The sequence below is a fragment of the Epinephelus fuscoguttatus genome, linkage group LG23 (genome assembly GCF_011397635.1).
Source record: "Epinephelus fuscoguttatus linkage group LG23, E.fuscoguttatus.final_Chr_v1".
NCBI classification, from domain to species: domain Eukaryota; kingdom Metazoa; phylum Chordata; class Actinopteri; order Perciformes; family Serranidae; genus Epinephelus; species Epinephelus fuscoguttatus.
The window spans coordinates 28,166,176-28,310,354 of NC_064774.1; the positions used below are offsets into that span (position 1 = coordinate 28,166,176).

General features: G+C 40.5%; 8 protein-coding genes and 1 long non-coding RNA gene across 12 annotated transcripts in view; all 9 read right to left on the reverse strand.

Annotated features, from left to right (window-relative positions):
• Positions 1–13,691: 13,691 nt before the first annotated feature.
• On the reverse strand, positions 13,692–14,951 carry LOC125883523 (C-C motif chemokine 18-like). The gene is made up of 3 exons (XM_049567840.1): positions 14,629–14,951; positions 14,422–14,533; positions 13,692–14,101 (listed from the first exon to the last, which is right to left on the reverse strand). Exons 1-3 carry the CDS (start codon positions 14,696–14,698, stop codon positions 14,008–14,010), a joined length of 276 nt encoding a protein of 91 aa, XP_049423797.1. The 5' UTR covers positions 14,699–14,951; the 3' UTR covers positions 13,692–14,007.
• An 8,955-nt stretch (positions 14,952–23,906) lies between these two features.
• On the reverse strand, positions 23,907–27,371 carry LOC125884358 (uncharacterized). The gene is made up of 6 exons (XM_049569254.1): positions 27,164–27,371; positions 26,773–26,932; positions 26,416–26,519; positions 26,024–26,063; positions 24,113–24,340; positions 23,907–23,934 (listed from the first exon to the last, which is right to left on the reverse strand). Exons 1-6 carry the CDS (start codon positions 27,369–27,371, stop codon positions 23,907–23,909), a joined length of 768 nt encoding a protein of 255 aa, XP_049425211.1.
• LOC125883524 (uncharacterized) lies at positions 27,211–29,835 on the reverse strand. Its single transcript, XR_007448566.1, has 6 exons — positions 29,816–29,835; positions 27,991–28,080; positions 27,797–27,904; positions 27,673–27,712; positions 27,296–27,354; positions 27,211–27,229 (listed from the first exon to the last, which is right to left on the reverse strand). It is a non-coding gene; the product is annotated as an uncharacterized LOC125883524 (long non-coding RNA).
• Positions 29,836–31,175: 1,340 nt separating this feature from the next.
• Positions 31,176–39,578, reverse strand: LOC125883516 (uncharacterized). Its single transcript, XM_049567832.1, has 10 exons — positions 39,460–39,578; positions 37,633–37,722; positions 37,439–37,546; positions 37,315–37,354; positions 36,773–36,996; positions 36,514–36,640; positions 35,821–35,924; positions 35,433–35,472; positions 32,566–32,793; positions 31,176–31,843 (listed from the first exon to the last, which is right to left on the reverse strand). The coding sequence occupies exons 2-10, from the start codon at positions 37,712–37,714 to the stop codon at positions 31,750–31,752; spliced, it is 1,047 nt and encodes a 348-aa protein (XP_049423789.1). The 5' UTR covers positions 37,715–37,722; positions 39,460–39,578; the 3' UTR covers positions 31,176–31,749.
• Positions 39,579–40,513: 935 nt separating this feature from the next.
• On the reverse strand, positions 40,514–41,573 carry LOC125883522 (C-C motif chemokine 18-like). Its single transcript, XM_049567839.1, has 3 exons — positions 41,416–41,573; positions 41,210–41,321; positions 40,514–40,914 (listed from the first exon to the last, which is right to left on the reverse strand). The coding sequence occupies exons 1-3, from the start codon at positions 41,483–41,485 to the stop codon at positions 40,821–40,823; spliced, it is 276 nt and encodes a 91-aa protein (XP_049423796.1). The 5' UTR covers positions 41,486–41,573; the 3' UTR covers positions 40,514–40,820.
• A 2,278-nt stretch (positions 41,574–43,851) lies between these two features.
• On the reverse strand, positions 43,852–92,347 carry tbc1d14 (TBC1 domain family, member 14). 3 transcript variants are annotated; one of them, XM_049567824.1, is made up of 15 exons: positions 92,326–92,347; positions 91,848–92,007; positions 85,781–86,564; positions 75,102–75,225; positions 61,832–61,956; positions 60,691–60,773; positions 59,596–59,713; positions 57,063–57,169; positions 53,852–53,932; positions 53,564–53,652; positions 53,168–53,239; positions 49,941–50,069; positions 49,238–49,347; positions 48,739–48,997; positions 43,852–48,654 (listed from the first exon to the last, which is right to left on the reverse strand). In XM_049567824.1, exons 2-15 carry the CDS (start codon positions 91,894–91,896, stop codon positions 48,598–48,600), a joined length of 2,187 nt encoding a protein of 728 aa, XP_049423781.1. In that variant the 5' UTR covers positions 91,897–92,007; positions 92,326–92,347; the 3' UTR covers positions 43,852–48,597. The 3 variants fall into 3 exon arrangements, with proteins under 3 accessions (XP_049423781.1, XP_049423782.1, XP_049423783.1); XM_049567825.1 differs by lacking the exons at positions 85,781–86,564; positions 91,848–92,007; positions 92,326–92,347 and adding an exon at positions 80,727–81,000; XM_049567826.1 differs by lacking the exons at positions 75,102–75,225; positions 85,781–86,564; positions 91,848–92,007; positions 92,326–92,347 and adding an exon at positions 69,329–69,596.
• A 1,741-nt stretch (positions 92,348–94,088) lies between these two features.
• Positions 94,089–108,904, reverse strand: kiaa0232 (KIAA0232 ortholog). Of its 2 annotated transcripts, XM_049567819.1 has the most exons (8): positions 108,629–108,904; positions 105,884–106,448; positions 105,280–105,420; positions 103,330–103,399; positions 103,140–103,224; positions 99,597–102,990; positions 99,303–99,411; positions 94,089–97,814 (listed from the first exon to the last, which is right to left on the reverse strand). In XM_049567819.1, exons 2-8 carry the CDS (start codon positions 106,118–106,120, stop codon positions 97,798–97,800), a joined length of 4,053 nt encoding a protein of 1,350 aa, XP_049423776.1. In that variant the 5' UTR covers positions 106,121–106,448; positions 108,629–108,904; the 3' UTR covers positions 94,089–97,797. The 2 variants fall into 2 exon arrangements, with proteins under 2 accessions (XP_049423776.1, XP_049423777.1); XM_049567820.1 differs by lacking the exons at positions 105,280–105,420; positions 105,884–106,448; positions 108,629–108,904 and adding an exon at positions 104,359–104,486.
• Positions 108,905–130,651: 21,747 nt separating this feature from the next.
• LOC125883521 (protein S100-P-like) lies at positions 130,652–131,668 on the reverse strand. The gene is made up of 2 exons (XM_049567838.1): positions 131,437–131,668; positions 130,652–130,900 (listed from the first exon to the last, which is right to left on the reverse strand). Exons 1-2 carry the CDS (start codon positions 131,572–131,574, stop codon positions 130,760–130,762), a joined length of 279 nt encoding a protein of 92 aa, XP_049423795.1. The 5' UTR covers positions 131,575–131,668; the 3' UTR covers positions 130,652–130,759.
• A 5,442-nt stretch (positions 131,669–137,110) lies between these two features.
• LOC125883520 (uncharacterized) overlaps positions 137,111–144,179 on the reverse strand; it is a 7,904-nt gene continuing 835 nt past the window's right edge. The window contains exons 2-4 of the mRNA XM_049567837.1: positions 140,967–141,074; positions 139,130–139,230; positions 137,111–137,338 (exon numbers count right to left, since the gene is read on the reverse strand). Of these exons, the coding sequence (XP_049423794.1) occupies positions 137,273–137,338; positions 139,130–139,230; positions 140,967–141,074 (275 nt within the window). The 3' untranslated portion in view covers positions 137,111–137,272. The remainder of the gene's footprint in view (positions 137,339–139,129; positions 139,231–140,966; positions 141,075–144,179) is intronic.

Sequence of the window (144,179 nt, forward strand, 5' to 3'; positions counted from 1 at the left end):
GAATTGATATCGCTAACGACATCTTGGTTTTATGACTTGTTGTACTGGAACACGATCAACTCAGGTGTGACGCCATTCCCATCACCGACCTCCAACTTCAGAGGTAAGTGGAACACAGCATCACCATCCATTATGCCAAAGTTGAGAGCATCTCAGCGAGAGACAATGCTCTTTATACTAGCCATCTGGCTCAAGAAAATCAGGTTGAACTCAAATAAATGTGAAATACATGGTTCGTTAGATGCTCCCAAGGCTGTCTGCAGGGCCAAGAGTTTCAACATTGGTGCCTTAGTCTGATAACAGTTTAAACACAGGTCCACATGAACTGCCCTGACAGTCAGGCACTTAGATATGATGCCGCACCTCTTCTCATTTCTGCAGCTCACCTTGATGATGTAAAGGCCAACACAATCCACCCCGTTTGAATACAAGGCAGTATCCAATATCTCCGCAGCCTTTAATACCAGTGAGCTTAGTGTTATTGTCCAATTCAGGGGCTAAAGTCATCAGATTAGCTGCTTTTCTCTGTCATATAATTACGCAACACAAAAATGGCCTTTTGATATATATTTTTAAGTTGTAAAAACATAGTAGGCTGTTTAAGTCAGATCTCTCCTAGCCATCCACAAATATCAGTTTACTCAAAAAATGGAGGTAGATTTACTATCAGCCCTGGACATGCATAAGACGTCCATTTCACATCTGGCATTCCAAGCCCACTTTTGGACATTATATTGATGGTGTAACAGTAGAAGCTCACCAGACTACGAGAAGACAGATGGCCTTTTTTTAAGTCTCCTCGGCAAGAACAGATGCTGGTGAGCCTTCTTCAACTCCCTTAAACTTCAAACCGGCAACACGCTCAATCTCTGTCCCCTTCATGTGAATGATATGTGTGTGTGCCGCATTGGGTCTTTCTAAAGTCCACAATGAGCTCTCGTCATCTTGGCATTGAGGGCCAGGCTGGACCTCCTCCCTGTAGGATGAGTCATCCTTGTTGTCGGTGAGGCCAACCACCGTTGTGTCGTCTGCAAACTTGAAAATAGTATTGTAGTCATGTACATGTGTGCAGTCATATGCAAAGACAAAGTAGAGGACCCAATACACAATCCTGTGGGATACCAGTGCTCAGGATGAGGGTTAAGATGGTGAGATTCTACAACCTAACATTGTCTGTTGGTTAGGAAGAAAAATATCCAGTTACAGAAGGAGATGTCAATGCCAGGGTCACAGAGTTTTTTGACTGAAGGGATGAGGATGCTGAATGCTTAGCGGACGATGTTGCTGTCCAAGTGGGAGATGGCATCCTCTGTACACCTATCTTGGTGGTAGGTGAATTGGAGGGGGTCCAGTGTGGATGGTAGGCAGGTTTTGAAATGAGCCAAGACCAGTCTCTCAAAGCACTAAATGATGGTAGAGGTGACTGCAACAAGGGGAAAATCATTGAAAAGGATCCTGGAGGAGTTTAGTATAGCCTGTATTTATTTTTTCCCAATGGAACCCCTGAATCTTAAATTAACAACACAATCCTTCAACATGAAATAAGACTCTATGCAGATGATATCTTACTGTACTTGTAAGACCAAAAAAGAAACCTTTTACCTCAACAACACCTTCTCAAAGTGGAGGGTTTCCAGTTTCAGGTTCCTAGGAGCACATATTATTAAAGACCTTACATGGACATTCAACCCGCCTCTACTTTCTAAGGACACTTGGGAAAAACAACCTTGCCTGCAAAGCTGCTCATGCTCTTCTGCCACTGCTCTATAGAGAATTTACTGACACACTGTATTACAGTATGGTATGCCAGCTGTTCAGCAGAGCTCTCCAGAGTATCATAACAGCCCAGAAAATAACTGGACTCACCCTGCCCTCACTGGAGGACATCTTCAGATCACGCTGCCTCCACAGAGCCAGCAGCATTCTGAAGGATGAAACTCAGCCTCATCACCATCTCTTTTCTCTGCTGCATCTGGAAGGCGCTACAGGGTGTTTAAGATCTGCACTTCCAGGCTTAAATACAGCTTCTACCTCAGAGCCATTATTGAACTTAACTCCACCACCACCACAGGCCGAACATCAACACAACACTCCACAACACAAGACTAAACTTGAATTTGCAACAACTCCGTATAAAGTGCAATAACATCTTACCAGTGAAATATTATACTATAACATGCAATAATATTTTTGATAGTGTGCAATAATTTCTTTATAAGGTGCAATAGCACTTGGCCCAATGAGATCCATTGAGCATGTTTGGGATGTTCTGGATGTGCAGCGTATGCGACAGCGTGTTCCAATTCCTGCCAATATCCAGCAACTTCACACAGCCATTGACGAGGAAATGAGAAGTGCCCACTAACAAAGATTTTAACAAATTTGCAACCAAAATCTGGGAGAAAAAAGTTCTCAGAAAATTGTAGATCTTTAATTTAAACTTGTGAAAAATGGGGATAAAACAAAAGTGTTGGATTTATATTATTGTCTGGGTCAGGTATTTCTTTATAGTAGGGATGCACAATAACTTCTTTTAAACCAATACTGATACCGATAACTGATAACCGATAACACACACACACATATACAGTATATACCTAAGATCATGACATCAATACTATGAACAAAACCAAAACAGTTTTGACTCTTTAAATGAAGAGATACTTATTTTTTCCAATGAAAAACTATTGGCAAGCATCTCAAACATTTTCGCAAAGATGTCAAACAAAAAAACTATTTGATATCTCAAATGACCATCAATTTAAATAAGGTGCATTACTTACTGATATAAAAAAAAATAAAGCCCCCTTGAACTGATGCAAATACATGCATCGGGATTACAAACTGAAAAAAGTTCATTCCAGAAGTTCAAAAAAATAAATATAGAAAATGATTGCACTGAACAAGTTAGTCTAAGTAAACAAACTGAAAAAGTGCATTCCATAGTAACAAAAAAAATAAGAGACAGCGCGTCTGTGTGTGTGTGTGTGTGTGTGTGTGTGTGTGTGTGTGAGATAGTGTTGTCACGGTACCAAAATTGGGACCCACGGTACGAGACCAGTGATATTATCACAGTTCTGAGTAGTATCACGATACCACAGCAAAAAAGAGGCAGATTTGCCTTTTGTCATTTATAAAAAGATAAATCACTTTTCAAAAGAATAAATTACTTATTGACTTATTCATACTTCAAAAACAGCATGAATAAGTGATTAACATGGGGGGGGGGATCAAAATAAAATAATAAAAAAAAATAAAAAATAAAAATCAACCAGCCACCCTCCTCCCCTGACAAGTAAAGAACAGTCCCTTCTTAAGTAAAGAACAGTCCCTAAAGTGCGGTGAGGTTTGTGGACCTTACTGACACAAAGAGTAATGTGAACGGCTCGTTTCTCCTCTGACACGGACTTTGAACTTATCCCACAGTAGTGGTACTGTGAGGTACTGTAGTACTACGGTACTCCAACATTATGGTATCATATGTACTGTGGAGTTTTAGTGCTGCGGTCTACCGTTGGCACCAGTATACCGTGCAAAGTGTGAGAGAGAGAGAGTGTGCACATCTGTGTGTGTGAGTGTGTGTGAGAGAGAGAGAGAGAGAGAGAGAGAGAGAGAGAGAGTATGCGTCTGTGTGAAATTATGACCGAGTTAACGAGTCGTTTTCCGACATGAGGGAGTATTCTTGAATTTTCCCAATCAGAAAGAATTTTTCTGATTATGCCGACGTCACTTGAACGCAGCATTCACTGCAGGCCATTCAGGTCTCATAGTGGGAGCGGGGCACTGCCGTGCTGACAAAATTGTATATGTTATCGGGGCTATTCGTCATGATATCGGACTTATCGAAATGACGTAATAATTCCTGTTATCGGCCCGATAATTATCGGCCCGATAGTTATATGCACCCCTACTTTATAAGTTGAGGGTTATAGGGTTATGGAATTAGGTCCATATTATAAGAAAACCAGAGAGTGTCCAATTAGTATTCCAACAATTAATTCTACGTACTTCTCAGCAGTCTGCTGAACATGTAAAAATGTATAATTTGACCTCTGTTCCACTGTCTGCACCTCACCTCCCTCAGCAATGCGAAACAGCACTGTCTGAGCTAATTTGTCTTTTAACAATATGTATAAATGCAATAAAATTACATTTAAATATGTAATTAATATACATTATATACAAAACATTTGAAAAAAAATCTAGCAGAGAGGTGGAAAAGTGTGGCCAGTGAAGAAATTGTTTCTTCAACATGGTACATTCCCTGGATGGCAAACCATCTTCAGGTCATCACCTCCATGAGTCAATACAGTTTGATTCAGTAGCATGATCACATCATCACAGTGTAGCAGGGAAAAAACTGTGCATGCCCTGAATGGTAAAGCATCATATATTTAATTATTTATGTGTTCATTTATAATGAATAATGAATTTATTTATTTGTTTATCATGTCAATAGTGAATCGTAATGTTCATGTCAATAAAGAACACTGGAATTTAAAAAAAAAAATATGAATGGAATCGTGGAATTCTAAATGTAACAACCAGAACAGAATTCATTTCCATATAATCTCACTATACTGCAATTAAGAGTATAATAAACACTCAATGTGGACCAGGATCTCAGAAGTTTAGGTCGCTCTGGAGAAATGGGTACCAGGCAGCAAAGGTGACACAAGACACAGACTCTTCAGTTGCGTTTGAAATGTAAAGAACAAAATATTTAATTCTCTTTCAATTAATTTTTCTCTTTCCAAGTGTGTATTCTTTTGTCTTGGAACAATATTCACAGTAACACTGATGTACTCAGCTCAATAGCATGTATCATAAACCAACATGAAAACAGAAAAAAAAAAAACTCTCCCCTTTAACACTTGTTTTTTCCCTCTTTCAGGTTAAACCAGGAATGCACCTGTCAGGTAAGTATAACTATTTTATTTGCATTTTCTTAACTTTAAGTTTTCCATTGAAATTCTATTTTATATGCTATTTTAGTTCACTGGTATTATTAAGACACTCATTAATTTATTTATTCCTATTTTATCTTTTTATAACCCTATTTATGGTGCCTCTATGTACACAGGTGATTCCTTTAACTTTCTGTTATTACTCTCAACTCAAAGTACCAACCTGTTCCTTTAATGGAACCTGATAACTCAAAAGCAGATAAATACCAAGGAAAAACAAATCAAAAGCAATGACACATTTCAATTTAAACAATGCAATACAATTCGACCGAATGCTGTTGTGTCAATGAGGCAGTGAATCAATTCAGTTCAATGAGTTACTGTGTGAGTCCTATCAGTTCAACTCAGACTGTGTTGTGTCCTTTGACTCTTTGAGTGCAGTGTATTAGTGTCTTCTCACTCCGGAAATTCCTTGTATTCTGCTGTGTGGGGCAACTGAATGCGATTGTCCTACCACTCTTTATTCTGGATTACTGAGCTTCAGTTATCAAAGCATCTCTCTCTCTCTCTTTGGATTCATCTCATGTGTTGGCTCGCCACTCCAGGACGAACTGCACCTCTCTCCCTCAGAAGCAAGCTGGCTGAAGAATTGGGTTCTTGTTGGATCTCACACTTTACAGGATGAAGAAGACGACGAAGAAGAGCAGAAGACCCGGCCTTGCACCCACAAAACCAGGAAACTATTACTGCGCAGTTCAAATGTATTTTTCCACTTATCACTACAGCAGTTATTTTTTCTATATTTAACAAATGGTATGATGCCTTGTAACATTCAACTGTTACCTGTTAATAAAGTATCATTGTTTAACAGCTTGTAATGTCATGTTTCATTCAGGATCCAAAAATTCAATCTCTGTGATGATAACACACACATATTTCAAGGGCTCAGCTTCAGCTCATTCAGCTTGAACTACTAACAGGTCATTTTAATCATTGTATGGCTAATACAACATCTTTGGGAGCGATCACACCGAGATGAAACGCAAGAAAGGGGACGCCAGTAAAACCATTGTTTTCCTATGATACGGCGTGTCTGACCGGCGTTCAAGAGTCTTTTTAAAAGGGCGTTTTTCCAGCATCTTTTTAGACACGCGTTCGCCTCAAGCCTTTCCCAGCTGACCCAGAGCCGGTCGCGGCGCACTGTCAAGGTAGAAATACGCCCGCCGGGAGCGGGCACCGCGGACTGTCGGACCAATGGGCTGTTGGACCAATGACATGGACCCCTTAAACTCAACAACTCAGCTAGACATCAGTTCAGCTAAACAGTAACATTAGCTTACATACATATTAATGTAAACAGACATTAAACCTTGACACATTTCCCCACAACCATAGCTGCTAGCAACTTAATATTAATAGGCCACAGGCCTGCAACAACCGAACTACTATTAGCAGTTATTAACAGAGAAACCCAATTTTATCATAGCTAACGCGATGCTAACGGTTGCTAGCGCTAGCGCAGTTAGCGCGGCTAGCGCGACTAATGCTAACGGTTGCTAACGCTAGCGTAGCTAACGTTTCTGCGACTAACGTCGGCCACCGCCGGTTTTTTATAACGTTTTCACATTATTTCATCATATTTAACAGTTTATAAGCTCCATATTTCTATCACAGCAAGCTGTTAATTGACACATTAGCACCTCAGTCAACTCACCGAGACTTTTCCTTCAGCAAATAGCAGCAGGATTGTTACTACCACAGGTCTTTTAGGGGTCGGTGAATCTGATTGGGGAGAATATTTTTCTTTACACAGACTTTAGAAAGCTACAGTAATTGACCAGTAGTAAGCACACATATTTTACCTACAAGTGTCTACTGTTCTCTCTGCTTCAACATACATCTGCCTCGGTCACCTTTCAGTAGGAAAAGGGGACGTGCTGCTGCTCCACACGAGCTTCTCAACAACGTAAGGGGCGGGTTTAACCTTTTTGATAGACGTGGGTAACGCCAATAAAGTTAACCATGAAATATTTACAAAATCCGGTCTTCCAACCACAGATTCACCTGCCCACAGTTTTTTAAAATATGTTTTCTCCTACTAATCACCTATTTTACAGGTTTCTGGTAACCGGGGGTTACATAAACATCAAAGCGGAATAGAATGACATCATCAGCACACTGACACGGAATGTGATATCTTTGTGACATATTTAAATAAAGTTAAAAAAAAAAAAAAAAGAAAAAGAAAAGAATGCCTTTGTGACATCACGATGCAAGGGCCTGAAAGTCTGTAAGTAGGACCCGTTAACATAAGTATTTAGCTCGTGACTACAGTGGGTTAAATCACTTTCAACGAGTGACAACTGCAGAGAAATCTTTGCAAGATGCAGCGCAACGGAGTCTTCAGAGGAAACAGGAGGACCGTCAGACAGCGGAAGAAGAACCAACTTAGCCAGGAGACAAAACAACGGCTGGCTAAACGAAAATCCTTCTGGACAGATGAGATGGAGGAGCTGATCACGCAGCTAAACAGTCTCTCTCTCAACCAGGAGCTCAAGGCTGAGAGAGAAGACAATGGTCAGCCACCGAGAAAAAGGGCCCGACGAGAGGAGGAACCACGCCATGGCCAACGCCAACAGGAGCCCACGACACCCATGGAGACGGCTGAAGTCTCTGTGATGGATGTCCCCATGATAGATGTCTCCATGATGGATGTCACTATGGTGGATGTCTCCATGATGGATGTCATTATGGTGGATGTCTCCATGATGGATGTCACTATGGTGGATGTCTCCATGATGGATGTCACTATGATGGATGTCTCCATGATGGATGTTTCTGAGATGGATATCTCTTAGATAGCAAGGGGGCAGCCTTCAGTGTGGAACAAGAACCTCCATCATCACCATTAACACCCCCCCCCCCCACCCATCTCCATTAGGAGACCCTTTCCTACAAGACATTTTCACTTGTGAGAAGTCAAAATGTCTGCTGGAATAATGTCTATATATGGGGGGAGGGGCATGGTGGTGCAGTGGATAAGATAAAAGTGGAAGAAAAATGAAAGGCCCCAACTAAACCTCCATCACCACCATTAACACCCCCCCCCCCATCAGTAGACCCTTTCCTACAAGACATTTTCACTTGTGAGAAGTCAAAATGTCTGCTGGAATTATGTCTATTTATGGGGGGAGGGGCATGGTGGTACAGTGGATAAGAGAAAAGTGGAAGAAAAACAAAAGGCCCTAACTAAACCTCCATCACCACCATTAACACCCCCCCCCCCCCCATCAGTAGACCCTTTCCTACAAGACATTTTCACTTGTGACAAGTCAGAATGTCTGCTGGAATAATGTCTATTTATGGGGGGGAGGGGCATACTTTTTTTCTTTTTCTGTGTGTGTGTGTGTGTGTGTGTGTGTGTGTGTGTGTGTGCAAAGCAAAAAGACACTGGTAGTGGTACTTTCACATTAGTGAAATGGGGTTCAACTCCCTACAGTGTCATTGCTAAAAGCCAAACACAAGACTTTACAACAACTTCATAAACGACAACTGATTAAACATATACACCTCAATCTGTATTCATATCAATCACAGACACATGTAGCCTTTCATCTTTCAACTGACGCCTCCTTACCAAAATATACGCTTACTGCGGCCACTGAACTGGTACTATACTATGAAGTTTTTCAATGACATTTTCATGACATATTATACTATGACATTATTCAGTGACATTTTGATGACATACTATCCACCTTATTTTCAAACACGGAAGTAAATAGTGATCAACTTCCGTTTTTTGTGCGTGACTTCCGGTCAGCCGCTTTCCCTCATGCTTTCCCTTACCGGAGCTAACGGTGCAAGCTATGTTTTTTTCAATTTTTAGTTGTTTATGTTAGTCAATCAGTTAGTTAGTCTGTGTATTTTGTATAGATAACTGTGCCCACGTTTCCGTTATAACGGAAATTTATTCCCTTTAAACGCGAATAAATCGCACGTCAATCATAAACTATGAACCAAAAAAGCACAATCTATCCCGTGTGAGACAAACTGCTTGATCCCCGTCTCCAGTGTACCAGCAGAGAACCTGCAGAACCGAATCAGCGAAAAAACACACCTGGCTAAGCCTCTCTACCTGAGCAGCTGAAGCTGCGGCTCGCACCCTCGACACACAGACGGTGCTTCTGCATGCCAGCCAAACGTGTGCGCAACTGTGAGAAATAAATATGTGAGATGTACGCTGCTTTTCTATCTTTTTTTCCCTTTTCTATCTTTCTTTCTTTCTTTCTGTCAGCGACATACACTCCTAACACAGGACGGGTTGTTTTAATTGACTGAGTTGATCATTTAGCCATAGTGATGCACGGATCGGCTCTGATAGCACCTGAATCAGCATGTACGCATCAACCATCCAGCCGTTACAACATGATTGAGCTAGCAAAGCAGTTTTGTGTTGCTATGTGTGATATTTATTCAGTTGTCTAGAAAGCATCAGTAGCTGCAGCTGACAGGGACAGCTAACGTTAACACTAGCAGCAAAGCTAACATCAGGATCGCCATCCGTTAAAAGCCTCCCATTGTCGGATACGACATGAAAGTACTCCAATTAGCTCAATCATGTTGTAACTAAGACGTCCGCTGGAGAAATTTTTTTTTCACAGGCCACTTTGTGAGTTTAGTGAGTTATTACAGACACGGCTAACGGCTAACAGCTAACGGTTAGCCCAGCTAATCTACGATAACCATGTTATTAATTACACACAGAGAAAATACTAATGTTTGTTCAGTCATTGTGTTTATAGACTTTACAAACATCAGATTAGTCTAAACGGTGATATAGTGACGTGAAAAATGTGATATATACATATATAGAGCTAAACTCAGCAAGGTAAACAACAAAGCGATTCCCATTTACACAGTGGTAAGAGTGCTGGACCAGAAGTGTCGCACAAAAAACCGGAAGTTGGCTGCGTTCTGTTTTGCCTCCGTGTTTCCGTGAAAAATAAGGTGGATACTACAATGTTTTTCAATGACATTTTGACAACATATTATACTATGACGTTATTCAGTGACATTTTGATGACATACTATACTATGACGTTTTTAATGGTATTTTGATGACATAATATACTGTTAGAGCCATTTGTAAAATATTCATAAACATATTTTCATGTATTTGATTTGCTCAGGATAAGCATAGTCTCAGTGTAGCATGCTTAATAAGGACCAATAAGCTGTGTAATCGTGTTGTCAGCTCTAGCTTCTGAGTGGCTAACGGGCATGACATATTTTGCCTGTGTTTGATTCTTATGTTTTTGTAAGATGTTTAGGTACTGTTTTCATTTTGTATATGAAGAACAAAGTTTTCAGTAAACATTTTAAAAGGCAGAACAAGGACTACAGAGTTTTACTGAAGCACGCGGCAGCTATATGCTTGGTGTCTATAGCTCAGCGAGTCACTCTGGTGTAATACTCTGATAAATATCAGTCTTATTTATGTTCTTTTTTTTATGGGAATGAGTTAAAGAAAAAGTCAGTTCATGGTGAAGTTAAAATTTGCATAAATAACTATTTGATAAAACTAAGATGTTAAAATGTATAGATGATTTATGTTTAAAATGAGGGGTTTAAAAAACACAATTTCATGGGGTGTGAATGTCTTTAAAAAAAGTTAAAAAGTAATTCTTATTACGTTATATTACGTGTGTGAGTTCATGACCTTTGAGTGTTTACACTTCACACTTATTTAAATGATGTGTGCAATATGTTTCTTGATGACCCTGATGAAGGCCACAAGCCGAAACGCGTCGGTCAATAAAGTTTCTTTCCATACCACAAGTGTTTCTGGAGCTCTTTTGACATTCTTCAGTGTTTCCTCACTCTCCATGTACCTTGTGAATCGGTGAAGTTGTGCCAGAAACCACTTTCTACCTCAAGGAACGATTTCTCACGCTGAGACGCACTCACCATGGAAGAACAACACATCAACATCATCCAGTCCCTCACGGCAAGTGTTTACACTTCCGGGCAGACCCGAGAGAGAAAGAAGAAGGCGCAATGGCGTGGAGCGGAGACTCTGGGACTGTGTTATATCTGTGCCGTGGTTTATCCATGACGGACTGAACTGCTGTCTGCAAATTATGCCGTGAGTGTGCGAGTCAGCCTCCCCGGCGCAGATGAGTGTGTTTTTTGTTTTATTGGAGACGAAGTAAGTTCAGCTGAGTTAGCCAGTCGGAGCTAGTGGAAAGCTAACTGCATGGTCGTCGCGGAGGATCATCGCCGGGTCGTCACGGACGAGGATTGCCGGATCGTCGTGGATGAGTGTCGCAGACGAGGGGGCCGCCGCAATGGGGGAGTGGATCAGCAACTGCAGCTTGGCCCCGCTAGCTTCACAGACACACAGAGGTACCCGAAACAAAGTAAGAGTGCACTCAGGTTGAACAATTAGGACTAGACAAAACATATTTACCCGGGTCTTTTATTTTCTTCATTTTTCTCTTTTCCAAAACCAAAGGTCTGAATGTTTTATCAGGTGCAATCCATTTTCAAAACCTGATATCTTGTGTTGTGTCATTGAGTGGTGTTTTCATTCAAACTGCTGAGTAAATATAAGTTACAGGTCAGAGTATTCCCGCCAGCCTCTAAATTAACATTGTACAGTGAGTGGGAATCATACATTACCCTAGACAGTTGTTTACTATGTGAGATGTCTCTTTTACCACAAAATATTGCATAAAGGTTAAGAAGATTTCATCTTAAAGCATAAGGTGGGTTTCTTAATACACAAGCCGGTGGAAAAAAGGGTTACAATGGCAATCAGTAATGATGCTCATTACCCATGCCATTGGAGCCGAGCTGCACCAATCACATCGGTGTATCTGATATAGGCAGGCCAGAGGCGAGCTAAACAGATGGCGACAGCGCTGTGACGACGAAGTCCGGAATCAGTCAGTAAACATTGCAAGATGACTATGGATGAGTCTAATCTACCAGTTAGCTCCGCTGGTAGCGCTCTGGATACGTCACCCCGTGTATTGTTCTGATTGGTCGTAGTATTATCCAATTGCGTGCAGTGATATTTTCAAATGCATGCTTGGTGCTGCCCCTCGAAAAATGAAAGGCCCCAACTAAACCTCCATCACCACCATTACCCCCCCCCCCCCCCCCCCCCATCCATCAGTAGACCCTTTCAACAAGACATTTTCACTTGTGAAAAGTCAGAATGTCTGCTGGAATAATGTCTATTTATGGGGGGAGGGGCATACTTTTTTTCTTTTTCTGTGTGTGTGTGTGTGTGTGTGTGTGCAAAGCAAAAAGACACTGGTAGTGGTACTTTCACATTAGTGAAATGGGGTTCAACTCCCTACAGTGTCATTGCTAAAAGCCAAACACAAGACTTTACAACAACTTCATAAACAACAACTGATTAAACATATACACCTCAATCTGTATTCATATCAATCACAGACACATGTAGCCTTTCATTTTTCAACTGACGCCTCCTTACCAAAATATATGCTTACTACGGCCACTGAACTGGTACTATACTATGTAGTTTTTCAATGACATTTTGATGACATATTATACTATGATGTTTTTAATGATATTTTCACGACATACTATACTACAATGTTTTTTTGATGGATGTCTCTGAGATGGATATCTCATAGCAAGGGGGCAGCCTTCAGTGTGGAAAAAGAACCTCTACCATCACCATTAACACCCCCCCCACCACCACCCACCACCACCCACCTCCATTAGTAGAACCTTTCCTACAAGACATTTTCACTTGTGTTTCCTTATCAGAGTTTCCTCTGTACCAACACTGGAAATGAAAACCCTGATACCTCAGCATGACAAACACACTGTAAAACACCAGGTCTCAAAGAGCACGCTGCATTGTAGGCCACTTTTAGTAGCCTTTTACATGTTAAGGCCACACTTTGACAAAATAAAAAGAACAAACATAACTGATTATAGCCATTTTGAGATGACCAACACATGAAGTTACAAATATTTAAATACTGAACTACATCAAAAGTTCTGATCGACAAATATGGTATTTGTAACACATTACATATAAATGGCCATGGCCACCCTGATACAGCTACACATACACCCTACGGCACACTTTATTTTAATTTAATTAATTTAATTTAATTTAATTTTATCTTATTGTATTATTTTTATTTTTGGTGCAAAACTAACATAGTGGTGACTTTACAGGTACAAAACAAACAAATATGTTTATAATTAATACTGTACTGTATTAGTCTATGCACACCAGATAATTAGTTATATCAACTATAAAATAAGAAACCAAAGTATATCAATAACCTATCTGATTCCTTAACAGTGAGCCTCTAAAGCCTCTAAAGTGAGCCTTTTGCATTTTTACATTACCTGAAGCCCACTGTAGTTTCTCTTACATGCTTTAAAAGGGAGATGTGAAAGAAGGGGTATTCAGTTGGTCGCAATCTGCAAACTCGCCACTAGATGCTGCTAAATCCTACACACTGAACCTTTGAATGTCATATAACTGTCCTCTCTGGCCACTGGATATGTATGAGGATATATTGTAACATGTTAGCATCTTATTGTACGTTTCATTTATGTGACTGATTTGCCATCTGACTGTTTTCAGTTTATTTTGGAGATCCCAGTTAGTACAGTTTTAATTCATTTATTCCAAGTAGCACTCGGGAGGAGTGATACAAGATACAATCGGAAGAATGTAAAATGTGTGTGTGGACAAGTGTATAATTAAACAAACACGAAGAGTAAATTGTTCAGTACTTTTACATTTATTCATTTGGCAGTTGGTCTTTCCAGCTTAGAAGGAATTAAGAAGAGACAAGTGTATATGATATTGTGGGGATTACAAAGCATCAAAAAAGAAAAACGGGATAAGCTGGTCAATGTGCCAATACTGGCTCAAAATGACTCCGTTTGCAGGCAAAATCTTGATTTACTCTCAACAGATTTCTCATTAAAACCAAAATTACGACCACATTGTAACATGCATGTTGATAGTATGTGATCTGATAAAGCAACAGAAGCTGCAGTAAGTTTAAAGAAGGACGAGCGGGCAGCTGATTCAAAGGGTCTTTTCATCCACCCATCTCATGATGCCCTGAACCCAGGAGACATTCGGATCCACACAGATGCGACGACCCTTTTTTGAAATCAGACTGAAAGAGAGAAAGCCCAGTGTCATTATGAGACAAGGAATAACAAAACAAGACGGAAACCAAATATAAAGTAGGAAATAGTTCCAAAATTATGATTTATTATCAGACATTTTTTTTATAAATTAAAATAATTTTTAGGCAATATACTGTATATCTAAAGATTAAATGAAAATTTAGAGTATGTAGTGTGCAGGATGTGAAATGTGCACTTTATTTATTTAAATGTCCAAGAATTGTAATTAATTTATAAGGTAGGAGTAATACTCATCATGCATATTGAGGTCACTGTATGAAACATATTGTGGGTGAAGTTAACTTACACGATTCCACTCTTTGTGCATCGGAAATCAGTCATGCCATATGAGGTGATGAGATTTTTGTTCAGTCTTCTTGGATAGAATGAGAAGCAGCAGAAGTCAGGACCATTTCCATCTTAAGAAAAAAAAAAAAGAAAACACTGTATTGTCAGGTTGTTCTTAAAAGTAACTCAAAACGTGTTGGAATTATAAAATCTAAGATTATCTTACGCTGGCAGATCACTGAGGAAAGCATTGCGTATCCCAGGATGCAGAGCAGGAGGATGTGACTGGCCCTCATGATGACTTGATATTCCCCTGGATGCGACGATGGAGATCAATATCTCAACTGCACTTCAACTGCAGTAAGGGGCTTCTAAGCAAAAGGTGGAGCGATGTTACGTTTATCAAGAACAAAAATGTACTACAAAAAAAGAAAGGTGTCACTGGTGTGGAGGAGGGAGGGCAGCTGTGGTTTTACAGCGACTAGAAAATGCCTGTCACAGAAACTTTCCACTCGGTTTTTAAAAAGGTTGAGGTAGATTGCAGGAAATGCAGTTGTGGTTAGCCCAGAGATGTAGCTCAAAGTTAAGACGGTGACATACGGCAAAACCAATTGCTTGAAAGCAGCTGTGCGGAACTTCACGTTTTTATTGATTATAGCGCCCCTTTGGTTGAAGTGGTATGACACCCACAGCCTGGTGTCGTAAAATCTCGACTGCAACCGGCAATTACCGCATGCATTTGTTTTGGAGAGCGAGAGGATTAAGTAACGTCAGGTCAGTCCAAGTAATTAGTGGAAACAGCAAAATGACTCAGTAAATTCTCCTGTCGTGTTTCTGTTCTGATCTAATCCTAACACAGCAAAGCTGTTACCTGCAGCCTTCGCTTGCAAAGCTAACGCTACTAACGTTAGGTCAGTCCAGGTAATTAGTGGAAACATGCTAACGTTACACAGGTTAGTATTAAAGTAAGACCTGTTCATAAATGTTCTGGTGTAGCTCTGAATTTCTTATAAACTGAGGACAACTGCCTGCTGTATATTTGTGTTCATGGTCACAGTCACAGATAATTTTGTGGCGTTTGTTGTACTAGACAAAAGCAGTTCACATCAGCTACATTTAGCTTGCTTATAACTTCCATGTTGTCATATATTGAAGTGAAACAACGTCTAACAAGTTGCGGTATATTCTCTAAATAAAAACAAAAATGACATACCTGTCGATTAGGAAAAGGGCCAACTCGGGATCAGTTTTAAAACCTTTCAAATCTCTCAGCTCTCTCCACTTGGCGAATGCCCGACCGAGGTTTACACGCGTTTGGGCTCGAGCCCTATCACTGTCCCGTTCTTTTTCTTTTTCTTTTAGATGGTGCTCCTTCGCTATCCGCCATGACATCAAAAGTACAACCAAGTCCTTATAGATACATCTCTGGTAAAACTGTTATGCGTTCAGCAATGCCTGTTGTATACCGCTTACTTGGAGAACCTTCTCTGTAAACACAGCTCCTTCTTCTTCTGTGGTTTAATCGCTGTGGGCCAATGTGGGCGAACAGAATTACTTCCACCTCCGGGTGCCGTATTCTGGTTTGCTGACTTCCGCTGTGTCCGACCCGCGCGAGGCTACGCTAAATATCCATATAGAGAAAGGCTTTTTTGTCGCTGTTGGGTTCAAATAAATATGCGGATCTTCAAGGGGGGGTGATACGAACTAGGGACAGTTTTATAAATGGTAAAAAGTTCTGCACAGCTGCTTTAATATTTCTACAGCCCCAAACAACTCTTAAGTCATTATGAAAATGATAAAAGGAAACACTAACTGAATCAATAAGTGTACACATGCCAAGATTAATATGTTTTTGTATAATGAAAATACAAATAAAAAGACATTTAAAGGGACAGTGCAATCAATCATTTATTTGTCACATGGAATTATAAAAGGTAGCAAAATGTGATCCCTTCTGCTCGTTAAACTTGTGCACTGTAATTTAGTCTGTCTTTGCGTCTGCTTATATTGTTGGCTGTTGCTTTATAATTATCCATGTTTCTGGATGGTTCTGGTAATCCACGGTTTCTGGCTGTGGAAAGATTTAACTGTCCACACATCCTGACCTCAAAAGGACGGCCACATGGTCCCTCCTCCTGAACACACGCTGCCACACTGCACCCGCCTTAGAACGGCGTATAACAGTGATCCACAGCAGGAACAGTACAGCATCTCACATTCCCACTGACACACCAGTCCTTATTAGGGATGCACCGATTCGGTAACCGAATATATTCGGCCGAATATTGCACAGAAAACACACATTCGGTATTCGGTGGAATAAATGAAAAGCAAGGCCGAATAATAGCGGCGTGTTTTGATAACGCAATCAAACAGCTTGTGGTGATGGATGGAGTAAAATGTCGGCAGTGTGGCGATATTTTACTCCGTCCGTCACCGCACTTGCATTTGAGACTAAAAGTAGTTCTGTGCGAGCAAAAGAAATCATTCAGGAGCACGCTGTGCCGGTACGGATTTCAACCAGCAGCAGAAACGAAATCCCGCCGGTTGTGAGTTGAACGGGGGTCACAGACACAGACAGGAATACGTATTCCTGTCAAATACGGCAGCCAAAGATAATGGCTTACCGGTGACAGAGAAGTCAGCTCCAATAATGTCCTCTACTTGGTGTCATGACTGCCCAAAAGTACTTGGACAGCCGAGCCGTGGCAGCACACAGGTATGTGGCGTGTCAGAGGAGAAACGAGCCGTTCACATTACTCTCTGTGGCAGGAAACGGTCCACAAACCTCACCGCACCTTAGGGACTGTTCTTTACTTATGAAGGGACTGTTCTTTACTTGTCAGGGGAGGAGCGTGGCTGGTTGATTTTTATTTTATTTATCTATTTTATTTTGATCCCCCCTCATGTTAATCACTGATTGATGCTGTTTTTGAAGTATGAATAAGTCAGTAAGTAATTTATTCCATTGAAATATCATTGATGTATTATAGAAAAGTGATTTATCTTTTTATAAATGACAAAAGGCACATCTGCCTCATTTTTGCTGTGCTATCATGATACTACTCAGAACCATGATATTTTCACTGGTATCGTACAGTGGGTCCCAGTTTTGGTACCATGACAACACTAATCTGGAGGGGGTTCACCTGCAAAAACTAATGAAAAACTAAACATTGGTATTCGGTACTCGGTATTCGGCCAAGCGTTTTTTATTCGGCTTCGGCCACAAATTTTCATTTCGGTGCATCCCTAGTCCTTATCACCATGAAGCACATGCCTCCTCTCCTTTTGCCAGAGTCCTAAACTAGTCCCTGATGTCCCGCTGGAAACTAATGCAGCACAGAGATCATCCAATTTATTTTCCAACACCTGTACAATGATGAGAGGATGCTAATTCAGCTGGTGCCCAACTTCTCCATCTTTTCTCGATGTTTACTGATTTGAAAACCTTGACCTGGCTAGCTAGCAGCTAGCTGGCTAGAAGTCGGCAGAAGGAGAGTTCACAGACTAATGAGTTGATTTCTTCATCTGGATGAGTGACTCACAGCCACGTGCCATCACCACCCAAACCCGTAAAACGTACCACCAACACTGGCAAAATTGACGTAAGAGCATAAATTTAGTACAAATTTAGTGCAAAGGCGACAAGAATCGTCCGTGCCTCACCCTAAAATCACAAACACATATGTTTCCTCTTTCCAGTAGTGCTATTTACCAGTCTAGATAGTTAAGGTGTGAGTTGCAGAGTGTTGGAGCTATCGGCTGTAGAGACGTCTGCCTTCTCTCAAATATAATGGAACTAGATGGCTCTCAGCTTGTAGTGCTAAAATTGCCAAAAGCTACATTCTTAAAACTCAACAGCAGTGTCTCTTTCCAGAAATCATGACCCAATTACTCAAGATAATCTAAAGACGAAGATGGATTACAGTATGTGCAATCGATAAGATGAATTTATTTCAATTAAAAAGGTCTGCAAGGAAACGAAAAATGCGCTGAGCCGGATCACTGCAGATTTTTCGCTCTCATGTCAACTACAACAAGTCCGTCATGCAGCAATGGCGTCATACAGGCTCTGTTTTAAGGATAGCCTTTAGTTTTACAGTTTTCTATCTAATTCCTTCTATAATCATAATGCTGTTGACGTGTTTTACTTCCCATGAATGCTTACTCACACTGTTTATCTGACGCTGCAGTGGGTGATTTGAGCTTTTCAGGAGGGCATCACAATAATAATGGAACAATTAGAGTTTTATTCCCAATAAAAATCTGTCACAATTCCTCACATAATCCCATTTGGAGTGATGATGCCTCTACCTCGAAATTAATTCACAGATTCTACCTTGCAATCTTTTTCCTGAAGAGGTTTGAGAAGGACACTGAGTCTGACTGCTGCTTTTGTTAAAAAAAAAAAAAAAAAAACTGACATGAAAGTGTGTCACATTTGTTTTGAAATTATCCTCATATGGATAACTTTTGGTCAGACGCTCTAACGTTCATCCAAACATGTCACTGCAAATTTCTCTTTTTGTTTTAATTTTTGTTTTATATTTTGCATTTGTTTCAAATGTAACACCATTTTTTGCGCTACAGATGATATCAGCTTAACAATTTGAGTGAAATATTGAATTTTTGAAAAAATGTAGGCCTACATGAACTCAGAATATCTTTGTTTTGGGTATGTCCCCGTTTTGCTTAAATGACAGCATGCATTTAATTTGGCATGGACTCCACAAATTTGTGCATACCCTAATGACCCATGTTATCCCAGAATGATTTGACAGTGTGCCAAAACACTTCTTGTGATGTCACAGAACGCTTGGCTTTGTCAGTGTGCAAGTGCCCCCATAAATGTTCAGCGGGGGCACAGGCAGGACTTCTTGATTTTCTTTGGTCTTCATGTTAAATGAAATGGACTTGCATTTGTATAGCGCCCAGTATTCTGACCATTAAAGCCTTTGGAAACACAGCTTGAAATAGTAAAAATGCATATATTATATCAAAGTCGAATGTCTCATTAATCATCCTCAAAAGTCTGAGTGAAAATAACCATTCATAACTATTAGAAAACCTGGTTTAAAAACAGCTCATTTTGCTGTTTCGACCACTTGGCAGGAAAGAGTGGATGTGGCAGATAACGCTCTGATTGACATCTCCCTGGCTCAGCAATGACTCCCACAAATTTAATCCAGCCGTACATGTTGAGCCCTCTGATGATTCAGAGGACGAAGCAGAAGCCCTGCCAGCTGTAGGAGAGACCGGTGCCGACCGGCCGTCTCTCTGGCGTTGTGTAGAAGTATTTGCCCGCCTTGAATAATCTTCCCCTCCGGCTAAAATTGTGTTGTTTCCCGCAGCATTACCTCCGCGATTGGGGATATGTTTATGCGTAGCAAAGCTAACTGCTTGGGGTTGGGGTTAGGGATTAAGAAGGGTGCACATTACGTCCCCTACCCGCGAGCCGACACCGGCACCGGGCCCAGGGGGCAAGCCCGGCCGCTCACAAGCCGCCTCTTCCTGCAGCTCCACGAGCTGCAAAGGCTTGGATTGTCCGGGCTCTGGAGCCGGTCAACCTGATTCGAGTGCTGCTGGGAGCCCGCCGGAGGCAGAGCCTCAGTTCAGCCAGTTTACAATCTGTATTTTCTAAACATCAGACTAGAAAGCTGTTTCTCAGACTCCACTAAACAATAAAATTATAGTAACACTGCTGTCCTGAGCTCTATAAAATCTGTCATCTGACGTTCTCATTCGGCTGAATAAAAGTTTTAGTTTAGATAATCAAGATATTTTTCTGTCATGCCACCTTGATTATTCCAGTGAGCTTTCAGTCTCAGTCTCAAAGAGGCAGATTTAGCTGGAGCAGAAAGGTTTTGTTGCGCTGCCACTGGAGGACGGGATGAGACAACTGACAGATGATTTATGATTGGTTTGGAATTTATTGCGTAATAAATCTCAGAGATAACCACGGCCAAATCAAACCCAATTTCAAGAATGTACAAAAACTTAAAAGACAGATATTTCGAATTTGGATGGAAACAGATTTCTAAATGTTTTTACATGTTTAATATTATGTACATAAGACCCTAAATTACATAGTTAGAAGGCTATTGTGGATTTGGGTTTCCAGAGGCTTTAAAACCACTTTCCACATTCACCGATTTACACACACATTCATTCATTGCTGAGGGTATCATGCAAAGTTAAACATTCCCATGCATTCGCACAGCAATGTCACAGCCATTGGGAGAATGTGGGGTTTATTATCTAGCCCTAGCATGCTTCGACATGTGGGCTGGAGAAGCCAACGATCAAACCATTGATTTTCCAATTACTGGACAACCCACTTTACCTCCTGAGTCACAGCCAGTCAAGTTGTTCGTGCAAAGCATTTAGCATTCCATCCACTGTCCTTAGAAACCTTTAGTCTAGCCATGACTGGATGCTGAGAAAGCCCCTCTTTGCTTAGAATAACAATTTGGCTTCTGATGCAATGTTTCCCACTATCACAATTATACTTAGTGAGCAATAATCTGCTGTAAAATTGAGGCACAGCCATATTTATGACAGGTGAACACTGGCTGCAAGTTACTAGCAAGTTACAAGTTACTTAAATGAGCCTCAGCTGAGTAGATTAAACGTCGTCTGAACGTATGTTTCGGTGGGAGAGATGGAAATGTAATCTTTTGTACCAGGAGTTAAGTTGGTCAGTGTCACTAGATTGGCTCAAATTTCATTGTTGACTTTAAATGTTTCTGAAGCCTCAAATTTTCTGATTATTTCCAGGTTTACATCAACATATTAGAGATTGTCTACAGTATGTGGTTGCAGGCGTTTGGACCCTACTGTACTCTTAGTTTGCATTCCCTGTTATATTGTAATATTTGTATTTGGTGATGAGTTCATCAAAGTTTTATGTTTTACCAAAATATCAACTGTGCTACTAAACTCAAACCTTCAAACCTAATAAAGAACGTAATTGGCACCTCTTATATTGCTCAGACTAGTTTATAAATTGTAAATATTTCTTTGTGCCGGTAGATTAAAGATTGTCTTAAATGATATCATCTCTATTACACAGACAGGTTAATGAAAAATATGCAAATTTCTGATCATTTTCGCCTTGTTTTAGATTTATTTGATGACTCATATTTTATAATGAAGAGGCCCTTATCCTGTCCCTTGACTTTTGTAAGGTCTTTAATACTTCAGAAGAAACTTTAATGTATGAAACTCTTCATTAGGTTGGCTTAAGTTACAACTTCAGAAACATGAGTACATTAGAAAATAATACCATACCAATAGTAGTGTGACTTTATCAGCCTCAACCCCTCCCAGATTTGTCTTTAACAGAAGATTAAAGCCTCTCAAATCACTAAATGATGGTAGAGGTGACTGCAACAAGGGGAAAATCATTGAAAAGGATCCTGGAGGAGTTTAGTATAGCCTGTATTTATTTTTTCCCAATGGAACCCCTGAATCTTAAATTAACAACACAATCCTTCAACATGAAATAAGACTCTGTGCAGATGATATCTTACTGTACTTGTAAGACCAAAAAAGAAACCTTTTACCTCAACAACACCTTCTCCAAGTGGAGGGTTTCCAGTTTCAGGTTCCTAGGAGCACATATTATTAAAGACCTTACATGGACATTCAACCCGCCTCTACTTTCTAAGGACACTTGGGAAAAACAACCTTGCCTGCGAAGCTGCTCATGCTCTTCTGCCACTGCTCTATAGAGAATTTACTGACACACTGTATTACAGTATGGTATGCCAGCTGTTCAGCAGAGCTCTCCAGAGTATCATAACAGCCCAGAAAATAACTGGACTCACCCTGCCCTCACTGGAGGACATCTTCAGATCACGCTGCCTCCACAGAGCCAGCAGCATTCTGAAGGATGAAACTCAGCCTCATCACCATCTCTTTTCTCTGCTGCATCTGGAAGGTGCTACAGGGTGTTTAAGATCTGCACTTCCAGGCTTAAGTACAGCTTCTACCTCAGAGCCATTATTGAACTTAACTCCACCACCACCACAAGCCGAACATCAACACAACACTCCACAACACAAGACTAAACTTGAATTTGCAACAACTCAAGGTTTGTGCACCGTTACCTGCTACAAAGAGAAATGTGAACGGCTCGTTTCTCCTCTGACATGTCACATTCCTGTGTGCTGCCACGGCTGGCTGTTCAGGTACTTCTGGGCAGTCATGACGCCAACAAGAGGACATTATTGGACCTGGAGCCGGACTAATCCGTCGCCGGTAAGCCGTTAACTTGCGCCGCGGAGCACTATGGCCGCCGTATTTGACAGGAATACGTATTCCTGTCTGTGTCTGTGACCCCCGTTCAACCCACAACCGGCAGGATTCGCCGTTATTGGACGCCGCATGGACACTCACCCTCTTGCGACTGGACTTTGAACTTATCCCACAGCAGTAGTACCTGAGGTACCGTAGTACTACGGTACTCCAACATTATGGTATCATATGTACTGTGGAGTTTTAGTGCCGCGATCTACCATTGGCACCAGTATACCGTGCAAAGTGTGAGAGAGAGTGTGCGTATCTGTGTGAGTGAGAGAGAGAGAGAGAGAGAGAGAGAGAGAGAGAGAGAGAGAGAGTATGCGTCTGTGTGAAATTATGACCAAGTTAATGAGGTTTATAATGTATGATATTATGGGTATTGAAAAGTATCCAAAAGAAGTAACAAAAAAACAGGATAGGTTGGTCTGTGTCCCACTGCAGACTCAAACTGACCCCATTTGAAGGTCTTGAATTGTACACAGCAGATTTTCACATTAAAACCAAAATCATGACCACATTGCAACATATATTTTTATAGTATGTGGTCTGATAAAGCAATAGAAGCTGCAGTGTCTTTAAAGAAGGATGGGCAGGCAGCTGGTTCAAGTGGTGCAATCATCCACACTTTTCATGATGCTCTTAACCCAGGAGACATTCGGATCCACACAGATATGACGACCCATTATTGTAATCAGACTGAAAGAGAGAAATGTCTGTGTTATTATAATGTCCAACACCTGAGACAAAAAAAAAACAAACAAAACAAAACAAAAAACATAACAGAACTAGAAGTAAATCTTAGGTAGGAAATTTATGATTTATTATCAGAAATAAATAACTATCTGCAATATTTTGTTTTTATTTTTATTTTTTATATACTTTATTAATCCCCCTGAGGGGAAATTCAATTTTAATTTTTTTCACTCCGTTGTCATTAACACACAGGTCCGAAACACACACACTTGCACAAACAGGACCTTTACATGGACAGAGTGGAGAGATGTCAGAGTGGGGGGGCTGCCATGGACAGGCGCCCTGAGTGGTTGGGGGTTTCGGTGCCTTGCTCAAGGGCACCTCAGCGGTGCCCAGAAGGTGAACTGGCACCTCTCCAGTCACCAGTCCACGCTCCATTTTGGTCCAGATTGGGACTTGAACAGGCAACTCTCTGGTTCCCAACCCAAGTCCCCATGGACTGAGCTACTGCCGCCCCAGATATACTCTACATCTAATGAGAAAATGAAAATTTAGAGTATGTAGTGTGCAGGATGTGTGAAATGTGCACTTTATCTATTTAAATGTCCATGATTTATGATCAATTCACAAAGTAATAGTCACACTGAGTAATACTCATTGTGCTGACTTAGGTCACTGTATTAAACATATTGTGGGTGAAGTTAACTTACATGACTGCAGCCTTTGGGCATCGGAAATCAGTCATGACATATGAGCTGATGTGATTTTTGTTCAGTCTTCTTGGGTAGAACGAGAAGCAGCAGTTGTCAGGACCCATCGATTTCAGTTTCTGAGGGCAACATGGAGCGGTCAGTACCAGTTTAGGGGGACTTCTTGAAGTCATTGGCTCCAGTTCAGGAGGATTACCTTGGGTCGTCAATCCCAGTTCAACCCAGTCCCTAACAGTGAAAATACATGAATTGTTTGTAAAAATAATTTTGAAATTTCAAGTACATCCTCAGATGAGGATGTCAGACTGACACGATTTCTGACAATTCATCTCCTGGCATAGTATTCTACTCACAAATGCACATATGTTTATTACTCCTCCTGTCATTCCCAGACTTTTTTCACGCACTCAGTAGATATATTTCTCTCGAATTTTGGTTGCACACTTGATAAAATCAATGTTAGTGAGCGCTTCTCCTTTGCAAAGACAATCCATCCACCGGCAGGTGTGGCATATTAAGATGCTGATTAAACAGCATCATTACTACACAGCTGTGCCTTGGGATTTTCACAATAAAATGTCACTCTAACATGTGCAGTGCGATCACACAAGACGATCCTATAGATGTCCCCAGTTTTAAGGTAATGTGCCACTGGCATGCTGACTGCAGGAATGTTCACCAGAGCTGTTGCCCGTGAATTTAATGTTTATTTCACCACTAAAAGCTGTCTCCATGTTGTTTCTGCAAATTTGGCAGTACATCCAATTGACCACACAACTGCAGACCAAATGTAACCACATCAGCTCAGGAGCTCCACATCACACGTCTTCACCTGCAAAATCATCTGAGACAAGGCACCTGAACAGCTGATGCAACAACTGGTTGACAACAACTGTAAAACTATGATGTTTTTAATGACATGTTGATGACATACTATACTATGACATTTTCACTGGTATTTTGATGACATAATATACTGTTAGAGCCATTTGTAAAATATTCATAAACATATTTTCATGTATTTAACTTGCTCAGGATAAGCATAGTCTCAGTGTAGCATGCTTAATAAGGACCAATAAGCTGTGCAATCGTGTAGTCAGCTCTAGCTTCTGAGTGGTTAAAAGGCATGACGTATTTTGCCTGTGTTTGATTCTTATGTTTTTGTAAGATGTTTAGGTACTGTTTTCATTTTGTATACGAAGAACAAAGTTTTCAGTAAACATTTTAAAAGGAAGAACACGGACTACAGAGTTTTACTGAAGCACGCGGCAGCTATATGCTTGGTCTCTATAGTAGTGATGTGGCGTTAGCGAACGAGCTGAGTCTTTGAACCGGCTATTTGAAGAGAACGAGTGAACCGGCTCTTTAGAGTGAACGAGCCAGTTCTTAATTCACGTTGTGCTGATGACCCCCCTCGGTTAGAATGGAAAGGTAAGAAGCTAACCTACTATCAGCACATGCTTCTATTGGCAGGCTTGTTGTTTATAAAGGGCGTTGCTATGGCTACACCAAATTTTATATGTGCAGGGTCTATTCTGGGTCCACGTTACAATATCCAGATCATGAGATGTGATAAATCAGCAATGAGATTTGTTGTTGAACCCACTAACACCCGCCCTCCACACACACACACACACAGAGCAATCAATTGACGGCTGACAGCAGCAGGAGATATATATATATATATATATATATCTCCTGCTGCTGTCAGCAGATAAAACTGCACATTTTAGAGTGACCCAAAGCACACCTGTGTAGTAATGCAACCAAAATTTAAGAGAAATACAGATCCATTGAGAGCATTAAAAAGTATTTCATGCTAAACTCAACCTTTGAGAAATGGGAGCAACCACAAAAAAGAAAGTTTGCATTTTAATTATTGTTCAGTATATATAGTACAAAGTCACTTACATTGTTGCAGATTCACTTCCTGGTGCAGGAGTAGAATGAGCTGTTATATAATGTCATGTAGAGGGGAAAAAGGAAATATACATCAATCCAAAATAATGCTAATAATAATAATATTAATTAATAATAAGTAGATGCAGTAGCAGCCCTCTTTATTTATTGATGTTTTTCCCACCTTCCACACTAATTGTTACTGACTTTGAAGCTATTTTTGACTCGCAAAACACTCACCAAACCTAGAATCCACAACACAACAATATTTTCAATAATCCCAAACCATACAAAGTCACAACCTGCTTCCATTCAGCAGTATTCAGCTTTTGAAACAGTTTGATGTGGTTTCTTGGAGCAGTTTCCTTTGGAAATCTATTACAGGGAAACAAATATTAACTTACAATCATCAGGATTCACTCCTTTTCCATTTTCATCGAGGGTTATCAAAAGTCTCTTCACCCATGCAGCATCTGGATCAACACAGAGGGTGGTAGTTGTGAATATTCTGTTGAGAGAAGGAAGTGCTGAGGTCATGGCTTGAAGCTTGGACTGCACAGTGTGAGCACATAAGTTGTGGGCTTTAGCTTTACACCAATTTACTCAGACAGTGGGAGCTGGAATCACATAACAACATTTCTAAAAATGGATGCAAATCGTGCAGAGTATAACCAGCTTTAGGCATTATGGGAATAAACAGAAATATACAGAATGTATCATTCCATTTATGCTGATAAGCTAAATTCTAAACTTTTACTCACACAATGGCTTCAACAGGACACGTGGGGGGTGACTTTCTGTATCCCTTTATGTCTTTTAGAGGTACTCGTCCGCTGAAGAATTCAAAGCAGCAGCTAACTGGAGTTGGCTCCACCTCAGGATAACTACCTCGAGTTGTCGGCTCCACCTCAGGATAACTACCTTGAGTTGTCGGCTCCACTTCAGGATAACTACCTCGAGTCGTCTGCTCCACCTCAGGATAACTACCTTGAGTTGTCGGCTCCACTTCAGGATAACTACCTCGAGTCGTCTGCTCCACCTCAGGATAACTACCTCGAGTTGTCGGCTCCAGCTCAGGATAACTACCTCGAGTCGTCTGCTCCAGCTCAGGATAACTACCTCGAGTCGTCTGCTCCACCTCGGGATAACTACCTCGAGTCGTCTGCTCCACCTCAGGATAACTACCTCGAGTCGTCTGCTCCACCTCAGGATAACTACCTCGAGTCGTCTGCTCCACCTCGGGATAACTACCTCGAGTCGTCTGCTCCACCTCGGGATAACTACCTCGAGTCGTCTGCTCCACCTCAGGATAACTACCTGTCAGTCCCAGGTTATCTGAGTCCCTAATGTGGAAATACATAAATAAATTGTACAAATCATTTTGAAATATCAAGCACTGATGCACACAAACAGCCGTATCATCAAGTATGCTTTCAGTATGTTTCAGTACACATACTGTACGTTTTGCAAACTTAACTTTGCTTTTCTTATTCCAGCCAGTGACCTCTGTTGCATGTCATACCAGAAACAATGTAGCAACAAAAAAACCTAATTTCCTCTTCTTCCTTGCACCACTTTTCATTTTTCATAGTCCATGGGAGAGCAAGAAACATTTCATTATTGTGAGCATTACAGTGTAATGTAGAATATAAGTCACTTACATTATGGTAGGTTCACTTCCTGGTGCAGTAGCAGGGTGAGCTGTGTGTGGAAAATACTATGATATGACAAACTTAGATTAACCATGGACTGACTGCACGTCTGCTGGAGAGGTCAAATCCTTACCTGGAAATGTTGTTTTGGTGTTGTTGGTTTTATTCGAGGGGATTTCGACTGGTGGAGGAGGAAAACAAAACATCTCCTCCTCATCGGTGCTTTCTGTCTGCTCAAACTCTGCAAATCAACACAAACCTCAGGATGGCTGACGCAACACTAATAACCTCAAATACGACACTGCGGTAATTTTCGACACAGCTTACCTGAGAACGGTTGTGGTGTTAAAAAAAGGCCAATCCATAAAATGTTCAGGAGAGCCCCAGTGGCCTGGAGAAGCCAGTGCATGGTTATAGCTGCAATACAGTGTCACTTAGTTAGTGCTGAGAACACACCAGCTGCTGACAGAGTGTGTGTGCTGCTCTCTGTGCAGCGCCAAGGGCTGGAGAGCAACAATAACCTGTTTTTTTAGTATTAAAGATATTATAAAAGAGTCATCTCTGTCTGCGTGGTAGTGCCATTTGGTTGGTGATGGGATTAATCAAACCTACTCACTTGTTATTATATGTGTGAACATATGTCACAAAACAGAGAAAACATTTCCTGTGGTGTGTATTTTACGTTGAGCATGGCTCTGCTTCCTGTGAGATATGCATTCAAGTGTATTCTCACATCCAGCTAGTTGATGTAAGATAGCACAAAAAGAGAAGAGACAAGAGACGTTTGTGCATTTCATACGTACAACATCAGTGCTTCTAAAGTGATGTAGTATATGCGCTGACTTTTATCAGGAAGTGTAGAGGATGGTGGATGGCGTGACAACTTGGCGAGACGCCTGCTAAGCTGCAGACTGCTGTTAGAGACCAACAAACAACAAATCCAGTTGTGAATTTTTGAGTCATTGCTGTATTTCCAGCACCTTTATGGGCATACATTTTTTAATTTATTTTTTTAAAATGTGACATCACTGATTTTCCTGCCAGGAGAGTGACATGCAAGGCTACTGTTGTTTACCGAGACGCTGCAGCTTTTTCTGTCCAGATAGTGACACAAAAGGCAGTCATTGCTGAAAGAGACATTGCTGCCAGCATAGTGGCATGGAAGTAGCATGGGGGGTTTGTTCCGAGACATCACTTCTTTTTCATGCTGAGATAACGGCATGAAAGGCAGTTGTTTTTACAGAGACATGACTGCGTATGGTGATGGGATTTTTTCCCAGGTGGGGTATTTTAAGCCAAAACATCATCTTTCTCTAACCATAACCAATTGGGTTTTGTGCCTTAACAACACATGAACCACAAAGTTGTTGAAGTGTAAAGTGTCAATGTATCCACAGCATAATACCATGCATATGTTACCTCTCTGTGTTTGCAGAAACATTCAACACTTTTTCTACACTGAACACTAACATTACTGTTTCAACTTATGCTACTATACTATAGCACTAATACTGCCGTTTCCTACTACAGGTATTACAGCACTGATATTACTGCACCTGCTATAATGTGTAACCAGCACTACAAATGGTAATACGTATTTCATCATACATGTATGAATTATAATCAAAATATATTGTTACATTATATTTAATACACACATATAATTTGAAATATAAGGAGCCTCTAATATCTCAACAGATTTTTCTTTTATATTAAAATGCATTACGTTATCACACAAATTATTATCTCTGCCCACAGGATACATATTTTGCTGCCACAAACTAACACACACAAATTATTAAATAATGTTTAAAAAATGTGCGCACACACAATCTAAAGAGAAAGTTAAAAATTTCTGGCACTAAGTTGGCGCCGTAGAGAAAAGGCCCAAAGCGCACATAAGAATAATGAAATGCTAACTGGAAGGTTTTTCATGAACTTGTTTTACATCATAAACAGCTATTACTCTGAAGGAGGTCTATCTCTGCGGGCTGTGATTGTGTAGGTCTTTTAGTTGTGTATCTGCCTTGTTGCGTAACAGTCTTACTTCCCTGTATATTCAGTGTAGATTAGATGATTATATGAGGTTCGATGAAGACGACAAACTGATGAATTGGCAGCACATTTTCAAGACAGAGACAGAAAGACTTACCTTGGGATGTTGGGTTGATGTTGTTGGTTTTAAAAGAGGTGATGTCGACTGGATGAGAGGTGATTTGTTTCAGGTGAAGGCTGAATACAAACTCGTCAAGTGTTTCCTTATCAGAGCTTCCTCTGTACCAACACTGGAAATGAAAACCCTGATACCTCAGCATGACAAACACACTGTAAAACACCAGGTCTCAAAGAGCACGCTGCATTGTAGGCCACTTTTAGTAGCCTTTTACATGACCAACACATGAAGTTACAAATATTTAAATACTGAACTACATCAAAAGTTCTGATCGACTAATATGGTATTTGTAACACATGGCCATGGCCACCCTGATACAGCTACACATACACCCTACGGCACACTTTATTTTAATTTAATTAATTTAATTTAATTTAATTTTATCTTATTGTATTATTTTTATTTTTGGTGCAAAACTAACATAGTGGTGACTTTACAGGTACAAAACAAACAAATATGTTTATAATAATACTGCATTTATATTATTGTCTGGGTCAGGTATTTCTTCATAGGTTGAGGGTTATAGGGTTATGGAATTAGCTCCATATTATACGAAAACCAGAGAGTGTCCAATTAGTATTCCAACAATTAATTAATTCTACGTAGTTCTCAGCAGTCTGCTGAACATGTAAAAATGTAAAAGTTGTCTGTTGACAAGCGTACAAATAAACAAATATGGTAAATAATGTGTTCAGTAGTTTACATTGATTCATTTGATTCATTTTTTCCAGCTTAGAACAAAATGAGAAGAGACAAGTCAAAGCTTCACACTATGTATGAGGTTTATAATGTATGATATTATAGGTATTGAAAAGTATCCAAAAGAAGTAACAAAAAAACAGGATAGGTTGGTCTGTGTCCCACTGCAGACTCAAACTGACCCCATTTGAAGGTCTTGAATTGTACACAGCAGATTTTCACATTAAAACCAAAATCATGACCACATTGCAACATATATTTTTATCGTATGTGGTCTGATAAAGCAATAGAAGCTGCAGTGTCTTTAAAGAAGGATGGGCAGGCAGCTGGTTCAAGTGGTGCAATCATCCACATCAGGGCTGCCCCTCCCTAAACGCAGAACACACGCTGTGCGTAGGGCCTCATCTTCCATGGGGGGCCACATTTTGCGCGAGGGGACGCATTTGCGCATATGCGCTACCGTGAGGCGCGCGTAGAATCAGCTCGAGGAAGGAGAGAAGAGACCTGACCGCCCATGCGTCGCTGCAATGATTGACAGCACTCGACATCTGAACAATAAGAGGGGTGCGCTGGCAGGCACTTGCAGAGCTGCAGCAGGTGAAGAGTTGTCGACATGTCGTCCAAAAGAGCCTCAGGAGTATGTGCGGGGACGGGAGGGCGGGCGGGCTCCACGGAGGGGGAGACCCGAGCCTCGGGGGTAAGTGCGGGCCGGGAGGTCGGATGCTCCCAGAGAGGGGAGAGGGAGAAATATAGCTAAATAAGATGAAAATAGAAAAGAATGTCTCTGTATTTTATTTGTTTTCAGTGTTTAATTAAGGTGGGAGAGGCGGAGGGCTGAGGGAGATCGGACGCCTCCAGAGAGGGGAGAGGGAGACATATAACAAAATAAGATTAAATAGGAAAAACCTGTCTCCCTCTTTTATTTTATTTTCAGTGTTTAATCAAGGGTGGGGGATTGAGGTGGTGGAAGTTACTTTCTTTTGATGAGTAATTGATGGCTATTTGTGACTCAGATTTGTTTATTTATTTATTTCAGTTTGATTTTTTTAATTTTATTTGACTCATACAGCCAAACTACTGTATCGACAGTACATTTGTTATTGCCAGTAAAGGTTGTCAAGTTAAATGGCAAGTTGTTGTACGGTCATTTTGTACCTATGATACATTCGGGATGGGGACCTCCGAATAAAATTTCGCTTAGGGCCCCAATTTGGTCAGAGGCAGCCCTGATCCACACTTTTCATGATGCTCTTAACCCAGGAGACATTCGGATCCACACAGATACGACGACCCTTTGTTGTAATCAGACTGAAAGAGAGAAATGTCTGTGTCATTATAATGTCCAACACCTGAGACAAAAAAAACAAACAAAACAAAACAAAAAACATAACACAACTAGAAGAAAACCAAATTTTAGGTAGGAAATTTATGAATTATTATCAGAAATAAATTATTTTAAAATTCAAGATTTCTGCAATATTTTGTTTTTATTTTTATTTTTTATATACTTTATTAATCCCCCTGAGGGGAAATTCAATTTTATTTTTTTTCACTCCGTTGTCATTAACACACAGGTCCGAAACACACACATGCACAAACAGGACCTTTACATGGACAAAGTGGAGAAATGTGAGAGTGGGGGGGCTGCCATGGACAGGCGCCCCGAGTGGTTGGGGGTTTCGGTGCCTTGCTCAAGGGCATCTCAGCGATGCCCAGGAGGCAAACTGGCACCTCTCCAGCTAGCAGTCCACGCTCCATTTTGGTCCAGATGGGGACTTGAACAGGCAACTCTCTGGTTCCCAACCCAAGTCCCCATAGACTGAGCTACTGCCGCCCCAGATATACTCTACATCTAATGAGAAAATGAAAATTTAGAGTATGTAGTGTGCAGGATGTGTGAAATGTGCACTTTATCTATTTAAATGTCCATGATTTATGATCAATTCACAAAGTAATAGTCACACTAAGTAATACTCATTGTGCTGACTTAGGTCACTGTATTAAATATATTGTGGGTGAAGTTAACTTACATGACTGCAGCCTTTGGGCATCGGAAATCATTCATGACATATGAGCTGATGAGATTTTTGTTCAGTCTTCTCGGGTAGAACCAGTAGCAGCAGTCGTCAGGACCCATCGATTTCAGTTTCTGAGGGCAACGTGGAGCGGTCAGTACCAGTTTAGGGGGACTTCTTGAAGTTATTGGCTCCAGTTCAGGAGGATTACCTTGGGTCGTCAATCCCAGTTCAACCCAGTCCCTAACAGTGAAAATACATGAATTGTTTGTAAAAATAATTTTGAAATTTCAAGTACATCCTCAGATGAGGATGTCAGACTGACACGATTTCTGACAATTCATCTCCTGGCATAGTATTCTACTCACAAATGCACATATGTTTATTACTCCTCCTGTCATTCCCAGACTTTTTTCACGCACTCAGTAGATATATTTCTCTCGAATTTTGGTTGCACACTTGATAAAATCAATGTTAGTGAGCGCTTCTCCTTTGCAAAGACAATCCATCCACCGGCAGGTGTGATGCTGATTAAACAGCATCATTACTACACAGCTGTGCCTTGGGATTTTCACAATAAAATGTCACTCTAACATGTGCAGTGCGATCACACAAGACAATCCTATAGATGTCCCCAGTTTTAAGGTAATGTGCCACTGGCATGCTGACTGCAGGAATGTTCACCAGAGCTGTTGCCCGTGAATTTAATGTTTATTTCACTACTAAAAGCTGTCTCCATGTTGTTTCTGCAAATTTGGCAGTACATCCAATTGACCACACAACTGCAGACCAAATGTAACCACATCAGCTCAGGAGCTCCACATCACACGTCTTCACCTGCAAAATCATCTGAGACAAGGCACCTGAACAGCTGATGCAACAACTGGTTGACACAACTGTAAAACTATGACGTTTTTAATGACATGTTGATGACATACTATACTATGACATTTTCAGTGGTATTTTGATGACATAATATACTGTTAGAGCCATTTGTAAAATATTCATAAATATATTTTCATGTATTTAATTTGCTGAGGATAAGCATAGTCTCAGTGTAGCATGCTTAATAAGGACCAATAAGCTGTGTAATCGTGTAGTCAGCTCTAGCTTCTGAGTGGCTAACGGGCATGACGTATTTTGCCTGTGTTTGGTTCTTATGTTTTTGTAAGATGTTTAGGTACTGTTTTCATTTTGTATACGAAGAACAAAGTTTTCAGTAAACATTTTAAAAGGAAGAACACGGACTACAGAGTTTTACTGAAGCACGCGGCAGCTATATGCTTGGTCTCTATAGTAGTGATGTGGCGTTCGCGAACGAGCCGAGTCTTTGAACCGGCTATTTGAAGAGAACGAGTGAACCGGCTCTTTAGAGTGAACGAGCCAGTTCCTAATTCACGTTGTGCTGATGACCCCCCTCGGTTAGAAACAAAAGGTAGGAAGCTAACCTACTATCAGCACATGCTTGTATTGGCAGGCTTGTTGTTTATAAAGGGCGTTGCTATGGCTACACCAAACTTTATATGTGCAGGGTCTATTCTGGGTCCACGTTACAATATCCAGATCATGAGATGTGATAAATCAGCAATGAGATTTGTTGTTGAACCCACTAACACCCGCCCTCCACACACACACACACAGCAACCCCCCCCCCCCCCCCCAAAAAAAACAAAAAAAACCAAACGAACGAACTGCATCTTTGAACCGGCTCTTCAAAGTGAACGAGAGCCAAAGAACCGGCTCTCACAAGTGAACGAGAAATCCCATCACTACTCTATAGCTCAGCGAGTCACTCTGGCAATCAGTAATGATGCTCATTACCCATGCCGTTGGAGCCGAGCTGCACCAATCACATCGGTGTATCTGATATAGGCGGGCCAAAGGCGAGCTAAACAGATGACGATAGTGCTGCGATGATGAAGTCCGGAATCAGTCAGTAAACATTGCACGGTGACTACGGATGAACAACAGTTGTGTGAAACAGCTTTGGCCGCTACAATGAACGAGTTAGACTTGGCTTTTTCTCTAAAAGAGGAACAGAAGACGGCGCTCAAATCTTTCCTTTGCAAGAAGGATGTTTTTGCTGTTTTGCCAACCGGATGCGGCAAGAGTCTAATCTACCAGTTAGCTCCGCCGGTAGCGCTCTGGATACGTCACCCCGTGTATTGTTCTGTTTGGTCGGAGTGTTATCAAATTGCGTGCAGTGATATTTTCAAATGCATGCTTGGTGCTGCCCCTCGAGTTGGGCCATTTGCATTACTCATGGCCAGACCCTGAATCTTTCTAGATTTGGGTCTGGATTTCCAGGCTATATTTATTAACATGTGCACGCAAGAATGAAAAATATGGAAAATCTTGGGCGATTAGACCCCATTGAGATGGTATGATTTAGGGAGCATGATGAATCCATCGTCCAATAGGGAACCCCCAAGAGGTCTACACAGTGGTGATGGTAGAGGTGGTGAAGATGAGATGTGAGGAAGATGGAGAAGTGCTGATGATCTGGATGAGTAGGGGAATGAGCCTTTGTTGAGCTTGTCCTGGACTCTGGATACACTGGCTGCAGGTGAACAGGGTGGAAGAGGGCACTACAGTTCGAAATCAATTGACGGCTGACAGCAGCAGGAGATATATATATATATACATACATGTATATATATATATATCTCCTGCTGCTGTCAGCAGTTAAAACTGCACATTTTAGAGTGACCCAAAGCACACCTGTGTAGTAATGCAACCAAAATTTAAGAGAAATACAGATCCATTGAGAGCATTAAAAAGTATTTCATGCTAAACTCAACCTTTGAGAAATGGGAGCAACCACAAAAAAGAAAGTTTGCATTTTAATTATTGTTCAGTATATATAGTACAAAGTCACTTACATTGTTGCAGATTCACTTCCTGGTGCAGGAGTAGAATGAGCTGTTATATAATGTCATGTAGAGGGGAAAAAGGAAATATACATCAATCCAAAATAATGCTAATAATAATAATATTAATTAATAATAAGTAGATGCAGTAGCAGCCCTCTTTATTTATTGATGTTTTTCCCACCTTCCACACTAATTGTTACTGACTTTGAAGCTATTTTTGACTCGCAAAACACTCACCAAACCTAGAATCCACAACACAACAATATTTTCAATAATCCCAAACCATACAAAGTCTCAACCTGCTTCCATTCAGCAGTATTCAACTTTTGAAACAGTTGTGGTTTCTTGGAGCAGTTTCCTTTGAAAATTTATTACAGGGAAACAAATATTAACTTACAATCATCAGGATTCACTCCTTTTCCATTTTCATCGAGGGTTATCAAAAGTCTCTTCACCCATGCAGCATCTGGATCAACACAGAGGGTGGTAGTTGTGAATATTCTGTTGAGAGAAGGAATCATAAAGGTGTTTGTTAACAATGAGTGTTAGACATAACCATAAGTCAGTGATGTGCTTTATGACTTGTATTTATTTATTTATTTATTTATTTATTAATAAGACAGATAGACAGACAGATGTCTGAGTGAAATTACATCCGGGCAGACACTGTACGATTTGAGCCTATTCTGTGACGATTTTGGAGTCTGACGACTCATCTCCACTTTCAAACAAACTTCTACCTTCCTGCAGCCCCAGAGCTTTCGAATGAATCTTTATTGACAATGTCAATAGCCAGATTGGTCCGCAGGGGCAGACAGGCCGTTTTATTGTCTGTATTACACGTACAGTTCGAGCGCTGAGGTCATGGCTTGAAGCTTGGACTGCACAGTGTGAGCACATAAGTTGTGAGCTTTAGCTTTACACCAATTTACTCAGACAGTGGGAGCTGGAATCACATAACAACATTTCTAAAAATGGATGCAAACTGTGCAGAGTATAACCAGCTTTAGGCATTATGGGAATAAACAGAAATATACAGAATGTATCATTCCATTTATGCTGATAAGCTAAATTCTAAACTTTTACTCACACAATGGCTTCAACAGGACACGTGGGGGGTGACTTTCTGTATCCCTTTATGTCTTTTAGAGGTACTCGTCCACTGAAGATTTCAAAGCAGCAGCTAACTGGAGTTGGCTCCACCTCAGGATAACTACCTTGAGTTGTCGGCTCCACCTCAGGATAACTACCTCGAGTCGTCTGCTCCACCTCAGGATAACTACCTCGAGTTGTCAGCTCCAGCTCAGGATAACTACCTCGAGTCGTCTGCTCCAGCTCAGGATAACTACCTCGAGTCGTCTGCTCCAGCTCAGGATAACTACCTCGAGTCGTCTGCTCCACCTCAGGATAACTACCTCGAGTTGTCAGCTCCAGCTCAGGATAACTACCTCGAGTCGTCTGCTCCAGCTCAGGATAACTACCTCGAGTCGTCTGCTCCACCTCAGGATAACTACCTCGAGTCGTCTGCTCCACCTCAGGATAACTACCTGTCAGTCCCAGGTTATCTGAGTCCCTAATGTGGAAATACATAAATAAATTGTACAAATCATTTTGAAATATCAAGCACTGATGCACACAAACAGCCGTATCATCAAGAATGCTTTCAGTATGTTTCAGTACACATACTGTACGTTTTGCAAACTTAACTTTGCTTTTCTTATTCCAGCCAGTGACCTCTGTTGCATGTCATACCAGAAACAATGTAGCAACAAAAAAACCTAATTTCCTCTTCTTCCTTGCACCACTTTTCATTTTTCATAGTCCATGGGAGAGCAAGAAACATTTCATTATTGTGAGCATTACAGTGTAATGTAGAATATAAGTCACTTACATTATGGTAGGTTCACTTCCTGGTGCAGTAGCAGGGTGAGCTGTGTGTGGAAAATACTATGATATGACAAACTTAGATTAACCATGGACTGACTGCACGTCTGCTGGAGAGGGCAAATCCTTACCTGGAAATGTTGTTTTGGTGTTGTTGGTTTTATTTGAGGGGATTTCGACTGGTGGAGGAGGAAAACAAAACATCTCCTCCTCATCGGTGCTTTCTGTCTGCTCAAACTCTGCAAATCAACACAAACCTCAGGATGGCTGACGCAACACTAATAACCTCAAATACGACACTGCGGTAATTTGCGACACAGCTTACCTGAGAACGGTTGTGGTGTTAAAAAAAGGCCAATCCATAAAATGTTCAGGAGAGCCCCAGTGGCCTGGAGAAGCCAGTGCATGGTTATAGCTGCAATACAGTGTCACTTAGTTAGTGCTGAGAACACACCAGCTGCTGACAGAGTGTGCGTGCTGCTCTCTGTGCAGCGCCAAGGGCTGGAGAGCAACGATAACCTGTTTTTTTAGTATTAAAGATATTATAAAAGAGTCATCTCTGTCTGCGTGGTGGTGCCATTTGGTTGGTGATGGGATTAATCAAACCTACTCACTTGTTATTATATGTGTGAACATATGTCACAAAACAGAGAGAAAACATTTCCTGTGGTGTGTATTTTACATTGAGCATGGCTCTGCTTTCTGTGAGATATGCATTCAAGTGTATTCTCACATCCAGCTAGTTGATGTAAGATAGCACAAAAAGAGAAGAGACAAGAGACGTTTGTGCATTTCATACGTACAACATCAGTGCTTCTAAAGTGATGTAGTATATGCGCTGACTTTTATCAGGAAGTGTAGAGGATGGTGGATGGCGTGACAACTTGGCGAGACGCCTGCTAAGCTGCAGACTGCTGTTAGAGACCAACAAACAACAAATCCAGTTGTGAATTTTTGAGTCATTGCTGTATTTCCAGCACCTTTATGGGCATACATTTTTTAATGTATTTTTTTAAAATGTGACATCACTGATTTTCCTGCCAGGAGAGTGACATGCAAGGCTACTGTTGTTTACCGAGACGCTGCAGCTTTTTCTGTCCAGATAGTGACACAAAAGGCAGTCACTGCTGAAAGAGACATTGCTGCCAGCATAGTGGCATGGAAGTGGCATGGGGGGTTTGTTCCGAGACATCACTTCTTTTTCATGCTGAGATAACGGCATGAAAGGCAGTTGTTTTTACAGAGACATGACTGCGTATGGTGATGGGATTTTTTCCCAGGTGGGGTATTTTAAGCCAAAACATCATCTTTCTCTAACCATAACCAATTGGGTTTTGTGCCTTAACAACACATGAACCACAAAGTTGTTGAAGTGTAAAGTGTCAATGTATCCACAGCATAATACCATGCATATGTTACCTCTCTGTGTTTGCAGAAACATTCAACACTTTTTCTACACTGAACACTAACATTACTGTTTCAACTTATGCTACTATACTATAGCACTAATACTGCCGTTTCCTACTACAGGTATTACAGCACTGATATTACTGCACCTGCTATAATGTGTAACCAGCACTACAAATGGTAATACGTATTTCATCATACATGTATGAATTATAATCAAAATATATTGTTACATTATATTTAATACACACATATAATTTGAAATATAAGGAGCCTCTAATATCTCAACAGATTTTTCTTTTATATTAAAATGCATTACGTTATCACACAAATTATTATCTCTGCCCACAGGATACATATTTTGCTGCCACAAACTAACACACACAAATTATTAAAAAATGTTTAAAAAATGTGCGCACAGGTTATCTAAAGAGAAAGTTAAAAACTTCTGGCACTAAGTTGGCGCCGTAGAGAAAAGGCCCAAAGCGCACATAAAAATAATAAAATGCTAACTGGAAGGTTTTTCATGAACTTGTTTTACATCATAAACAGATATTATTTTGAAGGAGGTCTATCTCTGCGGGCTGTGATTGTGTAGGTCTTTTAGTTGTGTATCTGCCTTGTTGCGTAACAGTCTTACTTCCCTGTATATTCAGTGTAGATTAGATGATTATATGAGGTTCGATGAAGACGACAAACTGATGAATTGGCAGCACATTTGCAAGACAGAGACAGAAAGACTTACCTTGGGATGTTGGGTTGATGTTGCTGGTTTTAAAAGAGGTGATGTCGACTGGATGAGAGGTGATTTGTTTCAGGTGAAGGCTGAATACAAACTCGTCAAGTGTTTCCTTATCAGAGCTTCCTCTGTACCAACACTGGAAATGAAAACCCTGATACCTCAGCATGACAAACACACTGTAAAACACCAGGTCTCAAAGAGCACGCTGCATTGTAGGCCACTTTTACATGTTAAGGCCACACTTTGACAAAATAAAAAGAACAAACATAGCTGATTATAGCCATTTTGAGATGACCAACACATGAAGTTACAAATATTTAAATACTGAACTACATCAAAAGTTCTGATCGACTAATATGGTATTTGTAACACATGGCCATGGCCACCCTGATACAGCTACACATACACCCTACGGCACACTTTATTTTAATTTAATTAATTTAATTTAATTTTATCTTATTGTATTATTTTTATTTTTGGTGCAAAACTAACATAGTGGTGACTTTACAGGTACAAAACAAACAAATATGTTTATAATTAATACTGTACTGTATTAGTCTATGCACACCAGATAATTAGTTATATCAACTATAAAATAAGAAACCAAAGTATATCAATAACCTATCTGATTCCTTAACTGGCTCTAAAGTGAGCCTTTTGCATTTTTACATTACCTGAAGCCCACTGTAGTTTCTCTTACATGCTTTAAAAGGGAGATGTGAAAGAAGGGGTATTCAGTTGGTCGCAATCTGCAAACTCGCCACTAGATGCTGCTAAATCCTACACACTGAACCTTTGAATGTCATATAACTGTCCTCTCTGGCCACTGGATATGTATGAGGATATATTGTAACATGTTAGCATCTTATTGTACGTTTCATTTATGTGACTGATTTGCCATCTGACTGTTTTCAGTTTATTTTTGGAGATCCCAGTTAGTACAGTTTTAATTCATTTATTCCAAGTAGCACTCGGGAGGAGTGATACAAGATACAATCGGAAGAATGTAAAATGTGTGTGTGGACAAGTGTATAATTAAACAAACACGAAGAGTAAATTGTTCAGTACTTTTACATTTATTCATTTGGCAGTTGGTCTTTCCAGCTTAGAAGGAATTAAGAAGAGACAATATGATATTGTGGGGATTACAAAGCATCAAAAAAGAAAAACGGGATAAGCTGGTCAATGTGCCAATACTGGCTCAAAATGACTCCGTTTGCAGGCAAAATCTTGATTTACTCTCAACAGATTTCTCATTAAAACCAAAATCATGACCACATTGTAACATGCATGTTGATAGTATGTGATCTGATAAAGCAACAGAAGCTGCAGTAAGTTTAAAGAAGGACGAGCGGGCAGCTGATTCAAAGGGTCTTTTCATCCACCCATCTCATGATGCCCTGAACCCAGGAGACATTCGGATCCACACAGATGCGACGACCCTTTTTTGAAATCAGACTGAAAGAGAGAAAGCTCAGTGTCATTATGAGACAAGGAATAACAAAACAAGACGGATTTGTCTTTATGATTCATTATCAGACATTTTTTTTATAAATTAAAATAATTTTTAGGCAATATACTGTATATCTAAAGATTAAATGAAAATTTAGAGTATGTAGTGTGCAGGATGTGAAATGTGCACTTTATTTATTTAAATGTCCAAGAATTGTAATTAATTTATAAGGTAGGAGTAATACTCATCATGCATATTGAGGTCACTGTATGAAACATATTGTGGGTGAAGTTAACTTACATGATTCCACTCTTTGTGCATCGGAAATCAGTCATGCCATATGAGCTGATGAGATTTTTGTTCAGTCTTCTTGGATAGAATGAGAAGCAGCAGTCGTCAGGACCATTTCCATCTTAAGAAAAACAAAAAGAAAACACTGTATTATCAGGTTGTTCTTAAAAGTAACTCAAAACGTGTTGGAATTATAAAATCTAAGATTATCTTACGCTGGCAGATCACTGAGGAAAGCATTGCGTATCCCAGGATGCAGAGCAGGAGGATGTGACTGGCCCTCATGATGACTTGATATTCCCCTGGGTGCGAATATCTCAACTGCACTTCAACTGCAGTAAGGGGCTTCTAAGCAAAAGGTGGAGCGATGTTACGTTTATCAAGAACAAAAATGTACTAAAAAAAAAGAAAGGTGTCACTGGTGTGGAGGAGGGAGGGCAGCTGTGGTTTTACAGCGACTAGAAAATGCCTGTCACAGAAACTTTCCACTCGGTTTTTAAAAAGGTTGAGGTAGATTGCAGGAAATGCAGTTGTGGTTAGCCCAGAGATGTAGCTCAAAGTTAAGACGGTGACATACGGCAAAACCAATTGCTTTAATATTTCTACAGCCCCAAAGAACTCTTAAGTCATTATGAAAATGATAAAAGGAAACACTACGTGAATCAATAAGTGTACACATGCCAAGATTAATATGTTTTTGTATAATGAAAATACAAATAAAAAGACATTTAAAGGGACAGTGCAATCAATCATTTATTTGTCACATGGAATTATAAAAGGTAGCAAAATGTGATCCCTTCTGCTCGTTAAACTTGTGCACTGTAATTTAGTCTGTCTTTGCGTCTGCTTATATTGTTGGCTGTTGCTTTATAATTATCCATGTTTCTGGATGGTTCTGGTAATCCACGGTTTCTGGCTGTGGAAAGATTTAACTGTCCACACATCCTGACCTCAAAAGGACGGCCACATGGTCCCTCCTCCTGAACACACACTGCCACACTGCACCCGCCGTAGAACGGCGTATAACAGTGATCCACAGCAGGAACAGTACAGCATCTCACATTCCCACTGACACACCAGTCCTTATTCACCGTGAAGCACATGCCTCCTCTCCTTTCGCCAGAGTCCTAAACTAGTCCCTGATGTCCCGCTGGAAACTGATGCGGCACAGAGATCATCCAATTTATTTTCCAACACCTGTACAATGATGAGAGGATGCTAGTTCAGCTAGTGCCCAACTTCTTCATCTTTTCTCGATGTTTACTGATTTGAAAACCTCTTCCTGGCTAGCTAGCAGCTAGCTGGCTAGAAGTCGGCAGAAGGAGAGTTCACAGACTAATGAGTTGATTTCTTCATCTGGATGAGTGACTCACAGCCACGTGCCATCACCACCCAAAGCCAACCACAAAACGTACCACCAACACTGGCAAAATTGACACAAGAGCATAAATTTAGTACAATTTCAGCGCAAAGGCGACAAGAATCGTCCGTGCCTCACCCTAAAATCACAAACACATATTTTATCTCTTTCCAGTATAGTTTAAGTGTGAGTTGCTGAGTGTTGGCGCTATCGGCTGTAGAGATGTCTGCCCTCTCTCAAATAAAATAGAACTAGATGGCACTCAGCTTGTGGTGCTAAAAGCGCCAAAAGCTGCATTTGAAAAACTCAACAACAATGTCTCTTTCCAGAAATCATGACCCGGTTACTCAAGATAATCTAAAGACCTTGTAATGAGCAGTTTCATGTAGGAACTCTTTCGTTTCTACCAAACTACACCCGCCAACGGTATCACTGCACAGAAGGAAGTGTGCATCTACTGCTAGCTCACCCAGCACCACTGAGCTAGCTTACGTTACAGCTCAGCCGAGGAGGACGCCATTAATGTTTACATCTCACACTGTCACAGCATGAGCCTCTCATACATGAGTAGATGCACTCTTCCTTTTGCGCTGTGATAGCTAGCCGTAAGGTTAGCTAGCTCAGTGGTGTTTGGTGAGCTAGATAGATATGCTTTGTTCAGCACAGTGATACGGTTGGTGAGTGTAGTTTGGTAGACAGAAAATAGTTCCTACATGAAACTGCTCACAACAAGGTCTATGGATTATCTTGAGTAATTGGGTCATGATTTCTGGAGGGAGACATTGCTGTTGAGTTTTTCAAATGTATTTTTTTGGGCACTTCACGGCCGATATCTCCAACACTCAGCAACCTCACACCAAAACAATCTAGATTGATAATTAGGTCAACAAGTAAGAGGAAGAACACGTTTTTGACTTTGGGGTAAACTGTCGCTTCAAATTTCTTTTCAGTAGTGTTTTTATGATATAAAAATGTATTCATCCCATTAGTGTTTCATCATTTCATAATGACTTAAGTGTTGTTTGGGGCTGTAGTAATATTGGTTTTGCTGTGTGTCACCTTCTTTACTTTGAGCTACATCTCTGGGCTAACCACAGCTGCATTTCCTGTAATCTACCTCAACCTTTTAAAAAACTACACCACGCACAGTCCATTATCATGGACTCCATGTTTTCACTTTAATATGTCCCCCTGCTACCTGAAGTTGACAAAAAGAAACGTCAGCATGTGCTCAAAATCAGTTACATGTCCTTTACCATTAAATGTGAACAAAGACACACTGAGGCGCTCCTGACTGAATATGTACAGCTCTTTATTTTAATAAAACCATTGTTTATATACAGTTCAAGTGAGATAAAGTTGTATGGTAACCCTCTGCTGTCTCCATGTACGTCCTCTACAGTACAACAGGTCTCTTGAGGGGACAAAAATATCAGACAATCCAAAACAAACAAAACCCAAGAAATGACAGCATATTACACTTTTTTATTCAAATAAAGTTTGAATTTTGTTTCTGGCCATTGTGGATCATACAGTGTTGCCAGTGTGTGTTTTGTGATAGAGGGGCAGGCGGCAGGTAGTGTCGATAGAGCTGGAAGGGTCATTTCATACACAGGCCAGCCTTTAATGTAACAACTAACTAGTAACTGACATTTTACAAATGCCACTTAACAACAAGTACACATGAAACAAACAGACACACACACTTCAACTTGCATCATCACTACTTGAGCACAAAAAAAAGTCAATGATGGAAAACCCGTTTAAACCTGCGAGCGATCACATGAAGTGATGATGCGAGGCACAACTCAAAGGCGTACATATATGTGCAAAAAGCTTTATTGCAGTCCTGCGGTGTGTCACCACACTGGGGGAATTGGGGGTGGGGGGGAGTGCATCGAGATGAGTGATCAGAAAGCGTGCTGCATGGTGCTGAGCTGTTGCACACACTGAAACACAAATAGTGTACCAGTTAGCGGGCATGAGCCAACCTTAGAGGATGATTTATAAATGAAAGGCGCTTCCTGTTTTTAAAGTGTGTCATACCTCAGCTGTGGTCCGGGCATTTAAAGGGAAAATTCAGTATTTTTTAACCTGGAACCTATTTTCCCACATTTTTGTGTCTAAGTGACTGCTAGAGGCAACTATTTTTGAAATTTGACTAGTATTAAGAGAGACGCAAAACAGGCTGCATTGTAATCCCTATGGTCAGTATACATCCATTAAAAGTGCTTGTTTTTGCCACTGACAGGCTCAGATTGTTATCATGAGTGTCTGACAACATTACAGAAAGGATCCCGACAGAGAAATCAAAAAGAAGATTTTTGAAAGAGACTTCTCCTTGAGCGAGACTTGGTAACAATAACAAACAGACAAGAGGAAGGTAAGGAAAGACGTCTCATGTCTCTGTATGGATCCTTTCTGTAATGTGTCAGACATTCATAATAACAATCGGAGCCTGTCAGTGGCAAAAACAAGCAAGGATGCGAACTGACAGTACACAATTGCCCATAGGGATTACAATGCAGCCTGTTTTGCCATTGTGGCTGCAGCGGACTTGCTTTATACTGGACTAATTAAAAAAATTGTTGTCTCCATTTGTTATTTAGACATAAAAACATGGGAAAACAGGGTCTAATTTGAAAAACACGGACGTTTCACTTTAAGAAAAAAATTGGTATCACCAATAGTACAGTGTACAAAAGTAGCTAAACTCTCGTACATTAAATCAGATGCACAGCACATCAGATGAAACAGCTTCCCCACCAATAACACCGTTACTGTGTTAGAAATGCCACCAGCAGCTTCTTCAGATTCAAGGTTGTTGGCTGCAAACATCTAATAATTCTTTACTAACAGCCCATGAGATATGTGCACTTCTCAACTTTTGTTTCATTTGATTAACAGGTCTATGCAAAATGGGCAATTCACAAAAAAAAAAGATATCTAACATTCCAGTATGGGATCATTAGTAAGATGGTACTTCGCTTTCTTGTCTGATTATCCAAGAAAATAAATGAAGGTCTATAAACCTCCAGCCTTAACTGTGAACTCAAAACAACGCTGGTAATAAAACCTCAACCAACAATGATGCAAATATTGTCCCCACCCACTGCTGGTCAGGATGAAGTGACACATCAACCACAGTGTGAACAACAGCGTCAGGGCCTTTACACAATGATTGCGGGCACAAAGCTTAACTGATGACATAGTTTCATGTGCGGGGCCAGGTGACCACTGATAAACACATGGTCTATGTGACAGGAAATAAGAATGTGCAGTTCAAAACAAACTGGCCGCCTATTCAAATGCCTTTGTGAACCTGTGAAACAGTCTCTTTAGCCTTAGTTAAAAGCAGACGAACATGATGACAAACTGCACTGATGGGTGAAATCAGTTATCTGCAAAGCTGAACAACTAGACAGACAGATTCTGTTAAAGGACAGATATGTCACACAAGCTACAGGTCACTATCGGCCACACCTACTCAACAAAGGTGCACAGTTACTGACAGCTGGTGGTTAAGATGCTGTGTCAGGGCCCTTAGATTACAGCGCCTACAGTACCGTATACACTTGCTTTTAACCACACACACACACACTTGTGTGCATATGTTGAGTACTCTGTGTAGGGCTGCCTTTCATTAGCATACAGTGCACTCAGTGTTGTTAAATTAAGTATGTGTGTGGGTGGTGAGAGGCTCAGCAGCAACCCTTCATTTGACCAGAACAAGTCCTGTTTATGTCCTTTTGATAAATATTTAATAAATACAAAATTTAAAGACATTACACTCACACCAAGACATCGGGAATCCAAACACTAACAAGCTGAAATGTACCTCAAACAGTAAAGGGACAGTCCACCCCAAAATCAAAAATACACATTTTTCCTTTTACCTGTAGCACTATTTATCAATCTAGATCGTTTTGGTGTGAGTTGCTGAGTGTCAGAGATGTCGGCCGTAGTGATGTCTGCCTTCTTTCCAACACAAAGGAGCTAGATGACACCTGGTTTGTGGTGCTCAAAGTGCCAAAAACACATTTGAAAAACTCAACAGAAATCATGAGCCAGTCAATTAAGATAATTCACAGACCTAGTTGTGAGCAGTAGCATGTCGGAACTCTTTTCTTTTTACCAAACTACACCCACCAATAGTATTGCTGCGCAGAAGGAAGTGTGCATCTACTCATAGACAGTAGGCTCATGCTTGTGACAGTGCAACATAATGTTAGTATGTATACAGACATGGATTGCGCATTCTCTCCATACTCTGCGTTCAATTCGTCGGTATCTGTGCATGTTTCTTGAAAGTGTATAATACAAACAAGACGAAGCAGTACCACTGGAAACTGTGGGGGTGGTATCACATAGTTCAAGCGAGGTATGACCATGGGGCAAGACAAAGGCATTTTAAAAATGGCAGAATGGAACAAAAGAGTAATACAGTAAAACTTTTTTCACTTTCCATTACAAGGTACATCATTACGACCTCCTCCACCATCACCCTCTTTGTTGTTGTCTGAAACTTTGGACTCCGCCCTTTAGTGCCATCTAGTGAAAGTATCTAAGCCAACATTAAGGATGCATGGAAGTATGTGGGCAGTAACGTTTACGACGTGAAATGAATGGATCTATTTTCGTACACAAAGGGAGTATTAATAGGCCTTAAACATTATTGCCATTCTCCTCAGCTGAGCTGTGACGTTAGCTAGCTCAGTTGTGCTAGGTGAGCTAGCAGTAGATGCATGTTTCCTTCTGCACAGTGATACGGTTGACAGGTGTAGTTTGGTAGAAAGAAAAGAAAAGAGAGAAAAGAGTACCCAGGTCATGCTTTCTGGAAAGAGACATTGATGTTGAGTTTTTAAATTTATATTTTTTTGCATTTTGAGCACCAGTGTTATCTAGTTACATCATATTTCGGAGAAGGCAGACATCTCTACAGCCCATATCTGCTACACTCAGCAACTCACACCAAAACAATCTAGACTCACAAACAGCACTACAGGAAAGAGGGAAAATGTGTGCTTTCGATTTGGGGGTGAACCGTTCCTTTAAGGGTAGGGGACATCCATATGTGACACTGCATGTTGTGTGTGTCTAACAGCAACATTCTTCGATATCAACTCCAGTTTCACTGACATAAATACACTGTAAAACGTGTTTTACAGGCAGCTTATGACCTGTTTTTAGAGGGTTAAAACAAATGTAACAATGTGGTGCTCTCAGAGACACCTAATATGTCTTCAGCATGAAGGTTACATGCATATCAATGATTTTAACTCAAAATTGAGAGTTGACTTCATGGAATGGTTCAGTGACTACCTGGAAAATACACAAATGTAAAGCACACAGGACAAAATCAAACTGAAGGAATGACTAAAGTTTTGAGGGAAAAAAAGGTGCAGAGACAAAGAGATGGAAAGACACAAGCTGAGGCTCCACTTAACATATTTCACACCCACAGATCTGACTCTGGTGATGCCACTTCAGGGACTACAGTATTTCTTTCCATGACCAAATCTTTTAGAGATTAGGGAGTCACACTTTGACTTTTGTTTTTGTCATAAAAAGCCACATTTAAAGAAAAGACACAAATAAGTGTTGCTGGAAAGAGCAGCAGAGAATTCAAATCTAAGTGGGCGTAGTAGTAAGTAGTATCTCTGTGATGCCCTCTGCTCTGTGGAGACCTGAATCAGCCTGGTGTACGTGGGAGTGTGTGTGTGATACATTCTTCAGCCTCTGCCAGCTACACTTTGCAGTCCACTGCTGGGCCTCTGAGCACAGGTGAGAGATAAATAAGGCCTCGTATTCCTTTTCACACCCTACCCGCGTTGCTGACAGACCCTCCCCTCCCCTCCAGGGTCCTGGTTCCTGGTTCCAGTTAGAGCAGTGAGACGGCTCTGGGGATGAGGTTTATCACAGCAGCTACAACCAGATAAGTCCCATTGAAGTTTTCTCAGGTCCATCCGGGCCGGCTGAGAGTCCAGTTTCCCGAGGGCTGGAGGGGAACTGGTCGAGTCTGGTGATGGTTTTTCCTCTAGCGCTTCAGCACTGGGCTGCCTCGCTCCTGATCTTTCTGTAACGCCTGCAAGACCTGAGGAGATGAAGGAAGGTAAAATTTAATTAACAGCACCATCCGAGAATCCTAAAATGCAAAAGCTGTAGCAGCCTACTGTACCTGCGCCCACTTCCTGTTGCGGCTGGTCATGTGGACAGCAGCGATGTGCTGGAAGAGCTGCTCGGCGGGGATGAGGTCAGGCAGGCGGGTGAGGAACTGAGCCATGTGGATGAAGTCCATGCTGGTCAGGACGTCCTGGTAGAGACGCAGCAGGCCCAGTGCCGTGCGGAACAGGAACTCCTCATTGTCTCTGCAGAACACATCCCACACCCGACACGCCAGGTCCAACGGCAGAGACTTGCTGTACAGAGTGAAGATCCTGGAGGGACGGAGAGGCAAAGTGCACAACACAGTCAGTCACTTAAAACAGATGAAAACAAAAACAAGCACATGAATATCTTAACATTTGAGATACACTTGCAACTGTATATTATCAATGCAACACTATTAGGCATTTCAAAGTTAGTTGCTTTTATAGTTCCACCTCAAAAACCTCAAGCATGACATTAGTCTGTAGGTTTATTAGCAGAAGGATGAGGCAGAGATGTAAGAAACTCACCAGTCGATTAAATAAATATCTGGGGTCAAGTTATTTTTCTGGAAATGTGCAAAGAGCTTTGGTAGATTTTCTTCAAAGAACACTTCAAATGCCGCAAAGTAAGTCAACATCTGTGAAGAGAGCAGAAGGTGGTCTTATAAAGGAACACACTCACACAGAAGCAACCTGACTGAGTTCAATGAGCAGTGCGCTGAGTCATCTGTGAAAGTGGACAAGTGGTTTCTTTGTCTGAGAGCTGAGTGTGGAGGTTTCAATTAAAACCTGCTGCACAAAGCTACACCTCCACATCACTTGCACTGCAGTACTTTCAGTAGAAGTGGCGGTTGTTCGACATTTTTTGGCTCCAACTCTAACACCACCTGCTCAGTCTAAGTTGCCATGTTTGTTGTGTTTGAAGAAGGATATGGAAATGACCTGTTCTGGTCATGGGGCATATAAAACCCACTGCCAACTAGCGGTCTAGTGGTGTGATCCCACCATGAGGAAGACACCTTACGAATATATGAATACTTGCTTGTTTCATTAGTCTTCCACAATCAGATCAAATCGAATCGAATTGATCAATAAAATAATCAACAGATTAATCAATAATGAGGAATGATAGTCTCATTTGTATTGTAGTTTTGATGTTGAAAATCTTAAAGTGTCTGTGTGTGTGTGTGTGTGTGTGTGTGTGTGTGTGTGTGTGTGTGTGTGTACTGACAAGGCTGTGGTCGACTCTGAAGAAGGCCATCTGACAGGGCTTGTTGAGCAGGTTGGCAAAAGCTATAAAGGCGTCAGCTGTGTCAAGGTTCAGGATCAGCACTGCTGCGATGAACGACATTCCCTGCACCTAAACACACACACACATACACAGTTTAGAAAAACAAACACAAGACAGAAAAAAAAGTGTGGTCTTACTGGGGGCTTGTTGTACAAAAAATAAAAGTGTTAAAATGAAGCGTGGACTTTGACTTCCGTTTCTAAAATCGAGGGTAGAGAAAAAACCCTAATGGCAAGTTCACACCTGGTGAAGGTTAATTTTGCACCATGACTTCATTTACACTTTAACTAACTGAAAGCACTCTTATTTAACCTAATTCAAAACTGTAATTTACAAATCACAAAAAGTTGAGCTGCAATCTGGATATTTCAGATGGAAAGAGAAATGAAATGCTGATGCAGACTAATGCAAAGAGCAAAACCCAAAAACCTGCAGAGAGGTGAATGCATAGATTGTGTGTGTGTTTGTGTGTAGCAGCTTATGGGTTGGGGTCAGTACAGGAAGTCACAGTCATTTCTACCACAGTATAGACAGCGTGGGACTGCAGTGAGGAGCAGTAAGGCGAACCACGGCATCTACCAGAATAATGTGGCTTTGAAAAATTACAGAGGTGCAAACATGAGTTCAATGTAGGAGCACAGCATCAAAGAACATTCATCAGTTGTTTAAAGCCACCGGCTAATTACAAAGTTTCACACTGGACACAGTGATGATGTGTTGAGCTTTATGTGTGCTGCAGCAGTGATGTGGACATTACGAGAATTAACCACAGCCACCATTATATATCTGTCACTGACCTAATTTTACACATTTCTCTGGTTCAGTCAGGGACATATGATTTGTTACTGTAAATACCAAATAAAAATGAATACCAGACTACTGTATTTTGTATGTTATTTTTTGGTGCTTTGAGCACCACAAGCTGAGTGCCATCTAGTTCCATTATATTGGAGAGAAGGCAGACATCTCTACAGCCTATATCTCCAACACTCTGCAACTCACACTAAAACAAGCTAGACTTATAAATAGCACTACAGGTAAGAAGAAAAATATGTGTTTTTGATTTTAGGGTGAACTATCCCTTTAAGACAGTTGACTGGAAATGACTCTGAATGCAGCATAGTAACTGTGATGTTACTATCAGAAGGTTTCGCAAATGTTAACAGTAAAACTGGTATATCTAGGAGCACGTTAACAAAACACAACTTTATTATTATTATTTATGAAATAATACCAATAAATAACAATGATTTTTTTTTAAACTCTAAATAGATGACAAACCAGGCCTTAATCAGAGCCCTAATCCATTCCAATTTCATGGAATGCAAATTTTGCTAATCGGATCCAAACCACACTTGAAAAGCCGCGTCACTAGCATAACTACGTAGTTGCTGAGGCCTACAAAGTCACCACAGCAGCATCACTTGCAAGACCTAACATTTGATCAGTAGTGGTAATAGTAATTGTACATATCAGCAATTGCTTTTGACTAGTTAGAATTCCAATCCAACATATCCATAATTTAATTCTGACTAGTATCATGTCTAATTAAAGATACCTACAATTCATTTCTCACTATTCAAAAATATTAATTCTGTATTATCAATAATTGAATTCTTACTGGTGGAAATGTCAAATGATCACTGTAGATATCTATGACTTAATCACTACTTGTCAACTTTTGCCATTGACTTCTTATCAGACTCAATTACAGATATCTATAATTCAATTTTGACGTGTTATAATGCCAAGTCGACATATCCATAATGTTATTTTGACTAGTTGCAATTCTATTAATGATACCGACAACTCCAGTCTCAATAGTCAGAATGACCATTTTTAATATTCACAATTCAGCTCTTACTAGTGGCAATGTTCATTGTAAAAATCTACTATTGTACTTACATCACAGATATCATAAATGAAATTCTGCATTTCTAAAATTAAATTCTGACTAGTCAACATTAACGTGTTGATTTGTCAGCTTGAAAATGTAACTAGTAAGAATTTATTTTCAGATATCCAGAATTACATTTCAGATCTGAATTACAATTGTGGGAATTTTATTTGTACTATTTATTTGTTTTTATTTATTTATTTGTACTACTGTAACAATTATATTTGAGATATCTACAATTCCTTCTATAACTACGAATTTTAGATTTAAAAATGAGAATTTCCACTAGTCAAAGTGACATTGTAGATCTCTTCAATGATGTACGTACATATGTATCCTAAATTATTATGTTAATTCATAGTCAACCAATAGCTTTGTGGCACTTTGATGATATCAAACTCATATCCAAAATGGTTTGATGATATGTCAGACATATCCGACATGCAACAGTTGATATCTGAAATGGGCAGTTAAATTTCCACTCGTCACAACCCTTTTTCCACATGTGGAAATTCAATTGTTTCATATGTGAGTATGTGTTATTGTTATTCTAACGAATGGAAAATGAATTACTGTTATCTATAATTAAATCAAATATATCTGTTAATCAGTTTTGACTCAAAATATAATTTCTGCATGTGAAAATACATTTGTACCACGTCAAATTTGTTTGACAAATACCTTAAATGAGCCTTTTAACAAGTCAAAATGATGTTTTGACATATCTGAAATTTGAAATATAATATATTGCTACAAGTCAGTCCTACTGATTAAATGTTAAAGGCGCTTGCCACAGTGCGGACAGTCTGTCTGAAAGATCTGATCTGAGAAATAAATTTGATTTGCCAGCAGTCTAAACGTAACCTCTGTGCCCTCAGTGAGAGGAGGAAAAATAATGATGACATGACACTCAGTGGAAACCAAATACCAGAAGCTGCCAGTCACACAGACTGTTACTTCTGTTACAACTTTAGTTATTTCAGATAATAATAGACTCTGTAGGTGTTACGTGGGATCCAGGTCTGTGCTGTGTCATGACTCATTTTTAACCTTTGTAATATACGAGTAGCTACTACTGTACAATACCATAAGAATTTACCACATATAAAAGAAATTCAGGTATCACACATGTATGGAGAGCCATAACACAATATTCAATGTTTATCCACTTTCCAGGCCACTAGTGAGGCCTGTTTTCTTAAAGGGGCAGTACACAGACTTGTTTGTGTGTGTGTGTGTGTGTGTGTGTGTGTGTGTGTGTGAGACTTACGTAGCCAACGTCTGGCCGGTAACAAGTGTATGCTCCCAGAATGCTGTGCAGCACATCATGATATGGCCCACCCTGATGATTAACAAAGAAATAATGAAGACAATGGATCAAACAGGCCAAACACACACACACACACACACACACACACACACACACACACACACACACACACACACTTTCCTATAAAGTTCAGTGCGATTTATGTTGCAATAATGATACACTATGAAATATGATACAATAATATCAGAGTAATGTGCTATATCTTGCAGAGGTTACCAGGGTTTATGTTGGTCTGAATAAAAAGGCAAAATGAGAGATCTTCTCAATAATGACAAACAACAGTGTTTTGTACAAATTAAGCTGAGTATTGTTGAGGATGGCTGAGTTCTCACTGACCTGCTGGAAGATACATAGTTGGGGGAAGGTTCTTGAGATGTCCAGCTTGATCAGCTCCAGGCTCGACTCCCGATCTGATGAACCAGCATCTGGAAGACATCGCAAAGCATTAGGAATCAAGGGGAAAAACAAAAAAAGATCATAAAACACATTAAGTGTAACCTCTTATCTGACATGCAAAGCTACTTTACTTTTTTGTTAAGTTAAGATGAGTTTAGTTGCATTGATCTGTGAGTTAATAAGACCAAAATGATGGAAACAAGCAGAAGATTTTTATTCTGTCTCTACCTTCAGTTTCGGTCTCTATGGAAGGTGCTGCCGTGTTCCTCCACTTTTCTTTTGCCCGGGCCAAACAAATGTTATACAGCTCTGCAGGGACACATAACAACACCACAGTACAATCAATATGAGAGAGAGAGAGAGAGGCAGACAAGAGGCTACAGACACTGAGTGTAGAACACGATGACTGGACAGAAACCACTTCAGGTGATAAAAGCATTCAGTTCTTGACATTACTCTGCAGCAGTTACACTAAGGGTGATTACAGGATCTTGGTGTAGCACACTGAATCTCCGAGCCTGTGCTTTGATCTGTGGCTGCCCTCTAGTGATGAGACACTGGATGGATATAATGAGATTTCTGAGACATGACATGGAGCTCTGAACTGGTGGCCCTGACCTGAAAGAAGATTCATATTAACTGCAGAAAATGGCAACTACAGGCCAAGCTGAGCAGGCGTGCAAGAAGCTGAGATAAGAACAGCAGTCTAATGTGAAAATATACTGAGGGATATAAGAGCAATTGTATTAACATATATATGTACTGTATATATTAACAACAATTTTTGTAATGAGTCTACAATGTAATGCAGTGGGACTTTAAAATGGTTTCACACAAGAAACACAACTCTAAGCTACTATAATTCTGAATGGATTAATAAATTCCTTTTTTTTTTTTTTTTTTTTTTAAAATGTTGAAAATAATGTGTTACTGACTAGATGAAAACAAACTAACTAACCAAATAACAATATTTTTTTTCACACTTATAATTACCTCCACCAAGGAGATTGTATTTTTGGTTTGGAAAAACTACTGGCTCCGATATTCATGAAATTTGGTGGAAGGGTGTAGGATGAGCCAAGGGAGAAGCCATTAAATACTGGAGCGGATCCAAATAATGGGGCAGACACAAATTATTTTTCTCTCTCAGTAACGTTGCGAGATAGGGCATTTGGCCTCGAGGGAGATCAGCACTCTCTGAGTGAGTATGAGCGTCTGTATCTGTCTGTGCGCAGCTAAACTCACACACTACTGCACCAATCAGCCTAATACCTAATATCAGCCTAATCTGTGTGCACATTTATGACTATATGCACACAGATAGTCATAAATGTGCACACAGATTAGGCTGATATGTGTGCACATTTATGACTATATGCTCAAGGACCTCTCATGGTTGCTGTGATTTACAATTGTTGAAAAACCTGTTTTGTTGACTGTTTTATACAGTCACTGACTGCAGACTGCTTACTGTTGGACATGTCTAAGCCTTCATTGTGGCTCAAAAACTGACGTCCATAGAAAAGTTTGGTCTCATTTGGGACAGGAGCATCTGCAGATTAAATCCATACCCAATTTGTTATGATCCATTACAGTTAGGCACAATACAAAATGAATAAGTCATCTGTTTTTGTTATCTTTGCTGCCATCTTGACTGTAAAGGAGCCGGAAAGGACAATTCCACCGGGTTAAGCTGTGCCACATTCCGTTTGCCACGGCTGCAACCTGGTTTTGTTACATCCGTCGCAGGGTCATGCCACTCCAAAAGCATTTCAGAAGTGGAGTGTTTTGCCTGCCTGATTTGATAGACTTGCAGATTTTGTTGATTTGGTCATTTTTCCTTGATATGTGTACTTCTACCATTAGTACGTAAGCAGGCTCTGAAGTTAAACGGTTTCTTTTTGGGTCTGTTTTAGTTGAGTTTATTGATGCTATTTCCTTCGTTGTTGCGCTGTAGCCTACAAAGTTAATATTGTTAAAGTCTAGGTGAATACATAGATTATTTCTGAATGCTTTATTTAAAATACATTCATCCTCATCACTACATTTTATCTATATGACACATACAGTGCCTGTTGGCAGGAAAACGTAAGCTGTCCTGTGCAACACGCTGCAACTCTGTCAAAAATAGACATGGGCGGCATGTATTTTAGCTTCTGGGACACTTTTGAAAAGTGGTGCGCCGCTTCTGCTGCAGTTGCAGCCAGCCCAGGCAGCCACTTGGTGGAGATCTGCACTCTACTGAACTCACTTTCCTAGTTATTCATTGTTGTACTTCTACCTGGGGGATAATCACACTCTAAGTTTTGGAACTTCAGTTCCCATTGTTGAACAGCCAACATTTATTTATTATTTTGGCATTAATAGTATGCTGAATTAGTTATTAGCAGTTCCTGTCTATGATATATCCATAAGTGTACACAACTTTCAGTGGATTAGTTTGACATCAAAGATAGAGGTAACATCATAAGGAAGCACAGGTCACACTGAACCCAAAAATATGTGTAAAATGTCTGTGTTCAGATTTCACCTTTAAATTTTATTGCACTTCTGTCCCAGATAGCAGCATTAATAACAGTCACCACTTAGCAGTAGAATACATTAGAAGCAAGAGCAGAGCTTTCCATTTACATTAGACGTACTAGTAGCTGTAGGCTTGCTGTGCTGTGGCAAGAATACAAGTACTAACAGCGGTAACCTCAGAACCACTAGAAGTAGCAAATTTAGCAACAGTAGAAATGTTAGCAGTAGCAATAACAGCAGTAATAAAACTACTTCACTTAAAATGGGGGAATACTGTCACTGAGCTGCTACTAGAACAAGACAGACAACATTAAAGAGGACTGAGCTCTGCGTGTGTGTGTGGGCGTGTGTGTGTGTGTGTGTGTGTGTGTGTGTGTAGAATGCTAATGCATAGGACTGTGCTCCATTTAAAAGGCTGAGTAGTACAAAGCAGAGTGGGCCAGCTCAGCAGTCAGTGAGTGCTTATCTGCAAGCGGCCCTGAGGGTGCTGAGGAGCTTTCACCGAGCGATACGAAGTTGGTGCTCTTTTAGCATGTGGATGAATCTGCAGTGTGTGTTTTCGTGTGTGTGTATAATCTCCATCCAGACTTGACAACTCATTGAAATGCTGCTTGCTCCCTCTTGCACTGGGGATTAATTGGCCTATGCTCACTCTTAATGGATACACTCTTCCTTCCTCTTCTATCCATCTCACAGCCACGTATTCAATTACAAACACTGAGACAAGCTGCTACACCCATCTGTGTGTGTGTGTGTGTATACAATATGTATGTACACTAGTGTATTTCTAAGTGATGAACAAAGAGCAGTGAGGTAACCGTGCAGACCAGGACATGACTAATGTTAAGTACAGTTATGGCAATTATAAGCCATAAATAACACACTCTCAGATGCACACTCTCTCACTGCCACGTACCATGTGTGATGTTGAGATCGTTGCCCACAGCCAGGCTCCACACTTTGCCTCTTACACTGGGGGGGATGCCCTGCCACCAGAGGTCTCTCACTCGTCGAGACGTACACCTGAAGGAAGGTTAAGTGTTAAAAGTTTAGCACATCAGATGTTGCTTAATATCATTTGTTGATCAGAGCCACAAGGTGGCAGTCACTGATTCTACTTTAAGTCCCTTTGGAGTGACAGTAATCCTTCACTCATACATTATCAACTCATATTTTACACCTTGTTATTGCCATATTTCCCAACCCAATTCATGGCCCTCCACTTGTATTGTTGAGGTAATATAAATGGTATTACAGATGCTTTAACAGGAAGAGAAAAAAAGTCTCCTTATGGTTAAGGAGCTTTTTGGAGATTTTGAAAGATTTTGTCACACACTGAAGATACTTACTTATTAAGGAAAGATCACATGGACAGAAACTCTAACAAACACCTCCCAAATTTTCACATTAGGTATATGAATAGGAACCTTCACCGAAGTACTACACCTGTAGATATGGCAATATCTCGGAATACTTAAAAAAATGAGATTTATTGATTGAAAAATGATGCTTCTATGATCAGAACTGCATCCATAGCAACGGACTGTAATGCTGTGTTCACTGAAATCAGGCAGACAGTGGACGGCATGCTGGATATCATTTTAGTGCCTGAGAGCAGGACGGTAGAATCAGGTGAGACCAGCAGAGACTACTAGACACAGTGATGGTAGACAGCACTGCCGTCCAAAGTTAAAATATTTTAACTTTATGCCATCCTCCGAAACAGAAATTACAACTGGATGTTGAGTAGCTACACAACACAAAGCAAAAACACGGGCGATCTGGAAAATGACTGGACATTACAAGAATAACTAGAGCACTCGGAGAGCGCAGACATCCGCCAAGCAGCTCAGATTTCCCGCCATTTTATTATTTTATCCACTTCGCTTCAACCGTTCACCACCAAAATTTTATCATCTGTTCCTTTTCCCATTATCAACCTTTCCTGAAAATTTCATCAAAATCCGTTCAGATCCATCTGTTGCATACAAACAGACTAACGCCGGCGAAAACATAACTTCTTTGGCAGAGGTAATAACACTAGAAGATCTATCTATAACAGAAGATCTATACAATCAGCACAGTTTCCTTTGACCTTCGACCACCAAATTCTCATCAATTCATTCTTGGGTCCAAGTGGATGTTTGTGCCAAATTTGAACAAATTCCCTCAAGGTCTTCTGAGATATCGCGTTCCCAAGAATGAGACAGAGGCGGTCAGAGTGATCTTGACCTTTGGCTACCAAAATCTAAATCCTATCGTTGAGCCCACGTGGACGTTTGTGCCAAATTTTAAGAAATTCCCTTCAGGCCTTCTTCGTCACAAGTTTGGGACCGATGGGCAGACAGACAATCCGAAAACATAATGCCTCTTGCCACGGCTACTGCCAGCGTGTGGGCATAATAATAAACACATCGACCAATCAGAATCAAGTATTTAAAAAAAGCCCTTCAATAAGACTGTATGAAAAAGGCACTGACGTTGACATCAGTTCAAAACAACATGCTAGAATGAATATGTGGCAGCTTTGCCTGTCAAACAGGTTGTGTTTTGTTAATCTCATAATGGATCATGATGTCAGCATATGATGTGTTTGGATTTTCTCCCCACAGTGCTCGTCTGCAACAGCTGTTCAGTGTAATGATTGGTAATGATAATTTGATGCATTGTAGAGAACACCGACAATCATTATTCCCCATGTAGGCCTTAAGGTTATAATATCTTGATGATCATTTCATAGATGACTTAATTAATGACTGAGATATACACTATATTGACGGTGTAATACATTTGATGCTCAGGGCAACACACTTGTACTTGGATTTCATGTATAAAACTGAGGGCCTGGTCATTCAGATTCCTACATTTACTTCTATACTGTGGTGTTGCTTAAAAAAAACAGTATGCTGAAACGTACAGTCACTTACAATGCGGCCATCAAGACAGTAACATCCTCATGTTTGCCAAGATTTTTAAGTGCTAGTCATAAGTTACTGAGTACAAATGTGGGCACAGAACACGATGTTGTTTCTTTTTCTTCTGTGGACTATGAAATTAAGAGAAGTGACTAAACTGTATGGTCAGGTGTATGGTCATTACTGTTGTTGGTTTGGAAACTGATCCTCTCATACACCCACACAAACAAAAGTGGAACTTAGAAAACCCAACTATTTATGAAAAAGAACAACTGACATGCTCACAGTGCTTCCCAAAGAAACCTGGATGCTTTTCAACTTTTATTTTCCACGACAGGTCAAGTTACCAGTACCAATAGGAAACAAACAAAAAAACAAAAGAGTTCAGAATTCTTTTCTGAAGTTACAATTCTTTGTTTAAAGTACTACATTTTTTGTCCATCAGTGTTTGCACTGGTAAATCCCTTCTCTGTACAAACAAGTGCCTACTTCAGTATTTTTATCATTCCAAACTCAGTCGTTGTTCATACTCACATTGTGCTCCAGTTGGGTAAGATCTCCTGGTTCCAGATCTGGGCGGCTGTGCCAATGCTCTCCTCGAGCTTACACCGATCCTCCAGCTGCTTCTTTCTCTTCTGAGCCTCCTTCAACTCTACAGACAGCAAAGTGGAGAAAACATCAGTTGTTGATGTTTGGCAAGACAGGAGGGACACAACTACATAGTGATGGTTGGTTCATAGCTGTGGAGGATTTCAGAGCTCCAGAGATGACCTGACCTCGGGCACTCACAGGAGAATGGCATCAATCCTTTGGATGATACGATATTTGCCAATATCACAAACTCCGCCACAATATGATATCAATTTGATGCGATTCAGGGGCCTGTGATTGATATGAGATGATATCATATGCAAATTTATCACTCGCAATTAAAGTGGAAGCTGTCATCCCTGTTTTTGTGCATTTGGCCATGAGAGATAAAAACACCACATAAATCATCTGAAGTCACTGTAACTGACTCCACTAATACACATAAAACCGCATATGGGATGAGTTAACCATCGGGCTTTCTGCAAGAAATCTTTTCATACCAACCCAAACCATGATCTTTTTCCTAAAACGTCAGGCTATCTGGCTTACACCTCTGAAGGCAAACCTCTCTCAACAGCCATGGACTATCAAAAAAAATAATTTAACAAAAGTATAAAATTCAGCTCAATAATAACTGTCAAGGTTAATAAATAAACGAGCGTTTTTTGCAAGTCACCCATTATTAGCTTAAGCACTTCTGCATTGCATAAATTAGCCAAAGTGAAGAGTTAGTGGAGTGAGGAGTTTAATTAGGTGGCGTTAGAGGAAGTGGGCAAAACTTCAACAATGCATTGCGCAGTTTGCTCCAAGTTTGAGAGCAAGGTGGATAAGCACGGGTTGTTTGTTTGTTTGTTTCATAGCAATTACCTTTAATATTTGTTTTCTTTGATAACAACTAATACATACAACAGTTTGCACAGGGACAAGTAAATACTGACTTACTGACAGTAACGTTAAACCCTGCCTCACTTCTGCCCCTGAATGTTCTGGAAGAACACAGTAAAGGAAAACATTGATTACTCTGTCAAATGAGCTCACCTCTCTTCTTGGCCTGGGCCACCATCTCTTCATACTGCTGTCTGTGTTTCTGGGCCTCCTCGGCTGGCTTGGCAGGCAGGTTACTGTAACACACAAACATGAGCACAGAGAAATGGATGAGGAACTACATGTCCTCTGAGTTTAACATGCATTATTCATGTTGGGCAACTTGTGTGCTATAAAGAGAAAACATACACAGACAGAAGAACAGAGCAGGAGATGTTGCCTGACTTCAGCCTTGTATCTTGCCTGTGCTTATGAAGTAAACTTTGATCCAATTGACATTTGCATATCACATGATGTCATTTCTTCTTCTATTAATCAAACTAACTAGCATGCATTTTCCAGCTTTTTCCGAACCCTGGGATATGGTTGAAAGCCCCAGAAAAAAAGCTAATAAGTGGTCATTTTGTAAATTTCAGTGATAGAAATGTATTTTAGAATTTGTTTTTATTTGAAATATGATCTACTTTTGCACTTTTTGAAAAGAAATGCACTATTGAACTACTATTCTATGTCTAACTTCTATTCTACAAATACAGATAAATTGTGCACTCTAATTTTACTGGCCAATAGCACTGAAACTTTAATATACTATGTGCACTTTTCTGCACTATTTTTACCAGTAGGGGGTGACACTAAAGAGGGAAAATAGGTGTGAGGTTGCATGCAGCCAGTCATGGTGTTAGAATAAACTTCCTTATGTTCACACAGGAAATCAGGCTAAGTTATACTATTGTTTTCTTTCACCATGTTCCCCTAGCAGAAGTGCTAATGCTGCAGCTGAGCTAGCACCACTCACTGAAACATGAGGGCAACTTTATGTCTGTTATTTGTTCTCAAAATGTAAAATGGTCTAAAAAGAAAGGTAATGGAGCCAGGCTGAGGGAGGGCCATTAAACTTTCAGCAGCACCCTCTGTGATACAAACAGGGACATAGTGAGAGCTGGAACAATGCTGAATGGAGTCTAATGACACAGGAAGGAGGACTGATAAAGAAGGAATGAAGGGAAGATAAAGACTGGACAGACAACAGACATGGCTTTGTTGTCTGATGAGCAAACTACACTGGCAGCAAGGAAAATGTGGGATAGTCTAATAACCTAAGGATCTAAGACAGTGTGTCTGTTTGTTTACATACGCAGGTCTGTCCTCCAGTATAAGTGCGGTGGTGGAGAGGGGCTCAAAGTCCAGGTTTTTCCTCACACCCTGCCTGGGAGATGTCGGGTTGCCAGGTCCAGCTCTGCCACTCTTTGTTTCATATTCCTGACAACAAAAACACAAGATTTAGATGCAAGTTGAGTTTTAATTACAACAAAATGGCTTAGTCTGCAACATTTACACACACACACACACACACACACACACACACACACACACACACACAGAGGAAAAAACTGATGAATAAGTTACTTTATATTCCATTTTAAAATCTGAACAGGTCATGCTTTGCAGCTCCATAGCCAGAGAAAGTAAGCACAAGGGCCACCAGCCAGTTAAGAGGAGTGCAGAGTCAGCAGCCAACAACAGTAAAACATAGTAAAAAAAATAAATAAAAAATGTTTTTCAACGATTGAGAATCACAGCTACAATGACAGGTCCTTGAGCATACAGTAACAAATGTGCACACAAAATCTGAGAGCAGCTGCAGACAGATTGATTCGAACTGGTGGATAAGTTACTTTATATTCTATGTAAAACAGTAATAGGACATGCTATGCAGCTCCAAAGCCAGAGAAAATAACCATAGGGGTCACAGCTGACCTCAGAACTACTGGTCAGATACAGACTACTAGCATTTAATGGGCGAGGAGAGGAGAGGGAAGGAAATGAAAAAATGAAGAGCAATAATAAGAGAGAGAACTATGTGTGCATTAAGTCGCACATAAACACTGAGAAATGTCTTGACAACCTTGTGACACTGCTCTTTTGGCCTATGAGCATTTGTCAGCTGGTGTCTAATGACTGTGTGGTTTTTGCCCCACCACTGGGAGTATGATGCAGGCCTATAGAAAGAGGAGGCCATGTGACCTGCAGTCTGTTACAGCTGAGCCCGCAGAGCAGTTTAACACAAGGCCAACTATCAGCTGACTTACAGGTTCTGTGTGTATGTGTGTTGTAGCAACTCTAAAATTAAAGGGACAGTTCACCTCAAAATCAAAAACACACATTGTTTCTCTTACTTGTAATGATATTTATCAGTCTAGATTGTTTTGGTGTGTGTTGCAGAGTGTTGGAGATATCAGCTGTAAAGATGTCTGCCTTCTCTCCACTATAATGGAGCTAGATGGCACTCGGCTTGTGATGCTCAAAGTGCCAAAAAATTATATTTGAAAAACACAACAGCAATGTCTCTTTCAAGAAATCATGACCTGGTTACTCAAGATAATTCACAGACCTTCTTGTGAGCAGTTGCATGTAGGAACTATTTTCTTACCTGCCAACTGCATCACCACGCAAAAGGATGCATGCTTTTAGCCAACGTTACAGCTCAGCCAAGAGCAGGCTATTAATGTTTACATCTCACGCTGCTGCAAACACAACCCTCTCATCCATGAGTAGATGCATGCTCCCTTCTGCTCGTTGAAACGGTTGGCAGAAACTTTAACTAAAACGAGGGGAAATATGTATTCTTGATTTTGGGGTGAAATGTCCCTTTAAGTACAGCATTAGGCAGCTGAAAGGTGGTGCAAATAGTTCAGGGAACTGTTGGAATACACTACATTATTAGTAGGAAGTTACTGTAAATAGGACAAGTGCAATATGAGCACACACCCCAATGTGTGTCCAAAATGGCCTCCAGTGTGCATTGAGCTGGTTAATAATGCAGGCTGAGGACTGCAAGCAATCAGCTTAACACAGTGCTGCCACAGGGACGTTCACATTGATCAGTGCAGGCCACAATACAGACAGGAAAATCTATTCCTTCAATATGAGCGTGTGAGTGTGCATGCGCGAGTGTCAATGATGCAGCCCTTGTTATTAATCTGTCTTTGTGTTGCTGTCTGTTGTACCAGATCCTGGGGGATGAATAAAGGTAATTGAATCAGATTCAAAAGGGCAGGGCATAACATAACAAAAGTAAAAGGAGAGAGATAAAAAGACATAAAGACATCACAAACTATTGAAATACCCATAATAACCTTAACTGTGTGAGTTGTGTGAGAGGTTGTAAACTGATTTTTTCCATATAGTTTTGCCGCTGTTTAACAGGGACCCCATTTACCCAAATCCATCAAAAACTTTCGCCTTTTTTTGGATTCTTCGTTTATCATGGAGGCATGTGGAAAAAACAGTTTTCTTCACAAATTCAATGTAACTTGGGTAACTGAAACACAAATAATAATTCTGTGGGTAAGTTTGTCTATAAAGGAGTATACTGACATGTGGAACACACACACTTCTTTCTTGGTGAGGCTTTGATGAAATTGAAACTGTCACATCTCTTAAATATGAAGCTAGGAGACGATTAGTTTGGCTAAGCTTAGTATAAAAAGTGAAGGCTAAAGGGAGAAGAGCCAGTTGTGGTTTTAAAGGGAGGTTTATGCAGGACTTTCTTTATATCTAGTGGGCACATAGCAAAGTTGAATTGAACTTCTCATCCAACCTCCTATCAACAAAGCAAAAAAGAGTGAATGAAATAGCTGAAAACTCAAAGAAAGCAGAAAATTTAGCTTTAAAGGGGGAGTAAACACAAAGTGGCAGTCATCAGTATACACTTTCCTTATCTTGCAAAGACACAAGAAAGACCTTCCCAGAAAAACGGTGGCCACATTTCAAAGTGACAGCAGGGTATCATCTTATTCGCACACAGCAGGGAAGCTGCTTATGTGAAAATAAATGGACCAGAGCGATAGAAAGGAGTTTGGAGATGATGGGAAAGCCTGAGAGTAAATGCCAAAACATCTCTTGAGGATTGGGCGTGAAGGGAGAGCAGTTGACACAGAAGACAGACGCAAATGAGGGCAATGATGGGGAAAGAGTGAGGCAGGAAGTTAAGAGTGCTAATTGAAAACCATTCCTCCACCGCTGGAGAACGGAGGTGATTCATGGGTAAGACTGCACTCAGCACTGGGATGAGAGTAGTCCTATTCACAGAGGGTGAGTCACCATTCTCATGTGTGTACTTTCCCCTACTTTTCTTCTTCTTTGCCATCTATATCCTCACTTTCATCTGCTCTGCATCTGTCTATCATCCCTAAATCCCCTAGAAGCTTTGTGACTTGGTGACTATTTGTAGTGCCAGTTGATTAACTACTGTAGCTGGCAAGTTAACCTATAACAAGCTGAGAACATGCTAGCACTAGACACTAAAAAAGCCCTCTAACTAAATTGTTAATAGTCAGTTAGCAACAGAGCTAGCTTGGTCGCTAATGGGCCAGCAAGCCTCCAGTTTATTCAGGAAAGAGGATTAAAAAAATGGATGGTGTAACACAACTGACAGGATAGCTTTCTCACAAAACAATATTTTTCCTTGTGTTAATGACTGACAGAGTTTGCCTTTGTTATTATTTAGCCTCATGTAGTGGTGGACTTCAGTTCGCTGCGGGGCAGGGCCAAAAAAAAAACAAGGTCACCAGCGCACATTAAGCTGTCTAGCATGTAGGCCTGTTTTCCTCAGTTTTAAAGCCACCTAGTAGCACACTACATCTCAAATTCTCCACTGGAAGGACACTTGATCATGTTTTTCCTACTTGAAGGGCACCCTAGAGGGCCCTACATCATTTTTTAATTACTATAGGGGCATCCAGGGCATGGAATTAATCTGCAGATGCTCTTTTTTAAAATGAGACCGAACTTTGTTTTTATGGATGTCGGATTTTGAGCCACAGCGAAGGCCAAAATGTGGCCTGCAACACACTAGGTATGGCTTGTTGAGGCGATTTCTTAAAAACTTAGGGCCCCTACAAGCTTGTTAGAGAAGTGAGGAGACAGCAGCTGACGACAGTAAAAAACAGTCACTAAAAAAAGTTTTTTAAACAACTGAATCAACCCAACCACATGGGTCCTTGAGTGTACAGTCATTAATGTACACACAAAGTATTAGGCTGATTGGTCCAGTAGTTTAGCTGTAAACAGACAGATTCAAACACTCACAGACGCACATGCACAACCAACCACATGATCCCTCCGAGCTTAAGCCTGGCAGAGATAATGAATAGGTTAACGTGCCTGTATTGTTGCTTGGTTTATTAAAGACTGTGTGTACCCAAGGGAACGCCTGCAGGTCGATAAAAAAGGTTAACTGGAGCTTTGCACCCTGAGAATACATGGAGACTGCAGAGAGAGGAAGATGAGTGTGAGCTACAGTGGGGGAGGAGGAGGAGGGAAGGAGCAATTTGGCATCTGTCCAGCAGCAATGCAGGTGCTACCAACAAGGTGAAACAAAAGACAGGATGTGCGTGAAGCTGCACAGAGGTGTGTGTGGAAGGGAAGATTTGTGTGAATGTGATGTGAGAACAAGTACGGTACAAACAGTGAAGTAAGCGGTGTCAAAGTATTTCAAGTATGTGAGGAGGAGAAACTACCAAAAATGACAAGCTACAACAGTAACAAACGAACTGATGGTGACAAATTAAGTTATATTCCTATTAATGGCTATCAGGCAGCACAAATGAAATGAAATGAAAACTCCAACAACAATGATAAGAAACTCCTCCTTATCCCCTCACTTTTACGCTGGAACTTTACTCTGTGTGTGGTGTGGTAGCTTTCAGCTCCTGGAATAGCAACTGTATCCCATGATAACCTGCCGCCAGGGCAACCAGCTTTGTCACGCTGCTTTTCAGTTGTTCTCCAATTTCCTGGTAGTGGTGTGAGAGCTCTCCGGCTGCACTGACTGGCTAGCTGGCTGCTAATGGCCTTTATGCTCTAAGAAGCAGCTCTCTGAAGATGACATCAAGTTGTTTTCGTATTCAGAACTTGTCTGTACATAGCATCACACTATGTGGCCTTACAACGTTATACACAATTATACTGAAGTGCTGCTTGGGTAAAGACACAAAGTGGGCTTGAAAAGACAGTTCCATTAGAGATGTTGGTCAAACTGTCCTACTGTGTCACCTTGGATTAGAACTTATGCATCCTATCCTCATGAAAACACCACTGGCTTTCTCAATAATGAAATCTACGAGATGAAAAGCCAGAGCAGGGTGCTTAGCCTGGTTTTCCTGCATGCCAAACACAGCTTTTCACTGGAAACTGCTTGAGGCAGTCCAAAAGTGATTTCCAAAGCAAATCGAGCACAGAACAATGAATGAATGAGTAAGACGGCTTCTGTGGTTGGCTGTACTTAGGTGTGTGTGTGTGTGTGTGTGTGTGTGTGTGTGTGTGTGTGTGTGTGTTTGGCAACTATTGCAGGACAGATAACATGTACACTAATCAGAGCTGTTATTTAATTTCAACAAGTCCATTCCACTGATTTCTTTTACAGACAATGACATTAAAACTTAATGTATATACCAGCATTTGAGAATCCTTTAAACGGGTACACTGTTAAAACCCTTTTTCCACCAAAATTAGTGCACATATGCAGGTTTTTTAAACATGGGAAAACTTGCTGAAAATAGCCAAAGCACACCTTTCATATTGGCAGAAGACAAGTGTGCTTTTCTGTGTTAGTTTTTCTGGTGTTTCACATTCAATGTCACGAATGTGCCGGGAAACAGGTTGGTAAACAAATTGTTGCAGACAAATTTGGATCGATGTTTGAGTGCTGCTTGGAAGGAGATGGACGGAATTTGTGGCTGACAATACAAGAGTTGCAAAGTTACCAATGGTCATGCCATTGGGCGTCATGTTTCCGTCACTGCTGATTGGAGCTGGAGCCAGGGTTCTCACAGGTTTTTACCAATGAATTTTCAAAACTTTTCCTTAACACTTTACCCCATTTCCATGACTTTATTTAAGTAGTTTAAAACACATTAGCAGATTGGACGTGGCAATGAATTGGTCGAGTGTCGGTTGAGGTTTTCATGCAGTTATACCGATGCCGTAGCATTATCATTATCAGGCGTGAAAAACGCACAGACGCTGGCAGTCTTTTGAGCGGCCTTTTGGTAGTCTTGATGCTACTTTCCTTTAGCATGGCTGACATGACTTCCACTCGGCGCATGTTGCCAACGTCATTTGATGCAGTGATGCAGATCCAGTGCGGCTGGAGTCTGCCTTTCTCCTGAGCCATGTATTATATTTGTCATTTTAAATACATACATACATTACTAAACACACACTTCCCAGCATTTACAGATAAAAAAAACTGCTTGCACTCGCTCATAAGACATTCCCACCACCAACTAGCTTCATACGTCAATATGTATCACGTGATACTAGTGACATTTCAAGACACAGCACTAGATTTTAAAAAAGTAATACACTGAACGCATTTCACGTAACGTTAGACATGAACATTTTCATGAACATTATTTAAAGAATAGCCAAAACATTGTATATTCAAAACTTTCCCAAAACAATCTGTTAACTCAAAACCATTTTATGGCCTGAAAACCCCTTTATCTAATTTCAAAACCTTAGCAGGAATGTCATGACTGTGGAAACCCTATGGAGCTGATAACTATCTGTAATTACTGCAGAGTCTTTTGTCCAGGGAATGAATGACTGCAACCTTTCCCACTACAGACATAAGCCAGATGTTAGCAGGTGTTAGTGGGGGTTTTGTCCAGTGGGAAAAGGGTTTAATTTTATACGTGTCCCTTTGAAACCTGAATTGGAAAAAGCACTTTTCTACTTGTGAGGCAAACTTACTCCTAAATCTGCGACAGTCAATACATTTACTTATTTTGCTTCACAGGTATCATTTGAGAAACTGACCTCATTTTCAACCAAATCTATCTCTTGTATAGACTTAGCTACACATTGCAATCATATCTGGTTATTCATAGTAACAAACAAATTGCAAATGAAACCAGTTTTTGAATGAATGATTTCATTTGTATGTAGTATTTTTGGCAGACTGCATCTGACACATGGGCAGCTGAATTACAGTTACCACAGGGGAGCTGAGGAGGAGCATAAGTCTGTTAGTGAGACTCTAATGATCTGGCAGCTTTGTTGAGACAAAATGAAGAAATTGTCCAACATCCAGACAAACAGATGGAAACATGAGCACTCAGATACAATCCAGTGCTTTTTACATCCAAGCACGTTTTGCTGGAAAGTGGAAGTCCCACTGATTCAGATGACTCTTTAACTGCATCAGTAATACAGCAGGATTAAATCCCTTGACGGGATTCAGAAAGCCAAAACAAAAAAGACAGCACTGTCACACTGCCGCACGTGCTTTCGTTGAACGAAGTTGAAGGCTTTACGTCAAGTTACATGCAATAAAGATGGGTCATCTCCTTGGTGGACATTAGTCCAACAACAGGAAACCAAATGTTTCCATCTTTCTACAGACATCCTGACCATCATCAGCCCGTTTCCCCATCACAACCACCATGAAGCACAGAGCTAAGACAAGCTCAAAGAGGCTATTATGTGAAACCTGAGCCATCCTCCTCCTCTGCTGCATCTCTTTCACGCTCTGACTACCAATGCCCTCTGATTCTGCCAGACAAGGAGAGAGACAGTGGGTCATCGAGCTCACCCACTTGTCCTCACAGTGCAAATGCTCACTCACCATGAACGCTGCAGTTCCTTACAGGCGGCCAGTCCTCCGGTGGGGGTTCGTTTCCAAAACCTTAGCCTAGCGTCATTGCTGCTCCTGGGGGCTCACTCCTGGCAACAAGACACCCAGGAGCAAGAAGACGAGGAGGAGGAGGAGATCAAAAAGGAGGGCAGAGGGACAGTCAAGCTGCCAACGGTGGGACACACCCCGCATTGGAAATGATGCAGCAGCAGCATGATACCCCTCTATTTTCCTCCCCCCCCCTCTCTCTCTCTCTCTCTCTCTATCTCTCTGAGCAGTGACGCTACACCGCGCGGCTCCGCATCAGGTCTATTGCTGCTGCTGTGCGTGTGTGTGTCAGCAAATCAGCACCGCCGTGTGTTATTAGTCACCATTGCTGCACTGAATGGAGCTCCATGCTCTGCTTTGCCCTGGCAGCCGTTCTAATCAATCCCAGAGTAATGGATCGGGTTTCAGCCTCTCAGCCTTCTGCTCTTTTAATCCAGTCAGAACTGAACAAGAGGCTGAAGCTAAAGTGCTGGTACAAGTTACACAGCTTGTGCCCTTGGAGAATTTCTTCTCTTTCCCTGCCTATTAGATGATTCTCACTATACACAGGTGAAATTGCTGCCTACCAACACAGCAATCAGACCTGTAGGAGATGTGCCTCTTACACAACATGCAAAGTTTTTAATTATTCCATTTATGACTATTTAGTGTTTTTGTGTCAGTATTCTTCAATTGTCTAGAAAGGGTTGAGCAATACAACGATACAGTGACATTAAATTTACAGGGTTCCCACACATTTTGACCAAATTTCAAAACTTTCCCATGACTATTCCAGGTCCCACAGGATCAACAAAGGAATGCAGTGGAACACGAGAAGCTCGAAAAATACCAAGGGCTATAAGAGGAGCTAGAAAAGATGTTGGGAGTTAAGTGGTGCTAGTGGTAATCAGAGCATTGTGGGCTGTGACCCCCAAACTGGGAGAGTGGCTCCAGCAGATTCCAGGTACAACATCTGAGGTCCCTGTCCAGAAGAGCGCTGCCCTACTATAGTCCTATATAATTTTCAGTTAGCTGGCATTCATGAAGGAAGAGATGAAACGAGGGGAGAAAATGAAGAATCGTGTGTGATGGCAAACAAAACTCTGTCAAACAAAGACGCATATTAGAGCTACATTACGTCAACAGCTACAGAAAATAAATCTGCTGTTATGTTACATTACATGGAAAGTTATCTACGGGAAATTACTGTAATAATTCCCGTACACACAAGCTTTTCATCATTTTTACTAATGCGATGACTTTTCCAGGCCTGGAAAATGTGACTGTGAAATTCCCTGACTTTTGCAGGTTTTCCATGACCGTGGGGACCCTGACTTTAATTGATAATGCTGCCAACCAGAGAGAAGTAAAGTAAAAGTAGCAGTGGTAAAAGTAAAAGTTTCCTATAGTTCTGGAAAGTAAACCGAAACTGAAGAAGGGTTACAGGATTTCAGTATGATGATGTCGTGCAGCGGATGCTTTAGCAGGTGTGCACTGATTTAGCACTGAAAGCCCAGCTTTATGAGGGTGAGGGTTTGTGTGCTTGTTTGTCAGGTGAATCATTAGCGCATCATTATACTAATTGGTAGTTGTGATGTATTGTGTGACGATGAGATGGTGCCTGGATGCAGGTATTATAAAAATGAAGCGCAGTGAGTATACAGCCATTTAATACACCAGGAGCATTTAACGCAGACCTACTGATGGGCATTAAAGTGATGAGCATTCAACCCATTAATATAAGTCAGCTGTCACACTGTTGGTCACTGTTGGTGGAGACTTCAGTACTATTTTATTTTATTTTATTTTTTATTATTTTATTCCACACAGAAAATTTAGCAAGAATCAATAAGGGAACTGATAAAGAATCGGACAGATAATTAGGGGTGGTATCAATAAAGTGTTACTAATTCCCATCCTTAATTGCAATCTATGCACAGGAGCACTGAAGCTGTTCTGGGGGCTTATGGTGAACCAACACCTTACTGAGATACTTTGCTGGTGTCACCTATGTGTAAATGCAACCTCTAAGATAATGATCATTATGATGACATTCACTTGATTTAATGTCCATAGTGCCTGGTTAACTATGGGACACTCTAATATAAACATGTTGATCAGACACCACTGCTCCTTTATTGTTATCATCATCTTTCTATGGTATTAAAATAGTTTGAATATATTGAGTATCAGCAGAAAATGTCAACTATAGCTGAGCTTTAGCTAATTTATGCATAACTTTCAGTAGTGGCTATCATAATCCCTCATTTATCTAAGTCTAGAAGGTGTTAAAATGACTTCAAATTAAAATTGTAACTCCTGCTGGGAAAACTGTCCAATTTTAATCCAGCCCCACACCCAAATCTCAGTAATTCAGACGTGCCTCAGCTGCCACACAATGTGATTTAGAGCCTCAGCAGGTAACAGAGCAATAACATTCTTCAGCAGGCAGCAATTCACTGTGAGCAGACATTGTACTGTGGCCTCCCTCCAGATACACTGAAGTCCCCAGACTGAAGTGGTGTAAATTAGAATGTAAAACTTGATTCACAGTTTTGTTCTCAAAGGAGAAACGTCGCCGGTGGAAAAAGCACGGTGTGTCTCGTAGCAGCTGAACAATAACCTTGGCAAATAAAGCATTACACACACACACACACACACACACACGCAAACACTGAGAATTCACTGACCCCGCCTTTGAGCAGCAGCGTCAGCAGCAAGACAAAAGCTTGAAAGCCTAGCCTTGTTATCTGATTCCCAAGGTTCAATATAAGGTTACAACCACAGATGAGATGGACTTCAGATATGAAGCACATGTGGGTGTGTGAATGAGTGTTTGTGTGCACACCAGCACTTGTGGAGGAGCCAGCATGTCAATCCTGGAGGTCTAATTTCTAACCAACACAGCCAGATAGCCAACATGGCAAGCTATTATAAAATAATGTGTGACAAGTTAAAGGGCTGATACGTAAACTGTGGAAACTACAAATTAAAATGCCTTTCAACCAGGTTTCAACAGCACAAAGAGCACAGAGAAGAGTGTTACTTCCCCGGTGTCAGACTCAGGGTAAATGGAGGCAAAATAATAGGCTCCTACAGGCTCTAATTACAAGCTGCCATCTTGTTCTTTGGTTTATTTTACCAGTAGGGAGATGTCGTGCTCTTTAATTGGCCCTGAGACACTTCTCTGTCTGCCTTTTGAATGGCAGTGGGAAATTATAAGAGCGTTCAGTCACCAGCTTGTTATCTAACAAAGCGCTCTCAAAGACCTTGACATTTTGAATTTCAGCTTGCTGAGCAACACAAACACAGCATTACATGCACGTGGCATGCAAATGCCACACAAGGATTAGAGTCTGGTGCAGGAAAATAGTTCAATTCTTGTCACCCGCATGTTTAAAAAGAAAGTCATCAGTGGCTAGTAATTAATTTTAGCATAAATAATGTATATACATGGACTTTTTCATTATATTTTGTCTTTATTTGTTGTTGTTGGTGTACGTCAAATAATTATTGACTCTTCCATCCAAGGATACAGAATCAGCTTGTCCTTTTCATACTTTTCTATTTTAAGTGCTACTTTACAATAGCTACTATAGCTACAAGCTATTTCTCATTGGAAATTACACTCAAGCTACAGCAACATTACATTTTGTTTGAAAGTAGGAAGCTAACCAGCAGGTCCTACTCAGAAAAAGTAGGGAACTACAATGAAGCTATTTAAGTAATCTAATAGCAAATGGTAGAGAAACAGCTTGCCCTGGAAATGTAGCTTGTTAAGCTACAAGATCTTGAAATGGCTACATGATAATAGCGACATGATTTTGAATATGCCTCCGAATACTACTGGGAAATGTAGTTAAACTAGTGGCACCACTACATAGCATCACTAACGCCACGTGCAGCTTTGCTACTCGCTGTAAATTGCATCATTACCCTAGTATGACAGACCTAATCACGTGTCTATTGTAAGGTAGTTCAAGTATGCTTCTTCTAAAAATACATTGTGTTTTGATAATTATTCGTCCCAGCCCTTTCCATTATGTTTCTAATAGCTATTGGAAAAAGCACTATGTGGCTGTTGGCTTTGCATGTGGCATTCTAAAAATAGCTTAAGAACCTAAATGTCACGGATTGGGAGTGTTGTTGCTGAGGGCATTGTGCTCTTTGTATTCAAGAACGCCACTGAGAGTGTACTCAGTTACAGTATGTTCCTGATATTTTAAAAGTCCTCGTCCACAGAGACATTACATAACAGAGTCTTAGACTTCAGTCGGTATTGTTATCATGAGTCATAATGTTGGTATACAGGACTTGCTGGTCTTTATTGTCCCACGGTAGATGATAAGCTCCCCTAAAAGGCATTATTGCACCAAAAGCTGGTTGCTCATCCATTTGACCTTTGAACAACAGCTGTTCTGCAAAACCAGCTGCTGCAGCACAGTTTCATGGCATTTTTAAACAAATGTTAAAGCCAACTACACTTAAAATTAATGCAATTAAAATAATATCCATCTAATATATTCAATATCTGGGGTTTAAGACTTAAGTCATATTCAGTGTGATACTATCTAGCACTGAAATGACTGCCAAACAAGCCTAAAACTTCTGTTTAAAGATGGCTAACAAACATGGTAACATCATAGCCTGCATTACAGGGCGAATGCCGCTGTCAATGATGCTGTCCATTAGGTTCAACATAGTGCAGGGGATTTAAATGTGTGTCAGGCAGCTGACCCTAATGGCTCATGACCAACTGCAAGAGCCGAAACCACAACTGACAAGGCCAGATAAACCAAATCCATATGATAGCATCATTTTGGTGTAATTCCCCAGGAAATCTGCAATACTGTGTAACACTGTGACATTGCGACTGCTGACCTTCCTTTTTTGTTTGTCTGACATTTTTGTGAGTCTGTTTAATTGTTATGTTGTTTGCAGCTTATGTAGCACGATTGTCTACAACAAATTTCCCGCAAGGGACAATAAAGTTTATCTTGATCCTGATCCTGATAAGCGACAAGGGGCTACGGTGTGGGAATGGTACACAATGAAAAAATGTGGTGTAAAAATGGAAGTAAGTAGAATTTTAAAATCAAGTAAAAAAAATATATACATATTGTTTGATTTTCTTCCAGTAACTTTGTATAGCTGAGAGTTTTCTTTTGTATCATAGTCAGAGGGGATTGGCTGCTTAAAGGAGATGACTCCTGCTCTATCAAAGTCATAAAAGCCATGTTGTTTGTGATAGGCTCAAACTGTATACACTGAAAACTAAGCAAATGGTCTATGAAACAAACAAGCCTATTGTTAGCTCATGTGACTAATATCTAATCTAGGATAGTACACAACATGCCGCTGAGCGGAGCTTCACGTGTTGCTATGTAAACAATAAGACAGTATGCATAAGGGAGCTTATTTTAAGATCAGTGAATAGATTAATGCTTTTATGAGAAAGTCTACACACTGGAGTCAAACCACATTTAAGCTCCATCAAACAACAGACGAGCCTCAATCTGAGAAAATGCTCGGAAATCTCTTAAGGCATCTGATTACTCCAAGCTTTTAGATGGGATTTCTGAAAAGTCATCTTTCTGTGACAAAGGCAAAAAAATACTTTAAAGTGTGGAAAAGATCACTGCAGCTTTACTGTGTGAGAGGTGGAGCGATTGTCTGGTGTCTCCTGGTACGCATTGATCATGTGACAATGCCATGATCCCAAAAATGAAGATTCTACCTTTTGTATTCTCTTTGGGTCCTTAATTGGGGCTTCCCGGGGTGGGACTTTCCCAAACAGCTTCCACCCTGGATCCCTCTGCTCCACTGGCCGACTGTCCTTCACTCTCCGGGCAAACAGGCTCCTGAGAGACAAATGGAGAGGGGGAGTTAGACTGGAGGACAAAGATATTAGGTAGGGCTGGACGATTATGGCAAAAATAATAATCACGATTATTATGATTGATATTTAAATCACGATTAATAAACACGATTATTCATTGATTTCAAAACTCCACCAAAACTCAACTTCAAATATAACTTAAAAGAACAGCCAGAAATAAATTAGTAACAAGTAAACAAGTAAAAAAAAAAAAAATAATAATAATAAATTAAAATAATAATAGCAATAAATAGAAATAAATACTAGGGCTGACCCAAAAAATTCGAAGCTTCGAAGCTTCGTTTGATAGCATGGGATTCGATTGTGAAAAAAAAAACAGCAAAAAAAAACACAGACAGCTAAATTCTTTCAACAATGTGACTCAAAATAATGATAAAATAGATTTTATTGATGTAAAATAATATGCTCATGGTGACATTTTCCACTGGTCCGCTGTGCACTGAGATGGTGTCAGTGACACACGCTGCTCTGAGTTGTGCATCCGTCTGCTTGCGCTGCAGTGCGCGCCGAGGGTTTTAATTTTTAGTGTTAAATCAAAAGTTAAACACTACTTATCAGCAACCAGAAGTGTTTTTTCGTTTGTGAATATTTTTATCTTAATCCCAGGGTTGCAAGAAACTACCTTTTCGCCATAATTTGTAAGTTATTAACTTTCTTGGACTTTTGCCGCTCGTGTTGCCTTGGGGGGCAGACACAACAGCGTAACAAACTTTGCAAACAATTTCCTTAGCTCAACGTCCATCAACTTGAAGCCAAAATGTTTCCAGATGACTGAAGTTGTCCTACAGTGTACCTTTCTTCTCAACCAAAGGCTGTCTTTCTGCAATGTTCTCAATGGCTCGCTCCATATATTGATCCACACACATCACACGCTTGCTGCTGCTGCACATAACACAGGTGCATTCACGGTGCTTACATACATGCCGCACCGTGCAGCGCATTAATCGTTTTTCTTCAATTATCGTGAGAAGCCAAAATCGAAATCATGATTAAAATTCAATTTATCGTCCAGCCCTAATATTAGGTCATTATGATGAAAGAGCAAAACACAGAACACAAGCTATGATTGTAGTGTTTACCGGGGTCAGTGTTTGGGCATTAAATGTGCCTGTGTCCTCACTACTACACAAGCTCCCTACAGAGATAAGCTCACAAAAGGAACCTGTGGATTTAAGAGCAAAAGTATACAACCACCCAGAGAGCTCTTTAACAACCAGTGTGACATCATGTGAGCTGGCAGGCTGGTCAAGGTCACAGGACTAATAAAACGAGATGTAGAACCCATTACACAGCAGCATTTGGAGACACCAATATGCTGTATGCTGCAGTAATCAGCAATTATACCTGTAGCTGCTGAAAACATGATAATCTTTGCTTCTTTCATTGAAGAATATGATCTTTCCACTTCAAATAACCACTTGTCTGTCTGCTCTGCCCTGCACTCCAATCTAAAAATCACCTAAATGCTCAGATGGAAGAGAGAGCGATCCGCACACCATGTTTAGCTTCCATCCACCTGGTGTTTAAATACCACATGCGACGCTGCTGAAAAGCCGCTCTCTTTTCAGCAGCATTCACTGCATCATTAAGCCAGCTATTCCTTTCATTGATCCATCAGCGTGGTGTCGTCACAGAGCTGTTAGTGGGGGCTTTAATTAAAAGCCTGAATAGAGCCTGGCTGTGAAAAGACATGAAGAAAGGGGTCAAATAAAAAGGCCCTTCTGGCCAGGCCACGTGACATAACAGGCAGAGTAAAGGGCTGTAACATCAAAGAGTCCATATCCTGCTGTTTGTCTAAGCTGAAGAGGCAATCTAAAGATTATAATCTATTAATTAATAGAAAATATTTGATATATTCAACATTTCTGCTGTACAAGTCACGTTGACACCACTTAGCCCTAACCCACTGGAGCCAGGGTTAACTACTGATTAGTTTATAATTCCATACATTTTAGTTCCAACAGTTATGCTATGGATGCTGCACTAAATCACACATACAGCAGTTGTGCTTCCCTGCCAATCATTGCTGTTTTCCAGCCAGTGCTCAAACCACGCAGCCCCCAGTCAAACTATACCACACATTACACAACTATCACCATCATTCCCACAGCAACAGCACCAGGCTGGGGGACGATTTTGGCAACTAGGCCACTGTGAAATTGCAGGCTTCTGGATGCCCTAGGGCCTAGACAGACTTTCAGTCATAGGCTGCATTTCTAGCCAAGCATTGTCAGTGTAGTACCATTACAACCATACGTCACCCATACGGACATGAACCTAGACCCTAGATCTGCTTGGCAGTTTAACCTGAGACAGTACTCTCAAATGTAGGCTGGGTTGTTCCCAGATGGTAGTAGCCACATCACTGCTCCATCTAACTCTCACTCAATTTCCTCTTCAGCGATGATGCAGACAGACAGCATGGAGTCCTCCCCAGTGCGGGTAGTCTCGCTCACCAGACCTTTCTCAAGAAAAGAAAGGTCTGGCTAGGCCGACTCTCACTTTAAGATTGGAGAAAAAAAAGCCCCGGCTGCTCGTATTTCTTTCAACCAATCACAATCGTTCTTGGCGGTGCACAGCAATGGTGCGCTTGAAAAAATATTGATGGGGGAAACAGGTTTTGGTGTAACACGCCCACAAAAATATCGCCTACAGGACGCGAACCATATCTATCTCATCTGGTCTGGGAATGTCTTGGGATCCTCCTGGAGGAGCTGGACAGTGTTGCTTGGGACAGGGATGTCTGGAATACTTTGCTCAGTCTGCTGCTCCCACGACCCAGACCCTGATAAGCGATGAAAATTGATGAATGGAAGAAATGAAATGGAGCAACTTTCTTGGTACTTTCCACAACTTCGGACAATGGAAACATAAAAATAACCATCCTGAACTGGTTGGTGGAAAGACAGCTATGCACAACCATGACACATTCAAATCAATCACTCCAAACTTGTTGTTCACATTTTGCCCTTTTTAGTTTTTTTTTGTCTCGAAGACCTCATTTATGCTCATTTTTAGACACATATACAGACATGGATGTAGCTTTCTGTCCGTACTCTGCGTTCATTTCATCCGTATTTCCGCACGTATTCTGAAATCTTACAGATATGGATGAAATGTAGCAGTACCACCAGAGACCGTGTGGGGAGTGTAGCGTAGTTTAAGACAGATACAACTAGAAGAGAAAACAAAGGCATTCAAACGTGTCATTAAACATGTCATAGTGTATTTAATGGCCTCACAGACCCTCGCCACCTACAACGCATCTACTGAATGTATCTATGCCATCATAAAGGATGTTGGAAGTATGAGGGCAGTGATGTTTACAACAGAGCTATCTATTTTCATATGTAGTGGGAGTATAAATTAGCCCTAGGATGCTTTCCCATGCCGTATATGTTGCCTGTGTTGTAGAGTGTTCATTGATTAATACGGCAACTCAGCAGCAGTTACTGCTTTCATTATGCTTCAGGATTATTTATCAACTTTAAAACAACAATTCTGAAGTCAGATGCAGGGCATTACTATTGTTGAAAAGAGAAGGTGAATAACATATAATGAAAAGATGCCACTGGCTTAAAAATTCAAAAACTAATACCACTGTGTTGACTGTTACAGCTCTTGTAAAAATCAGTTTCCAGCTAACTAGCTAAACTAGCTAGCCTAAAAGAAATACCGCTAAAAACTGCAAAATCTTTTTAATACAAGTATCTATAACAGTGCATTTCATAGGTCAGCATTATCAAGAGTATAAAATCATCTAGCCCTATTTATGTGAGTTATTGACCAAGACAAGTTGATTAAGTAATGGAGCTGTTAAACATCCTGACCAGGTGTTCACAGCCAGCAGTGATGACTTATGAAACCAACCACAAACACACATTAACCACATTTCACTTCAGTTTATCTGTGACATTTCTGTCTCAAATCTAGGTTTGAGTTTTAGGACAGCTCTGCATGCTCAGTGAATGAGCACGTGGCTGCGTGAGCCAGCACGGCACGGCAATAAGGAAGCTGAATGGCAACACAGACATTAAAGGCCAGCACATGCAAGCTGTGTCACAGATAGCGAACACAGTGCAACATACAGTGACATTTAGGCTTATCTTATTCAGCTATTTTCACAACAGCACATTGGAAACGCAGAGCAAAAAAAAGCAACCTCCAGCTTGGAACAAATTTTCTTTTCTTGGAAAGATAACAGACAAATCCAGGAAAATGTGAGGCATTAGAAACTTGTAGAGCACCATTTTTCATGAATAGAGCTGTGAAGAGAAGAAAACCCAACTCCACCCAGAAAAAATGAAAAGAAAGAAAATATCAGCTTTCAGTTCACAAGGAAGCAATGGGAAAGGATCTGAAAATGTGATCTAAAGAGAGGATGATAATAGAAATGCAATAACCAATATCAACCCGAGAACTGAAAAAGAAATCTCAACTCAAGGTCCAATGACCTGAGCTTGAACCTTGTGCAAAGACTTCTTTTCTTCTCAAACTGCTATTTCCAAAGTCAATGATGAACTTTCACGCTCTACCAGTGAATCATTTGTGAATTGTGAATCACAGATCACATGAATCAGTTAGTTTTGGGCTTCATATTACGCAATACTATCAGTAAAGCCAGGCTTAGTTGAGATGGAAAAAACTACGGGCAGTTATGAACTTGAGTAACCCCATGAACCACCATAAAACAATGCCACATGGATCAAAGTGCAGAGGCCACCTTTACAAAGCAAAGCCTGACTTTAAGTCTCAACTCTCAACACTTACTACATCAGTTTTCTGTACAGTTCATCAAAACATCACGTTCTCAGCTTTAGTGTACGCCACCAAACAAATGTTCACAAAGCAGGAACATGATTTGCATTCGGTCCAGGCCAAGTATGCCTCAACGTGACAGCTGAATGGCTGCGGCTATGGTCGAGTGCTCAAGTGGAACGGCTAGAAAATGGCAGAGGTGCTTGTTTCTGTGTTGAGTTGGAGCTGAGGCTCTGCACTGCACTGCACTGGTTTGTGGTCAAGTCTCCCAAGAATTTTAGGATTTCAAAACACTTGTGTTCAGTCATGCTGTTTGCAAATAAGGTGATAAGATGTCCCAGTGGTTCTTATGTTTCAACTAACATTGAGGACACCTGGTATGGAAATACCAAACAAGCTAGTACAAGAATAGAGAAAGTACACTGAGTCGTTTCCTCATTGAAAAGACTATCAGTGAGCGGGACGTGGAGCTGCTCCAGGCGCATTTTTATAACAGTCAAACACAATTCAATAAATCCAGAGAATAGTGTGCATTTAGTCCAACAGAAAACAGTCAAACACAAATGCCATATTTCCAACTTCTAATCACAGCACTGTTACTGCTTGCATACAAAACACAGACAGAAATGGACAACAACAGGCCACAGTAGTTAAAAAATGTCAACCATGAAACTCCATTTTTTATGTCATCTGCCGGTATCCTACCTGTCAATGAAGAGAAGAAGTGATGGGGTTGCCATCCTGCACTCTCACCCAAAAAACACGGAGTCAAAATACTCCTCCCCAAAAAAACACAGAGAAACAGGCACCTGGAAGCTGAGCGCTCACAGAGGTAAAGAGTAAAAAAAGGAGAGCAAAAATTGAAGCTCTCCTTCAGTCAAGACTCAAACCTTCCATAGTTAGAGTACAAAAAGTCCCACACAGCCACTTTGTTGAGGCACAGTGAGATTGTGGAGGAACAGTCAATGAGAGGCCTGACTTAACAAATGGGAGGGGAGGAATGGGTGTGAAGAGAAGGAGTTTGAAGGGCACCGAGGGAATGAGTAACTACTCCATGTGAGGAAGGAGGGATAACAAAGATAACAGGGCAGAATGTTAAAGGGGGGTTCTGCCATTAGACACATGCTGTATCACACTAAATCTAATTATTCTAATTCATCTAAAAGCATTTACAGTAAAAACTAGAAAAGTGCAGTCAAAGTGCAGATGTCGGCCAAGAGACCACAGCTCCTAGCTCCCTTACAGTGAAGATGGAAGTAGGATGAAAAAGATATTTTTTCATCTCGTATCTCGTCTAACTTATGTGGATTATGGCATATCAGGTATGGAATTAATCTGTAGAGGCTGGGATTCAAAATGAAACCAAACATTTGTATGTATTTCATGTCTTTGAGCCACAGCAAAGGCCAAAATGTGGCCTGCAGACTGGGTAAGGCTCCTTATTTTTAGCCAATCCAGTTCCCGGGAATGCATTTTGCCATGTGATTTTGTTGATGATTTGCGGCCCCTACCAGCCGGTTGAGAGAAAGGAGGAGTCAGCAGTCAGTGACTGTATAAAGCAGCCAATAAAACAGCTTTTTTCAGCAACTGTGAATTTTGAGTCCTTGAGCATACAGTCATAAATGTGCACACAAATTATTAGGCTGACTGGTCCAGTAGTTTGTAAGATTAGCTGCTGACAGATAGATAGATACACACACACACACAACCCAATGCCTGACAAATATAAAAATCACATTACGAAGTGATGTGATACTGCCAAACATTAGTGTTAACACATGTACAATTTGTTTAAAAAAATATGATTGACAGCTGCGTATACTCTGAGGCTGTACTTAGGCACAGCAATTCTAAAGTCAGCATACGCACAATGACAAAACTCATTTATGTTTACCATGTTCATAATCTTCATTTAGTATTTTCGCATGCTAACATTTGCTAATCAGCGCTAAACACAGCTCAGATAAGGCTGGGATGTCATTAATCTTTGCAAGTATTTAGTCAGAAATCAAAATGCTGGTCAAACTTTGACCTGCTGGTGGAGCTAAAGGATATTCAGAGTATCACTACGGTTACAAGTATTAATGCTCAGGGTACCATGAATATATCAAACTCAGAACCCATCGGCCATCTGCGTATGAATGCAAATACATTTTAAAAAGCCAACATAAAGCTAAATCTTTGCCAGACAATAGCTGTTGGGTTTCAAGACTACATTTCAGCAAACTGTTTTGCTCACCACACAGGTTGTTTAACTGCATGCAACCAAAGCCTGCTCAAACATGATTAGTCAATATTTCACAGACTCCAAACTGGAACCTGAATGCTTCCTATACCAAAATCTGGTCCAGCTGCCTGCGGATTCTGCATTCATATGCAGTTATCTGTTTATAGAGATTATGGATATATGCACCAAAATTTCATGGCAATCCAACCCATAGTTTTCGGAAGATTTCAGATTGGACCCAACTGTTGAAACAACCAACTGACATACTGGCACTACCGTCTATCCTGGCTACACTGGTTGTCATTATCAGCCCTGAAATTCTGTACCACTGCCTCTCTTCAAGAAAATTTCATTTTACTGCATGCAATTAAGTATTAAATCAGTATTATATATGTTATGTAGAGTTATATAAGTTACAGTAATCATTGCAGGATTATTACTTTCTTTTTTTTTTTTTTTTTTTTTTTTACAGTTCATTACCCAGCTCTGTAATGCTCTTATTAAAGGCACTCTGAAAAAAAAAAAAACCCTCGAACCTCATCCAATCACAAACACATGTGGACACACGCACAAACCTACACACCTACACACGTGCGCACACGCACACACACACGTGTAATAAACTAGCACAGCAGGTGTAAGGAAACAAAACTTAATCAATAAAAGTTTGAATAGGTGCTGTGAAATCCCCTTCCCTTTTCATTCAAGGAAATCTCTGGGCCTCAACAGAAAGTGGAATGTGGCAAAGCAGTGAGAGGAAATTAACTGTGTGATGATTTCTTTCGTCAAGGCCAGTGAGTGTGAAGCCAACTTTAGAAATACTTCAAAGAACTACAAAATAACATCTCTCACTTTGTCGTTCATCAACACAGTCAGAACAAAGCGCATTGCTGATTGCTTGTTGATGTGCTCATTGTTTCTTTCAAATATCTCTAAAGTGATTTAATTATGCATTTGACTTTGAAGGGACAGTGCACCCAAAAATGAAAATTCACCTATTATCTACACACCCATATGCCGATGGAGGCTCAGGTGAAGTTTTAGAGTCCTCACAACATTTGCGGAGAAAGTGTTGGAAAAACGTCATTTGTTTTTAGCACAGTTCAAATGATGTTTTTCCAAACAACTTTTTATATTGGGGCTTCAGGACACTTGGATCACTACGGAGGAGCAGTATGGAGATATTTTGTGGTTTCAATTATGTGTTTTTGGACGTCTGAATCTGGGGTACTGTCAGCCTCCATTAGGTGTAGTTGTGTTGCTACTACCCCCTCTCCCCTTGGATCTCTGCAAGTGTTGTGAGGACTCTAAAACTTCACCTGAGCCTCCATCGGCATATGGGTGAGTAGATAATGGGTGAATATTCATTTTTGGGTGCACTATCCCTTTAATTAATCAATTAATTAAATAGTTGCAGATTAATTGTCTGTTGATTGACAATTAATCAACTAATCATTTCAGCTCTACAAAAAACCCTGAAAATCACAGACTGATGATACCAAACAGACAATCTATTAGAGACAAATAAATTAAAGCATGGTTATGCATAAGCTCCAGCCTTATTGGCAGATATATTTAAAAACACTGGGTGGCAAATGGCTGGTTGGAATATCTGAAAAGGTAAAACACTGCTCCCTAAGCCGCTCTCTCTGCAATACACATGTACCTATTCAAGAGGAAGGAACACCACACTACCCATCATACCCATTCAGAACTGGGAAGTAACACTCTACATGCAACAGTATGACAGTATCCTCTTTACAAACAGAGCAGCAGTTCGGTTCCCCAGATGCAGTGATGCAGCTTCTCTGTGGGCCAATCAGTAACTTTCAAGGAAATTCCTCAGCCAACGAAGGTGGGGTATGTGGCATTGGGACATGAAGGGTGACCCCTGATTTATAAAGGCCAAGTTGCTTTTCTTTGAAAGAATAAATGACCTTGTTTTTGTCAGCCATGTTTTATTTCATGCGTAGTCATGTGTTGGTCTTAACTTCTTAGGGAGGTTCGTTCACTAAACTGTAGCAGGAATATGCAGCTTTTTGTTCAAAAGACAGTCACTTGCTATGTGAGCTGTAACATGCAAGAGCGTGGGAGGGGTGAGGGATGTCTTGGCTAAGCAAGGTTTGTAAAGCAACTTTGAGCAATGCCTACCTCTGTGTAACTTCTATAAGGCCTTTAACAAAGAGTCTGTGATGAGAGGAAGTATAAAGAGGATAATCATCTCACTGAGGTGGCCTACAATGATTCTTTTTCTATTTTTGGCTGCTCATGGCCAAAGATTATCCATGTTTTTTTTCTTGTTATATCCAGATGATGTAATGTGCAGACAAACATAGAGACATTTTGTTTTATATGTTTTACAAATTAAGTGAGAGGTTTAGATGGTTAACCACACCTGCCATCATAGATCTTGTCAGCCTATTGTTGTGTATTATGTATAAATATAGGTGTGCTTTTCACTTCTCAAACATTTTGACCTGACGAAGATCCAAGTAGTATCCAAACATCTTAATTAAATAGAGTAAGTGTGCAGTTGTCACATTTTATGCCTCTGTGCCAGCGATAGCCGTAGCTGCAGGCATTATGTTTTTGGGTTGTCTGTTTGTCTGTACATATCTCCATGCCATTCTTGTGTGAACCTTTTATCTGAGGGAATTTCTTTAAATTTGGCACAAACGTCCACTTGGACTCAACAATGAACTGAACGGATTTTGATGGTCAAAGGTCACTGTGACCTCATCTGTCTCATTCTTGTGAATGAGCTATCTTGCCTTGAGGGAACTTTTTCAAATTTGGCACAAATGTTCACCTGGATTCAAAGATAATTGATTAGAATTTGGTAATTGAATGTCACCATGACCTTGCCTCCATCTCATTATTTTCAATGCAATATCTCTACAAGGCAAAAACTTTCACGTGGACTCAAGAATTACCAAATTAAGATTTGGTGGTTGAAGGTCAAAGGTCAAGGTCAGTGTGACCTAAAAAAAAAAAACGTTTTGGCCATAACTTAAAAATGTATGCACTAATTATGAAAACAAAAAAAGACATTTTATATCCAAAAGGTCAAAGGTCAGTATCACTGTGACATCACAGTGTTCTTTAAAAAGCTTTTTCTGGCCATTACTCAACATCATAACATCATAACTAGGGGAGACATTTGGTCAGAGTTGGAGTTAGAATTGTTGGCAAATATATTAATAAACTGCACACAACTACACTGTAGTGTGTCATAAACCATTTAATAAATGTTAATATACTGCTAATTAATGTCAAATAAGGAGGTTAATGTAACATGTTATTGCATCAGTGCTGGCTAAAATCTGTGGATAACTGCAGGTATGCCTGCAATCAAATTATATATGAAGACATTTTTCACCTTCATCTTATGTAACTTTGTGCATATGTCTCAGTGGAGGTGACAAATCCAAAAGAATGAATGAAGACATAATAAAGAATATGGAGCCATGCATTTCTAGTTTGACTCAAGCTCAACAACCATCTCAATTTCCCCGTGTAAATATGAACATACCTGTTGAATAAGCTTGCTAGAGGTCCCAGTTTCTTTTGCCTGCCATCCTCCTCCTGTTGCCTGACCCCAGACCCTGGATGAGGTCGTACAGGACTCCATAAGTCTCCGGGGTTTCCCGGTGATGATGACAGCGTCACATCTGAGAAATGACCTACACTGCTGTCATCTGTCTCTAAGGTAACAATGGCGCTGGAGTCAGAGGTGACGGTGAAATCCAAGATGTCTTCATTGGAAACCGACAGCTCAGTGCTCATGCTGGACACACTGCACACAGAGATATCATCGCTGCGGTTTAAAGCTCCACCCCCGAGACCCATCCCTGTGGTGGCGGATAATCTAAGGCCAGGGCTGAAGAGGCGGATGGAGTCGTACCCGCTGCGGGGGAAGGTGGAGGATTTACGAATGCCGCTGCCATCAGAGGGATCATCATCCAAAGTTAAAGTGGCGGGAGAGTGGTCACTGGAGTCCGGGATAAGGCCTCCCTCACCTGAGCGTTGGTGGCTGTGGTGGATGGGCTCTGGAGGGTTGATCTCCAGAGTCGGGATACCTGAGTCCTGGGAAGTCAAGCTGTGGCTGTCCTGGTTCAGGTCCGAGTAGCTTTTCTGGGGGCTGCAATAGTAGATAGGGGTAGAGGAGCAGGATGGATTGTAACTGGACAGGACTGGCTCGCTGTGCGGGGTTATGCTGGGTTCATGGCAGTGGTGGTTGGTATGATCGTGGAGGTCAGAAGCAGGCGGGTCGGTTATTACACAGCCATTCTCCACTATGGCTTCTCCAGACACACCTTTAAAAGAATATGAGATTCAGTTAGCTTGTTTTTACACATATTTTCAACAGCTCTTAATGACTGGTATTCAATTATATTTAATAAGTTAAGTTGTGATTGTGAAAGCTAAATTAATTAACACATTAATTTGTAGTGATGCCTTTGTGTGACCTGAGCTCAAAAGGTGACCAGCCTTTCTATCCAGTGGCTGCAGGGCCCTAAACTGTGGACTGACCTGCCACAGGTCTACCTCTCTCTCTCGCTTTTCAAAAAAAAAAAAAAAAAAAAAAAAAAAAAGACTTGCGGGTCTTTTTTGGTCCACATTCTTTTAACTATTTACTCTGCTTTTAATAAAAGGCACCATGTGGTGTTTTAAACAAATAGTGGTGCTATGAAGCAATGCTTTTTTATCAGTATCTTTATTTATGTAGCACCTTTCATACAGGTTAGAGAAATTCAAAGTGCTTTAGATGACTGGCAAGCTGATAATAAGACGGGACAAATGTTAACAGTGAAACAACTTAAGACTAATGCCCAAGAGACATAAAAATAATGAAAATGTCAACATTTTAGCTTTACTTTTGAGATGATAAAAGCAGATTTGGTGTAATACCCTACTATGAGCTTCTTGCCTGCTGGCTGGGACTAAGTTCTGGAGAATGTCATTTTGTGGCCAGTTTAAATGTTTTACGACCGGATCCCTTATTTGTTAGTATCTCGGGAACAGTCACAAGGACAGGGGCAACGTGACAAACATTCTTGTCAACAGTTCCACTGGTGGTGATACAGAAATGAAGCAAGGAAGTCAAGGAAGAAAAAACTGCTAGCTTGTAAAGACAGATGTAAACAATGAAGCTTTAAAATAAGGATAGACCGATACATTGGCCGGCCCGATATATTGGGCCGATATTTGAGTTTTTTACTTGTATCGGCATCGGCCGATACGCGCGTGGGTTCGCGGATTTATTTTTCCCTGGCATGATTTACAGACAGGCATCCACGGGCAGCTCTGTGTTGCCGGAAGACCCTGCAGCGCACATGTAGCGAATTCTACTGTGTACAGTAGTTGTTGTTTTATTTATGCTTCAGCTTAAATATTTGTTTATTTTATAAAGACATTACTGGAAGATTTAAGAGCACTGAACTCTTTCTTTTTTTATTTGAATGTATAATAATAATAATAATAATAATAATATTCAACCTGTTCTACCTCAACTTTCCATCTTGTTTTAGTATTTTTTTACTGTTCAATAAATGTTTCTTATTTTAAACTTGAGACCTGTAATATTTGTTATCACTGTGTCATTTTTTTTATGTAAATTGAGGGAGCAAAAGCAGTATCGGCCCCAAATATCGGCTCAAGAAAATTGGCAGTCTATAATCGGTCATCGGCTAAGGGTGATCAATTTTCAATCAATCAATTTTATTTATGAAGCCCAATATCACAAATCACAATTTGCCTCACAGGGCTTTACAGCATACGACATCCCTCTGTCCTTAAGACCCTCACAGCGGATAAGGAAAAACTCCCCAAAAAAACCCCTTTAACGGGGGGAAAAAAACGGTAGAAACCTCAGGAAGAGCAACTGAGGAGGGATCCCTCTTCCAGGACGGACAGACGTGCAATAGATGTCGTACAGAACAGATCAACATGATAAATTAACAGTAATCCATATGACACAGGGAGAGAGAGAGAGAGAGAGAGAGAGAGAGAGAGAGAGAGAGAGAGAGAGAGAGAGAGAGAGAGAGAGAGAGAGAGAGAGAGAGAGAGATATGCAGGTAATGACAGTATCTTACAACAACATTAATGGAAGTAATAATATTATAGTTATAGTTCTGGTTACTGCGGTACAATATGTTGAAAGTATGTATTAATACCTGGCAGTATACATGTGTGACAATAAAAAAAAATCGGTATCGGCATCGGCCCTAAAAAATCCATATCGGTCTATCCCCACTTTAAAACTATTTTTTAAACTGACTTTTCAAATAATTTTACAAAGAAGATGATGCATTTAGCACATTTGTTAGGCCTCAACTACTCATTTTGGTGAGAAATACTAAATTTAAAATAACTTTTCAAAGCTCCACAGGGTACCTTTAGTTCTTGATCTGACTGTTGTATGTATTTTACAGTATCCTATTGTGTTTTTATGCCATTTTATGTATTTGTATTCATCTTCTAGTGCCATAGTTCTTTTATTTAGCTTCTCTCATATGTACTGTAATGTTCTATATACTGTCGCTACTACTATAGACCAAATCACAGTGTTTGTTTGCAATTACCTCCAGGTAGGAAATCCCTGTGTCAAATACATAAAATTAAAATTCGCTGAGCACACATTGCCTTTGTTGGTTAGTTTTTAGCCACCTGAAACAATCTATATCAATCTAAGTGTATGCTATATTCCAAATATATTCCCTGCTTTACATTGCAGACAGCCCTCTCGACGGGAAGCTGAAGCCGTTATCTCAAAGCCACCACACTCCATTGGGAAAAAAAAAAAAAGTGATTTTACTTTGCAGAACTCAAGACCTGTTGGTCTGCCTCTGACTCAAGTAAACAGTTTGTAAGGTAAAGCAGGGCAAGTATTCCGAATATAGCGTATACCTGAACTGATATTGAGGTTTTTTTGGTTTTTTTACGTGGCTAAAAATACATTTTGCTACAGCCCCTACCACAGCAGTACACTGTTTAGCTTCCATACCAGTAGATTCGGTTTGTCTAAGACTCTAGTAAAGCACCACAGTACATACATAAAATGAGCACAGGAGAAACCTCAGATAGGTCAGACCACAGTGTTTAACTATGTATCTTTAAAAACATTACAGTCATGGCTGAAAATGCCAAAAGAAATAAACAAGTTTGCCGATTTCACATCTCAGCGACTGAATTTAACTGCCAGTTGCCTGCCCAGTAGTTATTTTTGTTATTAGTGTGACGTCACAATTAATTGATTGAAAATTAATCTACAACAATTTAAATAACTGATTAATTGTCATCTATTAATTAAAACTGTCAAACATTCACTGGTTCCATCTTTTCAAATGTGAGAATATGCTGCTTTCGCAATCTTTATATTACTGCAAACTGAACATTGTTAGGAGGTGGAGTGTTCCTCAGAGATAACAAGTAATTTGAAGAAGTCACTTTGTGAACAAGGCTAATTAGCAACCAGGCAAAGTGGGAACTGGGGGTGGTTACCATCTGGCCATTAAGTTTGTGGCTGTTTAGGTAATTACTGGTTTGTTTGGTAATATTGTATGCACCATGGTAGCACAAGGTGAGGTGACATCTGCATTAACACACTATTTTTAACTACTAAGCAATACACACACAATGCAGGGAAAATGGGCTAAAGTTTGGGGGTCACTGGGGCCCAGAGCTCAATTTGCCCCCGGGGCCCCCTAAGTAATTACTGTGATAGCAATTATCAAACATTTTATAGACTACATGATCAATTAAAAAAAAAGAAAATGGCATGACCAACTCTGTGAAATACAATACTACCAAAGGTTTCTTCTGATCAAGCACAGCGTCTGAGATAATGGGCGTGGAAGCCTTGAGAGGTGAAAACTAATCCCAAGCAGGTTGTAACTGGAGTCTGTGCTGTAATGTGAACAGGGCCCCAGCGGGGATACATCTTACTTTAACACCAGCTGGGCAGCTAAGCTAAAGCCTGTGTGTCAAGCTCTCAGGCTGCACTCATTGAGCTTCTGACGCCCATGGACAGAGACACTTGCACCCCTCCGATTTCAAACTCAACAATTTTCAAGAATCGTCATTGCTTCAGACACATTTGACAGAATCATAGTGTTGTAGCCGTACACAGAGGTGTTCTGTTTTTCAGCAAAAAATCCTGTCTGTGCTTGTCAACTGTAAGGGCTCTGAACACACACACACACACACACACACACACACACACACACACACTTCTATAAAGAAATAAATAAGTAGGTAAAATAAATACACTTTTGAAGTGCCCTTTGTTCTCCTAATGGTTGACACACAAAGCCAGATTTTTAGCCAAGCTCTAAACCCTGACCTGCAGGTTGTCATGTGAGCCTGGTAGACTTTGTCCCAAAACACAGCAACAGGTTGGTCCTGTGTAACTGTGGAAATGATCTACAACCAGACGTCACTAAAAATGTCAGAATCTGTACACACGGACTCATCAGTTATTATCATACTGCTGAAAAACTGTAACTATAATTGTTTGAAATGCATTATATTTAAGAACAAATGCAATGTCCCTCATTAGGTTTTAACCACAAAGCATTAGCAGTAAAGGCCACACCAACACGTACATGCATGTTCTTGTTTTTGTAAGTCATAATAAAAGGTTGCTGTTATTATCTATCAACTGAAACACCCATTTGAGTACACACACACACAAATCTTGTTCTGTGAGTCATGATATTACTATCAATAGTATCGCTTTCAACTTAGGTTAACATTGCATCGAAAACGTGGAAATGTGGGCAAACGCATGAGTGACTTTTTTGAGAAAGTGGTTCTCTGTTTGGGTTAAGACATAATACACATTTTTGAGTGGCACTTCTTGAGCCACAGATTGGAATGCATGGTGCAATGCATATAAGACGGGGCACATGACATGGGAAATAGTCTCTGGTTTTCCTGCCTGTATAGATATGAATTCAGAAGTTTTTTGCTTTTAACACAAACATTTCATTTCCTGGCATTTTTAATATTCAGAACTACTTCTCAAGTAGTTTTACAAATAAAACTTGCAGGACAGTGGCGAGCAATGAACAAATCCAAGTAGAAAAAAGTTCAAATTTTATCTGAGCACATGCAGCTTGGTTCTAATATGCAGAACTGACCAAAACACTGGCTGCTAAGAGTCATGGTTTACTAACCAACTTAAATTTTATCTCAGCAAGTGCCATTTTAAATGTATGCCGAACTGACCGCCGTTTTCTAGCCTCGTTAATGACTGGTTTCAACTCACATATTAAGAGTCATTACATTAAGTTTGTGGTTAAAAGTTAAGAAATTGTCTCAGAAAGTCCCTTTTGGTGTGTTAAATGTATGCCGAATTAAACACTGGGCTAAAATAATCACAAAATGCTACGTGCCATGGTTTATCAATTGTATACATGTACAATATTCGGGATCATATTTAACTCACATAATTTTAAAATGCAGTTTAGCGTAACCTGTGATGTTACTATGGAGAGCAGCGCACAGTGTATCAGGGCAGAGTTCATGTGGTATGAGTGTTAACAGTGGCAAATACACAGAGGGTCTGACAGCACATCATGGTAACGTTAACCTACCACAGCGGCTGTCTCTCCGGTCCTGGGTACCGTGTGCCGTGTTCGCCATGTTGCCGCTTGATGCTACAGGTGGGTGGCAGGTAGCCGCCGGCTGGAGCGGTCCATGGTGATGCTGTGACCAGTGCTGCACCGCCCTCACCTCCCTGCCTCCTCAGCGCAGCTTAGAGTACACAAACAGCAGCAGGGTGAGGACATTTGTCGGGACAAACACTTACATTCACCTCGGGGAGGCAAATAAAGGAGGCCGGTAAACATAAACTCCACGTCGGTCCAACCGGACTTGCTCGCCAAGTGCTGTTGCTGTTGACGCCAACTCAATGATTTCACCAGCGCTTCCTCAAGTGCACTCAAAGCAACTTAAAATGCGAAAGACATTATTTTGCTGTCACGGCGTTACTACGAGAGAGGAAACACTTCTCCGGTGTTATATGAGCGAGCACGTTTCACAAGTTTATCCGGTATCGTTAACAATTCATACCTGTTTTGACGCTTCCGCCGCCATTTTAAAACAAACTTGTACCGAGAGTGCGGTGTAATCGAGTCAAGAATGCTCACCGTCGATAGATTCACCTGTCTGCTACTGAAGGCATTAATAATCGACCGAGCGACCTGAGCACCTACAGGATTATAGAAGGCGTTTTTGTTTATTTCGACACGGTCGATAGTTTTGGAAATTCAAGTTCATTTCTTAGACCATTAATAGTTGTTACAAAGTGTTACAATTGTTTTTAAGGTAGTAAGTAAAATATTGTAATTTTATTTCCATTTTCAGGCGCCAAAATAGTGTTTTCTGCATTGATATTCGGAATAGTCTTCCTACAGGTATTTGACTGGGCAGTAAAATTGTCATGTTGACTGAAACCATGGGCGAATTATAAGACAGTGGGGCTTGGGCACAGATATGCAACAGGCCCCACCAACTCTCCTACACAGAAGCAAGACACGCAGATTTAATGTGATTTGTGTGTCCCTTTGCTGTCATAATGCATCTTTTCATCATTTTTGTCTCTTTGTGGTCATTTTGTGTCTCCTTGCAGTAGTTTTGAGTCTTTTGTGGGCATTTGGTTGTTTTTGAGGTCATTTGTGCCACTTTGGCGTTATTTTTTGGGGTTTACTGGTCATTTTTTTGTCACTTTGTAGCCACCTTGTGCCTCTTTATTGCCATTTTGTGTCTTTTTGTAGTCATCTAGGTGTCTGAGGTAATTTTGTGTCTAAATTAGGTAATTTGTGCCTCTTTGAGATAATTTTAGTCGGGTTTTCTGGTCATTTTTTTGTCACTTTATGGGCATTTGGTATCTGTGGTCATTTTGTGCCTCTTTGTAGCTGTGTTGTGTCTTTTATATGGTTGTTTGCGTGTCTTTAGGTAATTTGCGCCTCTGAGATAGATTTGTGACTTACTTGGTCATTTTGTGTCTTCGTGGTTGTTTTGCCCATTTTTTGTATTTATTCTCTTTGCAACTCCATTGCATCTCTTTTTTTCTTTGTCATTTTGAGTCTCTTTTTAGTTGGTCCATGTTTATTTGAGATAAATTTGGCAAGAGGTGCCAGGGGGCCCTCTGAAACTGTGGGCCCCTGAGCCTGTGACACATAGGCCCATTCAGTAATCCATCCATTACTGAAACTTAATCACATTCAATCAAACTTATCTTTGTGTAGTTACATGTGTTTAGATTATAATACAGTCAACTTTGGGACAGCACTTCTTCCCAAAAAATATACTAAAAGTCCAAAGGAAATTTAATTCATGTCAATAGAGGTTTATTTTGTTACCACCACTAGTGCCACATTATACAAAATACAGAACTTAATTTCCAACCTCTTTGTAACTTCTAGTAAGTTTGGCCAAAAAATGAATACATTTAGCCAAATGCACGCAACGGTAATATTATTTCATTGCAACCTATCGAATGGACACAATCATGTCCAAAAAGTGTATATCTCATTTTTTAAGTGGCCACTCACAACATAAATGTGTTTTTTTTAATGGATGGTTCTGAAAATGTTTGAAGCTTTTACTGTGATATTAACAGAAAATGATAATGAAACTAAAGCCTGACATGTGATTTGGTTAATGAGCTGGCTGTTCCTCCGACAGCACTGTCACCCTGCCCTCTAGTGTCACCATGAGGTCGTGGACCTAAAATGTAAAGCTGCTTTTGTCTCCTGTGTAAGTCACCACTGGGGCAAATACACTAAGTGAAAAGGTAAGAAGCAAAATAAAACACAGGGAAAGTCATAGGCTGAGGTTTGGTTTATTCCTTTATTAGATGTTAAGAAAATCCACAATGAAACAAAATAATTTACTCAGGGAGTACATGAAATTAGAACAACACAGCTACTCGGGACAGATGGGATCGAGGAACATAGAGGAAGGGGGGAGGGTGAAGGAGCGTCTAGGTGGGAATGAAAAGACGAGGAAAACTCAAGTTTTCAGTGCTGGATATGTTCTTCAGACCACAGTGCAATCGAAACTCAGCGACCCCTGTCAGTGTCGTTCCAAATGCATATACCCTCACTGAATGCATTTTCTCATCATATGTTTGTTTTTTCTTTAACACGGCCTACCAAAATGGAAGAATTCAATGGAGAAAGGTGTGATGTATTCCTTTCAACTCCCATGTAAGTGCTTTTTGTGACTTCGCTTCTTGCACTCATTCACTCACAGATTCACACAGTCATAACATTCTTTCAATCACTGATTTAACCTCACTTGTATTTTTTTTTTAACCAAAATATTTTGTTGAATCCAACATAAAACGATGTTTGCATGCTGCATTTTTAGAGAAACCCCATGGGTTTTTCCTCCCAGGCGTCCCTCACTCAAAAGTAATCAACATGCAAAATTAACTGAATGACTTTTCTCCATATATTCTTGAATGTTAACATGCGCCAAGGTATTGCATAGAGGACTCAGGGCTCTTGAATTCCCCTCCACATTGCTTATGCAATCTACAATGGCTTAGTTCTTTTTTTTTCCCTCCTAAAACTATAGCTCTAAGTTAATGACAGTCACTTCTGTGGTTTGCTTGGAAAGAACTCCTGTCAATAATTTCTGCTCTACAATCAAAGAAAGGTTTTACATTAATGCATCAATGCACTGTCACAGGTCTGAGTGTAGATTATGCAGTATGCTTATATTAAAAAATTCCTGAGTGTCTGATGACTGTCAAAGAAAGGTGACAAGACCCTGAAGTTGGAGTACCTTTCATTCAGCTACTTAGGGGTCCTTTTTTCTTTTTCTTTTTTTTCAATTGAAGTGGCACTGGATTGAACAAACCGTGGGCCTGTATATACAATCTTTGCATTTTTAAAATGAGGAAGCCATTTCCGAAGCCATGCCTGTAACAGAGACACCTTCACCTGCGACAGTGCATTACAGAGTGTCTGCTCTCACTGCTGACACATTTTAATTGCCCATTAATGGAGGGATGGTTTTTAGTTATCTGTGCTTCAGTTTTACGCTATGTGACAGATAAGCCACCCTGTTTCTGTCCTCATAACCCTTTCGGAAAATTTTAAATTGAAGGCCCAGTGTGTAGGATTTAGGGAGATATAGTGGCAGAAACGTAATTTAAGTATGTTTTTCTTTTGTGAATAATCATCTGAACATAAGAACTGTGTTCACCATGTTGCACCGCCATGTTTCTAGAGTAGCCTGGAACTGACAAACCAAACACTGGCTGCATTTTTTTAACGTGGAGCTGCTTCATGAATTGTTTTTTACAGATTCAAATCACTGTGTCTGTGTGTTCTGGAGCGATGAGACCTCCTTGGATAATTCTGCCCCTGGTAAAAACCTCCTGAATGTCTGGATCTTAAGTAATCAAAGAAGAACTTGAGCACAGATAAGCAGGTGCCTAGCTAGTAGCCCGTCTCTGACATGCCAAACAGTGTCTGAGAAACATTATTTGTGGTGTGAAACTCATTTATTCAGTGTTTTTACCAGTTTTAATCACCTGGTCTGTTTGTTTTGGAGAAGAAGAGACGTCTGCGGGTAATTCAGCTCCAAGAAGAAAACAAACAAAGAACATTGAAGGAATCCTAACCAGGGGAAATTTTAATTGGTTGCAATCTGCACCGCTAGATTCCACTAAATCCCCCTAAATCTTACACACTGCTCCTTTAAAAACAGCAGATATTACAAAATGCAAAATGCATTTATCTGCATATGCTTTGATTTAATTTTCAAAGGACAGGTCGCAACATGGGCCGGTCCAACCACACCTCAAGGACTCGATAGCTAATTTCTTTAGGGTGTGTTTCAAATTTAGGGCGCACAAATACATTTGCATTTTTTGGGAATGTATGTCTTAGCATACATTCACATTTCTCTGAGATAAAGTTCTAGTACACTCATTCTGAACCAGTGCCTTCACAAGTTCTGCCAACACACACACGCACACACAGTGAGACATTACTCAATATTTCAACAAGATATATTGTAAACCAAAAAAAAAAATAAAAACACACCTCATATGGAAAAAAAAGCATTTGTACCTTAGTGTAATTATGTCATGTTTTTGGTTTGACCACCGCCCCCCGCCACTTATTTTGATATACGTTTGTTTAGTTGCAGCGTGGACAATGAACCATCAGTCAATGCTGATTTTGTCCGTTCTGCTTGGGGACAAGCAACTGAATAGATGTGTAGCAACATGAGATTTAATACCTGCAAGTATTTCTGCTTCAGCTGTTACAGGCCTGACAACTAAGAGGTTACCTTAAAATAAAAACCAAGCCACATTAAGCAAGAAACGCCATCAGGCTAAACTTTTTTTTTCTTTTCTTCTTTTCACAAATTTTCGCAAAAAGATATTCATGGAGTCTGACTGTCTGGACTACAAAGAAAACTAGGCTATGCCGTCTACTTATCACAGCCATATTATGGAACTGCAACTTCAAATTGAACATATTTATAGCACCAATAGTCTGTACCATAGAAATTACAAAAAATTAAAACAAAGTTTCATTCAGTTGAACACGGGTGTCTGCAGAAATGGCTGTAGTCATGTCTTTTCATGATGGGTCTTTACCCCAAAACACTAACTTTTTTTTTCTTTTTTTTCTCCCCAATTCTTTTACAGCATTGCATTTCAAGTAGATTATTAGTATTTTTTCCAACAAAACTCCTTTTTGATTTCCTGTTTTTTTAATTTTTAAAGGTTTTTATATTTTAGCCTCACAAACCATACTATGTCTACTACTAGCTTTTGTAAGACTATCACCATTCAAAAATCAGACTCATTTATAACTTTTCACACATGGGGAATTTCGGGATATTTAGAAGAAAGCTGCACACATTCTCTACTTCACATTCAGAAAGTCGTTCAAACAAACTATTTAAATTAAACTCTCAAATTCTTACACAACTCAAAAATCTCAACATCCTTATATTGTCTTTCTGAACACAAGATGGAAAGTAGAGGATGCGATAGCAGTCATTTCACACAACATTATGTTCAACTAGAAAAAGAGGAGTGAGACTGGCTGGACGAACGTACATGCACAACCATTCAGATACCACCAACTACCAGTATCCTAGCTCAAAAGCAAAAATGGTGGGAACAAAACTGACGAGGATAGAACAAAAGATTGTCCCTACAACCTAACTGTGAGACTTGAATGAGGACCAGTGTACAGAAGAATCAAATGAAACAAATTCTAAAATGCCTAAAATGCATGTCTGCACATTGCATCACTCAAAGACAGAACATATTTTTTTCTCTCACTTTTTGTTGATCTGATTGTTGATTACACAAGGTTTTAAGTTAGTAAATGAAAACCAGCAGGGTTATGTGTGGGAGTTTTGGAGGGGTGTGTCAGAAAATTAGCCTACATTAGGTTTTCCAGCTCTGAGATGACCCTGAATCTTTGCTGGTAGAGGTCCAGTCACAAAAGGAGAGGAAGGTTTCCTCTCTATGGACAGGTGTCCTCTGCAAAACTGGAGTATTCAAATGTTGCTGCTCCCTGGAGAAAGAAGTCAGGCAAAATGGTTAGACTGTTGCACACGTTATATCCTGCTGACTGTTCACTGCACTGTACTTTACCTTCTGCTTCTGTTGCATTTTCTAACTGACCCCTCAGATTCTGCGGCCCAATTAGGAATTACAGCTTGACTGCCACTGTAAATGTTTTGCTCAATATCCCTCACTGGATTCAGACAGTCATTAACAGAAGCTGGTGGCCAGTCGTGTGTAGCACTGAGTTACATCTATAGAGAGTGGAGTGTGGATCTTGTGCCCAACCCTTCCTCTCACAAAAGATGGACTGCTCTGTACTACCCACTACAACCATCATACTTGATTTGAAATGTAGTTTTCATTTATAGTTAAAAAAGTTTCAGAGACAGTGCTTACTTTCTCTGTGCTCTTGAATCCCTTTTAAAAGCATAGTTCAGATCTCTTGAAGTGGCGCAGTATAGTCAGCATATTACATACAGAAGATAACAGTCAACACACCCCAGTTTTGAAAATCAGGCTGGAGTCTGACACAGATGCTAAACAGTGTAAAGCTGAGCGGGGGGCAGCAAACATTTTTTAGCAACCCAAAAAAGTCTCACCTCAAACAATCAATATCAGTTTACACTATATAATAAGAATATATGCTTATATATATATATATATATAATATATATGCTTTAATTTATTGTAAGACAACAATTTCCGACAGGGAAGTGAAGCAGGAATATCGCTCTCTTCAAAGCCAGACTCCATTGAGAAAAATTTTGGGCTAAAAGTAATTAGTATGGATTCACCAAAGTTACACAATAACACAAACTAACTTAATGATCGAGGCAACAGTAGACCAACAGCTACGTGAAAATATACGTACAATCAAACTATTATAATTTTTTTTTTCAGGTGGCTAAAATGCTTTCCATTGTTATCCCCCATCCACAGCAGTACACTGCCTTGCTTCTGTGTCGGCGCTCCTGCCCATCTACTGCCAGTAATACACTGACTATGGATAAGTGCCCCATACAACCTGATTTCAAAAAATCCAAGCTATCCCTTTAAACAGTGTCTAGACTTGCTACCACAGACATCGAAGTGATAGATTATTTAAATAACTCTCAGCTGACAAGTTACAAGAAATTAAGACTTTTCTCACCCCGTATAAATTACAAAAATATTTTCTGCAGAGGGTTAAATGAATTGATCAATGCATGGAGCAAGATTTGTCAATTTTAGGACCACTGTTCAGCCACTACTCTGTTGGCAAATATATGTACAGTACATTTTGTTGCAGTTCTGGACCGGTGGAAAGAGTTCAATAATTTGTGTGTTACCTTATGACTTCAACCCTTAAAACAAAAATTTGTAAATGTCTTTCATCTCTGTGATTTAAATCCAACAATGACAAAAAATCAGCAGTGTCACTGGTTTGATGTGTTGCCAGAAAGTATCGTGAACGAAGTGGTAAAAATTCAAAGTATGTTTTTGAAAACCAGTTTACCTGTACACTGAGATCCAGGGAAAAGGGGGGAACAGAGTGTGTTCTGCCACCAGCACTCATCTTGCTGGTTGCCAGTTCCTCCCTGTCCACTTATGTTCAACAGAGGGAACTACACAAGACAAATGAGAAGTGGTTAGTTTGTTTCAGCAAACCGCTGCCTGAGATATTACAGGTGGAACCCATTTTTACAGCTGACGCCCAATTATGAAACACTATGTCTTTAGGCCAACACTTCTGTTCAAATTCTTTAGCACTACATATGCATATTAGGAGATAATTTTAAGAAACCCTCACCTCTGGCACATCTCCAACAAAGTCATAAGCAATCCCATACTTGGGGATCTGACCTGCTGGTGCAGATAAGCAGGACTGCTTTTCTCCCGAAGATTCCTCCTTTTGAATCTTGCCGACTGAGACGTCTGTCTGTCCACCTGCAGTTGATGCAGCTGCTGCCGTTTTGCAGTCTAAGCAAATCTCTTGCTCAGCAATTGGCAGGAGGGTACTGGAGCCCTCCTGTGAATCCAGAGAGGTCTGGGCACTCTTCTCCATGCCAGACTTCTTTAATCTGGGTAAGAATTTACCAGATTCCAGTTCTGACTTTCCGTAATAAGGGCCCTCACATTCTGCATCCTCCTCCAGAGGTTTGAGATCTGCCTGAGGATCATCAAAGACGTCCACCGGCGCCAGGACGGGAAAACTCATCTCCTCTTTGTCAGTCTCAGCCTCTGAATCACTCACTCCACCAGGAGATAACTCTGAGGCCGATATTGGTCGGAAATGAGTCCTGGGGGAAATGCGAATGGCCCTGTACTGTGTCCGGTTGATGCCATATATGCGTGGGTGGAAGGCTTCATTCTCAGAGTCCGAGCAAAGAATAGATTTGGGCTTGAACCCTGGACTAAACGAAGCCATGTCCTCAGGCTCAAAAGAACACTCAACATGGAGGACTTGAGAGAAGGGATTGTTCAGGTTGAAGGATGCGAACGGGTATTCTAAACCTTGCTCCTCACTATGCAAGCCTCCGTAAGATCCGAGCAAATCTTCATGGAAGATGAAAGAAAATCCCTTATTCAATCCGTCTCCGCCTCCTCTAATGGCCTGGTCACTCTGCCCAAAGGACACAAGAGGCCTCCACAGGGGCCTGTGTCCAGGGGCAAAGCAGCTGCCAGTGTTCATGAACACATCTGTGCCAGTGATGGTAAGCATATCTGAGCTGGAAGCAGATGCAGATGCAGATGCAGCTGCAGCAGCGCACTGTAGCAGGCTATCTTGGGTGTCATTTGGCGGCACAACAGCCCAATTCTTATCACCACTTAGTGTCTTCAACTCTCCATACACCCCTCCTAAGATGAACGATGTACTCTCCTTGTCAGAGTTCAAGTCCCAGGGCTTGGACGGAGTCATGTAATCCCCTGCACCATCTACCTTGGAGAGTTTGTTTTTGGCTAAGTCCTGTTCTTCTTTCTTGCCTTCCCAAAGGTGATACTCTGACCGCTGCACTGCTTTTTTCTGGGGTCCCTGAATTGGAACTCCTTTTGCCTGTACTTCCAGACAGCTGCAGCAGTAACCGCCTGACTCATCAGAGAATAGCCCCTCGCTTGGTTTTTCTGCTCCTTGCTTTGACATTACAGATTTGTCATCTCCTATTGCAGTCCAAATGTCCTTTATTATCCCTGAGCTGTAATCATCACTGTGTTGGTTTGTGTTGTCCGAAAACATGCCAGTGCTGTACTGTTTACTCTCATCTTCTTCCAATGCAATACCACAAATGGACTCCAATTTAGATTTTTTGGTGAAGGTCTGGTTGGATGCTGTACTAACGCTGACCTCCTCACACTTACGGCCAGAGTCTTCTTGCAAAAAATCCAAGATTTCATCCTCCAGATATGTACCAGAGAGAGGAGGGATTATACAATCAATCTCTTCGTTGCCAATTTGAGCAGCATCCTCTGTCGGAACATTTCCTTGCTCGTTGTCTGAACGAGTCTCTTCTGAATGTGACCACGGACTGCAAGTTCGTGTTGAAAGGTTAGAACAGTGTTCAGTTTCGTCAAAGGCACTATTTTTGGTCCATATTAGCAAACGAGACTGTTTATTAGAATGTGGGTCGAGACAGCTACTAGAATCTGTGTTGTTTTCATGACCAACAGAGAGTGAGTCGCGAGGAAAAGGAAAAGTGGGGCTGTCATACTGCAGCTCAAAAAGAGAGAAGCAGGATGAGTTCAAACCAGATGGTTCACTGGTGGCTTCGGGGACAGGCGGCTCCTCCAGGTTTCCAGATAGTTTGCTCAGGGTGAACGAAACACTATCAAGAAGGGGGGAGAGCCGGATGGGAGAGTCTCCTACGAAGCTTTCTCCATCTATATCTTCTGAAGTAGATGGTGAATAACATCCCCACAATTGAGCCATGTTTTCAAGATCCTCCATTAAGAATCCAACAGATCCCGAAGCTTCCTGTGAGTCTGCCCGTATTGCACTTTTCCCTTGCTGCTCAAGGCCATCTAACACTAAACAACATTCTGCCTCAACGTCTCTTTGCTCTTTGCTTTTTTGTCGAATCATACTTAAGATCCGACTCTCTTGTATAGAGTCTGAGGCACTAGTATCCAATATGGATTGATAAATGTCAACTTCATAGAAGTGAGTGAATTCAGACAGATGCTTGTCATCTAAATCTCTACTATCCTCTGGCTGAGGGCAGCTTGAGGTCCCAGTGAGTTCAACAGTTTCATCTTCTGCTTCGCCAGGCCCTTCCACAAAGTGCCCATCCACAAACGAGCCTGCTGCTAGGTATGCTCTCTGGTAGCTCTCATTGGCAATGCAGATTCCCTGGATTCTCTCCGGCAGCCTCTCCATGTCGGTTGACAAAGCAAAGCCATCAGGAGAGTCTACCTTGTTTCGATATTTTGTTTCCAGCTTGCTTTGTCTGCTGCTGAATGGTACAAAATACTCTGTGATGGGCTCAGTGTACCAAAGTGGCTCCTCCATGTATTCCTTTTTGTTTCGGGCCTCAACTCCGGACTCTTTTGCCTCCTTCCAGCCTGGATCTTTACGAATCTCCTTCAGAGGTCTCTTCCCCTTTTTGTAAAGCTGTGGTTGTTTGGCAGCGCCTCCAGTGGTGCTGCTACTGCTCCCTCCTGTGTTTCTTCGCTCCTCTTTGTCGATTACCTTCACCTGCAGCTTCACCTGCCCGCTGTTGCGTGTTCTCTTATTCTTTGCAGCCTCCCTGGATTTGTGCCTTATTCTAACTGCCTTGCTTCTGGATGATTTCAAGTCACCCTGGTTCCCACTTGAGCTTGAGCCCGCCTCACTAGAGCCAGAAGACCAGGATCTGGGTCTGTATTTGCCCTCCGATCTGTGTCTAGTCTGTCTCTTTGAGTGGACGGTAGATTTCTCCTCTGCTGCTGCACCACCGTAGTATCGATTTTCTTTCTCCTTCTTGCTCCGTCGTTGCTGGCCTCTCTCGTTGGTCACAGTAGTGATGGTACCACATGCTTCGAGGTTTCGCTCCTTTGCAGCCTCACCTTCACTGTTGCAATCTTTTGGGGAAGAGGTGTCGGTGCTGGTCTGTGGGGCTGCAGAGGATGATGAACTTGAGTATGCACAGGCCTTAGCCTTGTTCCACACCGTCATGATCTCTTGGAGACAAACAGGTTTCTCTGACAAAGGAGGAAAGGCTTCATAATACCTGCCATCACAACAGACACAGAGAGAACTTGATTTAAATGCATTCATAGCAGTCAAGTTCAAATTAACAAATGAATGTGTGTGTGTTCTGCATGCAGTTTTGCTAGCTACACATAGTCACAGATCCACAATATCCACGATGTAGCTTACATTTCCACCTGGTCCTTTGAAGAGGGGGACTCAGCTCGCTCTGGAGACTGAGAGCCATCAGATTTCTTTTGAATCTGTTTTTCCTCTATAAGAACAAAAGAGAACATTTTAAAAGACCAGTTATAATTCAACTTTCTTTTTGGTTCAATCAGAAAGTTCTACATTTGAAAATAAAGGATATCAACCATACCTTTCTGTTTGTTTTGGATGTCCTTTAGTTTCGAGCAAAGCTCTTCAACCAGGCTCTCAATTCCAGAGTTCTGCACAAATTAGAAAGAAATATTATGAATGACCAATATCAGTTCCATTACATGATGCATTCATATACTTTAGAATGTGACAAATAAAAACTTCAAGCTTCAACAATAGGTGGAAGTGGTCTGAGCATATTCCAATTTACAAAACACATTTGGCAAAAGTTGTGTGCCCAGCAATGTGAGCGAAAAAAAATGTTATGTTATGTAAAAATGTTGCTAAAAATCCAATCAAATGGCACATCTTAGTATATCACATGAATGACTGAGGAACATCTACACATCACTGTAGAATATTACTGATACTACATAGTAGTGATACACTGTATTCTACAGATCAGCTGACTTAACAAAAACATGCCTATGTATTTCAAGTGAGCACCAACCCCAGAATGTGTCTTGTTATTTGTGATAAACAAAGAAAAGACACAAAAACAAGCCATGATATGAACACAAAAGAACCATAACTTTTTCAAATTCCAGAACAACATGACAGACCTTAGATAAGAATGCAAACGCTACACTGACCCATAATGTGACCCAAAAGAAAAATGAAAGGCATGGGGTTGACACAAGTCAAGCCAGCTGACTTGTGAGAGCTTAGGTATGCTCGGCCATGACTGTGCTATATTTAGCTACGGTGCAGAAATGCTTTCAAAAAAATAAAACTAAGAGGGCTAAGCAACAGTCCAAGTGATTGCCTCACTATGTTCAGAGACACTAAACATTTACTACATATCCTGTTTAGCACACTGCTTCTCACATTGAGCAAAATGATGTATGAAAAAACAAACACAGGTTTGAACCAAACAAGACAATGTTCAAACGCACGCTTAGACCAAGTAAGCACCGTCAAAGCAAATGGCCTCAAACAAAAACAACATTGCTGCTCCTCAGCACCAGTCCTGCCAGACACTTCAGCTCACTCATTTCCGGCTCACTCTTCCAAAAATAATATTTCTTACCATGCCAGCTCATGAAAAGCAAAGCAAAGTTTTCTCCTGCCCTGTGTTTCCTCTTGCATCATTGTGCTAATGCCGGTCAGCTGACAGCCGACCGACTCCGCTGCTCACTGCTGCAATCCTGTGCAGCGTGTGCTGGTTAAAAAATAGACTGCAGAATCCAGTCCCCAGAGAAGAGCTCAACACTCCTCCTCTTGCCTTGCAGACCCTTCCCCCTACCCTCCCTCCAGCTTTATGTTGTGTCATTCTTCACTAAATCACACCTCCCTTACTACTGCTGGCCACTGAAAAAAATGTCAGGAAATCTCTCTGCAGCTTTTTCAGTCACACAGATGTATGGAATAAAATGAATACACTTCTGAGATATATGCATACACACAAAATATAATCTTTTGAAGGTCATGCATTTAAAGTGAGGATAACATTATTTCAATGTCAAGTAACAACTTTAAACTACTGACCCTCACATAACCTTTCCAATGAACACTAAGTAAAGGTGTGGCCATCCAGGCAAATGAGGTGACGATGCATTTCCAGTGAAGATCTCCTTGTTTAATGCTTTAGCTTCCCACATTGACATGGCTTTATTCAGTGTCTATTCACCGTGATTTATGCAATTAATATCTGCATGACTGCACCTTAACAAACAACAAGGAATACTACTGTGACAAATTCCTGACATGCCTTCTGTATTAAGAATGCTTTTCATTCAAAAGTTTCATATAAGACAAGGCAGATCAAACAGTTCCTGCTTTGATGCATGAGTTAAGACTTGCTTGCAATCATCTAAAGCTAAACTGATTCAAATGAATGATTATTTTACACTACAGAAAAATTAACTATACTTTGATGAACTCCACTCCTCGTAAACATCATGAGAATCACAGGATTTCAACAGTAAGGCTGAATTATGATGATGCTTACTTCATCAGATGCAGAGCGGAGGCATTGCACAGCAGCTTGCTTCTTCATTTCCTCAAGACTCAGGTCGGTCCCTCCTTTCTTCTTACTCTTGCCCCATTTCTTCCCAGTTCCCTTCTCCCAGCCCAAGAAGATGTCATTTTCCTTTCAGACACAAACCGAGAAATGTCAGTCACAAAGGACAAAATACAATTTAACACAGAAAAAGAAAGGATCTTTCTGTGCTTTTTTAAACATTTGGTATACATCAATACTATAATAAATGTGTTTTAACATTTCTACGCAGGTTTATATACTATAACAATTTGCACAAAAACATCAGAATTTATAGAAATAAATGTAATGCTAAATGACAGAAATCAAAGGAGGAATTAGTCAGTGGTACAAGCGCCCTGATGTGAAAGAAAAGCCCCATTGTTAACCTCTCCTGGCAAATTGATGTCTTCCTCTAACGAGGCCATTATAATCATTTCACACACTAACTTCCCTTTCTGAATGAAGCCCCCTGCCCACTCATGTGACAATGCAAAACACAAACAAAGAAAAACAATAATTTTCTAAGTTGTTTGACTTTATTAGAAATGTTTTTATGGTTGTGAAAGCCCACCTGATCCTGCAAGTCATAGTCGTAACTGTCATGCAGGAGAAGGCTGAGGACGTAGCGGGTGTATATCATGGCATCAATCCCACACTTCTCAAGCTCCTGGCCAAGCCAGCTTTGTACTGGACCCAGCGACTGGAGCAGGGACATCTCTGAGGCAGGCAGGGGGCCCACGAGGGGGAAGGGGCAAGAGAGGTTTTCAGGAGGAGCAGGACCGTCTGAATCGGTGCTCACTGGACGCATGGGACCTCAGGTGTTGGCCATTCTCAGATGGAGCAGCATTGTGATGGGAAGTTACTGTAGGGTGGTCGGTGGAGAAGGGTACTGAGAGAGGACGAGGCAGAACCTTGGGAAGAGGGGACAGTCACTCCAGCAGGACGCACTGAAGGGTCTCTACATGGGGTGGCATGTAGGGTTTTTTTTTTATTGCTTTGAGCAAAAAGGGAATTTTACTCGTCAGGCATGGCTTATGCTGCTGATAGATCTCAGCTGCTGAGCAAAACACAAGACGTGTTTGCGTCTCAGTAGGAGGGGGCCATTTTGGGGCTACGTCTTACTTCACCGGCACAACCTGAAAAAAAAAAGCAAACTTGCATTAGGTTCACTGAAATATTTTCAATGTTCAATGTAAGCATTTGAAAAAACAAAGATATAGTCAACAAACTTATCCATAACCCCACCCACTGCCAAACAGCAAGAGTAAAAACCTATTTACATTTTTTAAAATGGAGGGATGAGGTCACAGTTTTCAGAATAAAAATTGATATTCTTTAATAAGCGGGAAGGAACAGGAAGACAAATATTATGGCCTATTCTACCACATATAAATTGTGTTCCTTCTCCCAAAGGGTGTAGCCTGACTGTTCATAGCCTTGATTACCAACAAGCTAATGGGCTCCTAAGAGAGCACGAGCTCCTTAAATAATGCAGACAGTCACAATCATGATACATTATGTTAGTAAGCCCTCTTTAAAGTGAAAGTTAACGATGTGATGTGCATTTTCCTCAAAATACAGCACACTCACTACCTCTCACATTCATGTAAATTGATCTCTAACATCAGATATTCAAGTGTAATGACCCTCCTGTTAAATAAATGCAATGTGAAACAAGAATTAAGTAACAGGAGAAGTGGTTATGACCACGTCATTTCAAAACACCTGGATGACAGCAAGGCTTTGAAATACTCCTGAAACAAGAATCACTACTTTGCCAATCACTCCCTTCATTACAATCACAAAAAAACAATAGCTACATATTTTCAATTGTGAGTAATACATCCAAATATGTCCGGGATTAGTGCCCATGACAGAACAACAACAACGCGCTAACTCCAGCAGTTGAGTAAAACTGTGTGGGCAACGGGCAGGACAACACTTGATGTCAAGTGCATGTGTTTCATATGGCAGCAGCGGATTAGGGGACCGACGTGAAGAGCAAATGGAGGCTGCGCCGATTTGATTGGCTGGCCCGGTCGTCACTCAACAGTGGCATATTATATCTTAGTCATTAGAGGCAGGCGGCTATAGGTTTTGCAGTAGCTTATGCAACCATACTACCTAAGTAGCCATCACTCTTTCGTAGAATAACGTTGTCAGTGAAACAATACAGATGGACAGCAACTGAACGGTTAGCTAGCAACATCGATAAATGCTAAATATGGCTGACCAGTGTCGACAACCCAGCTGTTTCTTGTATGCACATTAGCCCCGGCAGCTAGCTCCTGACTGCACTGCCCACATACCAACTTTATCCTACAATCCATTACTTAGGGCAGCTTCTCTGACATGGGAAGGAACATACTAATACCACTTGAGCAGTATTAACTAGCGAACAACCTACTTCACTTAAGGTGTATTGTAAGGTTGAACAAACATGTTTGGTTTAGTGACATTAACGTCAACTTACAATGCTGAGCTAACGAGTGCGGCAATGCAACTACATAACAGCCGGGAATGACAGACTACACAAGATCGAATAACGTTAACGTTACTAATGTTGTTGGTATGAAAATATGGCACAGAATCTGTGATTTTGTGACGGCTGAATGACCACTGTCGATGTGCTGGCTTGTGGCATTAACATCGGTTAGCTAGCGTCACTGTGCGAGTCAAATGGCAAGGTTAGCTGGACCACCGACCTTTAACGTTAGCTAATGAGCTAAGTTAGCCAAGTTAGCTGGCGAGAGCTGCTAGTTCTCTGTCACTAGGCAGGTTAATATTATTTGCGTAGACCCAACATGTATCCGGCTAAGTTACATTGCAGTCTAACTGATTTAACGGTAACTACCATGTTTGCCCGTCCCCGCGAGGACTAACGTTAGTTTGATAGCGTTATGTCGAGCAGGTGAACGGAGGCTGCCGCTTTACTGTGACATTAGAGCCCTGACGGTTCTCCATTTAATAGTTAGCTCTCCACACGCTAACGTTAGGCCAAGTCTAAACTCTCAGTCGGAAACGAAACACACAAAATGGCCAAAAGTCAATACAGTATTGCAGAAATGTCCGGTTCAAACTGAAACAAACGTTAGCTAGCGTTAGCTTTCACGTACGCTTGTTGTTGTGACCGAGGGGGAGGAGGAGCAGCTGCCCCGGTAGGCTACCAGAGGACTGTCAGACGTTTTCCCTTCAAAATGTACGCCATATCGTCACACAGCGAAAGAGTAAACTGACTAAACACGAAACACGGAATGGAGACAAAAACACCACAGTGAGACAAGAGGACCGTGAGCCGGTTCGCTGGTTTACCTACCTGCCGTGGGCTGAAGTAAAGAGGAGCAGCGAAAGGGGAGCGGCTATTTCTCTCCCGCTGCCGTTCCGAGCTCGAGCTCTGGAATCCGCTGCGGTAGCATCGCGTATCATGGACGCCGACAGAAATGGCGCTGTTTTCAGATCCAGTGCTTCTTCAACAGCGTCAAGGAAACCGGCGACATTACGGCTCAAGTAGGAGGAAGGTCATTCCTCGATGACACTTAATAAGGAGAACCACAATGTCCGCGATCAGAAAGCCAGTTTCATTCAAGAGAGGGACTCCTAACCGCGCCACCCTCCGCGTTCGTATCCAAGCAACAAGGCAAACCTCTGCCGTCCTATTCGTACAGATTTGATTCCTCCGCTAGGGTATTGCATCAGAAGCCCAACTAGTACTCTTATCATTTCTACTCGCAGTACAAGTCAAATGATGAATGACTCTGACCAGATTAAACTCGGCTTTGAAAATTAGATTAGCGATTAAATCCTCTCTCTTGGGTATATATTTGAGGAATCTGTGAAAAATAAAAACATACAAACACAAATAACTACTTATGTCTATTGGCACAATATAGGCTACAATGCAACATGCTTAAAGTTAATCAGAATTGTTTATTTATTGTGCCACTGTTACTTATGAGTTGTGTGAAAAAATAATATAATGATAATAACATATTCATGTATACAGCGTTTTTTTAAAAACAAGTTACAATTAAAAGACAAGAATATAACATTAAATAAAGAACAAAGAAAATCAAAAAAATCTTATCAATTCAACAAAAAAATAACAAAAATATGATTTATGTGAAAACTTACTTATTTAAAAACCAGTTTCTGATTCTAAACCTAAAACAGCAGTAAAATTGTTTTTTTTTAAAACACAAGTCTAAAATTGTGTGTTACAGAGTGTCATAGAATGTTAAAAATTAATATTAAATTTTTGAAATTGCTAAGATATTTTTTGGGGATGGGGGCGAAATGCATGGGATCATGTGATTATGTAAATTTGCAAAATGTAAGACATTTTCACCATAAATTGATGCAGAAAAGGCACAAAGTGGTGCAATAAAAAAATCACCAGAATGCAGGAAATTAAGTGTTTCATGCTCATAGTTTTTTGGCGGAAGACCCCCTTAATCCCCATTTCATATGTGTGGCCCCCAAAGTCGAAAAGAAACCTACATCATCAGAAGCCAGTGAAGTGATTTTAAAACTGGTGTGATGGGTCCTCTCCTGTCGGACCTGTTATGGGTCCGGTTGCTTGTATGAGGCATGACAAGTGTGCACTGCAGTTATCTAACCAGGATGACATAAATGCACAAATTACTGTTTCTAAATTTTCAGCAGATGAAAATGATCTAATTTTTGAAAATTTCTTAATTGGAGAAGACAAAATTGGACCACAGAATTATTCTGGTTGAAGTTGAGGTGATAATCATTGCACTGACTACACACCTCATCAACATAGCCAACAAATGTATAAATTAAACCAGAACAGAAGTTACATTTATTTGCAACTTTGACATTTGTTTGACTATAACTCTGAGTTCTGCACAAACGTAACCAGAAGTTGTACAGTGAGATCTTGCAGCCAGCAACAATTTTCTGCACCTCAGAGCCTCTAGGTGACCATTAGTGTGTGTGTGTGTGTGTGTGTGTTTGGGGTGGTGCTTATTTGTTAGACTGACCACCTGCCCCCAATCAAGGGTCCATAGTGTGGCACACTTCATGTGCCCTCTGGCCCCTGGGGTTATGACCTCTGGGACGAGATGAATCCAGGCCTATTGACCATCTGCACTCTTGCCACTACTACACTCACACACACACCAACAGAAACGCACTCTCCTGTGCTTCATTGCGTCTTTAATTACCATGGTGTATGTGGTGTGAGAGTGTATGGAAGGAGAGCAAAAGAGTTCAGGACATGAGTGTGTAGAGTTTGTGCATGTGCAAATGAGAGGAAAAACAAAAGCACGGATGTGTAGAAGTGTGTGTGAGGGGCGTGTACACAAGTGTGCGTGAGACAGATTATATCTCTACCAGCTGACATGGTATAGAGGCAATATGTGTGCGTTTACTACAGTTCCCAGGGTCCCTCAGGGCAAGTTAGCAGACTAATATTGAACTGCTTTTGATCTGCATCTGAAGCTAGAGTGCTGCAACCAAAGGCCAAACACAAATTGACATCCTGCAACACTGAAACCTGATCGATGAGGAAGTTGTGTGGCTTTTCACCATCATCCTGCCACTGATAAAAATGCATCTGAACCTCAGCAACAAGCACAGTGACATGCAACAACTTAACATTTGCAGAGCAATGTATAAATCTGCCTATGCTCTTTGCACTGACAGCTTTCTCACTTGCCAGTGTTAACTGAAAGTCAATTTGGAGCAGATGGCACAGTTAAAAGATGCCCAATAATCCTCTCCCAGGAAGGGGGTTAGGGAGATTGGGGGAAGGAGTGGGGTAAGAGGCCTCTGGGTGATTTCACTGCGAGGTTGAGAAAGACAAACGAGTCCCACAAAGCTTTGGTTTTGCTTTCCACCTTAACAGGGAGTTCACAGTGCTGTCTGAGGTGAAGCTGGTTATCATCTGCAGGGTGGGTCACTGAGGTAAAACCTTTATTAGTCACAGCTCACGAGTTAGATAACCATAGACATGTGTTATACTGTACACACTGACTTGTTTACATTGTCTCTGTGTCCTTACACAACCTCATAAGTATTTTCATACAATCAATCAATCTGACATTTGTTAATTTTCTGTTTGGGTTTTGTCCCTAAGGGCTAATTAACATCAGTCTGAATATGAGACAGTTCAAAAAGCAACTTGTGCGGGCTTCACTTCAGGACATGTGTGGGTTTTTGAAGTAGATTAATCTGGGACACACCTGCAGTGACTAAGGATGATGTAATTTAATCACAGTGCCTCATCAGAATCAGTTTAAAGGTCCAATGTGTAGGATTTAGGGGGGTATATTGGCAGAAATTGAATATAATTAGTGTACAATCACCTGAAAACAGGAATTGTGTTTTCATTACCTTAGAATGAGCTGTAAATATCTACATAGGAAGCAGGTCCATGTCCCAGAATGGACAAACCAAACACTGGCTCTAGATAGGGACATTTGCATTTTCATGGGCACTATAGTTAGAAGTCCCCTCGTGACAAGCAGCATGGAAAAACCCAATTATTTTGATGTGAAACTGCTTTATTCAGTGTTTTTATCGGTTTTAAACACCTGGTCTGTTTGTTGTTACAGATAATTTAGCTCTCGTTAAAAACCTCCTGAACATCTGGATCTTACTTTATCAGAGTAAAGGTGAGCACGCGTAAGTAGGTGGCTTGGCTAACAGCCCGGCTCTCACATGCCAAACAGCATCGCACAAACACTTATGAGTCAAGGGAAACTGCTTCATTTGGTGTTTTTAGTGATTTAAATCACCTGTTCCATTTGTTTTAAAGAGGAAGATACCTCTGTGGATAATTCAGCTCATGGTTAAACACTCCTAAACATTTGGATATGAAATCAAGCTCAGTTCAGTGTATCCTTATACAACGATACCATAAATGGCATCATTTCGTTTGGTACTAAAGTGGAGTAAAGTTATGCAGTTTAGGAAAAGAAACATAATGATGATTTGCCTTTAAATAACTTAAAGTTCACTTGGTTTCACATTGGACATGAACAGCGGTAACAGCTCCTGGGGAAAGTCCTGTGGTTGTTTGACCCATAGACCACCACTACTTTCCGACATACTCAGACTTCCAGTCTTTATACTACTTCCTTCTTTATTCCAATCAGTGCATTTGTCATGTGATTGCAGCCTTCCCAATTATGTGGGGTATATTCTAATTACTGGCTCATGATTACAATGGTTATACACAAATTCTGATGTATTACGTTTCCTAAGTATACACATGAACAGTGCATGAAAATATCCTGCTGAGTTGGCTGCTTAACAGTTACATCTAGTCGTTTGTTGGTGTAAATATTTTGTAACTACAAAACCTTTGTAAAACATTGGAAAGTTTGTCATACCAGGGAGGAGGCATACAGAAGTGGGGACAGACTACTCTGAAAAACAGGTTTTCAGCAAATGACCTGACATCAGTGTGAAGAGGCCTGCAGGACATCACCAGTTACAGAAAACCATCCCCCCACACTTAGGAGACCCATTAACTGGCAACCTGAATGGGTTTTGTTGCAGGTTTGATTCACCCACTTTCACCCCTCACCCACTCCTTCTCAGACAGCAGTCAACCATCTGCATCCCCTGCCACCCCCTCACCCCTCCCTACTGACCCCCCACCTGCACTCAGGATCTGTAAGGAGGACATGTGCCAGCTCTTTCGGAGACAGAAGATTAGGTAAGCCTCAGGCCCAAATGGCGTGTCACTCTCTTGTCTAAAAGTCTGTGCTGAGCAGGTGACCCTCATCCTCCCATAGATCTTCAACAGATCACTGGAGCTGTGTGAAGTCCCTTCCTGCCTCAGATGCTCCACTATCATCCCATTCCCCAAGAAAACCACCATCACAGGACTGATAAATACACGCCTGTTACCCTGACATCTGTGGTCATGAAATTCTTTGAGAGGCTGGAGTTGACCAGAAGGACATCACAGGACCCCTGCTGGACCTGTTGTTGTTAACCTACCAGGCAAACAGGTCAGTGGATGACACAGTTACCATGGGACTACACTACATCCTGCAACATCTTGACTCCACATGGATATACACGAGGATCCTTTGTGGATTTCATGTTGGTGTTAAACATCATCATTCCAGACATCCTTACACCAAACTCACTCAGCTCATTATGCTAACCTCCACCTGTCAGTGAACCACTAGTCTGACTCACTGGATGTAGACTCTTGGTATAAGCCTGCCTTTGGCGGGCATTTTCCTCCCCTTCGTCTATCTACATGCTACCATTTTGCAACGGCATCATCCCTGCATCCTGGGCTTAGCACCACCCAAGATGATTGTGATTGGTATAGAAAAATATAAACAACCCATAGTATTTTCCATCCTATATCAGAATGATAATGGGTTCTTCTAGACCTTTGTTCAGCACTGACACAGTGCTGTGGAGATGTGTCTGGCTACGCTAGACTAGTGAATCACAAACTTCCTGACAGACCGGAGGCAGCAGGTGAGGCTGGGTAAATTCACATTCAACAGTTGAAGCTGGTGTTCCCTAGGAATGACTGTTCTCTACTGCTGTTCTCCCTGTACACCAACAAGTGCACCTCAGGAACGAGTCCGTTAAACTCCTGAGACTTGCAGATGACAGACTGGTCATCAGCCTCATCTGGGACGGTGATTAGTCTGCATACAGACAGGTGGTTGAACAGCTGGCCTTTTGGTGCAGTCAGAACAGCCTGGAGTTTAATGATCTAAAAACACTGGTAATGAAAGTGGACTTTGGGACTAAACAACACTGTATCTGATGTGGAAACCTTCAGATTTAGGGAGCCACCATCTCTCAGGACCTCAAGTGGACTTCCAACATCCACACCATCAGGAAAAATGTCCAACAGAGGATGTACCTCCTGCAACAGCTCAGGAAGTACAATCTGCCCCAGGAGCTGCTGATCCAGTTCTACAGTGCAATAACCCAGTCTGTTCTCTGCACGTCAGTCACTGTGTGGTTTGGATCGGCCACCAAACAGGACAGGAACAACCTACAATGGACAGTCAGGACTGTAGAGAAAATCATTGGTGATAGCTTCCCCCACACATACCTCCGGAGTCAGGAAATGGGCAGGCAGCATCACTGCACACACCATGACACCCTGCACCCAACCTGCTCCAACAACTGGTAGCCACTACAGAACGCTGTATGCAAAACAAGGAAGAACAGCTTCCCCCAACAGGTTGTCACTCTGGTGAACAGTTTAATGGATACTTTTTGGATATTCAACCTGATTTTTTATCTAAACAATAGCTGGTTTCAATCAGCTATTGTTAAGATACAAAGCTGGTTTCAACCTGTAATGGCTACCATTACTCCTTTACCGCTGCACAAAGATCCTTGTAACACCCACCAACATTTGGCTTTTGAGTGAAATGGGAAAAGTTTTAATCAGCTTTCATACCTGGGTCAAATGACTGTGCAGTATTTTATCAGCTCTGATTAGCAGTAATGGATATACAACACCTGGGTGAACACGCTAATTTTAGTTTCTTTAGTGGAACAAAATACCCTCCATCTTTGCACAAGCAGAGCTCAAACGCTGTTCCAAATTAGTCGGCAACAAGTTTGAAAGGGAGACTGACATAGTAAGTGATATATAAAAAGAAGTAACCATCACAAAATTTTCACTGGCCTATATGCTGCTTTCTACTGTGTACTAACCAGTTTTACAGCTGTGACATCAAACGTGACTCACCAGTAAAAACAAACAGAGAGGCATGCTTGTCTGCAGCAAAGCCATGTGCACGGCTATAGTCTACTGACAATGGGACAGGAGCCTATTTTTAGCAGGTTTTCCTTTGTTTAAAAACCCGCTCATGTGCTAATTTTGGTAGAGAAAGGGGGGAGGCGGGTTGCAGTGGCTCTGTGGTAGTCTTTCTGAGATGTGTTAAATATAAGATAATTTTGTAACTAACAACTGGAAAATAACAGTTAATCATATGTTATCTAGATGATCTTTTGTAACTGTCAGTTTCATCATAGGGACTGGTCCTGCATGTGCAACAAAGGACAAACAATTCTCGCCTCCCATTAAGTTGACACACTTCTCTGACACTAATCCTTTTACAGAATTTAAATACTTGCCTATGAGGAAGCCAATTGCAGCTTGAAGCATTAATCAAAGTGACCAATCAGGATCTTTGGGAAGGAAACTAATCCCGCCCCAAACAAAGCCATATGACTTTGCTTCCTCTTTCTTGTCTCCAGAGCTGTTTACCACTGTCTGCGCTCTGTCTGGACGCTGTCTGTGTGCCTGATTGCATATATGCACTTGTATGCGCTCTCACACAGACTGATGTAACAGTGACTTGCCTGCCTGAGTGATGTTTTGTTTCCTGTGCTCACAGTTGCGCAATGCCTCCACTGGCACTCGGCCAGTATACCATACCTTACCTCAGGCCATTCAGAGAGATTAAAAAAACCCTGCAGATCGACTCTTTTGAACATAATAAATACTGTACGTGTATGTATTTACCTGTAGTCAATCTACTCCCCTCCTCTTTTTATTACTTGTTACTGTAGCCATGCGGTGTCTTGCAAAGTTAAACATGCAAACTTTTACCAAGAGCTGATACATTAAAACATTGAGAAGCAAAAGGGTGCAGTTATGTGATTGGAGATTAATTTTAATTTCTATAATGTTAAAGAGTTGATCCAGTTGTTGCTTTCAATGCATTCCTTTGCAGTTCTTCACTTATGTACTACCAGTGTCTGTGGTAGAGAGTACATAGTGTGTTTTCTGCCTCTGTTTCACATGAGTGTCACATAATTCTGAACAACAACAACATCTCTTTCACCCCTTTGTGGTCTTAATTCAGATGCTGCAATGCTAATTATAAATCACTTAGTTTCTATCTTTCTGTGACATGTGTAACCAGCAGTACAGTTTGTTCCAGCACTGGCAGCAGCAGCAGCAGCAGTACATACCTCTACAGAAGGTCACTGAGTTCTTTCTGCAGTAGGTATGGCTGTTTCCAGCCTGACAGATACTTCATCTACACTCGTGTATAAGGTCAACAACAGTGGTAAACGTATATGATCTTCTTTGTCTTTGTTCAGTAGAGTGATCTAAAGAGACTGATTTGCCCTGTGACTCAATCATTACTCCAGCAGAGAGATCAATCAGTGGGTCAGCCGATACAGATCAACCAGTCTGATGGTTCAGGGTTGTTGGTTTCTGCCTATAATTACACAACAATACCCAATGCTCTTAAATCAGCATTTAAAAAGTTGAAACACTGTATTAAGATTAACTAACAGCTAACATAGATTGCTGCAGGGATGATGTTTTTTGCCCATTTTATTTAGCGTAAATGCAATCATCAGAAGTAAAAAGCTAACATTGGGCTATAAATGAACTACACTATGGTCGCATGACTTAACATCGCCACCACAATAAGGCTATTAAGGCGTGTTCAGTGTGATGATGTTCTGTGGTGTAATTTAGCCATTTGTTAGCGACCATCTTTTTAAAGACTGGGATATTTTCTGATGTATTTTATGTAAAAGAACAAAAAATTGTGTTAACCACAGCCCTTTTTTCAGGCATCTAACCAAAAACCCATTGATGGAAGCAGGAGTGCAAAAATGCTAACTCATTGCTGGGTTTTATGGCTCATTTTTGTACCACTCCATGATCAATAGATGGATTACTGAAGGGGCTACCAAGCACAGGCCCAGGGGTCCTCGTTCATCTGCAAAATGTCACTCAAATTAACACATACAGACCAGGAAGAGACTCAAAATAACTACAAAGAGACACAAAATGACCAAACAAGACTCAAATGAATTTCAAAGAGACACAAAAGACTCAAAACACATTCAGAGACACAAAACAACCACACGACACACCAGTGGTGTGGTGGAGGTTATACTCAGGTATACGTGGTATACCCACTTCTTTTTCTATCCAGTTACAGTATACCCACCAATCAGCTAAAAAGCTATTGTAATATATAGGAGAGTATGCCTACTTCCTTATCGGTAACCTACCTATGTACTTAGCAGTACATCTGCCTAGATAATTCGATTGAAAATCGGACTATGTTGATTGAAAATTGGACTATTGCTGCATGTATCCACTTAGTCTGACTGGAGTCGGACTCGGCGTTCTGCGCATGCACCACTTTTTCTTTGGCGGGCTTTCACCCAGAAAAAGGAGATGACTTAGCAGCAGTTCAGTATATATCAGTGCAGTAACTACCAGAGAAACAGGCACCATGGCGGCTGAGAAAAAGGAGATGCACTTCTGGAGGAACAAGGAAACAGAGCCACAGCAACATCCATCTCCGCCATCTTCATTCGTTGTTAGCTTCCTCTTCGGGTCAACCAGAACTAGTTCAATTTGCACTATATTAAAAAGGACACAGCGCCGCCTAACAAGGCGGAGTCCGACATACTTGGTCAGAAATTCTATTTTCTGTTCTGCATGTATACTCAGACAACAAGAGAAGTCTGACTTGACTGATTAGCCGAGCTATGAGCTTAGCTCAACTACTGCGTGCAAACGTACTGTGTGTGTCTTGTCTCCATGTAGGTCAGGTGGTGGGGTCTTATGCATAGCTGTGCCCAGGGCCCTGTTGTCTCCTAATACGCCCATGACATTTACCTATTTTGTATTGTAAAACAGTGCAGTTCAAACAAATGCTGACTGTCACCATTTGATGAGGTAGGAGAACCAGTTTATGGTTGTTTCAGTTATGAGCTAAACCCTGGATGTCCAGGGATCTGCACCACAGATTTTTATATTTCACAGCTCATGTCAAACCTCATGCTGTGAGAGAAAACCTGAGGGCACTGGGAGCATTGCAGGATTTCTGTGGGTGCTAATGGCTTTGGATGAGTTCAGATACATGCTGGCTGACGGTGATGTAAGACCATGATAGCTCTGACAATGTGTAAATGTGTCCATGCTGAAGGACCTTTCTATAGGCTGCTGACGATAACGAAGGACAAAGTCTCTTTGTCATGTGTTTCGCTGTGTGTCTGAGTGACTGACTGACTGAGTGAATAAGAGCACAAGACAGAGAGCAGGCCTGTTTGCATCCAGGACAGTGCACAAACATTGTTTTGCTTTACGTCACAGGCAAGCGGCTGTAAAAGCAGGGAAATGTGGATTACATCATGCGGCCACAGTCTATCCACAGTGAGCCTGTTATCAGCACAGTACAGGCATGAATGTGCTCTCAATGCAAATAGCATGGCCTCTCCGCCCTCTGTTAACCTGTCTGCTGTCTGCACTTCTGCACTAATGAATGATTACTGATAGCTGTTTCAATGGGTTTACAAAGTGCTCCCAATCAAACATAGCTCGGACAATTTTGTTACTTTTTCTTCTCTCTTAGAATAGAGCCTGCTTAACAGACAGGACAGTTTCCAGGAGATTCAAGGGACCTGAAACCAGTATAAAGTAAATGTATCCATATTTTCATTTGCAGAAATGCAGAAATATGATTTAATTCATTTCTCTGTGCCATAGAACTAAAAAAAAATGTTAAAGGGGACCTATATTCTTTTTATCTATTTTTATGTCCTATGTTTCAATTTCGGATGTTCACATTAAACATTGCCAACACTTCAAATATGTAAAGGTAATTTCAGGCTTCAGACTGTTTTTATGGTCATTTAGTGTGTATAAACTGAAAGTGTTTACATTACGTAGCCTACAGTGCTACATGACGCTACATGCTAACGTCAGGGATGCATGAAATCTTGGTGCCTAATATTAATTTCTCTCCAATTTTGGATCATATTCCTACTGTGTCATGTATGTTTGTGTTTAGAGGCTTGGTTTTTAAAGGGAGGAAGTGCAGCTATACATAGTTATTGCAGGTTGCAAGTACACTGCTCTTGCTACATGCTAACGTTAGGAAGGGAACTGCCCATTGGTTCGACAGCCCATTGGTTCGACATCCCATTGTTCCGACCATATTAAACCCATTGTTCCGAAGTCCGTTCCGAAATCATCATGATGCCTTGTGGTTAAGGTCTGGTTAGGTTTAGGCACAAAAACCACTTGGTTAGGGTCAGGAAAAGATCATGGTGTGGGTTAAAATGAAAAAGAAAGTGACAAACACATAAGCCGTGAGCCCGCTCCACCTCAAGCAGGTCGCGGTGCACCATACGCCTGCGCGAGCCGTTCAGCACCGCGGACAGTCGGACTAATGGGATGTCGAACCAATGGGCTGTCGAACCAATGACATGGACCCCGTTAGGAAACATGTAATCTTGGTTGAGATGTTAATAATTTGTCCAAGATTTCGGATCATTTTCCCGCTGGAATATTGTTTATAAGCCTTTATTGGTAATTTTTCACGGTAGAAAGTGCCACTATATTCAGTTACAGACATTCTCAGGCCAGAATGAAGGGGCTGAGACGCTGATTTGGTAGCAAAGAGCATAGATACAGAAGACACAGAACGATGACCAACCAGAGCAGATTAGCTTTTTTGGGAGGCTTAAAGAGACAGGCGCTAAAATGGAGCATCTCAGGCAGAAGGTGAATATAGGTGTTCCAGCACAGTTTGAGGAAAATAGTGTTTTTTGATTATTAAGTCTGTAAACATGTTCTAGTAGAAACCCTAAATACAAGAATCGACCTGAAAATGAGCATAATAGGTTCCCTTAAAAAAAGAGGGCTGCAAAGGTGAATTGATTCACAGCTGAGAAAAGTCTTTCCTCCTGTCTGAGTAACGTTTGTTGTAAGCTACAATGCCTAGCTTTTTAAGGACTCATTTTTAATGTAGTTTATTGTTGTTTACATTGCAGCTGTAAGTTGAACAAAACTAAACTTAATTATTAAACTCAATCATTTACCATTAGGGCCTGGCCCCTGACCCCACCAAGCCAAGAAACGGCCATTGGCCAATGCTGGGCCCTTTGTGAACTCCTCTCGTCCTAGTTTTTGCATTGTATCCCGCACCTTTGCCACTAGTCTGTCCTTGTTGAGTCAGTGGAGGCAATCGGTGAGAAATATCACTGATTGGTAATTTAGCTTAGCACACAAGAAGGAAAAACGGAGGTGAGGAAGAATGGCTAAAGTCAAGAGGGTGTGAGATCGAAACAAACTTGTTATATGAGGTAAGATTATTTTTTAGCCACTGAGCTCCTAAGCAGAAACAGTTCGTAATTGGTTGTGTTATTGTTCACAGCAAATAACTGTTCTTTCAACATCAGCTTGTGTTTTTAATGCGCAAACTGGCTAACTAGCGAACTAGCGTCCATTCTTGAATGACGAATACCACTGACTGCTGTTATGGAGAGTTATGTCCTCTCACACAGGTACAGTATTTACATGCCTTTAGGGCATTAGTTGTAGTCTTTACATTTGGTTCAAGTGCAACATTTTGGCCAAGACACTGACGATGCGAGGTGATGCAACATTCGGCCTTCGTCGCCACTTGTCCTTAGATGTATTCTTGTCATTATGGCTTAGATTTAAAGGAGCTGTATATGAACAATGCAACATTCAGAGCATATCTATGATTTAGAGTTTGAGTGTGGATTGTCTTACACATGGCTCTCAACATGGAGGTGGCTGAGACGGTAGCTAGCAGCTAACAGTGCTAACAGTGCTAACAACGGCAACAGTGCTGGCAGAGCTAACAGTGTCAACATGGGGGGCTACAACCATAACCTGGGATGGAGTAAATCGGGTATGCGCAGAGTGGCAGGGATTAGCTAGCAAGTGGGATATGCACATGCACTACCATGCATGCGCTGCCAGACTATCTACCACAACAAAGGATGGAGAAGCTCAGATGACAACACACACTGGGTGAGAGTGACTTTATTTTCTTCTCAGGACACCATTACTCCACTGTATCTTTACATAGCAAATAGTTGTTTCCTGCTATACTAATGCTCTGAATGAGGTACACACGTTTAACACTCAGCTGTGAAAAATCAAATGACATTACTCAGATCAGCTCCAGTGTCACGTGTTCTTGTGTGACACTGCATCAACTTGGACTCAGCTCATTTCCTCATTCTTGCTTTTGATTGACCTTAAACGTCCTTCTCAACCTATGAAAGGAACAAATAAAGCAGTCACACCTTGAGCCAGAAAGTAAGAAGATGTGTTATTATTTCAGGTTTCAAACCATGTGAATGATGGAGCTAACAAGCTAAGCAAACACAAGTTCCCTGCATAGTAAGCCTGCTTATCATGAGTGTAGGTCAAAGGTGACAGTGCTGACACTACTGTCTGGTATGAATGAGGGCTGTTTTGTGTTTCCTTCCTTTCACTATCAGACTTTAGAGCCTCTTAGAGCTTCTCGGTCGTGTCGATAAAGAACGCAGTAAATCTTATCAGCAAGTCACACACATTGTTTAAAAAGTCATCTGATGATGGACATTCAGAAATCACAAGTCATCAGTGGAGACAAGACTCTTTAAAGCAGACAGATACCAGCGTCCTGTTTGACAGAAATGGCCTCTGTGACACTAAGTTGAAAGGAATGCGGGGTATGGGACGCGCTGTTGAATAAGCCCTGGCAATTGTTTATTAGATGATACACAAACCTCCACTTCAGTCACAACAGGCTGTTCCTGGAAGACAGGTTTTGAAGAAAAGGGTAATGACATGCCCATTAACAGAGCCTTTGTTTGGCGAATGATCCTTGGGTGGCCTCCTGCTCTTTTACATTGCAAAATGAACCCATGAATAATTCCAGTGATGCATAATCATAAAGACTTACTCAGCAACTATTTCTGGTATAGAGAAACGCCTCACATGGTTTTGACTACTGCACTTTAAAGGGCCATTTCACAGATTTTTAAGCTTATCGACCACCTGAAGATGGGGGTTTCACTCACACATTTTTTGAAAGTTTGCAAATGAATGATAGTCATGTAGTCATTTGATGACCAATTCATAGCAATAACACTGCTAAATTTTTAATTAAAGTGAGTTTCATCTTCAGAACGTTCGACGTTGATATTTGATTGAATTTAAGTTATGACGCGAGGCAGGCAACATCTAATGCCAATGTCAATTTGATAACTAATACTGACATGATGTTGATATTTTGTTGGTTTTAAGGTGTGTTGTTAAGTGACCAAAATCCAGCATCTTTCAAGCATCTCATGCCAATGTCATCTTGCCTAGCGAACACTTTTCTATGGTCACCAGTGAAAAGAAGTTCAGAAAAGGTTCAAAGTGAACGTTTTTCCACCGACTATTTGAAGACGTTAATTGAACGTTTACATTTAGACCATTTTTCACCAGGATTTGCAATAGTGAGATTTTCCATCCTGTACTGTGTGCAAATAATAGTTTGTTGTCATTTTGGAGCTTTACTAAGAAATCACTTCCAAATTTCTTAGTTTATAGTCAATATTGCAAATCCCAGTGAAATACGGTCTAAATGTAAACATTCAATCAATGTCTTCAAACAGTCTGTGGAAAATACTTTCAATTTCAAACCTATTTTAAACCTAAAAATGCTCACTGTAATATAAAACTGAAAGTGGTTCTAGCTGTAGGATGACAGTAATAGCATTCACAAGTTACAATATTAGTCATACAAACATATTAACAACTTGAACTTGAAAGATAAAGGAAACCATGTGTCTCCTGCTATGGTACATTTGTACTTATTAAGCAGCAATTTAAATATAACATAAAAAATGCTCTTTAAATACAATTACAATGAACTAGGGAAATACATAATTGATGCAAAGTCCTTCTGGTTTGTCCCTCTGGTTGGAAGAAGTTTGATATGGCGGAAACCTGTAAATAAAACAAAGATTAAAAATAGATATATTTTCACAGGGGAAGTGTGGATGTCCATCAAGGGTTTGATATATATCTTTAAGCATAACTGTAAGTAGGCCTATTTTGGAGGCAAAACAGCCTAAAACTTCAATTTTACAGGCTACAGTCCATAAAGCCAGTCACATGAGCAAGCCAATATTACACACATAATGCGGTGAAAATAGTTTGGCAGCATGTTTATGTTTACTGTTGTCCACACTGCAGCACACCACAAGCTAGCATGCTAACACCAAGCTAGCTTGGCACAACAGCAGCCTAGGCCGCATCATGAGCGGCATAAAATAAAACTAATAGTGGTAATTTCTGGTTTACTTTACTGAAATACAGCAGCACAGGTACTTACAAAGTATGTAGGTAGTGTGAAGAGTCACCTTTATTTCGTTAGTTCCTTCTCCTTAGTCCGAGAGTCCCGAGAGTTATTTTACATGAATGATGAAGAATGTACAGATCTGTCTCAAACTATATAGTTCCATATTTAGGACATTTTATAATAAACATCAAATTAAATTGAAATAGATTAAAATTATGTCTTTGAGTAGACCACATTTCACCCACCAGTGCAATATGACTTTGGAGAAATGCCTTCACACTCATCAGTATCGTCTCTCTTTTGATGTGCAACTGAACAAATTATCAAAATAATTAAACAATTTTATAATTTTGACATGTTAATGCTATAATCACATTTTAGCTGGTTGAAAAGAGGCCTAAATATGAACCAGTTTTCAACTGGAATTCAATGTTGCGGTTGCTCACTGGGTTTAGTCATAAGGTATGGAGAACAACACCCATTGTCTGTAAAATGTCTTAATGTAACAACGAGAAATTCTAATGCTGTTAGAAATTTAAAGTATTGTCAACTTGATTTTCATTTCAACAAAACTGAAACCTCTGTCCAATTTAAGAATCCAGTATCTTTACTATGTCATATTGACGTCCGGTGCCAGTTGGGCTAGCTTGTCCCTAAGTTTGTTTGCCTGCTATTTGGTGGTGGGAAGGTAGTGGACAGTGGGTTTATCACAGGTTTTAACCAGCAGACTAGGTTGATGACAGCAGTGGGAGTGAACCACCAATGATTGTAGTAGGCCAAAAAACAAACAATTAAAAACAAGCTGAGGAGCTACTAAAATGTTTGACAGAGCCATGGGGAACTGCTGAGATAATTCTCTCAAGGTTTTTCCCTACAAGTACTTCTCCATTGACAACACAACATCACAAGCTGAAAGTTGCTGTGATCAATATTTAAACAACCCATGAGTCCAACAGTCATGTGTCAAATAGCTTGTCGATAGTAGCAGATGTAGAGCAGACCCTAGGTTAAACCCAGTGACGCCCCATTACGCCTCTCGGAATAAGAAATCACACTAGGTTAAAGTTTAAAGACAAAGAGCAGCACTGTGCTTATGGTGTTTCTCCTGCTGAAAGTCAGGCCACGAGATGAGCTGGACACCGTGGCAGCTCATATGACCAGAGATGTGTGGCTTTAAAACAGAATGAGGTATTCATAACTGCTTCGTACCTCCTCACGTGGGCCGAGCTAAGCAGTGTGTGCATGTGTAAGTAATTGGTGTAAACCTCTAACCACAAATGTCTTACATCGGCAGTCTGTTTGAGATTGGAGCCTTTGGGAGGACTTTTGTTCCAAGATGAGTCAGCAAAAGTAGAGATCCAAAAGAGTGCTTTTAAAAGAACATTTAATTTATTAACTATTAATAAGGCCATTCATTATGACCAGTAAAAGCAACATCTGTGTTAACTATTCTGAATGCAAAGTCCTTTTACTTAGCTATTCCAGAGGCTGATTTTCATATCCACCTTACTCCAAGCCCCCATAATACCCTGTGTGAATTATAGGTGTGTCTCCAGTGCTAACAGTATACCAATCTTCTTTCTTAGAGCAATTGGGTAATAAAACGTCGGACACACCACCTGTTACAGACGGGATAATGTGATCATCCTTCTGTCATATCTGACAGCCATCTCTAAGCATTGCTTGTTTTCCTTTACATCCAGGGATGTGAGCGATTGCCTATTGACATGTTGTTAAATTTAACAAAGCCGGGGCTAGCTTAAAGTAAACATCTAATCCTTTTAAAAGATGATTTATGATTTCTTATGACTCGTAAACAGACACTACAACAGTCCATAAATGTGTTACAGTTAATTCTGTATTTATTCTTGCTTCATGTAAAGTGACGTGAAGTTTCCCAGATAATGCTCCACATGTCTACCTCAACGACGAGCAGTGTCAGAAATTAGCAAGGGCCACGGGCCATTTGGCCCGCAGTTTATCCAAGAATGCCCCCAAAAGCCATGTTCCGGGGGCCAAAATTGCCCCCAAGTTTTCAAAACAACTATATGTATTGATATTTTTTACAGTATTACAATCTGACCTTAAAGTATAATTTTATTTTCATTAAATTAATTTACCGTCACATCTACAACTCATTTTCCAGAATAATCAACGAGATTGCACTGATTACGTGAGAGTAATCTGACAGAGAAGGGGAGGGGGCTTTGCTGTACCATAAGTATAAATTAACCATTTCTTGGGTGATCTGTGTCTACACAATGACAAATTAATGAAAAATTAAGGTGGAATGAATGTTAAATTTTAAATTAACTTACTTCCAGGATTGCGTCTAAGGAATTTATAGTAATTTGGCCTTTTTAACAGTAAAAGTAACTGTAATGTGGTGAAACATTAGTACTGCTATCAGTACATTAATGGTTAAATCATCACATTTAAACTGGTTGAATTATAGGAAATCTGAGTGATATTTTGCAACCATAACTTTATGTAACCCATTATTTATTTCATTTATAGTGGTTTCTACTGAAGAGTGAAGACACTATCTTAGTTGGTTTTGCTTTTCATGTGCTTATTGTTAGAACATAATTACAATTTTTTGATGGCCCCCAAACATTTTGAAAATGCCCCCATTTTTTAGACCGTGGGGTCCAAAATTGCCCCCAAAATATTTTGTTAATTTCATACCCTGACGACGGGCAGTTTACTAATGTAGGTCGAGATCGCAGTCAGACAGTAAAAAATATATCATGTATTGACGTTGAGCAACGGATCTGTCATCAGGTGTCATTCTCTTCTGCAAATTCTGATTTAATACTTCTCCGCTAGCCTTTGTGAAACACTTTTGGTTTCAATATAGCTCAGGTCAACTGTACTGTTGGTTACAGGAACAATCCCTTTGGTTTTGGCTTCATGTTCAACCCACTGTTGCTAAAGCCACAAATTGAGCTACAGCCGCAGCCGGCACAACAGGTACCAGAGCTCCACAACGACATTTTAAAAAGTGCTAATTTAACATTAGCTAAAAAAACCAAAGCCATTTTTGCTTACTTGAAGCCAAATTAATTAACAGCCACTGGCAATGAGCCACAACGATTAGCCACTAAGATTAACCATAGACAGTCAGTAGAGTGCTCCAGAAATGAGTACCAAAACCTGGAAATAAGTTAGCATTTTAGCACTCCGGGTTTCCTTGTCCTGAAGTCATTGGGGTTTTTTAATTGGTTTTTGGTTAGATGTCCGGATTAAGGTCTTTGGTTAACAGACGTGGAATTTGAAGCTTTTATGTATCTTAAGAAAGGTAGTTGCCAACAAGTGGCTAAATGCGTTATTGTGCCTACAGCCTCGTTGTGGTGGTAACACTGAAGTCATACAGATCGTTTATAGATTATTTTGATGAACGATATGTATATGTACTATCATAAACTTTTGTGTTGCCACAAAGCTTATTTTCTGCAATAATCCAAAATCTAATTGAAAAATCCTTTTGGGCTCTTTGTTGAGGGAACCGGGGCAACACAAATTTCTGCATCGGCCTACAAAAACACTTTATCCCTTCACTGTACGTGACTCAGGCCATGTTTACACAAAAACGATCCACTGAAAACAGAATTGTTTCTCATTTTCGTTTTGAAAAAAGTTCAGCGTTTAGACGACAACGTGATAACAATTGCCGTGCACACGGATCCACAAAAATGACCAAAAACACTGCAGTATACATGCCAGGCCAGTAGTTGGCGTTGTGATGCTTATGCTTCTTTCTACAGAGCAGCAACAACAAACAAACAAACAAAATGGCAACCTCACGAACATTTGTCTGGACGGACGACGAGGTGGAGTTGCTACAGTAAATTTACGCTATGATGGGGAGGCGTTGATAAATTCAACAGGGTGAGCAGCACAAGCAGAGCTCGGGAGTCTGCCATTGTTGTTGTAATGGTCGACTTTCTCGCGCATGCCTGGTGACTAGGAGCATAATGCGCAGGTGCGAAAAGTCTCCGTTTTCAGAGGAACTGCATATTGCAAGTTTACATGACAATGGAGACGGTGCAGTTTCCAAAAAATTGCACTCGGGAACCCTTTTTCAAAACATTGCGTTTTCAGGCACCCAAAATACCACTGTCGTGTAAACGATAGGCCAAAACGCAACTAAAGTTTACCGTTTTCCGTTGAAATCGTTAAACGGGACCTAACTAGCTTACTGCTACTTCCCAGTCTCACTGGAAGTTGCATCCATTATCATTTCTACAGTAGCGTCCCCAGGAATAGGCAACATAGCCCTTCCACACCATCGGCTGTATTCAGCGTCTGACTTCCGGCAGACATCACAGTAAGAACATGCTAGAGTGGAGTGTATGTGGAGAGCATATGGGTAAGAGAAAATCAAACAGCGAAAGCCATCCAGAGCAATTTGCAAATTTATATTATTATATTCATATTATTGTAAGCTTGCCTAGGAAACTGAATGTGCTAGATCTGGCACTGAGCTATTTCCACAGCTTTCAACCATATCCCACATCTTGCATCAGAGAATAGAACTTGCCTGTAAAGACATAGTAGAAAGTGTTGGTAATTTATCATATATAGTAAAAATGTAATGTGTTTGTGCTTCTGTGTACATTATATATTGCTATTAATGCAGCAAGAACATACGTTAAAACTAACAAACATCAAATTATAAAATCACATGTCTTACAAAACACAAAGCACTCACCCACCCTAGCACTCTTTTATTCTTCCCACCTGAATCTCCTGACTCCAGAGCTACATCCTCCTCCACTCTGGATACCTAATCCCCATAAGCCTTTATAATGCCCCGGACAGAGCGAGAGAGAGAACCAGAGAGGAAGTAGAGAGAGGAGAGTCTGAGCTTAATGACCTTGCAAGCCGATTACAGGGCAGCCACGTTCCAGAAACAGCCCTGTGAGGCCTTGCGCTCAGCCTGCACACTCAACTACAGCCACACAGAAAAGGAAGTCCACAAATCCAGATAGAGTGACTTGTTCAGGGCAGCAGCAGTGATCGAAGATGGTATTGATGATAATGATGACCCTCTGCACTTCTTCCTCAAGTGTCCTGGTTTACTTAAGGGAGAATAAATCTGCCAGTAGAGGGCAGCAGAGGCATTCTGTAATTACACAACTGTCCCGGCTGGAGAAAGTGTGTCACTTGGCCAGTGCTCCCTGGTGGGCTAATAGAGTGCTGACCTAACCTCAAGACAGAAAGGGGAGGATTAAGGGGCAGGCCTCACACCAGTGGTGGAAGAAGTATTCAGATCCTTTACTTATGTAAAAGTAATAATATCACTGAAAAATACTCTATTACAAGTAAAAGTACTCAATGCAGAAAAATGTCTTCTGTGACTCTTATACTAATATAACTTATATCTCTGGATTATTATGACTCATTCATTTATGTAACAGCAGGATATTACTGTTGTTGATTAAGGTGGAGCTGATTTTGAAATATTAACACTAATCTGCTGATTAGCACCCCCCACCCTCTAAAATAATCATTAACAAATGTAAGCATAACAACTTCTAAATAAAAAGCAGTAAAAAGAAATAATATAGTTTGTCATATACAGTCATAAAGATGGTTGCATAAAAACATTATAATACAGTCATACTATAATAGTATAAAAAGTCAGTGTGGGCACCTTTCCCATGCGGCTCTCAATCATGTAGTAGAAATAAACTCTGACAACCCTTGATCTAAGATTATTGTTTCAAAATGCTCTAATGCTGGTCAGTTAAGCCGTTGAATTTCCAAAAAATCCTCCCTTCTGGAGGAAGGAGGATTATTTAAGTGGTTAGGGCCTGCCCAGAGCCCAAAGTGACACCTTCACTATGAAAACTAGATTAGAATTATTAAAATAATTAGAAGAAAACCATTTGTGAAGCTTGACCCATGAAATGTTTTACATTGAACACGATATTATAACCAAATAGCTGCCAATTAATTTTCTGTCAATCAATTCGTCCAATTGATTATCAGCTATTCACCTCATCATTTCATGTTTTGTACGCAAACATCGGAATTATAAAGTTACCAGCTGTCAGATAACTGTAGTTGAGTAAAAAGGACTACATGTGGAGTAGAAGTGGCATGTGAAAAAAATACTCAAAAAATTACCTCAAAATTACACTTAAGTAAAGTATGTAATTATTTACATATCAACACTGTCTTAGATTAGTCAGGTGTTAACACCATGCAGGCAAACAGCTATTGCATAATTCTTTCTTGAATTCATTGTGGTCTTTGAAAAGATCCTGTTGTTGTTTCGCTGTTGGCTTTTAACACCTACTTGAGTTAGAAATAGATGTGCGTGTGACCGCTGAGATGTTTGCAAGATACTGCTTGTGTCGACATACTTTGCACAACACTGTGTTGCATCCTCTACAAAGCCACCGCTCTGACCACTCGCTTGTGATTTTCCAATTGTCCTCTTACTGCGCTCTTCTCACAGGGCAAGATGATCTCCACTGATAAAGCAACACAGCTATGTGCTCAGATCTTTGTATTTACACAGCTTCTTTTTGGTTTGAGCTTGAGATTGTGTCATCAAACCAAAGCTGGTGGGGTTGTATCAAACAATACGCAGATTCACCCTTTAGGTGAAGTGAGAATATGAAAATGTTGATTTTCACCTCGAAGAAGACAAAGTACACTGTGTACACTTGTGCATGGTCCCGTGTCCTAGTTAGACAGGAAGTCTGATGATTGTTCTAACATGGTGTGAGGCTATTTGACCAGCTGCCACGGCGCTTTGAAACCATTTCCTATCATACACCATCTACCACATGAGATGTCAACATTCATTTTGCTCTTCTTCTTCTTTTCAGTTATCTGTTGCACATGTACTTATATTTTTATTCTTCTTTATTACAAAGTTCTGTTACACTGTAAACTTTTTCTTTGTCTCAGTAGTGTTGTCCTGCCAATAAAAATTTTGCTCTTGCTCAAACCAGACTTAATTTAAGATTGATTACGATAAATGATTGTGATCATACAATGGATTTTGATGGTGAATAAATTTGTCAGTATAAAGTAGAGCATGTAATATGGAACTCAATTCACAAATTATTCACTTCACAATTACCTCACAAAGCACAAGCAGCATTTTTGTTATTTCTGTATCATGTTTTCTTCCCTACTATTGTCATTTCTAATGGCAATACTGGTCTATGGTCAATTCTGTATGTCAGTCACACAATACATTCAAACAAGCCATGCACAGGTAAATAAATCATTTTATTGAATGTTTCAGGAAACAGTCACCACAGGGATTTTATGCCATCGCTGCTGCCATTTGGCCACACCCCATGTTGCGGTGGTCCTGCTCACTTCTTACTGGAGCGGCCATGGCAGGCGCAGGTGAGGGCAGCTACCATCACTATGAATTCGCTGAAGTCGACCTCTTGGTCTCCGCTAAAATCCATACCCTTCAGCAGCTTTTCCACCTGGCCTTTGTCCTTTGCAGCCTGCACAGACCAACAAAATAGCGTTAATATTGTTGGATACTGCTAAAATCTAAAGTCTTTTTTTCCAGTCATATTTAGTTACTTTAAAGAGTGCATTATTCAAGTTCAAGATAGGTCTGTGGGTGCAGAAATGGCAGTAAGTTAATGCTGAGGCATGACACTACGGCAAACAGGAATCTATCTATCTATCTATCTATCTATCTATCTATCTATCTATCTATCTATCTATCTATCTAAATAATTTATCATGGTTTTATTGTTTGGATTTTTACCAAGTAATCACCAAAACTGTTATTAACAAATATGCCTAGGCCAAGAACTTAATACAAATTTGACGTAAAAACCCAAGATTATAATGCCTGTTTTAGCATCAATTTAATGAGGCGCTTTACACCATAAGTCAATACATTTTCAGTATTGGTGGCCTCTTTTGTAACTTAGCACTGAGCTTGTGCTATGAAGCATAAACTAAGTTTAGTGGTTAAATATTAAAAGTATGGTCAACACAGTTACCCCTCCCCAATGCCGTACATTACCTTGATCAGGTCAGGTAGCTCCCTCTCCAACAAAGTCTTCACCTCATTTTTCGTTAGGGTGTTCTTATCGCCCTCAGCAGCGGCGTATTTATCAAAGGTCTGCATCAGGAGGGCCATGGCTGTCTCTAGCTGGCTCATGGTTGCTGTTTGAGACGTGGTTGGTCGTGAGGAGGAAAATAAAAGCTCAACAGCGATCGACAGAGCAGTAGATGTGTCGGGACTGGAAAGGGGGACTGCTGGCCTTTATACCTTTTGAATAATGGCTTCACTGGCCACATTTCATGTAGGTGGTGGCTCCAACTGTGTCAACACAGCCTCAATCCTACAACGCCCTGTGCACATATTACTTCATAAACTGTATGAGGCTTTTGTCATTTACTTGTTGATTTAAGGTGAGGTCTTTTCATGAAGTAAGCCACTATAGATCTGGAGATTTCTTTGATTTTGAGACAGTTATTCTACAATGCAAGGTATGAACCCTGTGCTGGCTGTCACTTGGGTTTCATTACAAGATGATACAGAAACACATAAACCAAGTGTCACTGCACCTGCTGTGGTTGGTGGTTATAGAGCTGCTACGTAAGGGTGGACATGAACCATGAATGGAAAGAAACTGCAAAAAGTACTCGAGTGAGTGTGTTTGCACGCACACTTTTGTTTTCTGGCCTGGTTTCTTGGAAACAGTGCTCTGTTACAATATAGGTAAGATATAATACACAGAAGCATCTCTCTGGTCATACAATCAATAACTCAGTTGCAGCACTGCTCTGTGTCACAGTAAGACAGAAATATGTATGTACAAAAAGCCCCACATTTTGTATCTCCAATATATTACTGCAGGATGCATTTAACAAGTTGGACTCCATATGAATATGGAGTGACATATGAATTTTAATGGAATGTAACAGCAGTGGTACCCAAAAATATTTCGTAATATAGTAGGCCTATATGTAATGTGGAGTATCACTTAACAGGTGCCACCACTCAGCAGCTTAAAACAAAAACAAAACGACCATAAAAGACTTGAACAACTACAAAATGACACAAAATAACAGCAGGGAGACACAAAATTGCCTTAAAAACACCTAAACAACTTCAAAAAGATACAACTTATCTGCAATGAGAGACATTGACATGACTACAAAGCATCACAAAATGAACAAAAAAGACACAAAATTACTTCAAAGAGACCCACATGACTACAAAAAGACACGAAAATGACTACAAAGAGACACTAAGCAATGACAAGGACATACAAACCAACCACAAGGAATCCCAAAATGACTGCAAAAGACACAAAATTACCTCAAGGAGACACAAAATTACCGCAAAAGACCCGAACAACTACAAAAAGACACAAAACAACCACAAGGAATCACAAAATGACTGCAAAAACAAAATCACCTTAAAGAGACAAGTAATTATCTAAACGAGACCCAGACATTGACAAAAAGACACAAAGCAACCACAAGGAGACACAAACTGACCAAAAAAAGACATAAATGACCACAAAGAGACCCAAAACCAGGAGAGGTGGTGGGGCCCTTTGCATATCTGTGCCCAGGGGCCCATTGTCTCATTATCCACCCATGGGTTTTTAAGTCATGTTTTTAGGATTCCAGAGATCAAATTTATGAGCTTCATAGCAAAAGCAGTCAATGTATTCCACTGGTTTTGTGAACATGTATGTACAGGGGTGAATGTTTGCAAGCGAAAGAAATAGTGTGGTGGTTAACACCTTTTATAGTCTATATCAGTAGGTATGGTTTACAGCTGGTATGCAGGTTAGAGGTTGTGCAAGTTTGTTTTGTTCCCATGAGTAAAGGAGTGTCTCTCTTTTGCCTTTGCCTTTATATTTTTATCAGCCTGAGAGGGGCTGACTCATTAGGCCAAGTGGCTCTGTATCACCAAACTTCTTGCAAATTAGTGGGCGCCAACCAGGCTAGTATCTATTAACATATTAGTCATTACCTTTACAATATAACTGATATCATCTGTTGTGTCGCCTGGCTGTCCAGTAAATAATTGACAACCTTCGTAAATAATCGGCAAACTTTCTGGGGAAAACCTGGTCTGATTAGGAGCGACGGCATTCATCCCACTTTGGATGGAGCTGCTCTCATATCTAGGAACCTGTCCAAGTTTATTAGTAATTCCAAACCCTGACAACCCAGAGATGAGACCAGGAATCACAGTCGCAGTCTTAAACTCTTCTCAAGCTTCCAATGCAGTTACCCACCCATAGAGTTATGCAAATGGGGTCTGTCCCCCAACCACCTAAATTATTTAAATCAAAAGTTAAACAAAGAGGAGCTGTGCATAACAACCTAATAGAAATTAAACCTCTTCTGTGACAGAAAGACAGCACAGGAGAATTAAGGGTGGACTGTTAAATATCAGGTCTCTGTCATCTAAAGCAGTGTAAGTAAACAAATTAATATCAGATAATCATATTGATTTACTCAGCCACACTGAAACCTGGCTGTGTCACAACGAATATGTCAGGCTAAATGAATCTACTCCTCCCAGTCATAGTAATACCCATATTCCTTGAGGCAGCGGCCGAGGAGGGGGAGTTGCAGCCATTTTTAACTCTAGTCTATTAATCAGCCCTTAACCTAAATTAGATTATCATTCCTTTGAAAGCCTGGTCCTTAGTCTTTTACATCCGACCTGGAAAACCTCGCAGCCACTTCTATTTGTTATAGTGTACCGTGCTCCTGGCCCGTATTCGAGTTTTTATCCAGTTTAGTTCTTAAATCAGATAAAGTTATTATTGTAGGCGATTTTAACATTCATGTCGACGTTGATAATGACTCCCTGGCTACAGCGTTTATCTCATTATTAGACTCCATTGGCTTCAGTCAGGGTGTACATGAACCCACTCACTGTTTTAACCATACCCTTGATCTAGTTCTGACGCCAAGAAAGTTTACTCCTTGGTACAACTCTCAAACCCGTAAGTTAAAACAAATATCGCGAAAATTTGAAAGGAATTGGCAGTTAACCAAACTGGAAGAATCTCATTTGGTCTGGGAAGACAGTCTCAAAATGTAATAGGAGGGCCCTCCACAATGCCAGAGCAAACTATTACTCATCATTAATAGAACAAAATAAGAACAACCCCAGGTTTCTTTTCAGCACTGTAGCCAGGCTGACAGAGAGTCACAGCTCTATTGAGCCTTGTATTCCTTTATCCCTTAGGAGTAATGATCTTATAAATTCTAACTATTAGAGGCAAAATTCATGACCTCTTGTCCTCAGACAGTACCTATCTGCCCTCAAACACAGCTGTAAGACCTAATATATATTTAGATTGCTTCTCCCAGATTACTCCTCAACAATTGACCTCAATGATTTCTTCAAGTCATCAACGTGTCTCTTAGACCCCATCCCAACTAGGCTACTTAAGTCTTACCTTTAGTTAACACATACATACTACACATGATCAATATATCTTTATTAACAGGCTATGTACCACAGTCCTTTAAGGTAGCTGTAATTAAACCTCTTCTAAAAAAGCCCAACCTGGATCCAGAGGTGTAAGCGAACCATAGACCATTATCTAATCTTCCCTTTCTTTCAAAAATCGCAGACCAGCTGTGTGACTTTCTCAATGATAATAATTTATTTGAGGAATTTCAGTCAGGATATAGAGTGCATCATAGCACTGAGACAGCACTAGTAAAAATTACAAATGATCTTCTGATTGCTTCAGACAAAGGACTGGTCTCTATACTCTGTTTTTCTTAGATCTTAGTGCGGCATTTGACACAATTGACCATCAAATTCTGCTACAGAGACAGGAGCATTTAATTGGCCTAAAAGGTTCTGCACTAAGCTGGTTTAAATCGTACTCATCTGATTGATTTCAGTTCATTCACGTTCACGATGAATCATATTTACATACTGAAGTTTGTTTGGAGTTCCACAAGGTTCTGTGCTTGTACCAGTTTTGTTCACTTTATATATGCTTCCCTTAGGGAACATCATTAGAAATCACTCTGTAAATTTCCATTGTTATGTGGATGATACACAATTATATGTATCGATAAAGCCAGAAGAAATGGATAAATTAACTAAACTTCAAAAATGCCTTAAAAACATAAAATCCTGGATGAGTTTCAATTTCCTGATGTGAAGTTATTGTTCTCGGCCACAAACAACTCGGAAACTCTTTATCTCAAGGCTTGTTTTGGTCCTGTTACTGCATCTCGCTAACTCGGCTCTACTGCATGTCACTAACTCGGCTTCTTCTCCAGAGCCTTTGTGCACCACTGTCTGGCAGGTTACCTTGTATCGCAGCTGTGCCTGGATCATGTGACATGGTTGTACTGCTGCCATGGTCCTGCCTGATACCTCCTGCTGCTGCTGTTATCATTAGTCATAGACAGAGGGATGTAAAGCCCTCTGAGGCAAATTGTGATTTGGGATATTGGGCTTTATGGATAAAATTAATTGAATTGATTGACTGACATGCTAAACATGACTACAATTTAATGCTGCCATAAATTATGTTGTGTTTACCGTGTTCACAAGAAGAGTCCATAGTGCCATAGATGTAAAACAACATGTGTGTGTATATATATATATATATATATATATATATATATGTATATATATATATATATATACATATATATATATATATATATACTCACTGGCCACTTTATTAGGAACACTTGTTCAACATCTCATAATGCAAATAGCTAATTAGCCAATCACATGGCAGCAACTCAATGCATTTAGATATGTAGACATAATCAAGACAACCTGGTTCATGCAGGCTACATGAAGAAAGGTGATTTAAGCGACTTTAAACATGGAAAAGTTGTTAGGCAATAGTTGTTGCCAGACAGGCTGGTCTGAGTATTTCAGAAACTGCTGATATACTGGGATTTTCATGCACAGCCATCTCTATGGTTTACAGAGGATGGTCTGAAAAGGAGAAAATATCCAGTGAGCGGCAGTTCTCTGGGCGGAAATGCACTGTTGATGCTAGAGGTCAGAGGAGTATAGCCAGACTGGTTCAAGATGACAGAAAGGCAACAGTAACTCATATAATCACTGGTACTGTGTAATGACATGTTCAACTTGATATAGGCTAGAGGAATGAGTACGTTCTTTTGACCTATATGTATAAACTCCTGCTAACTTTTAGTGTAATTCTGCTTTCAATTATGCTAACAGTGTTTTACCAAGGTGGTCACTGGAAATTTTTGAAAATTCACATATGACCTGAAATGCAGAGCACATCTATTGAGAGATGAGTAACTACTAATGTAAAACACTGTGTCAGCAAAAATGTTTTTACAGTAAGTAAGCTGCTAAGTATTGACCATTTTAGAAGCTCTGTATGAGTTTGTGTGATGAAAATGCACACAGAAAGGCCGGGGAGAAACTACATCTATCACCGCAGGAGCTGTTTCCACTTCCTGTTAATGACCTATAATGCAGCCAACCTGTAACACCACAGTTTCCACTCAGCGTCCTTTTTGTGATCTCTTGTGATGTCAATGTGAAACCTGCATCTTTGCTTCAGAATCAATACCACTCTGTGATACAGAACACTGACTAGATGGTATGATCAAGTCAAAACAAATGCAATGATACAAGTAAACCTGTCTATAAGTGCACACACACCTTGTCATCATTAAAATGAACTCAGACCACAAAGATGGAAAAGACTGACTTTATGGAAAAATATAAAATATTTACATGCATTTAAAATCATTTACATAATTCAGGTAAAGGTAAGTAAATGAATGTACGTTTATAATATATACATGATTTAAAGTATGGATAGAAAATACTGGAAATTCCCCCGAGTAGATCCTCATCCGCTTTCTTTGGTCTGGACACGTTCAAAGTAATCAAATGATTCATACACCGGTACCTGACACTGCAAGAGACAGAGAGACCAAAACAGTTACTGTAACCGCACATCGTCTGTGAATGTAAAGCAGTGTATCGACATGTGTCGAAAGACCTTTGCCAATGTGCAGATTAGAAAAACTGAGTGGGCGTGAGCGCTGGGAACAATTAGTCAGACACAGGATGTCAGCTATATTTCATAATAATGTCTCAGTACTAGAAGTTGCTGCATACTGTATAGCTGTACAAGTTAAAAATTGGACATTATACTTAAAGTGAGTGATCAAAAAACGTCTTTACGCTGCGACGTGATCCAGTACAGCAGTATGAATGACAATAATGAAACACGCTTTTTAATTTTAATGCCAGTGTATTATGCCTGGGGATTGTGGTGTTGTTTTACTGCATTACCACAAAGGCGTAGGTTTTCTTTTAACACTGGGAGGAGCACATATAAAATGGGGTGGGGGTTGTGGGTCCTCTGCCAGAAAATCTTTAGCATCAAACAATTAAAATTACTGCACTCTGGTGATATTGTGCCTTCTCTACATTGATTTAAGGTGTATATGTCCTTGATTTTGTGAAAATGTGTGTACATTGGTTTTTAAACATGGGAAAGTCCACCTAAAATAGTGGGGCTTCCCCATGATCATCAGCCTGAGGACCGTTCCCTAACCCTGTTTCAAGTCTCTGGCTATTGTTTCATATCTAGCGTCAGCAAAATAATGCTGTTGTGCCGTTAGCTTGTTTACTATATTACATGAATACCACTGTCACACTGAACATCACACTGAGCCTGTTCAAAATTTAAAACCTTATATTGGAAAAAAGAAACATTGAGTATTCGTATTGAATGTGACGGCGTGTCATTGCATCTAGGGGCGTAAATATCTGTGACTAACGCAGAGTCATTCGACCCAGGTTTTAATGCCAATTGTAACCTTCCCATTTACATAAAAAAGCCAGATGTCAGTGGGTGATTGTGGGTTTTTTGTGCAATAGAAAATTGGCTTTGCACTATGTTGCTTTACCGTGTATGTCAATGGCATGGAAAAAACATATTTTTTTAAAAAAAACTCCTTATAACATAATGCAGTCATGCAATAAAACAGAGTACAACCTCAACAGCTAAGGTAGTAGCTAAAGTCTCAACAAAATGTGAACATTTTAAGTATCCTTTATGGGGACTGTATTACACCATACAGGCATTACAGCAAAAGAAATCACATCTAACTGCAATTTATGGTGAAAGAAGAATGAAGAAACCATGTGTTATGTAGCACATACCAACAGATAATTGCATGTCCAGAATCTTTCTTTAAATTGGTTATAAATGTTACAAAAACCTGTCAGTGTAGCATACTGCAGAACACAGATAACCACCAGTGAAGCTATAATTTAATGTGGCTTTCTTTGTCGATAAAGTCATGTGAGCTTTACAGAAGGTGTGCACCCGCATATTTCACACCATTCACCATGGCACTGTCATGTCTCACACTTCAGCTCTCACACATTATATAAACCCCTCATGCAAAGCAATTCTGCAGAGGTTGGAAACTTTTAGTAGGTCGAGTGAAGACAGTTTAAGCAATATATGGCCGACAGACATTTTCTCCACTGAAGTCTACAAAGTAACAGGATCACATCAAAGGTGGTTTCCCTTATCTTCATACTATTTGACACCTTATTTACCACACTGAATAGGAAGGAACAAGACCCAGCCTGTTGGTTATTGCCACCTTTTTACAGTTTGCTAGTGTTCCTCTACACGCAACATTCGTGCTTAAGTGTCATTGCACAATTGATGCCATTGACTCACCCACTGAGAAGAACCTCTGGAGGAGCTGGTGCTGTGTTTGTCCATTTCTGCCTCCTCAGAGTCAATGTGGGGAACCTCGTAGATCACCCTGGCTGCTTGTGCTGAACCCATGGGAAACACACACACAAATGATTCATTGTAATGTTGAACAAAATAAAACCTGTGCTCTAAATACATAGAAGCCGCACACTTAAGAGTTATTTTAACTTGGCTGTGTATTGCAGTTTGCCTCTACCACTGTTTACTTCTGCTACAAGTTGCTATATTAATACTATTATTACATTATTATTCACCACAAGGCTACTACTAATACTAAAACAATATATAGTATGTCACAGTAATGATGCATGGAGCTGAGAGAAGTACCCCAGGAAGGTTGCTGGTTTATTGCATTGTTTACAAACAGTGCCAGGAAGTGACACTGTGTTTGGACTGTAGCAGGAAACCATTTCTACCATTTTACCTAAAAAAAACTATTCTCACCTTTACTAAGTTTGCCCAACTCATGTATCCCTAAAAGCTCACCACACTGCAACAACCAATTCCTCTAAAAGACATTGTGCTTGGTGTACCCCAGGGTTCAATTATTGGTCCCATACATTTTTCATTGACATGATACCTTGTCACATCTGTGTTAAACTGTATAAAAACACCCTGAATTAAAAAATATTTCTTGCTAAATTCTGCTGTGACAGTGCGCTTCTTTATCGGATGCGCACTGTCACAGGGGTCATTGGTAGTGACAAACGAGTGACAAAAGATCATGCAACTTTGCAATTCCTGTCAGCACAACACTAAGTGTGCAACTTTAACTCATTGTTTTGCTTTACACTTCACTTCACTTCAGGTAATAAGCCACTGTTGGGTTACAGCATATAAGGTTATAATATGTTAGTATTATGTTTTCAGCGGCCATGGGCTCGATGCTGGCCTGCGGCCCTTTGCTGCGTGTTTGTGTTATCTACAAACATACATCAAATTAATTACATCTGACTACATAAATGCTGTATATTTTTCTACTGTAGATTTACGATGCTGTATTTACCACAAACGAAATTAGATGAACCTACATTTTATTTGGGTGGAGACAGAAGACCTTGAGTTAAACTGAGCAAAAACCATCTTCATGGCTACACTAGAGGCTAGTAAGAATTTTATTTTATTTTTTATTTGAGTGAAGCAACCATTTAATCTTTTCTGATGTCTCTGAATAGTATGGTAATATTACAGGGCTCAACAGTAAGGATTGCCCAGTTGCTTGGGGTAAGTAAAATGGTACGTCAGGTTACCAAAGGCTCAAAGGCGTGAGCTATCTCACTTCCTTGTCATCTCTATTTAGAATTGCGCGCATGCAGCATCAACTGGGCATTCGTGAGAAATTGGCAAAGTTTATGAGCTGAAGCAAAAGTCAGCTTTTCAAATATCCTGGAAATGGGAGTTTAGTTGGACAGTGCTATTAAAGGATGTGTGTTCAACTCCAACTATATATAGCACAGTTTGCTACAAGTTTGAGAGCAAGGGTGATAAAACAGGGCCATTTTTTGAAAGGCATGTCAAGTTTCCCCCAAAAATGTCTCTGGAGTGCCATAACAAGAACCGAAAACATCTTGCTTGCATAACAGCTATGATGGCTGCCCATAACTCCCTCTTCTCCTGAGCCTTTGTTGCCATTTGATACCCGCTATTTTTTTTTTATCTTAAATAAGTATTATAAATAAGTTTGTGTAGGGGCAAGTAAAAATTTATGTCAGGCAATTAGATTTCTGGCCCACTTGCTTGACCAGGCAAGTGAAAGAAAACATTAACGCTTAACCCTGTTATTCAATTTTCTTTGTACCTCGTCTCCTCCTCAGAGTGCAGAAACAGATGAGAACGATGAGAAGCAATGAAGCCACTGCAGCCAGAGGAATTACGATGGCAAGCTGTGAAGGACTGCTGGTAGAACCTGGATTTCGTTGTTGTAAGTAAAAAATAAAACACAAATATTGCAATGAAATTAACAGGATTGATTTTTTTTTTCTTTTCCCAAAATATATTTTGCGTGCGAATTAGGATTTCAATGAAGTTGCACTTTAAGATGGGAAAAACAGATTAACAGAGCAGATTCTATTCTGATGACACAACATTATTAGGAAAAATATTAGTCACACCCTTTATGCAACACTGTAAAGCAACTGGTGTTTTGTCCCTACCTCCTGTTGTGTTGTCCATTGTGTTGTCTTTGGCCGTAACTGTGATGACAGTACCACTTCCATTAACCACAGTTAAAAATGGTATGTCCACAGTCACCTTGCAGATGTATCTTCCTGAGTCCTCTCTTGTGACATTCGTAAAGGTCAAGTGTAAGCAATTAGATGTTTCGTTTGGCATCAATCCTTGAGACTGATTTATCAAGCTTGAAATATCAGTCTTAATAATATTTGTTTGATTTTTCAGCCAGGTAACTCTCATTCTTCCAGACCCCAGTGTACAGCAGCAGGAGATGTTTACAGTCCCCCCCTCCATGACAGAGACATCAGGAGTCTGGGTAACAACAAGTGTACCTGATGAAACACCTATAAAGAGAAAGGGATACATGATTTGGTAGGTCATCATGGCACCGTACATATTGCAACATTTCAGAAGCAAGTCAACAGACAAAGTGGTAATGCCAGTTCAATAATATAGGAATAGTGTCACTTTTCTTTGCCAATTTCCATTTGCTCAATACACATTTATCAATTCCAAAGATTTAAACAGTGGAAACATGTTCATTTAAATAATAAAAAATACAAATGTTAATGTTAGTACACACTCAGAGCACTTCTACTAGAGGAGCAAAACAATATTTTCAAGCAGTCTTTATGTATCACTTGTTTGATCATTGACATTATCAGTGTACACATTAATCACAAACAGCTGAAAAGGCCTTTTGAGCATGAATTTTAACTGCTGCATATGTTAATGAAACAAATGTGATGTTAAAGGTTATTGTGTTTTTACTCACTCCAGGATGAGATGGTACAGAGAGAAGCGAATAGCATACTCCTCAGTAGAAGCTTCATCTTTACTCTCTGATTCAACGCCGACAACTGACACTCATCTCGTCACAGCTGCTCTAAGTCCTTCCTACGCACGCACGCACGCACGCAAGCACACACACGTACGCATGCACACACAGAACTTAATGGGCATCATCTTTTCTTGTGTGTTCCTCTGTATTTTCTGCAGAGAAGTGTGAAAACCACAGCTTTTGTTCCTTCCTCCTTCAGATAGAAGGCAGATGAGATTCACAAGTGTTTCCCTCTTCTCTGTTCTCACGATGGAGTTTGAACATAAAAGTCTTGTTTTATTTTACTCTGACACAGAAATACTGAAAGAAGGCACCAACGAAATAGATGTTGAGGAGAGAAGCAGTATAATATCAGTATTTCCTTTGAGACATTTTCATTGATTCAGGTGACATGTTTGGCCTGACTCCATTTCTAACCCTGAACCTAGTCCTAAGTTTACCCTTTAGTTTCTTCACAGGAAGTTAAATACTCTCTCCGTTTGTAGACATTGTAGACCTGGTGGAAACTGGCGAAGTTTACCAGTTTCTAGTTAACTGGGTTGTTGTGTTTATTCATCTGTGTCCAGGGGTCAGATCCAGTGGGAGCTTATAAACTGCTGTCTGTTGTGGTGTATTCTCCAGTACCACCACTAGGAGTCACCAGAGTTTAAACTTTTCAAATCCGTCACATGATGGCTCTAATTTACCTGAACCAAAGGAACCTGGATTATTGACAAGTAGGTTTTCACATACAAGTGATTTGCTTTGGTGTTTATTGTGCACACATATGAAACATTAATATAGAATAGAAAACATTACAATATTTTTTTTTCTTTTTTAAAAAGATACTATAAAAAAAAGCCATTGAAGGGTCTTACTACAGATCTTTTAATGGGTCCATCTTTAGACCAAGTCATAATCTGTCCCTTTAAATTTCTGAAGCTTTGCCTTTATATGATCATGTACATTTTTAAATTAGGATGAAAATGATTGTTGTCCTGTAACAGTTTTAACAGTGTTCTAATGAAATGCATTTAAGAACACAGCTGTAATCAAAGGACATACAAGCAGCTGACTAGTCCACTTGGCAAATACATCAAAATAAAAGCATCAAGATTCATCTCACAGTGCAGATCTGTACAACGTTAACCACTTCTAGTATCTTAAACGTCAGCCACTCATAAAAAGCTGATACCATAGATCGATTACTGAACAGGCACAGGCCTAGGGGCACAAAGTATTATGGGGCCCTTACTTGCAAAATGTCAAATAATTACATAGTGACCAGGAAGAGACTCAAAATGAACAAAGAAAAGCAAAGGAACTGCTAAGAGACACAAAATGATTACAAAAACAGACAAAACAAACCACAAAAAGACACAACATGACTACAAGGAGACATAAAACAACCCTAAGCAGACACAAATGACTGCAAAGAGACAAACAACAACCCAAAAAGTCAAGAGTACTCCAATAAGACACAAAAAAGAAAAACAAAGGAACTGCAAACAGACAAAAAAAGTAAACAGACACAAAACCATAAGAAGACCCAAAATAAACACAGTGCAGCACAAAATGGCCAAAATACACACAAGATTACCTCAATAAGACACAAGATTAACTTGAAGACACCCACATGACTAGAAAAAGACAAAAAACAATCACAAGACTACACAAAATGGCTACAAGAGACACAGAACAAATCAAAAAGACACAAGACTGCCTCCGAGAGTCACAAAACAACCCCAAGGAGACACAGCATGACAAAAAAGAAGCAGAAGACCACAAAGAGAAGCAAAGAAACTGAAAAGAGACACACAGTAATTACAAAAACAGGCAAAATAACCACAAAGAGACACAACATGAATACAAAACAACACAAGATGACCTCAAAAAGATACAGAATTACTTCAATCAGACAAAAAAATTACCTTTAAGAAACCAAAATGACAACAAAAAGACACAAAACCACAAAAGGATGCGTAACGACTACAAAGCAATACAAATCCACCACAGACT

Bases quoted from the DNA above. Each gene is read 5' to 3' on its own strand.
- LOC125884358 (XM_049569254.1), bottom strand. From the start codon at position 27,371: ATGTATTTCCACATTAGGGACTCAGATAACCTGGGACTGACAGGTAGT. The intron at 26,933-27,163 runs GTAGTTATCCCG...CGACAACTCAAG, and splicing joins GGTGGAGCAGACGACTCGAG to GTAGTTATCCTGAGGTGGAG. The intron at 23,935-24,112 runs GTAAGTTAACTT...TTTTCTCATTAG, and splicing joins TGCCCAAAGGCTGCAGTCAT to ATGTAGAGTATATCTGGGGC.
- tbc1d14 (XM_049567824.1), bottom strand. From the start codon at position 91,896: ATGGCGAACACGGCACACGGTACCCAGGACCGGAGAGACAGCCGCTGT. The intron at 53,240-53,563 runs GTCAGTGAGAAC...GTTAATCATCAG, and splicing joins AACTATGTATCTTCCAGCAG to GGTGGGCCATATCATGATGT. The intron at 48,655-48,738 runs GTACAGTAGGCT...TCATCTCCTCAG, and splicing joins GCAACAGGAAGTGGGCGCAG to GTCTTGCAGGCGTTACAGAA.
- LOC125883522 (XM_049567839.1), bottom strand. From the start codon at position 41,485: ATGAGGGCCAGTCACATCCTCCTGCTCTGCATCCTGGGATACGCAATG. The intron at 41,322-41,415 runs GTAAGATAATCT...GTTTTTCTTAAG, and splicing joins TTCCTCAGTGATCTGCCAGC to ATGGAAATGGTCCTGACGAC. The intron at 40,915-41,209 runs GTAAGTTAACTT...TCTCTCTTTCAG, and splicing joins TGCACAAAGAGTGGAATCAT to TCTGATTTCAAAAAAGGGTC.
- LOC125883521 (XM_049567838.1), bottom strand. From the start codon at position 131,574: ATGAGCCAGCTAGAGACAGCCATGGCCCTCCTGATGCAGACCTTTGAT. The intron at 130,901-131,436 runs GTAATGTACGGC...TGGTCTGTGCAG, and splicing joins AGCTACCTGACCTGATCAAG to GCTGCAAAGGACAAAGGCCA.
- kiaa0232 (XM_049567819.1), bottom strand. From the start codon at position 106,120: ATGCGTCCAGTGAGCACCGATTCAGACGGTCCTGCTCCTCCTGAAAAC. The intron at 105,421-105,883 runs GTGGGCTTTCAC...TGTGTCTGAAAG, and splicing joins ACTATGACTTGCAGGATCAG to GAAAATGACATCTTCTTGGG. The intron at 103,225-103,329 runs GTATGGTTGATA...TTGTTCTTATAG, and splicing joins CATCCAAAACAAACAGAAAG to AGGAAAAACAGATTCAAAAG.
- LOC125883523 (XM_049567840.1), bottom strand. From the start codon at position 14,698: ATGAGGGCCAGTCACATCCTCCTGCTCTGCATCCTGGGATACGCAATG. The intron at 14,534-14,628 runs GTAAGATAATCT...TTTTTTCTTAAG, and splicing joins TTCCTCAGTGATCTGCCAGC to ATGGAAATGGTCCTGACTTC. The intron at 14,102-14,421 runs GTAAGTTAACTT...TCTCTCTTTCAG, and splicing joins TGCACAAAGAGTGGAATCGT to TCTGATTTCAAAAAAGGGTC.
- LOC125883516 (XM_049567832.1), bottom strand. From the start codon at position 37,714: ATGCACTGGCTTCTCCAGGCCACTGGGGCTCTCCTGAACATTTTATGG. The intron at 37,355-37,438 runs GTAAGGATTTGC...TTCCACACACAG, and splicing joins CACCAAAACAACATTTCCAG to CTCACCCTGCTACTGCACCA. The intron at 31,844-32,565 runs GTAAGTTAACTT...TCTCTCTTTCAG, and splicing joins TGCCCAAAGGCTGCAGTCAT to TCTGATTACAACAAAGGGTC.